The sequence below is a fragment of the Drosophila pseudoobscura genome, chromosome X (genome assembly GCF_009870125.1).
Source record: "Drosophila pseudoobscura strain MV-25-SWS-2005 chromosome X, UCI_Dpse_MV25, whole genome shotgun sequence".
NCBI classification, from domain to species: domain Eukaryota; kingdom Metazoa; phylum Arthropoda; class Insecta; order Diptera; family Drosophilidae; genus Drosophila; species Drosophila pseudoobscura.
Genome location: NC_046683.1, coordinates 6,740,412 through 6,867,094, shown reverse-complemented (window position 1 = coordinate 6,867,094; position 126,683 = coordinate 6,740,412). Strand labels below are relative to the sequence as shown.

General features: G+C 45.5%; 11 protein-coding genes across 14 annotated transcripts; 7 read left to right on the top strand and 4 right to left on the bottom strand.

Moving 5' to 3' along the window:
- Positions 1-30,154: 30,154 nt before the first annotated feature.
- On the top strand, positions 30,155-31,155 carry LOC4814774 (uncharacterized). Its single transcript, XM_001355106.4, has one exon. It carries the CDS (start codon positions 30,313-30,315, stop codon positions 31,045-31,047), a length of 735 nt encoding a protein of 244 aa, XP_001355142.3. The 5' UTR covers positions 30,155-30,312; the 3' UTR covers positions 31,048-31,155.
- A 10,895-nt stretch (positions 31,156-42,050) lies between these two features.
- On the top strand, positions 42,051-43,263 carry LOC6901752 (thioredoxin domain-containing protein 9-like). Its single transcript, XM_002134385.3, has 2 exons — positions 42,051-42,356; positions 42,429-43,263. Exons 1-2 carry the CDS (start codon positions 42,180-42,182, stop codon positions 42,900-42,902), a joined length of 651 nt encoding a protein of 216 aa, XP_002134421.1. The 5' UTR covers positions 42,051-42,179; the 3' UTR covers positions 42,903-43,263.
- Positions 43,264-51,744: 8,481 nt separating this feature from the next.
- On the bottom strand, positions 51,745-57,850 carry LOC6901753 (zinc finger CCCH domain-containing protein 18). 4 transcript variants are annotated; one of them, XM_033381688.1, is made up of 7 exons: positions 57,710-57,849; positions 57,395-57,658; positions 54,769-55,622; positions 53,044-54,706; positions 52,825-52,971; positions 52,609-52,737; positions 51,746-52,528 (listed from the first exon to the last, which is right to left on the bottom strand). In XM_033381688.1, exons 3-7 carry the CDS (start codon positions 55,570-55,572, stop codon positions 52,248-52,250), a joined length of 3,024 nt encoding a protein of 1,007 aa, XP_033237579.1. In that variant the 5' UTR covers positions 55,573-55,622; positions 57,395-57,658; positions 57,710-57,849; the 3' UTR covers positions 51,746-52,247. The 4 variants fall into 4 exon arrangements, with proteins under 4 accessions (XP_033237580.1, XP_033237579.1, XP_033237581.1 ...); XM_033381690.1 differs by having other exon boundaries at positions 53,044-53,575; positions 53,672-54,706; positions 57,395-57,848; XM_033381689.1 differs by having other exon boundaries at positions 51,745-52,528; positions 52,609-52,713; positions 57,395-57,850.
- Positions 57,851-58,605: 755 nt separating this feature from the next.
- Positions 58,606-60,138, top strand: LOC4814584 (protein ABHD11). The gene is made up of 5 exons (XM_001355107.4): positions 58,606-59,105; positions 59,187-59,360; positions 59,430-59,662; positions 59,723-59,860; positions 59,932-60,138. The coding sequence occupies exons 1-5, from the start codon at positions 58,839-58,841 to the stop codon at positions 60,077-60,079; spliced, it is 960 nt and encodes a 319-aa protein (XP_001355143.3). The 5' UTR covers positions 58,606-58,838; the 3' UTR covers positions 60,080-60,138.
- A 1,404-nt stretch (positions 60,139-61,542) lies between these two features.
- Positions 61,543-63,457, bottom strand: unc-119 (unc-119 lipid binding chaperone). Its single transcript, XM_001355108.4, has 4 exons — positions 63,013-63,457; positions 62,242-62,913; positions 61,989-62,161; positions 61,543-61,777 (listed from the first exon to the last, which is right to left on the bottom strand). The coding sequence occupies exons 2-4, from the start codon at positions 62,760-62,762 to the stop codon at positions 61,659-61,661; spliced, it is 813 nt and encodes a 270-aa protein (XP_001355144.1). The 5' UTR covers positions 62,763-62,913; positions 63,013-63,457; the 3' UTR covers positions 61,543-61,658.
- A 21,009-nt stretch (positions 63,458-84,466) lies between these two features.
- brk (transcriptional repressor brinker) lies at positions 84,467-88,235 on the top strand. Its single transcript, XM_033382918.1, has one exon. The coding sequence runs from the start codon at positions 85,400-85,402 to the stop codon at positions 87,842-87,844; it is 2,445 nt and encodes an 814-aa protein (XP_033238809.1). The 5' UTR covers positions 84,467-85,399; the 3' UTR covers positions 87,845-88,235.
- Positions 88,236-92,700: 4,465 nt separating this feature from the next.
- Positions 92,701-103,487, bottom strand: Atg5 (autophagy protein 5). Its single transcript, XM_001355109.3, has 6 exons — positions 103,222-103,487; positions 103,056-103,155; positions 102,879-102,984; positions 102,585-102,810; positions 102,334-102,439; positions 92,701-93,625 (listed from the first exon to the last, which is right to left on the bottom strand). Exons 1-6 carry the CDS (start codon positions 103,372-103,374, stop codon positions 93,507-93,509), a joined length of 810 nt encoding a protein of 269 aa, XP_001355145.1. The 5' UTR covers positions 103,375-103,487; the 3' UTR covers positions 92,701-93,506.
- A 922-nt stretch (positions 103,488-104,409) lies between these two features.
- Positions 104,410-110,117, top strand: Dok (docking protein homolog). Its single transcript, XM_001355110.4, has 3 exons — positions 104,410-104,818; positions 105,839-106,165; positions 106,729-110,117. The coding sequence occupies exons 1-3, from the start codon at positions 104,735-104,737 to the stop codon at positions 108,286-108,288; spliced, it is 1,971 nt and encodes a 656-aa protein (XP_001355146.2). The 5' UTR covers positions 104,410-104,734; the 3' UTR covers positions 108,289-110,117.
- Positions 110,118-110,341: 224 nt separating this feature from the next.
- Positions 110,342-112,772, top strand: Acsf3 (Acyl-CoA synthetase family member 3). Its single transcript, XM_002134388.3, has 3 exons — positions 110,342-110,749; positions 110,820-111,009; positions 111,085-112,772. The coding sequence occupies exons 1-3, from the start codon at positions 110,660-110,662 to the stop codon at positions 112,599-112,601; spliced, it is 1,797 nt and encodes a 598-aa protein (XP_002134424.2). The 5' UTR covers positions 110,342-110,659; the 3' UTR covers positions 112,602-112,772.
- LOC6901755 (antigen 5 like allergen Cul n 1) lies at positions 112,712-113,829 on the bottom strand. Its single transcript, XM_002134389.3, has 3 exons — positions 113,540-113,829; positions 113,082-113,479; positions 112,712-113,014 (listed from the first exon to the last, which is right to left on the bottom strand). Exons 1-3 carry the CDS (start codon positions 113,663-113,665, stop codon positions 112,777-112,779), a joined length of 762 nt encoding a protein of 253 aa, XP_002134425.2. The 5' UTR covers positions 113,666-113,829; the 3' UTR covers positions 112,712-112,776.
- Positions 113,830-118,495: 4,666 nt separating this feature from the next.
- CBP (sarcoplasmic calcium-binding protein) lies at positions 118,496-124,021 on the top strand. The gene is given in 4 exon segments (XM_033383016.1): positions 118,496-119,025; positions 121,496-121,705; positions 122,569-122,877; positions 122,946-124,021. Coding segments are annotated over 4 exon segments (1,611 nt in total). The 5' UTR covers positions 118,496-118,881; the 3' UTR covers positions 123,894-124,021.
- Positions 124,022-126,683: the final 2,662 nt, after the last annotated feature.

Here is a 126,683-nt window from a genome sequence, read left to right as displayed (position 1 = left end):
ACGATCGATCGAAAACTCTTGCATACCTCGGGGAGCAGACGGTAACCACCAGGTGTCGCTACCGTTCGCTCTCCTAGCACACGCACACACATGAGGGTCCGCCGAAAACAGCCCTTCACGCGAAAGAGAGCAATAGCGAGAGACAAAGAGAAAGTTGAGGTTGAGTGACCCAATCTTAACGCCATTGGCCACCGTCTGTCCCCCACTGACCCACGCCGGCCACTCGACCAGCCACTGACCAATCCCCACGCCGCTGGCCGCCCCCACAATTCTCATGTGTGCGGAAACTTCAATTGGCATCCATCGCACGACTGCGAGCAGAGCCGAAACGAACCTCACACATGCGACGCCGGCAGCGCAGCCCGCGACAGCAGCAGACAGAGCAGAGGCCAAGCCACAGCACCGCCACCCACCCACAAGCCCAGTGGGCAGTGCGAGCTCGCTCGAACACACACACTCAACATTGGTTCGCTGTCGAACATGTTCGGCTGCCTCGGCTGGTGGTTGCAAACGGACATCGAGCCAAGCAGCGAACTTCTCACATGAGGAATAGGTGGTGGGTGGAGGGAGGTGACCAAAACTGATGTGGGAGACTCCTCAATGGATATGTGTGTGGGGGGTCTGCAAATAATAGTTTCCATGCACGGTACACTGGCACGGAGCAAAGGTATACTGTACTCGGGGAAGCGTATGTGACAGGCATACGTAAACCATCGTAAATCTGCAGAACAAAACGTTTCCCACCTTATTAAAGTATCCACTGGCACGTCTCTTGTCTGTATAAACACCTTGACTTCGGATGATATAAAAACATATTCACATAGTATATGCTTTGCTGTCGCTGCACACTTCAGCATAAGGATAATCGCTTAAGAAAATCAGCTCGAAATTCTGAGAAATTCTCTTTGGCGATATTGGCATACCTTTATGAAAATATGCTTTTTGATGCACAAGAAATTATTACGAGTAGCGGCTCTCTTACCGTAAAAATTACAAACTAGATGAACCAAAAGTACTATGCCGAAAGCAATTGCAGCCAGTTATTTAACAGGGATTAGCCATTGGCCTGTCTGTGGGAAAGATGAAAAAATATTCTGCATATTGAAATACGAAAATACCTCTGGTTTCCACAGTTTTCTGGAAAAATATACTGTCTCTCCATCCATTACAAGTCAGAATAAGGAACACAAGTACAGTTCAAAGGATGATATTGGATTATATTGTTATATTTCCCGCCCTATGCGAAATACTAGCTCTTCAGAAAAGTATGAGCCGATTTTGCGTTTCAGGCAGAATTTACTAGGCAATCACGAATTGTAATGCTTAATTTTGCTGACATGGTAAAAAGTTTCAAGGAGAATCTGATATATCACAATTTGCCCAGCTGATTCTTCCAGCGAGCTGTTAAACTTAAAAGTCTACTGTTCTCCTGTGAAATACTGATATTATGTTCGCTATATTTACAGTACTTTGTTATCAGCATTTTACCAAAAGGCACTATATTTTCTCAATCAAATTGTATTCTTCATTATTTGTCATTGATTCTCATTGAAGGTTTAGTAGAAGACCAAAATCTCTAAAGTATTAGACTTTTTGTATGACATTGAAGTACATACATATACAAGATTTAAGCGTCCATTGAGTAATTATAAATGATATTATATAAATATATAATAATCACAAATGGAAGCCAAGGTTTTGTAGTTTCTTGTGTGAAATGATTGTCTTAAACTGGTATCAAGTCTTCCACGCGCAACATTAGCTAATTTGTTTATGGGACTTTTACCTCGGCGCAGTGTTGAGCAGAGTATTGGCCTGAGCAACAGTGTTGTGTAGCGACTGAAGGTGGGCAATTAATAACAGTTCCTTTACCAAATGCGGACCCGGACCCCACTTGGTGCGCATTTTTCATTCTCCATTTGCATGGGCCCTGCGTCCTGCGTCCTGCCTCCTCAGACCTCAAACCTCATCCCCAAACAAGGACTGCGATTCGGTCTGTGGCTTGGTCCTGGCTGCTGGAGGTTCGTGGTTCGAGGGGGCTGTGAGGAGGCTGGGTGGTTGATGGCTGGTCGGAGGATGTGTGTAGGCGATGGGCGACATTTGTTCCTGCAACGTATAATTCAAGTACGTGTGTGTAAGTGTGTTTGTGTGTGTGTGATATATAACGGGTAACGCACACATGCGTCCCTCTCTGCATGTGTGTGCGTGTGTATGTGTGTGTGTCCGCATGGCGTAAGGGTGAAACTTTTACTGTTAGCTCGCAGGGATTCTTTTCTGATGATAAATTAATTTATTATGTTCGAATTGAAGCACTCCTGCAGCCAGCCACCAATGTGAATGCGAGCGAGCGGATGTAGCCAGCCATGTATGTACGTATACGAGTGCGAGGATATCTTCTGCCCAGGACCGGAGTCTGAGAGTCTGGGTATCCGGACCCACAGAACGCACGGAACGCACAGGACGTAGAGAGCTCTTTCTCGCTTTCTCTTTCTCTCCACGGCTATATACGGGTATATGTATGTATGTGTGTGCTTCCTTGCTCGTTTCAACCCCATCGAGTGTGCACAATTACAAAAACAACAACTACAGAAATAATGAACAACACCATCTGACCACTTGAATAATTCCAAAGTGGCGGGCGGGGCGGGTGATGTTTTAATTGAAACCCTTGCCAGGGAATGGCGTCTGTGTGCGACCACTGCCACTGCCACTGGCACTAGCAGGGACACCCACCCGGGGACCGAGACCAAGAATAAGCGTACAGTTGAACAAACATGGCGTCGCCGTCCACGTCCACTGGGGGAAGAAATACTTTGAATGAATACCCCGTTGCTCTGAGCTCAACCAAGGAGATCCTCTGAGGAGATCCTTTGGCCGAGAGCTTCGGCTCTGACGAGCAGGCAAGTACTGCAAAAAAGTTAACATTTCACGCTTCCTTCGCATTGTTTTCATCATTTACGCTCTTTTTTGTTTTTTTGTTAGTTAACAAAACAATAAAACAGCCCAAGAGGCAGAGACAAGTCAGTCTTCGTCTTCGACAACGGTCTACAAGTCTCCATTTCTGCCGCTGACTCTGACTCTGCCGCTGACTCTGGCTTTGGCTTCCCAATGCCATTGGAACGATACCGCAAAGTTCTGCACAGACGCGAATGAGGAATCTTGGTTTGGCAGTGCCTCGAGAGGGGAAACGTGGAGACGTGGGGGAATGAGTGGGTGTCCATCCCGGAAAGCAGAGAAAGTCAAAGAACAAATGTCTACGACTCCAAAGGCAGAGCACATTCATATTCGCCATTTAATTGAAAGGAAATTGCAGACTATGGAATGCCCTATAAATCTACATCCAACTAGAGGTGTAAGCGACATCCCTTTCATTGAAGTTGAGCTACTTTCGAGGATTAAATGATTAATATAGAATACTTTTTGAAATCTTTCTATGCTCTTTTCTGATCGGATAGATCATTCTAAAGTTGAGTGCACAACTATCCTTTGAGGATGTAAGATACCTGCAAAGTGTTCGGAAGACGACCAGGGAAAAGAAAAGTACAGAGTTTTAATATGATATGATTCGCCCTCTCAGGCTATTCGCTGGAATCATGTCCACAAATTAATTACTACACATACTCGGAAATTCCTCCATAACTTATCGTGAGTGTTTCTGTCACGTACCCCCCATAAGAATCAATATGCCCCTCAGTTACGCATTGGCGCGAGTGCAGGGTATAGACAAACCGTAAAGGATGCACGCGCATTGCCACCACAAGCAAAAGGCAACTGAAAACCAAAACCCCAGCGAGAAGAGAAGAGGCGAGACGAGTCGAGTCGAGGCGAGGCGACGAGGAGCAACCCGGATCCGAGCCCAAGCCCGGACAGAGGCCCGGACCTGACTCTACGGCTACGTCTCCAGGCCGGGCCGGGCCAGCTCTAAGTACGGCCACTGTTCGGGCAATGGGCAATGGGCCCCGGCATCCCCTCATTCCGCTTTCAGTCCCTCCCGCCACCGGGCCACGTAATAGCTCCACCAAAACATGCAGGACACACAGACACACACATGGCCATTATGTACAACTGTACATATGTGCACACACACACACACATGAGGATGCGTGTGTGTGTGTGTGCGTGTCCTGATGCTGGATATCGTGCTCTAGAGACCAAATGGAAACTTAAGCCTTTCTTTTGTGCCAGCTAAGGACTCTCATACTGTCCATGAACCTTTGTGGCGTTATAAAGAGCGAATGAGAGGGAGCGGTGGAGAGCGAGGGAGCATGGAGAGAAAGGGGGAGGAAGAGGGATAGGGGGAGGACGAGCGAATGAGAAAGCGGATGGTCGAGGTCCCTTTCAATGCATCCTTTTCGGTGCGGGCAAATTTTGTCTTGCTGTCTGTGTGTGTTGTGTGTGTGTGTATGTATGGGTGTGTGGAGTGCAAGTGCACTCTCTGTCCTCGCATTGTCTTTGCCCGCTCACATGCTCACACACAGGACACACAGGAAACACAGGACACACATGGACACACGGCAGGACACATCGCACGCTCGTTCGCGCACTCGCTGGTTCGTTAATAAGAGCCCCAAAGCGGAGCTCCAGGCCGTCCCCTGGCAATGCCCAAAGCCCTTTCCCCAGGGCATTCCCCCACCCTCCTTGCAGCAGTGGCTAACTTTGCATCACTGTCCACACACCACACAGAGAACGAGAGAGGGAGACAGAGCCAGAGAGTGACAGAGATAGAGAAAGGTGGAGTTGCAAAAAAGAGAAATAATGAATAAAAGAATCATTAAGCCGGTGGGATGTGTGTGTGTGTTCGTGTGTTTTCCTGTGTGAATTTCTGCCCGACCGTCCCCCCCCCCCTGCCCTCTGCCCCTATGCCACGGCGGCAACGGCAACCCTGGCCAGTGGAGAGTGCAACTTTTCGCCCCTCTGCCAGTGGTCTGCTTCTGCCGCTGCCTCTGCTCTGCTCCACTCCATGCCACTCCACCTCCACTACCCCGCTCTGTTCACTTGCTGCATGGCTGACATTCAATGACTTCTCTAACTTTTCACTCGGTTGTTTGCATTCTTTTTCGCCCCAACCCCAACCCCAAACACCAAGCCCCAGACCCCAACCCACAGCCACCTTCCGCTTTCTTTCTCTTTACACCCCGCACCCCACACCTCCCCCTCCCCCTATTCATTACACCCCCTTTATAGGTGTGTTGCTGTTGTTCTTTGGAGTTTCAAACAAAACGCGAATACGAATGCAATCCCGGAGTTGGCTCCCCCCACCATTCCCCTCCTGCTGTTGCATCGCTTCGCTTATTTGGAAAATCCATTTGTCCACCTGCCTCAAACGGGAGGAGGGAAGGGATGTCACCTCCATCTCTCTCTCTCTCTCTCTCTCTCTCTATCATACACACACACACACATACTCGTACACCTGGAAGAGTTTTGCCGCCTGCTGGACTTTTGGATTGTTGCCTTCTCTGTTGCTGTTGCTGCTGCTGCTGGCTGCACTTTGTTGCACGATTACTTGGAAGGATGGAAGGAGACACTCAACAGAAGAGATACCAGCACAAAATTTAAACAAAATACCCGAAGAGATAACATTTGAGGGGATTAATCACAGCCTCCGCGTCACACAGGCAAAAAGGGTTAGGGCATTGCAATTGTCGTGCGCCTTAATTAAACGCTAATTGCAGGATTAGTGAGAATTTAGACAGAATTTAGATGGTTCGTGCCTATGGCACTCGCTTACCATAGCACATGTTGAAATTTTTATGGATAGCGAAAGAGTGGAGCTGCGATTTGCATTGTGGCACGTCCGGGGGCCACAGGCCCAGGCCCAGGCCCAGGCTCACCTGTGTGAGCAGAGGAGAGAACTCATTAGCCATTAGCCCCCGCCCCCTCAGACCCCGTTTCAGAGCACTTGAACACTAATTAAATTCCACACTCGACTAACCCCCTGGGATGGGTTTGCCAATGGGAATGGTGGATGCTGCGTCCTGCCCCTGAAACGAAGGGGTCAACGAGCCAAAAAGACCTCTTGAAAATGATGTTAAAAAAGAGATCCTGTTTTTTGTCAAATTTTGGGAGGGAGATCTGCAGCTTCCGACCGAGATCAGTGGGGTTAATTGGCTTGATCTTTGACCACACTGACCCGACACGACCCCTCTCTCTGATCCTGGACGAATGCTTGTAGAACACCAAAAAACAGCATCAAAAATCTGCTAAATTCTCCAGCAAAAGCCCAGGCAAATAAGGCGGCAGCAACCCCTGCTGCCTGGACCACAACGCAGGACGCAGGACACAGGACACAGACACCGGACCCACAAAGCAGTAGGCAGTAGGCAGTAGGCAGGAGGCAAAGGCAGGACCTTCGGGACCTACATGGACCGGTTGGCCGGGTCTGCTGCTGCTGCGGTTGGATGCCTTTTTGCTAATGTCGCACTATTTATTAGCCTTAGGATTAATAAATTTTATTTGGTCACCGTCTTAATGAAATCAGCAACGCAAACGGCGCAGGGTTCAGGGCTCAAGTTGGTTGGTTGGGGCGGGGTGGGGCAGGGGGTTTGTCGGGAAACCATTTCAATCTGCTTCGTTTTCGGTTCGGTTCGGTTTGGTTTTGGTTTTTTGGCTGCCCAGGGGGCATGCCCCATGTGTCTCTGGCCTGCCTAGTGTTTGTTTGTATGCCCCACGCAATCGCACTGCCAGAAGATATTGTATCTTCACACACACACACACACACGCATCCACGCAAGGAACATGCACACACACCCCCTCACACAGATTGGGGCAGCTCCGAAGTTGCCAATTTGCCTTTTTGAATTTACGCATAGCTAAAAGTATCCTTTCGGTAACCACAAATATTTACCCGGCTCAAGGCTCAGGTCCTGCGGTCGCCTTCCCCACTAAAACCGGCACCAGCCCCGCCGCCGCCGTCACCGCCGCCTTTCCTGCTCCTGCCACTTGGATGTGGATGTGGATGTGGATGTGGATGCGGATGCGGATATGGATGTGGAGATGTCCTGTCCTGTCCTGCCCTGTCCTTTCGCTTCGTTTACTACCCTGAGGCAGCAGGCACAACTTGCCTGACGGCTCTCCTGTCTACAGCTGTCGACTGCCGCCTGCTGCCGGCTGCCCTCTGGCCTCCGTAGCTGGTAATTTTCAAAATCTGTCGGACCATCATTTTCAATCTCTCCCTCATGGCGGGCCCCCCCCCCCCCCCCCCCCCCCACAGGCCCAGCCCCAGTCCCAGCCAGACTCCACCAACACCACAAGGAAAGCCCTACTCCTCGACCAGAACTTATTTTTCCATCAGCCATTTCCCGCACTAGCCGACTTGGACCAATGCTCATATTTACACATATTCCAACACCCCAGCCCCTCGCCTCAGATTGTGCCCTTGTGTGTGTGTGTGTGTGTGTGTGTGTGTGTGTGTGGCAGGGACTTTTGAAATGAGATTAAAAACGGTAAATTCCTGACTGTGGGGCATCCTTGCCGGCTTGCCTTTCCACTTGCCACTTCGGCTAAGAGTAATGAATGCGGTTTCTGCCCAAGTCAAATTTTAGAAAGTGTTTTATTTGACTAGGTTGGCAATGCGCCCCTTGGCACAAGCACACACGCTCATACACACACACACACAGATACCCGCCCATGCAAACATACATATGTATGCATATTTTTACATAGAGGCTTATGTGTGTAGAAAATGGAGACGAGCCTTTGGATATTTTCCGAAAAGTTGCAAAAATCAACAAACAAATCGCAGAGAAAGCCAGAAAATTCACAGTCAAAGGGCCACTGAAAGCAGAGAAGTTTTTCAATGTTGATGTGTATTGATGTACCACTGATGTACATGCTAGTAGTAAATATCTGTGGTCTCAAATAAAACGGCAAGAAAAAGTAGCGTACTAAAATATATACTAGTGCATCGTATACCAAAAAGTAAATATAAATTCGCCGCCACTAAAACCCAATATCAAAAGATAAGAAAGCAGTCCCTTGAATTCCTATTCGTTTGTTGTGCCTATGATGTATTTAGGTAAGTACTTACTTGTGCACTCTGAAGGCAATCCAACCCGAAACAGAAACATCAAATGATGGACACTTAATTCTATTCCACTGTGTACTTTTTGACGGTTTTTGAAACATACATTTATGTACGAGGGTGGTTTGATATTTTCTTAGCCTACTTTTTCAAGTTTTGAAAATAAACAAAAGTCACACAATTGCAACTCTGGAGAATTCAGTGGATTTTTCAGCAGTTCGTAGTGTAATTCAACCAATTTGGCCACTTTTTTCTTCGCCAAATGGGGCCGTTTTTTCTGCAACTCGGAGTCGCATCGTCCCAATAATTCGGTATAGTAGAGCTCTGTGATCGTTTTGTCCTTCTCCATGCATTTGATATATATCGCAACTTGTGAATCCCAGAAAACGCTGGTGGCCACCGATGGTGGTAATGGTGGCCTTTCCGGCCGATAAGATAGTCTTCGCCTTCTTCGGAGCACATTCGCCGGGTAAAGTTCCCTGTTTCGACTGTTCCTTGGTCTCTAGTGGGTACCAGTGGATCCATGGTCACGAAACGATGCATAAACTCCTTCGGACTTCGCTTAAACAGCGTCAAACACTGCCCTGAATGACCCGTTATGGTAATATTGTAGCAACTCAATCTTAAGATATAATAACTCTCAAGTTGAATCCCAGCTTTAAAAGATAAGTAAGTAGATGCTTGAAGTACATTGTACGATACATCGTATGTATTTTTTGTACATATTAATGTTCAACTTCTATTTACAAACATATATGGAAATTTATTCTATAAACCGAGGAACAGGAACAGGGTCAATCCCAAGCCACAGATATTTCGAAACCAAACGTGAAAACAAACGTTGCCTTACGTTGCGTGACGCTTTCTTCAGTGATGTACATATCTTCAAAGTAAAAATTCAAAATAAAATGCAGCATATATTAATCTCTAAGCAACTGATCTATCAATAAAAAATAGATTGTGTACATCTTCAGAGATTATAAAATATAACATAAAGATTGCGCCTTAATGTTTCGCAAATGAAAACTATTTGCTGTGTTCCCTATTGATGTGTTCCCCTAATGTAAAACTATATGATCCAAATCGCTCGGCCATGGCCCATGGCAGAGCAGAGGTTATGGCGTTATCGAAATGTTTATCGGGATGCGGTGGCATAATCGAAAACATTGAAACATTTTGTAGGCATTTATGCAGCTCATTTTGATTTACGACTCACTCAAATGGGTTGGCCCCGGCTTAGAAGCACCGACAACGAGCACGTACATGCCACAAGCTGCTTGCTGCTTGCTGCCTCCTGTTTCAGGACTCTGGGCTACGACAAGGTCGCGAGTGGTAACCTTTAATCTCTGCGTGCGTGCCTGCCTCTGCGTCTGCCTCTGCCTGTGCCTCTGCATCGTCCTCTATCTAGCAAGCAGCCATGGCTGGTTCCTGTTTCCATTCGTATTCCCATTCGGATCCCTCTCTCAGTTCCCGTTTTGGCAGCTGAAGACGGCCGATCGAAACGTGAAATGTTTTAAAACAATCACCGCCTGCCTGGTGTCCTGGTCCTGGTCCTGGTCCTGGTCGTTTCCTGGCTCTGATCCTTGGTTCGTGGGCCTGGTCCGCCATGACAGCACTCCCTTCCTTCCAGTCACTGTCCCCGTCCCACTCGAAAGTCCCAGGAGAAACAAGTTTGCTTTGAGGGTTGCAAATGCGACAAACGGAAAAGCATCAAATGTCCTGAATTTAAAGCTGAAGCTCAACAAATTACCAAAGGCCAACATTCTGGATGACCGGCCAGCCGACCAACGGCCAGCCCACAGCCAACAGCCCACATCCCCCTGGAATCCACCATCCACTGTCCTGTTGCCCTGCCGCTTCCTTGGCCCATTGTGTGTAAATATTTTGAGGCACGCGTGCGTTCCTTGCTCTCATTATAGAGTTGAGGCACCAACCCCCGGCGTAACTGCGTAACGATTCCAATTGCAGTAAGCGGACCTTTTCCAGGGTCCGAATGATATTGGAATACCATTTACGAGTATGTACCTTGAAAGGAGCAGCAGCAGGATCCATGGCCAGTGAAGATTTATTTGGAAACTTTCAGCGAAAACTTCAAAATTAGAATCTTCCCGAAACGCAACATAACTAACTAAGAGTAGCCATCCAAGATCAATTTGAATTTGATGTAAAGGTTTAGTTATCCAATTAAAATTGAAGGTCTATTGCTTTGAGTACCTTTGAAAATGGTTTTAATCGTATGTATAATGGTTTCCAGAACTTCCAACAATGAAAAAAAGCTTTTCTTAGACTACAGAATAGATAAATACCTATTCTTGAGCGGATGCAATCTGCTCTATCAATCCGATGTTGTTCAAGCTAAAATACTATCATTCCTGAAGATTTCCGCCTGAAAGTCTACGCAGATCCTTTTTTTCGATGCAGGTATAGACTACAGATGGACGAATGAAGCGAAAAAGTTTTTTTTAAATGTAGAACTGTTGGAGATAGAACAAAACAAAATGTAGCGTTTTCCTTTGATGCAGTCAATAATATAAACGACCAATCGTCCAATTTACGTAAAATATGAAAAAAATTAAATATATTATTATTAATTTTTTTAAATCGTAATGTTTTGTTATGTTTTAATACATTACTGTATACATATTCAATGAAAATTGTACAGTAAAAAGAAAAAAAACATAAATGTTTTTAATATTTTTTCAATAACTGAGATATTTTTTTTTTATATTGTGCCAAACAACGTTAATATGTAGCTAAGGCCGATAATATGATTGATTATTGATCTAATTTGATGATATTTAATCGCTTCGGCTTTGCAAAATATTGGGAAAGGTCATACAAATCATTGCCAGCCGAATCCTAAAAAAATATCGCTCAAACTTCGATCAACCATTGGATATCTTTAAAGATATTTTATAAAAACCTTTCCTTATAAAACAAGATGCGTAATATAGTTCTCAGGGATTCAGAGAGACTCTAAGTAGATCAACCCAATCGGAACAATTGCACCCGTAAGCCCTCAAATGGGATGCGTGCGAGTACAATACATCCCAAATTAGTTAAGTCCATTGCTAATTATTGGTAATCCCGGTTCCAACGGACATCTTGAAAGTCATTCAACAATTGCCGTTCAGCTTCGTGGGTGAAAGCCCACAACGCACAGGACCCAGACAGAGAGCGAGGGAGAAAGCAACAGATAGAGAAGGACGGGGACAGAGACAGGCACAATGGCGGCAGCGGGTGGATTTACGGCTCGATGGTCCGCACTCTGTGTGTCCGTGTGTCCGCCTGTGGAATAGCCGGTGGTGTTTACTTGCCGCCAGCAATAACCCTTTTCAGGACAACTTACACGGACACACTATTTCGGAAAGCCCACACACACACACACATCGAGCGAGAAAGAGAGAGAGAGAGAAAAGTCGTTGCCTTTGTGTTGGTCACCCACTCAGTGCGCCTGCCTGTCCGCCATCATCAGGAGCCAGAAGCCACCCAAGGGCCCAGACTCATACTCATTAAAAGATTCTGACCATTTGAAAGCGAATTTAACCTTTTGTTTTCCCCAGCAGCCATCCTGTAGTCGTGCATGTGTCTCTATACGCAAGGATGTGTGTGTCCTATGAGACACTCGCCTGTGTGTGCGGTGTGTGCTGTGTGTGTGGTGGGGAAATGGAAAGGGAAAGAGCCTCGACTTTGTCGTCCCGTCCTGTTCGTGTCTTTGTGCGAGGACAGTCCTTCTTCCTGAACGAGTATGTGTGCTGGGTTTTTTGCCTTCTAATTGTCACTTGATGGCACTCACAGCATGCATGTGTGTATGTGTGTGTGCCGCGTGTCCTGTATGTCTGTGTGTTGCTGCATGGGTGTAAATTAATTTGAGACTACTTGAAAAATATTTAAATAAGAACTCCAAGGCGGCGGATGTGTGTGTGTGTGGACGGGGAAAGAGTGGGCTGGAAAAAGTATTCCAAACAAATCACAAACAGATATTCAGCATTCATTGTTTTAGGTCTAGACAACATTTGCCATTTCCTCTCTGATTCCCATACCCTTACCCTGCATCCATCCCACACATCACATCACTTTGATGCCACGCTCAAGGATATTCAAATATCATGAATGCTAGACATGATTTCAGGTTTCAGTCCCATTAATATGGCATTCCATTCAACGGGGAATGCTGTCCACCCCAAGAAATAGGCTATGGAATTTTGTTAAAACAAGGATATCACATTCAAGAATGACAATATATTCGTTATGTTCGTTCCCTATATATGGTTCGTTGGGGAAAGGCAATATTACCTTCCAACTAGTACAGAATCCACATCAAGCAATGGCTTTCTAAGACCTCTCAGATAGCCCTCAAAAGGGTCATCAAAGTGCAAGTATTTCCCAATTTTAACAAGGTTTCAATTTCAAAGACCCCTACCAATCGATTAGAGAACACCAAACTCTTTGTAAGTTTTTGTAACTATTCAGAATGTAAATTTGAATCGTTGAATTCAGCCCAGATGTTGCACATGCGATCATCTTTTGTTAGGTGAAGAGTTCCGGCAGTTGGTGAAACATAAGCCGATTATGTAAATGCTCGAAGCAAACGAAATTTCTCCCAAAAATGCAAGATCTATTGGCTGCTCTCTCGCTGCAACCCCTCGACGGTCCTTTGGTAACTATACTCGTTGTCTCTATAGTCATCTCGCTCACGCATTTGCTCACTAGGGGGTTCATCAGCGTCAAGGATCGTGAGCTACCCTTAGCTCTGGCAGGACTATGCGCGATTGGCTAAGCGAAATTCTGATCAAATAGGGGAGTTGACTACCGCCTGACCCCTGGCAAGGTGACTGGCAACAATTTTCGGGACGGGACTGTCAAAAGGGATAGCTGATAGTCGATCGCCAGGGAATTCGAGGAACAACCTCAGTTGTAGACATTCCGCTGCGCGGTGAGGGTTGCGATTGAGCGAAGCGATCGCAAGAGTTTTTTAAAATATCCAAATATAAAAGCAAGAATCAATCGGAGAAAATACGAGTATGTTACGGGTACGTCCTTGCAACCACCAAGATCTCACTCCCTTCCTTGGTCATCTGGTCCTGGTCATCGACTCCACCCTAATCGAATTGAACTCTGTCTCAGCGCTAATCAAGATGACCAGCAGAGGTAGAGGTGATCACGTACGTGATCTTGCAACATCTGACCCAAGTGCAGGGCTCAGGCCACGGACAAGACGGGCATCAACCCCGTGGCCTCAAGATGGAAATTAAACGGGTTCCGCGAGGGTCCTTGAGACACACACGTCGACCTGACCATTGGTCAGCGGGCAGGAGGCGAGATGTGGTCGCACTTTCGACTCGTCTGGACAGAAGGCCAAATGGCGAAACCCCAATTAGGCTTTTCATTAGCGGCGGAAAAGTAGCCGACGGAAAATTCAAATGATTGATCACATTTCTCCTTCAAGGACATCTGACAGTGCTCTCCAAATCAACGCCAAAATTAATCATGTTCGTCCGTCAAAGCCAACGTCAAAAGAACAGTAACAAACGGGGAAAAACGAGAGAGAAATTTTCACAACGTAGCGACAAGGAGGTGGAAAACGGGCGATGGTGGGGGGGGGGAAAACGTATCGGGTTTCAGAGCCGTAAGCCATGGCCACACCCGGACACCGTCTCAATGGATTGCTGTCAGTGTTGTTATTGCTTTTTTATAAGCCATAAAAAAGCATAAAAGTTGCAAATTTTCCACGCTGCCCATTTGGCAGATGGGCCAGTTGACGTCCGCCCAATTCCCAATTGCCAATTCCCGGCGGGAGTTCGGGCCCGAAACTTTTCTGGGCCATAACTCTCGCAAATAATTGACAGATCGCAATTAGAAATCGATGCAAAAAGCCCAGTGCCCAATGGCCAATAGTAAAAAGTATCGAATTTCATTCGCACTCTCGAGCGGAGTGCTCCAGAGACCTCAGCACTGAATGCCCATGAAGGATTTTGGACAGGACTCGGCTTGGAGAGAGAGTTTGGAGAGAAAGTTATTTGGCTGATGGATTCGAGGTGGAGGGGAATCAATTGGTTTCCCCAAATCGTTGGGTCATCTGGGAGTGTCCTTTGGGGACTGTCGATAAATACTTTAACACAAAACTAATGCAGTGGAAGGGTATACTATACTCGTAGTATTGATTCCACTTGGAATCGCTGATCGGATTTTATTTAACATTTGAGAATATTCTTATACAAAATAATAGACAAAGCTATGCAATAGGCAAATATAGCCATCTTCAAATTAAATATTCGGTTTTTAAATACAAACGTAGTGGAATAAAATAGAATTCACTTTTATTTAAACAAAATGTTTTTACTCAATCTCTTTTATATGGCCAAATCTATATATAGAAAGCACTTTAAATTAACTATTTTATAATAAATTTGTAGTAAATTAAATATGAAGTTTAATTAGATCAAATATTTTCCTATTAATGTCAAAATGTAAAAGAAAACTCTGCCATATTAATAATTCCACTCTCGGGGCAAATATATTGGCATAAATATTTAAATTTCATTGTAACTATTCGGGATCCTTGTCTCTGGCCTTTCATACGTTTTTCATTTAACTAAAAGTATTAGTATCAGTCGCAAAGCAGTAAAAACATTACTAAAAGAATTACACTCTATGTGTATTTTCAACTGCTGATGAAGAATAATTTATATATATTCAACGCCTACCGAAAGGTGTGTGTACATTGAAATACAATAAAACATAACATCGATAAACATATTCTATATGCTCGATATCCCTCGTTCTGTCTGAAACACATATGTATGTACCTCGCAAAATAACCTCCCTTTTAATATATTCTATATTCTACATATTCTATTGCCTCCATGAATATACCCCTCACAAAAGTCGGATACATACATGTATATCCCATTTCAATGAATCTCCAAATGAGCCCAATATCCCCATTAACCGGTTGGGGGCTTGGGCATTGGGTGAGGGCATTCAATGGCCGGGAGAACGAGAACCCCGCCTGTCCTGCCATATCTCCCCCACATGGTGAAATGAACCCAAATTGGAAATGGACGGTGGGGCAGGGACTACTATTCAAATAAGTGAATGATGGAATGGATGGTGGGGACGGGGGTGGGGATGGGGGTCTATAGGATTGGTCGTCGTCGGTCCGACATGTGACATCAAAAGGCGAAAAAAAAAGAAATGCTTGTTGCCGCAAAAAGCTTTAACAGTGGCCATAAAATACCCCATGTTTGACGGCCTGCCCACCCCCTAAACAAAACAAAAAAAAAACCAAACACACACACACACAGTGACAGAACAACCCTCTCCCCATAAAGGACAGGACATTTGGATACTGGTAGTGTTTGTGTGTGTGTGTGTGTGTGTGTGTGTGTGCTTGTTTGCTTATCCCTCGTCCAACCGTCCGAAGTGACCGGCCGAATCGTAAAAATGTAAGACGAAAACGAGCTCAAGAATAAAAACACATTAGATACAAGCAAATATCCTTTCCGCAAGTCGCATGTCCTTTACCGCCACACACACACACACACACGCTCATATGTATGTCTGGGTGTGTGTGTATACAAATTTATCTCCATTTGACCCTCTTCAAAGTGCTTTTTATAGTCATTTAGTGTTTTGGCCCTCCCGTCAAGTACTTTTATTATACACGTATAAATCCAATTCGGCATTCGGCGGAGCCGCAAGCAGGGTCCAAGGATCCGTCTCCATGTGTGAGTGGATCCTTTTGCATATGTGTGAGTGAGTGTCCTAATGTTTGTGAGCTCCCTGCGAGGCCAGCTGCTGGGATGAAAAGGTGAACTTGTACCAAAGCGAGAGTCCAACTAATGAAACGGAACCAAGGCGAACCCTGGGACGCTCTCACTTGCTCGCTCGCTCTCTCCTTGTTGTGTCCCCTGACTCCTTGGACCGTGGCACCCAAAAGGACCACAAAACACATGCATACACAATGGCCCACAACCCCCCGGCCCCCCAAAAAACAACGGCAACAATTTGGTTGTCAAAACTACACCCGAAAAAGGCAACCCGCACGAATACTCGTACTCGTTCTCATACTACACTCGGAAAAATATAGCTATGGTATTGATAGATTGATTGAAACACCAAGGAAAAGGCGAAAATGCCATAAGATATATTGTAGGGCACATTCTTGATCAGCAGGAACAACCGATCTTTCGTCTTTTTCTATGAAGAGTAGTCCCTCAATATTAAATATTATTACCTATTACTTTGAACTATCTTAGTTCTGCACTCAGTGTATGGGTCGGAACTATATAGAAGTTATAGCTATCATAGAAGTTATATGTAGATCTTAAGTGATAGACCCGAGTGTTCAAACTTTTAGCAACCAAAAAGGTTTTGGTGGAAGGTTCACTCTTATTTTCAATGTGAGAAATAAACCAAAATATAGCCAATTTTTTCCGGTGCTTGCAAAACAGATGCCAAGGCCACACCACTGACAGTTCCCCTCTATGAGAGTGTGTGTGTGTGGCAGAGTCCTTTTTAAAATTTTAAGACATGTAAATATAAAAGGTCCTGCATCGTCCTGTACTGTGCCGGGGCTGTCCTCTGTCCTGTCCTCAGTCCCCATCCATTCGGTTCACAGTTTGGCAGTTCCACCCCCCAAAAGGAAGGTCCAAGGGCCCATCGTCCGTTCTTTTGCATCTGAATATGTATCACCCGACTCGATCTATATATATATGTATATATATATATATATAATGTATATGTGTTTGTGTGTGGGTGAGTTTATGGCCTTGTATGTTGCCGATGTTATGGGATTGGGGCTGGACTCGGGCTCGGGCTCGGGGACTGGGTATTGGGGTCCTGGGGACAGCACTGGGGACTGGGGACCGAACTGGGGGATATATCTACGTTCGTTTATTTGTTTGCTTGTCGGTTGGTTTGTTTGTTTGTGTGCGTGTCCTGTCCTGTCCTGCACGGTCCTGTCCGGCCCCTCATACAGTTTTCCCAGCCCAATATCACCACAATGAAGAGGGGGAAAAAGCGGGAAAATATCTGCAAATGTTGTTTTCCTTTGGGTTATTATTTCAAATTTTTGTTTTCAGTTGTGTATTTTTATTTTGTTGTTTTATGTTTGCTGTTTTTTCCCCCCCGCGTTTGCATATGCTTTCGTCCATGTCTCCCCAATGGCTCCCCCCTTTCTAACTATGTATATATCTTCCTCTCCCTCCCTCTGCCAGTTTTCTTTTACTTTTTTCTTCTGTGAGGACTTTTCTGGACATAACTAAAAGTCCTTCTGCCTTTCTGATATTTTAAAGATATTCCTCCACTATATATACCTATATGCTTATCCGAGAAAAATAAAACCAATTGGATTATAAATATTATTAGAACCAGGCTAAAAAGTTCCTATGCGAGTATAATGTATGTAATATACAATGTTTTCCTCTAATTATTATTGTAGAAAGATAGATTATAAATGTTGTTCAATAGAATAGCCCATCCTTTATTGGCCAAACAACACCTGACTCCTGGCTTCCTGGATGGCAATCATTCTCTCTATCTCGCGGAAGCCAGTCCTCTTCCATTGGCTCTTCTTCCACTTTAATCTCTTATTTCCGTTTATGGAATACCTATTCATACTTTCTGAATTCTTGGATGCTTGCTAGAAGAAGGATTCACTAAGAAACGATATGTGTATATCATTGGATCTGAAAGAAAGCCGCAATAAGCCATTGGCCTGCTCCCACCCACCTCACTCCCCAGTCCCCACACCTCACACCCATTAGAAGGGGGAAAAAAAGGAAGAACCCTTTAAAAAACAATACACGAGCTGTAACGGGGCCATTAATTTCCCAATTTACAGTCTATTCGCAAGCCGTTGCCAAAATTGTTTAAGGTTTTAAAACCCACACACAAATACACAGAGATATACTGATAGATGTGGGTGCAGGACGGGTTGGGGGATGGGGATGGGGATGAGGATGAGCTGGTCCTGAGGATAAGGCGGAGGTGAAGGCGAAGGCCCACTCCTATGGGGGAGTGAGTGTGGGCCAGTGGCCATATGTCCATTTTGGAGAATAAGAATTTCAAACGAGGTGTGTGTGTGTGTGTGTGTGTGCGTGGGTTGTCTTCGAGGACCGCCTGTGAATGGGGTGGTAAATGCTGCCCAAGGGACTTGTAGCTGGATACCAACAAAGTTTTTCAAAAAATAAACGAAACGAAAAGAAAAAGATGGTCCAAGGAGCAGAGAACACCACCGCAGAGAGAAGCAGCACACACACACAAACAAAACAAAAAAAAACATCACGAGAGTCCTGCTGCCGTTTCGGCCAGGACAACCCATTCAAATGCGCTGCAGACCAAAAGGGACTCCACGGGATCCGGCACAAGGTGCAGAGTGACTGAAGGGCGAACCGAGGGATCGGCTGGAACGCAAAAGAAACGCCACCACATGGTTTTATTATATTGTGAATGTGATTACCTTAAGGATATGCAATAAGCACACACACACACACACACACACAAAGGAGGAAAAGGGGGGAGAGAGCGAGGTGGAGAGAAAGAGATGAAGCTGGGAATGATGTGTGGAGATAACTCCGAGTTGGCGGAGGAGCAACCCATTTCGAGGCTGGACAGACGACGACCCATCGCCCATGCCACTCCTTTCCATTGCATGCCCAGCAGTCAGTCGTAAAAGCCAGCCCCGAAGAAGGGGGTGAGGTGGGGACGGGGGGCTGAAGGATGAAAAGCCACAGCTACAAAGATGCAAGAGATACGAGTGCAGAAAAAGCATCTCACAGATACCGCGCTGAGCGGTGCGCTGCATGAGCATTTTCAATTAGTGAGCACAACGCAGAGGCCGACCGAGAGAAGTCTCAAGAATTCCCAAGAAGATATTCATGGGTAGGGATTAGGAAGGATATCAAGGATTATGCTTAAGCATACCTACTTTTGATTTAAAGAACAAAATCCAAAATATGAATGAAAAACAAATCAAGACAGCTGAAAGAATACTTTGGGAATGTTCAACTTAAATTGTATTCATTATGATTACTGATAAATAAAAATGTTGAATCAAAGAATTGTTGAGTAATTTTTAATTGTAATGGTATATAATAAATTCTAATAGTAATTTTGGGACATGAATCACCATGAACATGGTTCAATTGAATAATAATAGTTCATTACTTCTTATGAAGGGAGAAGGAATACTGTTCATATAAAACACTTTGAACATTGACCAACTTAAGGAATACTTGAAGAATGTTTTATAGAACTTAATTATTATTCAGTGTAGGGTCATGATTCATTGAAAATCTTCGAAGGACATGCTTAGTATGTCTCAGTAATGGATTGCTAATCGCCTTTCCACATCATCACATTTAATTCAATGATGATCAACTCTCTCAGTCAAAGATTTTCTTACCTATAAAACTGTTTGGAAAACCCTCGTACGCTGCGAGTCATGTGCCTGGAATGAGTTGCAGTTGAAGAAAAATATAGAAAGCGAAAAAAAAAGACAGAAGAGAGGAAGATATAAGAGAAATATGCAGATGTCATGTGGACCATGTGCATCACGTAGCATCGGGACGGTGGACCACCTTGGTGAGTCCTGTATCCTTTCTGCACGTTCATGCTGGGTGTAAGAGTCTCTCTCTCTCTCTCTCTCTCTCCCTCTTTCTCTGCCTGTGTTGCTGTGTATCTGCGAATGTGCATGTGGCTGTGCCTGTGCGAATCCTGTGATGCCCAATGTGACTAAAAGGGTAAAAACCAAAAATCGAGGATAAGAACGGATAATCTTATGTCGCAACTGAAGTTCCACTCACCTCTCATTCACTCACTCAGTCACTCACGGGTCCAATGAGCCGACGAGTCATCCCAAAAACACACACTCACGCGAATCAAGAATAGAGAAAGAGAGAGAGAAAGAGAAAGAGTTGAAGGCCTATAAATAACTGCAAATAAATCAAAATCTATCAATGCGAACAATTCGATGTGTTACAATTGACTTCACCGATCAAAGCCGTTCCTCCTCTGCTGCTGCTGCTGCTGCAGTCCGTCCTCCTCCTCCTCCTCCTGCTCCTTTTTGTAGCAGTTTTCCCATTTTTTCCCTGTCATACCTTTTGTGTGGAGTGCGCGACCAGAAAGTATCCTTTGTGTCAATATTATTAGCAGCAGCAGAAGCAAGCAATCGAACGGATAATGGCCGAAAGGGTGACACGGACATGGGATATCATATATGGGACGGGACGGAATGGCATGGGACGGGACGGGATGGGTGTATGGCCCAGCCACCACTCCAGAGGTCTCTGCCGGGGTCTGTGTCTGTGGCTCCGTGCCTTTCGGTGAGTGTGCGAAATTTTACAGTAATTTAAAAAAAAAAAACTGTTTCACCAATTTAATCAATATTACACAACCCATTCACACAGATACACACACAGAAACACACACACAGGCACACAGAGAAAGATAGACAGACACCAGGCGTATCTGATATCGATGCGCTCCTAATGGACAGGAGTCGCCTCTGAAGCGGCGCGCTCTAATTTTATTTATGATCTAATGTGTTGCCAATGATGGAACGTAGAACCTGGACACGCAGAGTGGATGGAGAGTCAAGGGGATGGATGTATGGAGTGGGGTGGGGTGGGCTGCAGGGATGCAGGATGCAGTGTGAAAGGGCATGTATCTGCGGAATGATATCCCGTTGTCCGCCACACACACACAACACACAAAGCAACACCAGAAGCAGTCCCTAAAAATCGAAAGTCCTCTGATTATATTTATGCGCTCTATTTGCCATTTGGCCTGTGTGTCCTTTATACAGTTTCCTGTCAGTGGGCGATGGGCAATTTTTTAAAACAATTTCTGTCTATTTGTTGATACAATTCACCGCAACACAAACGAAATAGAATCAACAGGGGGGCAAAGAACCGAGTGTTGGAGTGGGATAAAGAGAGAGCCTTGAATATAAGCAGAAAAGTAGAGGCTCCCAATGGAAGATCCCGAGAAGCTCCCTGAGAAGATCCCGAGAAGATCCCGAGAAGATCCCGAGAAGATCCCTGAGAATCCAACAGAGATATATAATTCAATTTCCATTCCTGGAACTCTTCATTCTCATATTTTAAGCTCCGTAAAAGACTTTCGGGAGTACAATAGATATCCATAATCAAAATCATATCGCCATATTATAAAAGATAGTCTATCGTTTAAAGATATATATCTGTATACCCATGTCTTGTCTAAAAACAATAATTAATTGATGTACCTAACATATTTATAAAAATACCATTAAAAATAAATGAAAATTCAATTCAATTTCGCCTGATTTACGCTCTTCATACATCACTCAAGCAATTGCTGAATACAATCGTTCTAAAGTGGATAATATTCACGGATGAATCAACTCATGTCCCCTTTGGCCAGCCAGACATTCCGCAAAATCATTTTACCTCCTTTACCGCCAGCGCATATCCTTAATCAGGAAAGCCACATGACAGGGATAGGGCTGGCTCGAACCACCGAACCCTGAACTAAAAGATGGGCAACCCAAGGGGCCCCCAAGGGCCGTTTTGCACTAATTAATAACAGTAAATTCTCTCCAACTCCAAGACGAAGAGTGCGGAAAGAGCTGTCTCAAACCAATCCCTTGCCTTTCCTTTTGGTTTCCTCTCCTATCGTTTCGTTTCGTTTCGTGTCCTTTCAATTTGAGGAAACTTTCGAGTGGAAATCTGTTGGGTTACTGTACTGCAGAGCCGGGGGGCCACGGGGCCACGGGGCCACTGACAGTAAAAAATGTTTCATAGTTTTTCTGCGTCTTAACGAGTGTCAACCACCCAAGTCAGGATTCAGGATTCAAGACTCAGGGACTCACGTGACCAGCTGCCACACACACACACACACACACAGACACCTAGGATGTCCTGATGCCAGGATGTCTGTCTGCGCATGTGTGTATGAGTGTGAGTGTCCAATGGTCGACAGATAGCATCGCAACAAGATTCTCCCTTTTAGCTAAATTGGCAAAATTCTATTCTATTCCAGTCCATTCAACGATGACCCACCACCGCCACCACCCCCAATCCCCACCCCAACCCAACCCCCACACACGAACAGAAGAAACACTCATGCTATTCACTACTATTCTTGTTGGATATTCAAATACGAAACGATGCTAATTCTTATTCAAATGAATGCGAAATAAACTCCAATCACAATTATTATGAGACATGTTAAATGGACCAAAAGTCCTGGCTACCAACAACAAGCCACACACACATACCTACCCAGTCAGACAGACAGACACTCACAGATGGAGACGCATTCCAGACACATACTCCCACCGCCGCTCACATATGAGAGTGAAGTGCAGGATGCGCATGTCCCGTCGTCAGCGTTTTGTCGGACCAACGAGTGGACATGTGCAGGCGGTTGGGGTAGCGCCAGGAGATGGCTGTGTAGTCCTTATATCCCTGTACGCCGCCAGGTCAACAAAAGAGAGTCTCGGGAATTGTTGGTATTTCAACTGCGAATGAGGGGCATTCATTTGCATTCTATCTATAAACTCCCACAGATACTCGTACGTCACGAGAGGAGTGCAAGAGGAGATACGAGTATGTACCTATGCTAGAATCGTTTCGTGTGGAATCTGAGATTCAATGCAGTCATATTCTCTGAATTATTCATAGATTTTTCCATCCTTTGTGTCAGCTGTAAAGGTAATATGTGCAGTTTTAAATACTTTGACCTACTCATATGGAATCACTTTACGATACCTTCGAAAATTCTTTGAATATGCATTTACGTTTTCCAATCTAACTATCCTTTGAATGTGGATTTTATATTGCTATTAATTGTAGGAGGAAAATATGCATTTATATACCCGTTTAATCAGTCCTTCAAGGAGGTAATACATTTGTCTAGCTATTAAAATATGTGTTCTTTATAGAAATACATTTGTCTATCAATTGAATCATTCAGAACTTATACAATATTCTTGGTAAATGCATATAAGGAATGTGCACAAAAGAATACTACGAAATACATTCCTCTATACAAAGATTCTTCTATCTCCTTGGGTCTCCTTCTTATCTATGTATTGTGAGATATCTGAATAATTTCTTTTAGTTGATTCTCAAATTCTTTCACCTGCTTGCCGAAACATTCCCACAACTAATGGGACCTATAGCTCTCGGGTTTCCGCATAATTCTACGGAGGAATTTGCATACTGAATAATTTTCAACTGCTCAGAGAAACTATTCACACGTCTAGTGAATGCATTCACTTATCCAGAGCATCGCTCACACTCGATTAAGTCAGCTGGCAAGGGAAGCCATTGAAGCTTCTGGACACTCTCTGGACTTTTCCATGGAGTGGTCCTTGCCACATGTGGCACAATGGCCAGATCATAGGTGGTGGCGGAAACAGAGGCTGAGGCAAACAAATAAACATGCTGTCAACTGCCGTCTGACATCGCACGTCGCACCCCCACCCTGCCCCTCAGCCTACCGCCGGCTCATACCAGATATCACAGGCCGCAGCCACATTTGCATACGTGCGGCCAATGTCCCAGGGCACATACACGCACACCCACACAGACACACTTCCGCAAAGGCAGAGAAAGGAGAAGGAGAAGGGCAAAGCACACACGTTCCCGTAAGCGGCTTGCGTTACATTGGGAAAAGCCGTAGAAAGTTTTTGGGAAAGAACTTTCATTAAACAATGCGACGACCAACTCGGTACATTTATGCCCATTGCCCCATCTACAGCTCCATCTCTAGCTCCTGCTCCTGCTCCAGCTCCTGCTCCTGGATCCCGGACAGGCCATCCCGGGCCAGGCCCATTCATCTCCTCCGTACATCCTCCAGCCCATCCGTCCGGCTGTTTCTCTCTCTCTGCGTCCGTGGGTGAGTGCGTGATTGTTGATTGTGCGTATGTGTGTGTGTGTGTGAAATTGTCTGTTGCCCTGTCTTTTGTGGCAGGGGCAGGAATGTGGGAGTCCTGTGGCGGGGACTCTGTGCGCTGCCAGCGCCATTCAGTCTGAGTCGAGCTCAAAAAAGAATGATTTTAATATTAGCTAATGGATATCGCGCCAGGACAGAAAAAACCAACAGCACACATGGTCCTGGGCGTTCGTCCCCACTTCCTGTGATGGCACCACCTCCCCCCCTCCCCGAGGCCGCATCCCGCATGATGGTATGATATTTCAAATGGCTAATAATAGCACTCGAAAATAGGGAAATGACACAGCCATTATTTCGGTTGTGTTGTGCTCTTTATTTATTCTTTATTTCTCCTATAGCCTTCATATTCATATTCGTATTCATATTCAAATCGCTGACAGCGTCGCGGGGCCTTTTTGTGGCCCAATTACTTGGGAAATTGTCTGCGAAATGCGAGCGTTTAGGTTCTCCCCAGAGGGAAAGTGGGAGATTAATTTTCTTCATCCAAAGTTCCGACATGCAACCAACCTCTAATAGAACAGTTGTCAAAGCAATGCCAACCCATTAGATGCAACTATCTTTACAGGATATACCCATAGTGGGAAATCATGCATGTTACTTTGAAACCTTTGATCCCTAGGTACCATGTTCGATGGTACTTGGATATGTACTATCTATCGGGAAGACTTGCCTCCGAAAATTTTTAGGCACGGTTTTTTTTGTGGACTGAACTCTGGCTGAGACGGACATTTACCTTATCTACGAGACTGTTTATTTGAATGAAGCGATGATTTTAGAATTCCATTATTCATCCAGATTATAGAGCCTACTAATATTACAAACATCTCTTCAATTTATCCATTCTTCACCAACAGGATTCCTATTGTATTAAATTAAATCATTTCTGTTCAAATAGTTGAGCCCACACTTTGGCAAACGCAAAAGAAATATGCGAAATTCAATCGACCGTATAAATTATGGCTAGTTAACCTTTGTGTGGCACCAGGGGACCCCCAGGGAACCCCAACGAACTCCAAGGAACCCAAATAGAACCCACATGCCCAACGAAGTCAGCAAGCAAACACTCACTCAATCATGGTCAAATCTTGACAAAAGTATTTACTCGCATGCCCCGAATTATGTTTATCCTGCATGCATATTTTATATATCTAATGGCCACCTTGGATGGGGGAGTGGGCGTGGATATCAGGTAAGAGTAATGCAAACAAACAGATGCCAGACACAGCCACAGGACCCACACAGGACACGGGACACAGGACACAGAACACAGAACGCAGGACATGGGGCATAGGACACGGGATCCGGGACAACTTATTTCGAATGCTAAATCGTTCGAATCCTTTTTCCGGCACACTTGAGCGAACAACAGGAGAGGAGAGAAGAGGAGAGCCAGCTCCCGCTCAATAGCACAAGGACAAATGCAACTGGCCCTTGGCTGCCCTGCGGCCTCCGCACACCCACACCCACACCCACACCCACACCCACACCCACAACCACACACAGCAGCCCATCCATTCTTCGCCCATTCATCGAGCCATTCAGCCCGGCCCAACTTCGACAGCTATCGGCATTCCTCCCCGATTCCCCAAACCTCTGGCACATGTCCCATCCATCATCACACAATCACAAAATGAGTATCATGAGCCCAGAGTCCGAGAGACCAGGACCATCGTAACATCGCCCAAGCCCAATCCCAAGCCCCACACGTAGCATTCTAAGGGCATAAAGCGTACTTATCGGCTTTTCCCCAAGCTGGGTCTCAGTCTCTCGTCTAAGGAGAGACACAGAGAGGAGAACCCGAAACCCGACTAAACAGCGTCTGAAGAGACCTGAACACTGGCGTTGAACTGCTTAAAATACCCAAAACCAAAATCTCGAATGTCCATTAGCATACGACGAATCCACCTAGCCTTTACCCCAGTCCACACCCGCACCCTGCCCATTTCTCCGGGAGAAGTTTCTTTCATTCGAACCACTCGGCAACTTACCACCCACTGTGTGGCGGTGGCTCTGGCGCTGGAGCTGGCGGTGGGGTCTTCGGGTTACCAGCCAACTCTTTGCCTCGATTTCGACCAGCAGCACAGACAGAGATGGAAACAGAAACAGAGAAAGCGAAAGATACAGGGACAGGAACAGGGACAGGGAGAGCACACACATTTGGTCAGGGGAAAATCCACACCATCTGCTACACCTTACACCTAACCCAACAATCCAATTCCAAGAGAACAATATGCTTCAGTGGCAAAAACTTGAAGGCGCTCGGCTTCGGCAACGGTCTTCGTCCAGAATTCCGGGATGGATGGATGTTCTCTGGGAGGAATGGAAGGCGGGGGAAGGATGGCGGCTCCTGGAGGTTAGAGCCATATTGCAATGTATGGCCAGGGCGCATGGAGCACGCAGGCCGTGAATGTGGGACGTGATGCTCGCTCGAGCCGTGCCTTGGCCTCGCCTTCCCCTTCGCCCATACTCGTACCCTGGTCGTAATTTCAAATTTAAATTTAACCTTTTGTCTTAATACGGCCAGGCGAACAAGGAGCACGAGTTTCATCCTTGGTCCCAGCTCCTGTTCGGGGAACGGGAGTGGGAGCAGGCATCATAAAAACATCGTCAAGTCAAAAGGATAAGGCTCTCGACCAAGGGTCCGGGCAATAGAGTTGTACGTACGAGTATGTGAGGAGCTCTCGGCCAAAAGGATTGGACCATTGTACTGGGGCTTAGACCCATATTATTGAAGGACGCAACTAATTTACGGATTTGTCGGCAACCATAACATACAGCACATACGCATCCAAGGAATTGCTGTGTGAATGGATTGGAATGGATTCACATGGTTCAACAGCCACTGGGAGTGCAAGTACTGCTCAGCTGGTCAGCGGACATAAATCCCTTCCATGGCTGCTGCCATGCTTAAATCAATTCTTTGGCAACCAAGAGGTGGAAAAGTAGGAGACCTGGCCAGGAAAAGTTTCAGAGAAACGGAATACTGTCCAGAGGAGGCTGCACGGGAGATTACTCTCAAGAGACGGCTCTCCACCTTCTGGGAGCAGTAGTGTATAGAGAAGATGGACAAAGGCAAGTACTGTCCAGAGCAAGTGGGTGTAGTCCGCGGGGAGGTGAAGGGAAACGTCCAAAAATCCAAAATGGCCACTTGAGGGGTGAGACATTGAATAATAGAGAACAAGAGAGAGGAGCGAGAGAGTTTTTGTAGTGGACTGGACAACTTGTACACACAAAACAGATGGGTGAAAGTAGGTGGAGGAGGCGAATGGCCACCAGGAGGGGGAGGAAAATCATCGAATGGAAAGGGAACGTGAAAGGGGCAGCAGGAAGCAGGAACAGAACGATGCAAACATAGCGACATCGGAGTTATCAACATAAAAGTCAATCTGTTCAAGGGGGTTGAATGCGAACTCAGTCCGTGCCGTGGCACGGGGCAAACAAGAAGTGGATGAGGGGTTGACCAGGCCAAAAGGGGGTGTGAAGAGTGGGTGTGGGTGTGGATGGTGGTATCCACCGAGGGAAAGCCCCATATTGACCCCTTTGTCGGAGGGAAGCTGTTACGGAACCCCCCTCAAAACGCCGAAACCGAAACCAAAACTCGAAGTGAGAACTGGACTCCGGACGTGGGCCCTCTCTCTCACTCTCTCTATTCGCCTCATTCCTTCTCACACTCTTTACGACTCTGGACAAGGACCAGGACCAGGACCAGGACATTGTATTGCCTTGTCGTTAGTGTTAGTGGCCCGGTGATGAACGGCCACTGGGTCTGAAGTGGCTGCCAGTTGTGTAGTGGGCCGCTCTGCGCCCGGGAAGTGGATTGAAATTGTACATATTTCACCTTGTCTGCCTCTCGCTCGCTCCCCCGTTGGCTCGTCGGCTGCCCAGCCATACTTTTGGATAACGATTGAATCGAATCGTACCAGTCCACCCCTAATGGCGAGCACAGAGACCAAAAGCTCCGGCTATCGCGGCCATTACCATTCAACCCTATGACTGGGATTGGAACTGAGACTGCCTGGACCATGGACCGTGGACTTAGCTTGGCCAACCCACACCACACACCGTTCCACAAACACATTTATGTATAAATGCCTCTCGCCTGTGATATCAAACAGAACTGGATGGAAAAACATACAAACCAAAAGGTTTGGGTAAAGGGAAGACAATTGAAAATTCCAAGCTCTCAGAGTTGAACGGGGGAGCTGCTTGGCTTCCACACTTTCCACTCCATCCGTTGGCTAATTTCCATCTTTGGAACTGTATACATGAATTGCCCCCAAGCAGCCACTGAGCAAATGTCACCACTCAAACTTCAGGGCTGTATGCGGTTCGGGGTTACCAAAGGTTGTCTTCAAGTTGAGCAAAAGTCCCTTCAGTTTTCAGGCTCATACCGTACTTTTGCCAACACTGATTAGTTTATCAATCTACAGCGATCTGTATACCCCCATGCCCCACCCGCTGGGTACAAATGTCACCACTCAAACTTTTATGCCGAAAGCGAGGTTCGGTGTCACCATTTTCCTTCCTCTGATGATTTTATCAATCTAAAGCTTTACGTCCTGTCACATTAATTGCCTGAAACCAGCCACTGAGTGAATCTTTTCACTAAAAAGGTTATATGTTATTCAACGGCAGATCGTGGTCATCCGTGCACGTTTTGAAGAAGATCAAATAAAAAAGATATTGAAGACCTGCTATCCTTATTCAATCTCTGAATGAATCTTGCCCCTACAAACTGCATTTTGAAAGGTTGATCGGCGTCACCTGCGGATGTCTTTGGGCCACTTGATGGGGCAGAAAATGGCAAATGAACCATAATTTGTCTGACATTTTGATCAGGGCTAATCGGCCCCCCATGTGGATAGCGAAAAGCCCTACAGTCTCTCTCTCTCTGTCGTGGCTATCTCCGATCAGGGCTCTTCACTGAAGTGATCTCGAGCTGGCGGCGAAAAGATCAAGCGAACAATGCGATTTACCTAATTGATGGCACTTCGTGAAGGGCACTTGACTTGATCATTGCGTCCGATCAGTTGCTCAATCCGTTCGGAAAACCAAACCCCCATCCCTACTAGGGCCACTGGTAAAAGCGCAATGCCGATCTGTCCGATAAGACTTCGACGCGCACTAAGAGCGATAGGCGATAGAGTGATAATTGCAATGGGCTACGTCCGATCTTGGTGGCTGTCGATCTTAGTGTGTGTGCTGGTTGGTGTTGGTTGGAGAACGTGACGCGCCAGATTTGCGTAATTTGTAAGCACTTCTTCTACCCCTAACCCGCTCCCAGACCCATCCCATCCCGTTCTGTCCCGTTTACCGTCCTACCCCTACGCGGCGCATTAGGTAGGCAAAGGAGCGCGCTTTTGTGCGGATTCATTGCGCATAACTCACACAGGAGACAGGAGACAGGAGACGAGAGACGGTAGCTACCTGGCTATGGCTATGGCTATGGGAATGGAAATGGGAATTCAGTTATTCTGTTATTGGGACATCCAAGATCGAAGCGGGATGCATGCGTAACCCTTTCGTAAATCGAGTTAATCCCACAGATAGAGCCAGACCCGAAAACCATCCCGCATTCAGGTACACACAACTATCGTACATACATACATAACGATTATAATTGCCTCAATGGAAATTATTATCATTTTTCATTCGAGCCTCAGCCTGAGGCCTGAGGCCTGACATCTGCCAAGGGGTTGAGTGTCGCCTGATGGGTCTGGGTCACCATCAGAAAAGGTTCCCGAAGACGAAGACGCTGGCCATGATCGTTTTGCTCGTCGTTTCCTTTGGTTTCCTGAAGTGCCGTCGAAACAATGACCCGAAAATGTCACCGAGAGCACTCTGAGTAGAGGAAATGCAAGCGACTTGGTTCGTCGTTCCACCCGAGGGTTGGCTCGGATCGCATAGGGTCGCGGTCGCATAGGGTAGGGCACATCAAGGTGAGCATGTCACACTGCGAACTAACTGACTTATTCATCTTTATTAATTGAGCAGAGTGCAGGCAGAGAGGGAGCTTTGGACAGAAGCGGGTCCTTTGGCTTTGTTTTACCCCCAGAAAGCCATGAGAGTTCCATGACAAAGCACAATGTGCCAATAATGGGAAGTACGACCTGTCACATGTCACCAAAACAAAGGCACACATTCCATTCCACAACGAAGTGCTCTCGAGAACAATCGGAGCAATGAAAATCAGAAAGAATGAAAGCAGAAGGGGAATCCCTAGTACTAGTAGCCTCTGGAGTTTCAATTGAAATTGGAAGCTTTAAGCATCAAAATTGTACAGTACTAAACAAAATTCAATAGTCCACACAAATTTGAAAGGTCTCTTATTTAAAAACCGCACGATGCCAAAAGGAACCAAGCTGCGCTTTGCCCTGATCACCGAAGATGTGCTGGAGAAGTTGCGCCCGAATCCCGAGCCTACCGTTCCCATTCGCAACGCCGTCAAGGAGGTCCTCAGCGAGGTGATGGCAGAGCTGAATATCAACCAGATGATCGAAGACAAGCTCGTCGAGCTGCTGGAGCGTCGGGGAATTGCCTCAAGCCAGAACACCAGCCCCGGCGGCTGCTGCAGCATGACCGGCCTTGCCCTCACCAAGAAGTCATCCAGTTTGGCAGTGCCCATGTGCTCCATGTCATCCGAGCCCCCAAGGCCAAGCGAAAAGCGCAAGCGCCATAAGATTCAGGAGCACCCCCTGCTCCCTTCTGCGACTCATGTGGCTACCAAGACGGGCAAAATCAAGTCCCAAACGACTTGCACTCAGCCCACACATCGGGAAGTGACCTTTGCACTTCAGGATACGGCCTCCACACATCGTGATGCTGATGCAGCCGCTAAATCTCGTGATGCAGCCGCCACATATCGTGATCGATTGAATCGCACACAGCGGAAAAATACAGCCTCCACACATCGAGATGCAGGCGCCTCACAACGAGATATAGCCGCCTTATATCGGGAAATAACCTCTAAGATGGGGCGAGCCGAATTGAAGCCTTCCTATCGGAAATCCCGTCCCTATGGCGAAGAGCAGGAGTTCGTAAACCCCAAGCTTCTGCGCAAAAAATTAAATGAGAACTAAGTAAAATACCAAATTATCCCTACCAAAAAGGTATCATTACATATACCTATGATTATTGATTAAATAATTTGTTCAAATTAAAAATTATTTAATATAATTTGAATACTCTTTGAATGGTCAATCGATGGGGTTCATTAGAGGGATTTTTGGCTAGACTAGGGGACAAGCCGGATTGCGAACTATTAGGTTATTATTTTTGTAATACAATTATCAATGTCCCTGCTATACAGATATAGAAACCCTAGTGAGAAGTCAGTCAAAGACTGTTTGGTCTTTAAAATTGGGCATCTAAGCAATTTTGAGTCCAAGTATTGAGTATTAGATCTCTCGTTCTAGTTTATGCACTACCATAAAACCATATTTAAAAGTATTTCTTTGTTTCTGACCCATTTTCACATCTCCTGGGAAATCTAATTTGAATCCAACATTACTTTTGATAGGCCTTCGATGACACTCGATTGTCATGGCTTCCCATTGGTAGGGCTAACTAAATTGCTCTTTACTATACATATTTCCATCCGTTCTAGTTTGAATATCAATTGCAAAAACATTCTCCTCCCGCCCCACTAGCCAGAGAAATATGCAAAGTGAAAAATTGAATCGCCTGGCAATTGTGAAAATCAGCCTTTTCTATGGGTGGACGTTAGGGGGTTGGAATGTGGACGAGCTTCTGGGGCTTCAGGGGGTTAACAGTCATCGCATGCCCGTAGTCTTCGTCTCTCGCCTTTCGTCGCTTATCATCGAGCAGCAGACAAGGGCAGAGCATCAATCAAGCGTTTCCAATGAATGGCTATCGACTGAATTAGAAGACCAGCGACGACTCTAACCCCCTCACTATGTCCCACCCCCGACTGCCAATGTCCTTTTGCGTCTTGGCAAATTCTAGAACACCACCAAAAAAAAAACATACACGAAGAAGACCCAGACTCAGGCAGGGACCCGGCACGGACCGGGCCATATTTTTGCGGCTTAATATGTGTTAAAAAAAAATGGAAATAAATAAATGTTAAAAAATGTTTTCCAGGAGTTGGGGCATGACGCGGGTGCCCAGGGGGCAGCAGTGGGAGTCAGAGGCAAGACCAAGAGCTGGGGACTGGGGCTTATCGCGTGGATGTAGCCAGTGACAGGACATAACATAACCCTTGGTATCTCAGGCGGGCCATGCCATGCGTGGGTGCCCCCCCTACCACTGTGTGTGTATGTGTGTGTGAGTGTGACGAACGGTCACCCCGGACCGGAACATCACAGGACATGAGTGGAAGAGAGAGTGAGTCCTAAGAGAGAGAGAGAGTGGGAAATCGAGTCAAAGGGGTAAAAGATGCTGACTAAGTACTTTGGAAAATGGTTTACATGCCCGACTCTTGGCCATTGGCAATCCGGTCCGCCCTTCCATACCCTCCCGTCCGACACTGGCCACCCTGGCAACCCTGGCCCTTCTGATGTCCCCGTTTAGCGGTAATACATTGTCATTTATGTATGGTCTGCGACCCCCCCGAAGGGGGAGTGTGTTGTGTGGAATCGGAGAAGAGCCCTGTCATGTGCTCCTCCTTTAGCTCCTCCGCGTGGTACTGCTTCTCAATCCATTTGCCAGGCCAGTGGACAAGTGTTGGATGCCATGTTTATGTTTTCCCGTTGTCTATCATTTCATTTTTTCTCTTTCTCCGACTCACGGACTCACCGACTCTTCGCCAGAGACATTTCCTTTTGAAGCCAAGTTCGCGTTTCAAATTTTCTCAGTTCCACTTTGTTGTTGTTTTTCCTGGAAGGGGGAGAAGCGAGTCGAGTCGGTAATATAAAATCCACAAACGCCAACAGAACTTCACATATGACAGCGGGGACAATCGTGGAAGGACCTAAAGGAGGAGCAGAAGATGGAGCAGGAGAATGATATGGAGGAGGGATAAGCAAGATGTAGAAGTGGAAGCAACGACTTGGACCAAGATGAGCGCTGCTCTGGATGTTTGTGATTTTTGAAGCGGAAAATCAAAGCTAAGCCCTGTTCACACTAGTAAGTGGCACTGTGTAGGAGCAGCAGTGACCAAAAGCAGTGACAATAGAAGTAGTAGTCACAGTATGACCAGGATGAAATAACAGCGGCATAAAGCAGTGACTTTGGAATTACTAATGGAAGTGATAGTAGAAGAAAGAGTAGTGTTTGTGACAGCAGAAGTATAAGTAGCAGTATAAGTAGAAGTAACAGTTTAAGTAACTGTGAACATTCCCTACTTCCTTTCCCTCTTTGCTGGATGTGCCGCTAGTGTGAACGGAGCTTAAAGCGCGACAGGACGTAGCACTGCCCCATTGTACGCCAATATCTGTGTGTATACCCATATGTGTTTGTGTGTGTGTGTTTGTTGGAGCGTTCGAGTTTCAGAAAATTGCATTTTTTCATATCATTAGGTTTTATTGGTTTCTTCCTGTTAAATATTCCAAAAACTCCCCACGGTCGACGGTCCGCTTTTGTCTCGCATGTTGTCAAAACAACAACACGAGCACGCTCCAAAAAACAACCTGAACACACGCCCATAGATACGCACATATATATTCATATACACATATGTGTATAGGTGTATGGTATATATGTATTCGGTAGAGCACGCATCATATCATTTGGTAGCGGATCTGAAACTGCGCCAACAGCCCGCAAAGTCCTGCGACAAGAGCCTTGGCAGGACGCCGGCAGCTCCACATGAGCCGGCAACTGCAAGCTGGCGATTTCCTTTCGCCATTCCCCAATCGCCTTCCGCCTTTGTAGTTCTCCTCCCCAGAGCTCCCACCTGGCTGCGTAGAACAATATGCAATCGATTTGCCAGACCCGCCCCAATTAGTGGCCCTCATTGGAGCGCACGCAAAGGGTTCGATTCGGAGTAGATATATATAGAGAGGACTCTCCACATCCCATTCCATCCATTGACCAACTGCGCAGCATGCTCGCACTATATTTGTCCAGGCAAACACATTATCGACTGTCGAATGAGGGGGGGAGTGGGCCAGAGCTGTCGATTCCCATCCACCACAGGTCGATGCCTATGTAAATATATGTACGGTATGGTATGGTATATGGTTTATGGCCCCCTGCCACACGCCACACGCACGGACAGGACACACCCGTTCTGTGTCCCACATCATCGGCCTGTCCTGGCCACAACAATGCAAATACGACAGCCTCAAATGGAGTCAACTTTACCTGCGTAAATCAGGATCTGCTGCTGCTACTGCCACTGCTTCTGATTGACTGCCTGACGTATGGATGGATGGATGGTTGTTACGTAGTATATACATATAGCCCACAGAAGAAGAGCTGTAGCTGGTCAAGAGCGTATTGGGGGATGGGTTGGGTTTCGGTTGGGTTCGGTTTTCGACCCAAATGCAAATAGAAAGAGAGAGTCTGCACAACGTTTCAATATGCCACCAAACGAGAATCCCCCCGGCAACAGCCGAACGGGCAAACGGATGGACGGGTCCGTGTACCACCTGCAGTGGGCCCGGGTCGGACCGGTGCTCTCCTGTGGGCCCCCGGGGTCGTTTTGCGCTTCTCCTCCTGCCTCCTGCCTCCTGCTCATATGTGTGCTCGGGCTCTCAGAGCTGTTGCCTTGTTGATGATGCGCTTCGGTGGACACCGCCCAACGGAAGAGGAAATGAAAAAAGGCAAGCAGCAGCCCGACTCTGACTCCGACTTTGAGTCCTGCGTCCTGCGTCCTGAGTCGTTGTCGTCCTTGCCAATTCCGCTTGGTTGGTTTGCAAAATTTTTCGAATTGGATACTCTCTGGCGACCAGAGAACGCCCACGCGCGCCGGGCACTGCCAACTGCCTAGCGGGCGGCCATGGGTCCACGAACACCCAACCACCCAGTGCCCCCTTCCCCCAATCGCCCTCCTCCCTCCCTCTCTCTCTCTCTCCCTCTCCCTCTGTATCTCTCTGTCGTTCGCTCCTTGGCATCTCCATCCTCAGTAACCCTGTCTACCGGGCGGTCCGGGCAGGTCCTTGCCATCGTTTGTCCTCTGTCGGGCATATGACCAAAGGAATCACCAAGCAAGGATGTCTGCGTCCCCATGCGAGGGCCTTCGTTGTGTGTTTGTGTGTGTGCTTATGGCCATGTCCTGCGTATGCATACGTGTATCTGTATCTGTGTGCGTCTTTCTCTTTCTGTGTGTGTGTGTGTGTAAGTAGTATTTGAAATTTTGCATATTAAAATATTGTCGTGTATGCAAAAGGTCGCTCCTTCTTATTCCAGGCAAAAAGGTGGACGGCGTCGCGCGTTTTGCGCTGCTCTTCTCTCTGCCGGCGCCAGCGTCAGCGACAGCGTAGGCGCTCGCGTCTCTGCCGCTGCACAGTGGCTTTGATCTGAACGGAGTTTTATTTGGGTTCTTCTACTCACAAGAGCAAAGTCACCAAAGAGCAGCGTAAGGACCTTAGTTTCACAAAATAACTTTCCATGATCGATAATTTATTGATAAATAATTGAATTTCGTATGGCTTCTCCTACTCGCAGAAGATGATCCGGCAAGGAGCAGCGTCAGAAGCATAAGAAAATGCAACAAATTAGCTACATATCATCAAGATCTAATCGATATATAATCGTTTATTCATCAGAATTGATTAATCTAAGAAATATCATCACAAAGGCCTAAGTAAAATCAACTTTGATATTTCTAATCGTTATCTAATTACAGGTTAAAATCTTGGTTATGCACACAGGTCACTGGGCACTGGTTTGTACCCCCTTCTCTCTTTTTTCGGCCCACTGTGCGTCGTTGTTATTAGAACTGAAACGGACTGTGGATGTGGATGGGGATGCCGCATGGGGGGCATGGGGATGCGACAACACTGGGACACAGACACATCGCCTGTGGTAACACAATAACGAATTTCCGTAGCAACTTCATCGCCAAGTCCCGTTCTTGCTTCTGCCTCTGCTGCTCACGCTGCTCCCGATGCTCCTTTTTGCTCCTGCAAGTATTGTTGTTGTTGCTGATGGTGATGTCCTGCCTCCTCCTGAAATGTTATCCACATTACATGGTTCGCTCTCCTTCAGATCCAGGTCCGTCTTCATTTGGAACTTTTCTCCGGCTTTTTCCCGCTGCTGTTTCCCATCGCCCATCGCCCATTGCCCTTCTCTTTATTTTTTCCTCCATTTTCTCCATTGCGTTTGTTACATTGGCGGCTAAATTCTGGCAAACGACTGCAAGGACAAGGACATTGTGGGCGGGTGGGTGTCAACGTAGGACGAAAGGGACAGGACCCAGACCATAAATGAAATTGTACACTTTTCCGATGCTGCACTCACAGGCAGACAGACAGCCAGACAGTCAGGGAGACATATAGCCAGACAACACATATGCCAATAATAATAATAATTGTACCTAATAATAGAGAGAATAAATACGATAAACAAACAACTGTAAATAGGAAAAGTTGCCGAGCAAACGACGACGTCGCGGCGTCGAGGAATGGGTGTGGAAATCAAACCGAAAAAACATTCTGATTTGTGGGGAATGGTACAAGTGCTCTGGATTCGAATGTGAAAACATACCGAACTTGATGACTCCAGGGTGGATCGGATCTGTCTTCCAACTCTAAGGACGAACCGACAGCGAACCCACTCTTGAATTTGATCATAAATCCTAGTGACAGACACGGGAAAAACACTTTTTTGCCATTTGTCGAACGCCAGTTAAATGGGTTCCGACATGTCGATCCTTCGATTGCGTCTTGAGAAAAGGGGCAAAGATAAAATCCGTTACATCGGCCAAAAAGGAAGCAGGAAAGAGGGGAGGGAGGATCGAAGACGTATCAAAAGAATTATTGCACAAGACATTCGCGCTAGACCCCACCCTAAAAAAGCATCGCATCCCATTCGGAGACGATCCGAGAGGAAACATTTTAATGGATTTTCATTTTCCCTTTTCATTTTTTATAGATCGTGAGAAAGTTGTTAACCCCTTTCGAGGCCACATCCATAATTTATAATGATTAGGTACCGTTCGGAAAGGAGGGAAAGGTAACAGTTGCCAGGCCGGAGCGGTGCGGTGCGGAGCGGGCGCCTTCTTTTCCAGCAAAAAGAACAGAGAGGGAGATCCTTGAAGGATAACGGAGGCTGCAGACCACGACAGAGGCGTCATCCCTCAGCGAGGGGTCCTTTGCCTGTGGTCCTCCGCCAGCTGTGCCTCCGCCGAAGGCAGGAATGCAGGATAAAAGCCCTCGAGCAGACAATGCCCTAGCAGGCGCAATCCCCTAACGAGATGATTGATCCACAATCGGACCAAAAAAACTATGGGCTTAGCTCTCGAAAGGATTGCGTGAACTTCTCAAGAGTATATGATAGTATTGAAATCGGAAAATCACTGAGATCTGAAAAATGCATTGCAAGTTATTGCAAGCAAAATTTCATAAAGTTCTCAAAGGCGCCGAACTTCAGCATTAAACATATTTCAAAGATCATTACTTAAGTTGGAAATTAGTTCTTATTTTTTTTTTAAATGTAGTAAAACATTGTGGAAAATATAACTATTAGCCACCCATTGTTAATCCTATTCCATGGTATACCATTCGAAGTCACCCACACCGATTTGGGTCACCAGACTCTCAAACTTCATAGACAATCAATAGACAAAACCCCATAGCCATCGATGGATTAAGAATGCAATTTCATGGTATACCATTCGGGGTTACCTATAAGACTATAAGACCGCATCTGGGTCTTCCAACTCTCCAAATTCAGAGTCAATCAATAGGCCCACATAGATCGGTCATCGATGGAGTCGGTCATTAACCTCCCTCACTAATCAATGGCTATTGGGATGTGGATTGACCCCCAGACCCGGAGTGACCCCCATTGTCCACTCGGCACGTAATAAGCGCCTATAATTCGAGCCAATTCATTAATCAACCAATTAGTCAGCTCTAAGTAGTCGCTGCCAAAACACACCATTCGAAACGGATAGGGAGAGGGAGTCAAGTCCGTGCGAGTGCGAGTGCGAGTATTATACCATAAACGTATAAATATCAATTTGATCTGTCAAATATTGACACATCAAACCCTAAACAAACCAATGACAGGCCCAGCCAGCAGCATCCCCCCGGCGCCGTTCATCTACCCATTTAGCGGCAATTTATGAGCAACAAAACACCCAAAAAAAAAGGACAAAAAATTGGTGGAAAAATAATAAATGAAAACACTGAAACGATGCTCTCGCGCTCTCTCTCTCTTACTCACTCTCTCCCTCTGTGTGTCAGACACAGGACCCCAGAATCCAGAATCCAGGCACAGGAGCAGGAGGGAAAAAAGGGATTTTTCAGATAATTTCAAGGGTCCTTGACTTTTGGGCCCCGCAATAAGCCAATGAATGATGCTGTTGCTGCTCTCATTCCACCGCATTTGAGTCGAGCAATTATGTGTATTATATAACAACATCATGTTTGCAGTTTAATGTCAAAAACTTGGTTTTTTACACCAAAAACTGTTGGTGCGAAAGGTTAGGGGATGCTGGCCCCTGGACCGAGAGGGACCATCCTATTCCTATCCATCTACTGTCCTTACTACTGGTTTCTCTTCTGTTCAGAGTGGATCAGGGTTCAAAGTGCGTGTGAATATGAGGATGTTTTTGTTGCTGGGATGCTGGGCAACTTTTTGCGGTATTGTTAAGGTGTGAAGGGAGCGATTAATGCCACAACATTGGACTCTGAGGACAATTGAGTGAGGAGCCCGTGTAATGCGATAAGGCGCCAATACCCGATTCGCAATTATCCCATTGTGATCTCTCTCTCTCTCTCTCTCGGTGTGTCTTTCTGTCTATCTTTTGGGTCAAAAGTGCAGGGCAAAAAAAAGGGGAAAATACAGGAAATTACATTTGAGTTATCCTCCAGACAGGAGCAGGAGAAGGAGACGCAGACGCAGACGCAGACGTAGCAATAGCCGCAGCCGGATCCGGATTCGGAGCAGGAAAATCAGCAATTAGTCAAGTGGTTAATGAGTTGAGCGAAATCGGATCGGATAAGGACACAAAACAGCAGCAGAGCTGAGAGAGTGGAAGGATATGATGACTGTACGCACACCTCATGATGGATTTGGGATTTCGAATTTCGGGATTTTGGGTTTTTGGGCTGCTGCTGTGCATTTTCCGGCACATTGACGAAACTGCAATTGCATTTGCAATTGGTTTTGCGTGTGGGGTGGGGTGTGTCTGTGTGTGTGTGTGTGTGTGTGGTTCTGGGACGTGGAAAATGGGTGGGAAAAGGGTTAAGGGCTTAGAGGGTTGTCCTGGGGCGCAGGATGGCAGGCGGACAATGACAAAAAAAATGCGAAAAATTAAAAAATGGCACAACAGGCAAATTGTCTCTGATTTTGGTTTTTCTTTTTTTGCACAAGGGTTGAAACGAAGGGACGCCAATGGGCGGAATGGAAATGAATTTTTAAAAAAAATATTATCAAATACACATATTTAACGATGCTAATGTTGATTACACTGAGAGAAAGTCCACGAGAGGAAGAGTAAAAAACCTTTTGAGGCCGATATAAATAGTGAGACTATTTTTTTGACCTTTCATATGATTTGAATAGCGTAGAAGTAAGCGATTAAAATTTTTAAGCTCCGTCCAGCTTTGATTATAATATTGAAAGGATCATCAGAATCTGATGTGAAAGGTTGAAAAAGTTTGGGGCTCCTCAACCTGTTTGCATCTCGTTTTGCTCTCAAGTAGAGCAGATTACAGCGGAACTTCAGCCCTCCACAGCCTTGCTGTTGATGCCCACTCCCCCCACCACTCCCCACCTCCAGTCCTTGGCCAAAGACGAACCTCGTCCGATAGCAACTGTCCACAAAAGCCGGCAATACGACGACGAGGACACGCGATATCGATTGCCGATGGTGGCCAGGTGTTGCCGTTGCCTTTTGGATAAATTTCGCTTTCGATTTTGGTTTCGGCTTAAACCGAGCGGCACACACATATGTATATTGGCCCATGGATCACCTTCACCCCCGGCGCCTACCCTACTCTTCTCAATCCCAATCCCAATACCCATCCCGTCCCCAACCCCAGACACAAGGCAACCCCTTAATACCCATATTGTATCTACATACATTTGCATGGCCTCATTTCTTTTCATCCATAATTTCAAATTGCGAGCAAATTTTCCCCGCGCCGCTTGATGTTTGCTTCGTGGCATAGTTTTTCCACACACACACACACACACACGCACACAGGGAAAAGGATTATTTATTTATTACGAAATTTTCGTCATTCGATGCGCGGCTGTGGCGCGTGGAAAGGTGGAAATCAAAGGTGGAAGCGGAACTCGGGGACACGGGGACACGGGGACTAGGCCAGGACTCGACGGCCGCCGCAAATGTCGAATTATTCAAATGATGATTCCAACCCCTCGATGATGCCGCACCGCGCACCGCGCACCCCAACCCCTCTGTGATATGCAAAAAATGAAAAAATGTAAAAAAGGAGCAGAAGAATGAAATACTCGTACGCACATATAGAGGACACACAGGACATGGACTTGGGCTTGGGCTTGGGCTCGGTTTCAGATACAGGACGCACAGGACATAGGAGATACGATGAGAGGGCCAGGCGCGTCGCGTTGATTTTGTGTGCACTTTTTTTACCTTGCGGCAATCTGGTGGCACACACACACACACACAGATAGAGGGAGCGGCAGAGGCAGAGACACGCACGTGGTGTAGTGGAAATGGCCCTCATGTTCCTGCCACACTGCTGTTGTTGCTGTTTCCTTTGTAGTTTGCATGTCCCGTTTCGTCATATGAGATCGCGAACGTTTACAAATTTTTCATTTATTCAAAAACAAGAAGCGACCCATCCTCAACTTCAGCCAGAACGAAGGGTTAGATACCCTGAAATTATATTGGAATAAGAAGCACTGAAGACTCTATAGATGATAATATTATTGTGGTAAATACGGCAGCGATTCCTCCAAAGTTGTGAAGTGATATATATGAGCCTTGTATAGAAGGATAGCTAAGAATGCCGTAGGAACAAAAATATAAAGATAGCCTTAACAAATGGATAGTAGTGATCGCTTAGTAAAGGAATCCCAAGTTTAGGATGATTTAGCAATATATATATAAGGTTTATTAGTTATATGAATATAACTATATTTTATATTATAATAGAAGTGATATGACTGCACTAACAAGTGGTCCAAGTGGCCAGACAGATATGCATAATGATTGTGGGGCGCTGCCTCATATTTACCATATATATTTAGTTGTAGAGAATGGCAGCAGAGACCGCTAAAAAAGCTTCCATGGATCACATTATTCCTTCACATATCATATCCTAACATGTTGTAAGCCAAACCGCATCTTCTAGCGAATATACTTCCAACCAGATATTACCTCCGAATGGACAGATAGGACAGCGACGAGCAGGACTCGCTTGGGCGGCCTATTCATCTGTATGGGTGTGCACTCGCGAGTATTTATGTGTGTGATATGAAAAAGTCGCTTTTAAAGACATCTGCGTGTTTTTCCCTATCCAATATGTGTACTGAACCGGCGTTCCTTTTGCTCTACTTCGGACTCCCTGTACCCCCTATACGGGCACTGGTACCGGTGTTATATACGTGTATCCCTTCAGTCGGTGTCGCCAACCACAGTCGTTATTTGAATTCATTTAATTTGCACCTTGTTGGGCAATTTTTATTTGTTTTCATTTGTTTTTTTTTGGTAATTTTATATACGAATTTCATTGGGCGACGATATGCCGGCTAGCAACATCTGTTCCTTGGTGATCTGTTCATTGATGAGGCGGCTTAAGGTAGGGGTAGTACCTGCATTATCGTGCTGGTTGGTAGATAAAGAATTAAGAGGTAAAAGACGAATACGGAAATGTACATATGTTCCCATAGAAGAGCACTCCTGAATTAGAAATCGGCAGCATTATCATTTCTTTTAACTTCATAAATTTCTGTATAGCTTTTCGGTATACCATAAACTGTCTTTTGTTTCTATCAAGTATTCGTTCATTATTAGGTCGTAACAGTTTCATGTGTATTGAGTCGAAAACCCTACGCTTGTATCATCTTTAAATCATTAAAATCTGATTTCTGAATTACGAATTTCGAAAGTTTTTCCTATCTGGACGGCTAGATACACCATACAGCCATGGACAAATCATTGGAAAATCAATTGGTCAATGCGGCCAAGACGGTTGAGCAGCAGCTAGACGAGCAGATAGTCCGCTTGGATAACCTGGACTCTGACGACCTGAAGGCGTTGCGCGAGCAGCGCCTGCGTGAATTGAAGGACCTGAACAGCAAGAAACAGGAGTGGCTCAAAAATGTGAGTGGCTCATGCCGCGCTGGCACGGCACCGGTGGAGCTAACCGATCCGATTGTTCGCCTCTTTCCACAGGGCCACGGCGTCTACACGGAGCTGGCTGGCGAGAAGGAGTTCTTTGAAGTGTCCAAAAATTCATCAAATTTCGTGTGCCACTTCTACAGAGACAGCACCGTGCGCTGCCGCATTGTGGACATGCACTTGAAGATCCTGGCCGCTAAGCACGTGGAGGCCAAGTTCTGCAAGATAAACGCCGAGAAGTCCTCATACCTGACGCAGCGCCTGCGCATCATGGTGATACCCACGATTGCACTCGTGAGGGACAGCAAGACGAAGGACTATGTTGTCGGATTTTCCGACCTGGGCAACTGCGACGATTTCTCCACCGAGATCCTCGAGTGGCGCATAGCCCGCTCCGGGGTCATCGAGTACAGTGGCGATCTGATGCAGCCGCCCGATGTTAAACGCAAGCCGCGCAGCAGTCAGCCTCAAAAGACAATACGTGGAGGCAACGGTTCCGATGACGATGACATTGATCTGGATGACTAAATGCAGCCATCCATTCCGTACACACCCACACACAAAAATCCACACTCCAAGCACCAAACGAAACATATCGGATGATACAAATCAAAACCTTACACGTCTTTAGACCTATATATGTTTAATACTATGCTTTCGAACATTCTTCTGCTGCTGCCCCATCTGCTGCCCCACCTGCTGTCCCACCTGCTGCCCCATCTGCTGCCCCACCTGCTGCCCACTCTCATCACCACCCCACACTCTACACATATCGTCTCCACCGACCACTCGACAGTCCACTCTTTGGGTTTATAAGTGCCTTAATCTTAACTATATCCTGTGAAATGATGTTAATAAAGCCTAAGCTATTATGCACTATATACGCACGGTCTGGAATACCCTTTAACTTTATTCTAGCAATCATTACTCGAAGAGTTTAGGGATATATAAGACATGTGGGAGACATGTGGATGTGGATACAAATCTCACGTCACGCGATTAATGATTGATGTTTGTACCTTCCTACCACTAGCCACCAGTTTTAAATCGAGATTTCAGTATTTGTCTATGAACAATATTGAAATATTGAATATTTCGCTCATTCGAAAGTGCTGATTGGTGCTTTGGACAAAGAATGTCCCCATTGTCATGTGCCTAAAGTTATTGTGCATCAGGAAAAGTGCAACTACCAGAAACTTAGACACCACCAAAACCATTGAACATTATACTCATTAGTTATATAAATCAAAGCTTACATATGCACTGGCCGAGCAGTGGGTATAAAAGTAGAGCCGCGTTCCTTGCCGCTGGTCACAACGTTCTCACTCGTTAATATTTGTATCATGTGATCTGTGGAAGAAACCCAAATATTTTGCACGCTGGGAAGTCTACCTTTGGGCACAATCTATTTGTTGTACAACTCAAGATAAATGGTGAATTTAAAAAGATAAAAGATTAATTTACCTTTTCCATAAATCGCACAGTTCCATATAGTCCCATATTTATCATTCGTTATGTAGCTTTCATTCTTTCTGTATATATCTCTTTTTTGGTATATATCTTTCATTATAGATACAAATATACATTTCTTTATGTATTATATCTACTTTTCTGCCAACCATAGCTTGTCCCTCCCCATGATTACCCTTCTCACACTCTCCACAATAATCCCAAAATCGAATCCAAATCAAATTTGAGTAAAAGTCACCAAATAGACACAGTCCTCGCACCCCCTCAGACCCCCCCAAAAAAAAACTCACACAAACAGACTCTTCTTTCTCAAATAGAAAAAGTATACCAAACTGGACCCAGACCCCCAGACATCCACATCCACATCCACCAAGTGAAAATAAGTATAGAAAAGTTTGCATAAATGTCCACAAACATGTGGCCCAGTCCCAGTTCCAGTTGCCTCCATTTTAGAGCTGCTCCATCGAACACCCCCCAGCAACTCTTTTATTTTCTTGCCGCCTTTGAGGGGGGGCCGTGAGGGTGTGGGTGGGCGCCTCCTTTATTCACGTTTCTTCTGCTCCACTCATTGGCATCGTTGGCGACTTTATAAAAATGTTTGCCCTTTCGGTTGGTTTGTTTGCCTACGCGGCGATTTGTTTTTCTGTCCGTCCGTCCGTCCGTCCGTCTGTTTGTTTGTTTGTTTGTTTGTCTGTTTGCTCGACTACGTTTTGTGTCGTAAATTTAATGGGTAGCAACAACAACAAAGGAGATATCGAAAAGGAATCGAAACGAATTGAATGGCAAACGGGAGCCATGCATAAAAAATTGCCAAAGCCAAGAGGATGAGGCCCAGGGACACTGCCAGCCAAGGGTTAACTTCGATTAGCCCGAAATGTTGTCATGGCCTGTGGTCGCACATATGTGCCACCCGCCCGGGGCGGAGAGGGGTACATGTGGCATATGGGGGGTGGTGGCCTTTTGGGGGCGGGCAATGGTGAGAGGTCTGGTCTCCATGTGCGAGTGTGGTCATAAGGCCAAAGCACAAATAATAACAGTCACGCGTCGTTCTTCCACCACCCACTCCCACTTCGTAGGCCAGAGAAGCGGAGAAAAGAGACTAAAAAGTAGCAGACGCAGCAAAAATAAATATTAAAAAATAAAATAAGTATGAAAAAAAATGGAAAGAAGAAGTTGGCCCTAGAAGGATTCGTACTTTCAAGCATTCGACTAGATAATACTCTGTAAAATCTTAAACGAGTAGCATAATACTACCATAGGAGCTCTCTACAATGTCAATAAGGTATAATATACTGCTCTCTCTTGGGGTTTTTGTGTATTCCCATATATATGTAAATATGTAGATATATGTAAATATATGTATATATTAATATCAGAAATATATTCTACATTTTCCTTGGAAAATGAAAATTAATTGGCCCATGAAAATTCATTCAACCATCCGAAATGCTTACTTTTTTTACATTGATTTCAGTGGAGAAATTAGAAAGAAAATCCTATAAGAAACAGCATTTAGTTGACTTTTATTTAGTGATTAAATTAGTGGGAAAAAAAACATTAAGTATACTAGCAAAAGAATTGACACAGTCGATATTCCACACCGAGAAGTAAGGAGCCAGAGACCCACGAACGAGTTGAAGGACAAACCCAGGACCCGAAACCAAAAACGAAGCAAATCCAATGGAAACACCATGCGAATCCTCAAATGATTTTGGTCCTGCATCTAGCTCTGGGTTGGCGGACAACGTCCCCCAAAAAATAGGGCCATTGATCAAAATTGTTACAATAATGGCGAAAAATCCACCCCGCATATGCAGCGCGCGCGGACAGGACACATCTCTCGCCCATCCTTCCATCCACCCACCCCCCTTTCACCTACCACGGACACACATTCAAGGAGGAGAGGGTGGAGGCAGGGAGAACGGTCCACCGTTGACTGTCGACCGTCGGTCGTCGTTCCCTTTCCTCCCCCCACCCACACAATGTTTTCCCTGCCTTTCATTTCGAGTCTACCCTGTACTTAAAAAAAAAATAACCAAAGAGTATATTGTGTTTTACAGGATGGGCTTCCGAGCTTAAAAGTCTTGGAGTCATTGAAATATACAGCATAGGAGAATACATCGGAGGTTTTAGGTGCAGATCAGCATTAACTTTCAGCCCCTTCTTCCTTAGAAAAATACTGCATAAAATCCATTTAGGAACAGCACACCATCGGAACAAAGTATCTCAGTGAAATTGCCTTGAATATCCCTATGAATCCTATATCCTTATAAAAAACATCATTTGGTAAGGAGCATCCTTTGGTCGTTACATCCCATACAGCATTTTCCACTTGTTTCATTTTGTTCCATAGCGGAAAGCACTGCCAAAGGAAAGCAAATATCGCCATTGCTGTCCGACATGGCAACGGAACGGACAACAGGACGAGAGGACACGGACCTGGTCGAGCAGAGGCTGGAGGGGGGAGGCAGTGGGTGGGGTGGGCCGGCCCTCGTCTACCATTGAAAGCCTTTTTTGATGGCGGCTGCTGCTGCTTCTGCTGCCAGCGATTGTGGTGGTGGTTGCTCTGCTGGTGAGTTGGTGGGTTGGCGGGTTGGCGGGTTGGTCGAGCAAGGTAGCAGGCGGTTGCTAACGGTTGAGCCTCTGCACGGAATGTCCAAAAGGACCAAGAGACCCGCCGCCGCCACCGCCGCTACATGTGTGTGCCACAGCATCGTAATGGCCACAGTTGTTGTTATGGCCAAAGTTCGTACGTGAGGGTCGAGCAGAGTCGTCGTCGAGTCGTGGACTCCAATGACGAGGGGGGTGGCGGGTGGCGGGAGGCGGGAGGCGGGTCTTGGGCACGTTGGGGCACACACATATAGAGTGGGGCGGTGATGGAGATGGGGCGATTCTGGGGGACAACATCTATTCGCATTTGGTCCTTTTTGGTGGCCGTTAGCTGGTCCCGGGGTCGTTTGTACATATTGCATCAAAGAAAAGTTTCTACTGTTGGAAAAATTAAGCAAGGAAAGTCCTGCAAACAAACACACACACACATGTGGAACACACGCACACATGGACCACACGCAGTCGCAATGCAAAAAGCAAACAAAAAAATAAAGTAAAAGTGGTCTGCGAAACGGACAGGACAACGCCAAAGGATATGCCCAGAGACATATATAACATATATACATATGTATATAAATACCAGTGTGCATATATTTTCTGGGGTATCCATGCAAATAAGCCTCCCGCAGCAAAACCCAACTTCGTTTTGGCGTTTATCGAGTCAGGACTTGGAAATTGGCTGCCATTTTGATCTACCCCATCCACAATGGCCCAGTCCCCTGGCTAATCTAGCCCAAGAAAACCAAGTGAAACCGCAAAGAATTGTATCAAAATATTGACTGGATCTTCCGACTATAACTTCGAACTGAAGCTCTAACCAGAGATGATTCGCAGGGGCAAAAATGAAGTAGAGAAGAGTTATAGTACAAATTTTGTTTTTGATTATTATTATTTTTCATTTTTGCACCACTATAAACCCATTATTACAACAGGTGTTTTTCAGTAAAACCGCGAAAAATAATACTATTTGTAAATATTCCTTGCACGTCCATCGATCTTCTTTACTTGAAACAAACAGAAATTACCGGATCACTCATATCTTTCTCTCCTGTTCTCTGCTGGGTTAATGGGATACTTGAATAAATATTTAGAGATAAAGATTAAAAGAAGTTATATGCGAAGTATAGTAAAAAAACTGAACAAAACTTTGCATTCACTATGAATTATCACTATGAGAAGATCTTCAAAATCCTCAAAGTTTATTCGCTGTATAAATTCCCCACAAGAGAATGGACACATTTCAGTCTATAAAGTCCGAAAAAGACTCTGATGCTGTGTAACAAAGACAGGTGCCATCGATTTTCAAATGAAGTTCTGAAAACCCCCACTAAAGATCTTTAGAATTATTGATATTCTTCCAACAACACATTCCCACAGATCACATAAGTCCAGCGCCCCCCCTTAGCAGCCTCTGCTCCAAACCGCAACCCCAACTGTTGGCCTAACCATCGCATTCGCCCCGCCTTCTACTCTAAGGACGCAATCAGAGCTCGAACCAGTCCAGAGCAGGCGGCCACATCAGGCCCAGGGACCAGGCACAAGGCACCAGGCACCAGGCCAGGGCTGATCTCTGGGACAAAATATTAGTTCTGTCAAAATAAATTTCTTTGAGTAATGTAATCCCATTTTGTGGTCTTCACCCACTGGGTGGGTGGGCAGGTTGGGCGGAGTGGCGCTATGTGGGGGAGTTGGACTCATTTTTTCTCCCCCTCTCCCAAAGCCACTCCCCCGCCCTCATTCGCGCTCTGCCCCTCAGACCACCCTCTCGGCCACATATCGCATCAGGCAGAATATGAACGCGATAAATCTGTTCGTGATTGTTTTTTTTCTTTCTTTTGCCCCACATACACATGTGGGTGGTGGTGGTGGTGCGGGTAGATGGGTGGTTGGGAGGTGTCCAACTCTGTTTGCGGTGTGTGAAAAAAATGGCAACGGAATTCGCTAATCCCAAGGACCAGACCAGACCAAACCAGAGCAGGCCAGGCCTTGACTTCAGGCTCAGATTGAGCTTCAGCTGTCCTTTATTACACTATTTCCTAGGCTCAGGCCCCAAGATGGATATACATATATGCAGGAGAGGAAGAGGATTGCTTAAAGGGTAGGGGCATGCGGTCTGGGTAGAATGGCAATCGGACGAAGAGTGAGTGTGTGGCAGAGGCAGAGGCAGTGGCAGAGGCAGTGGCAAAGGCAGTGGCAGTGGCAAGCGAAGTACGAAGTCGATTACGGACACATGTATTGTCGTTTCACGCACATGAGAAGACGTGAGACCAGGTGGGTGGCTTTCCAGTCAACCACCCACATCTCCTCCCCCTCAGAGGAAGTGTGTGTGTGTGTGTGTGTGTGTGCGCCTTGGTCGCTGGATGATGACAATATCTCCTGACAGCTTTTGCGGCCGCCTGTGATTGCCAAAAATGAACCACGATGACGGGGAAAAGAACACGAAATTGCAAAAAAAAAAACCAACTTGCCCAGCCGAAGCTTTACATACCCTGACCCTGGTACATCGTTTCGATAGGATCTATAGGACCATATAGTTTTACATCCGTTGCATCCAATGCCATTGTGCTCTGTCATCTCTCAAATAAAAGAGTCTATCAGTATTTCTACCAGTTTCATAATAGATTTTTGCTTGGTAATCCTGTAGAGCTGTACAATTCCCTATAATTTTCATGGAAACAACTATCAAACTTTATTAATTCTTATCAATTATATTTCGAAGAATCTTCCCTGGCATTCGAGGTCTCCCATCTGGAATTATCATTGTTAGTACGCCCTCTCTTACCGAGGCTACAAAGCAGGCTCTGTCCAAAGTATTACACAACACTGGGAGAAGAAAGCTGAGAACAGACTATACAGACCACAACCGATTGGCCATAATCGTATTACCCTCTGTAAGGGTAAGCACAAAAAGAAAAAAAAAGTATAAAAAATGAAACCCTGAAATGTAATACACTCAAAGACACACGCACGCACCACGAGCCATATGAGTTGTGATTCGCGGGGCAGGACATTGATGAGGCCAAATTTCTGTGATTCGTCATCTAAATAGGTTTTTGCCCAAGCACACACACACACTCCCACCCAAGCACATACACAGATATATACGGGTGTAAAATTACCAAGCATTACACACACGCATACTCGTTCATTTCTAGGAGGGGGGAAATATCTCGGCCATTGGTAAGCTAATGGCCAAGAAAATGCCATGCAGCTGCTGCAGATTTCATCCGCAGAAAAACAGAAATATTTCACGTTCCATTTCCCTCTGTGTTTCACCCACTCGCGAATACAATGATAGGTTTTTTAATTATCTACAACAATATTATATCATAGTTAAGATAAAAATGATTTATAATAATAAATGACATATTCATTTAATAAAAATAAACGCCACTCGCCGCTAGGTGGCCAGGGAGACCCTGAACAGAAAGTGTTTAATTCGAGTCCAATAAGAATTTGGCGGAAAACGACGCTAGATGGCTACAAGATGGTTCATGAATATGATGTATAGGGATACCTTAAAGATGTCTGTCCTAATCGTATGATTATCGTTTGTTGGAATTTAAAGTTCAACCAACAAAAGAACGAACCTTTAGGTGATTTAAAGCCTCTTCAAGCATCAAGAAGTAAGTTTTCTTTTTAAAGTTATAATGAGTTTTTTTGTATACTCAAAGAGTATACGGGTATTTTAGAGTTGTGGTGAAAGTTAATGTGTTTAACACCAAGATGGATGCGTTTCCGACCCCATGGAGTATATATGTATATCTACCAGATTGCCGATCGGTTTGGTTTAGATCAGATCAGTTTTATAGCCAGAAGAAACAAATCAAAGTACAGTAGGTATGCAGCGCACGTACTCCTTCTCACACACTCTTCCTCGTGCAGTGTGCACCCTTTGGCGCAGGGGAGCGAGATAGCAACACACATTCTGAATTTGGATATAGACTGGGTATATATGTAGAGCCGCGGCGCACAACGTTACCAAGAAATATGATTCAAGCTGGGGTACAGAACACGAAGCCAATAAAGAATTTGAAGACAAGAAGAATGTAGAACGTACGGAACCAACAAATGACATCTGTAGATGATGAAGAAATGTTAAGAACACTTTAGAAATAAGCTCAGGACTGCCACTAAAGATCTTCGGCAAACCAACTTCTAGCTGATTATCATAATGAGGAGAAACATTCGATATTCGATCCGATTGATAGCACTTCGTCCTCACTGACGCTCGTTGATGAAACTTTCTTTCATATTTGTTTGGCCAACCAGGAACCAAGGGCCAATCAAGGACCAACTAAGGACTGAGTACTGTCTAATACATCTACAATTTTAGAATCTCATTATGTTTCAATTGTCGCGGCACTGATACGAGCTTTTTGGCGGTGATGGCTGTGTGCGGTGTGGGATAGGGGATATATGTACCTACTGTTTGGGGCAGTCTTTGGCGAACTGTTTCTTGATACCAGTAAAAATCACCGCCTTTGGAATAATTCTGGCCCGCAAAAAGTCACCAATTGTAAAATCGTTTGGCCGTATTTGCTGAGATGTTGGATTGAAATTGAAAAAGGAATTGATTGGAACCTATCTGACCATGAAGCGTTCTACGTCTTCTAATGATCGTTAGGTTCACTTTATTCTTCCAGGTATCGTTGCCTCCCGAGCATTTGTAAATTTTGGAACTTTCAAATGAATATCTAGGTCGACAGTGAACTTCAGTATGTAATGCTTTGAAACGATGGTGTTCGAAAAATACTCATTCTTATCAAAAATGGGACTCCATCGTATTTGATGGATACATCAGTTAGTTTCGCATAGCTGGTTCATCGTGTGGTCAGTTCATGCCAGACAGAATAGCAGAATCACGAAGAGCCGATATTTCTCCTCCAAGTTGTATACCTGATCCAAGAATTCTGTCTCCATCTTCAGATTCTCCAATTGCTGATTTTGGGGCACAAAAATTCTGTTTTGAATTGGAAACGGAAGTGCCTTAACCATGCTCCTTTAAGCCGGAATTTACTCGCAGTCAGAATTTAGTTTTCTGCCAAATTCTGGACACATGTCTGCTACTCTCAGCATTTCAAGACTCCTACTATCGTATCTCTTACTCTTCAAGAAAGGTTCATTATTTTCATCCCGAAATAAATCTCCATGTGTGAACAGCTAATCATCATCATTCGTAAGCTCATTTTAGTAACTCCCAGGAATCCTGTCTCCGACGAAAGAGCTGCAGATCTTCCCAAAGTTGTAGCAAAGGATTGCCACAATTGAAAGAAAAAAACATAACATACTCCGAGAGAACATTGAAGAACATTATTAGTGTTAGATTTTATTCTGGACCTATTATAAACAGTTAATTAAATGTTCCATCATTTCTTGGTGGTAGTCAATGCGGATTGAAACAAAAAAAAAGGGGAGGTGTGTTAAGACTAAATGCACTGAAATGTGTATTGTAATTTGAATTGCGCTCAACTGGGCTCCAAGGAGCCAAGGCTAGCCATGATATCGAAAGAATACGATGCGAATGTAGCGTTACATCTAAGTAGTATAACTTGTAAATAAACAACAGGTTTTTCATGATCATAATAGCGGGATGTGGCCGCCTCCGTTGTGGTTACAGGGGCTCCTGCTGAAGATTGCAAGCGATTCGACTTGCGTAAGGGAATTGGTAAGGGTTTGGGTTTGGGTTTGGGCTTCGTGTTGAAAGTATAAGTGGGGGGCAACAATGACTACTACGATAAGAGCAATGAGGAGGATAGGTGGTGGTGCTGCCGGTGCCGGTGCCGGTGGCAATCAGGTGAGCTTTGATCGCTTCTTGGCAATCGCATCCTCGACGGCACGCAGCTGCTTAAGCAGCTCTTCCCTTCTTGAATGCTTGCCGCCGCCATCCTTATCCGTGTCCTTGTCCTTATCCTTATCCTTTTCCTTGATCTTATCCTTGATGGGTGAATGACCATGCTTGTCCGGTTCGCCTGAGTGTATTGGCGATGCCAGCGCGGATACCCCCACCATGGTCGATGGCTTCTTAATCTCAATGGAAATCGGCGAACGCTTTTTGGTCGCTTGTTCAGCGGCTATTTAAATGAAAATGAGAAAAAACATGATGCAAATTCTTCATTTTACTTTGAGGAACATGAAAGTGGTGGAGACTTACGCTTTTTAATTAATTTACGCTCATTAAGCGCCTTGTCCGTGGCTCGTATTCTCTTCTGCGGTGACTCCAACGATGTGGTCGACGATGAAGATCCCGATTCTGAATCTGAATAGGAGGTATCCGATGAATCTATAGCCCAAAAGGAATCATATATACCCGAATAAGTCTATCCTTTATAGATAAAGATATAGATATAGATATAGCAATTGCTATTACCTGATTCAGATGAGGTGGAGCTGTGACCTCGCCTCCTTTTGTCGAACTTCTTGGACGAAGGCGAAGAGACCTTCTTCCGCTTCGAGGCGGGACTGTTGCGCTTTTCCAGGCCAGCGCCTCTCTTGTAGGAGGGTGAGGGGCTTACCTCTGTGGATGGAAATAGAGATTAGCATTCGAATAATGATACCCAAGGATATCCAAAGGATATTCCCCACTTACTTGTCGAGTTTCGTCGTCGACGCGGTATCTGGCTGGGCGAACGCACCGCTCGTCCTGCCGGTGGCCGCCTGGCAGAGGCAGGCACCTTGTGCGAGCCACCGCCACCGCCACCACCGGCGCCGTAGCCGGCGCCGCCGCGTCGCTTGTGGTCCGAGGCACTGCTGGAGCGAGACGAATCCGTGCTGGAGTCGCTCTGAGAACTGTTTGAACTGGAATATGATGTGTTGGATGTGTAGCTCCGGCGGTCACGTCTGCGACGATCGTCCCGCTCGTACGAGCCACGTCCCATCGATTTGGATCTCATCCAGGGATCGCTCCACTCATCGCCCCTGCCACTCGCGGACTCCACACGCTGGACGATCACCTCCCGTGCGGGACGCAGACGTCGATCATCCTCGTAGTGTGGCATTCGGTGTGGTGGTAGCTCCCGATATCTGGTCATCCTGCCATACGCATCCACATCCTCATACGGCATCGCCATATACTGTGGCCGGCCGTAACGCTCCGGCGCCGGCGGACCGTACATTGGGTACTGCAAGGGGAAGAGAGCGCGGGAATTAGCATGACTGCCAGTAGATGATGCTGGTAGATGCATGGGTAGTGGAAGTGCAAGTTGCTGCTCACGCACCGGTGCTGGTGACTGTGAGCCGGACGGGCTGCTGTTGTTCCCCCGTTCCTTAAGGTAGTACGGATCCTTCTCAAGCTCGTCGGGCGAGAGGGTTAGGTTCATTTTCTTGTCCTCAAAGTCCATATCCTGCTCCTTCCGTTTGTTCGCCTTCCGCATCATCTCCTTGGCCGTGCGCAGTCCCCGCTCCCAGGCGTTCTCCACCACCACGGGCCCATCCGGCAACAGGACAGGCCTCGCCTCGTGATGGTTTCCATACATGCTCGGCGCATGATGCACCGGCGGCGGTCGATGATGCAACGGCGGCCTCTCATTCCGATAGTCATGATAGTCGGCCGGCGATGCGGGGTGTGGGGCATATGCACTGACTGGTCGCGGGGCAGAGACACCGCTACCACCGCCGCCGCCTCCGCCACCGCCAGCACTAACGCTACCAACGCCACCCCCGCCGCCACCACCTCCGCTGCCGCCCTGCATGGGCACGGATCGAACGAGACCCTCGAACATTGTGTAATTTCCCTTGTCGGTGACCCCTGGATGCAGGAAGCGACAGCTCATGCCCCAGGTACACTGGCCGCGCGTATAAAATCTACAGATGGGCTTCGGTTCTGTTTCTTCGGGCCGCTTCTCATCCTCATCGGACACCTCGCCCTCCTCCAGCTCCTCCTCGTCCTTTTTCTTTTTGGCAGCAGCTGCAATTTCTGCGGCGCTTTCAACCTCCAGTGCGCCATTTTTATCGTCATCGCCAAAAACGCCGCCTTCGTCGATATCCTTCTCGCCGCCTTCCACTTCGCCATCGTCATCGTCCGAGTGTCGATTGGATGTGGACGTGGGTGACGATGAGGCGCCCTTTACTGTAGTGTTTGTTTGATTGGCTTTTGCATCGGCATTGCCCTGGTCCCTGTCTCTGGCTATGTCCGGACACTCGCCCTCCTCCGCCTCAAAATCGAGAGCATCGTCATCGTGTGTCTTGACAAGATCATCCTCCTGCAGAACCGTCATTGGCAGAGCCTCCCTGCCATTAGTGCTGTCCTCAGTCTGGAAGAAAAAGTCAAAAGATTAGACCAGGAAAAAGGGGCAGAGCGGTAAATCCATCTCACATTTGATTCTGTAGGTGATCCTCGTCTCTCCTGTGGACTGTTTATACGTGGAGCCTTGCCGTTCAGTTTTCCACCGGCTGCGCCATCCTCCTCATCATCGCCGAGACCTGGCAGTGTGTCATTGGAAATGGCCCCGTCATCATCATCTACATCGGGATGGAGTGAGTTCTTCGACGACGCCCGCTTCTCGTCTGTGTCAATTTCACTCACATCGCTCAAATCCTCGTGGCTAATGTTGAGATCCACAGCCGCCTGGTTGTACAGCTGCGGACTATTGCTGCGGCTTCTAACCGAGGAGAGAAGCGAGTTCTGTGGTGATTTGGTGGCGGCATTCGGTGATCCAACACTGCCCCCCGCCGTCGGTGGCACTGAGTCGGGCCGCGAGTCGGGTCTCGAGTCGGTGTTGGTGGTCTCCTCTCGGTCACGCGGCCGCTCGATCACCCCCCGATCTGGTTCTGGGTCGGCTTCGTCCTCGCTGCCGGAACTGCTGCTACTGCTGCTATCACTGACGCTACCCGAACTGCTGCTTGAGCTCTTGTTCTGCAACTTTGACCTTTGGCTGCGGTTCGAGCTGGAACTGGAGTTGGACGAGGAGCTGCTGGTGGAGTCCGCCCGCCGGGATCTTTTCATTGCAGCAGCGGTGGCGGCGGCTGCAACGGCGATGGATGTCATATCCGCCGCATGGCTAGACGCGTCCTCGTCCGCACCGCCGCCCGTATCCTTTACGGGTGAGTTCGAGCGGGACTCGCTTGAGTTGGACGGGTTCGTGCTGGCTCGTGAGTCATCCGACTCCATGGTGTGCATGGGCAAGCCTTATCCCTTGTGGGGCAGCAGCAGCTCCGTTCGCTGTGTTCCTGGAGGTGCAGAGACGAGAAGGGGGTTACTAGAGGTCAATCGGGAAAACTTTCGTACACAGTTTATCCATGTATATATGATCGATAACCTTAATCGTCAAGTCGATAAGCCAACCGTCGGACTATGGGCCGACGCACAAAATGGAGCATAATGGAAGGAAGACAATGGTCTGCGAGCAAAGACTGGGAGCAATGCCAAGATTCTGCATCAGCTCCCAAAAAGCTGTTCTAAAGCGTTCTATGGATTTTTCGTGGCCACCCGTACACAGTACACCGTCTTTGGCGATGCGCAAGAATGCGCGGTCCCAAGAAAGTAAAAGCAAAATACATTGCTTGGGCATGACACTGCAAACTGATGCACAAGCGAATGGTGGAAATCGGAGTGCTCAATAATAGAATAACAAATTGCAACCAAGGACTGTGCATTTGTTGAAGGATTTTGGGACCGACTCACCTGCCAAGGGCATTGGACTGAACAGACAAGAACAGAATCAAGGAGGCAGCGTTCCGCAGTCCGAGACGAAAGACAAGGAAGAAAACTAAAATTGAATTTGTTCCCGATGCAATATCTTGTTATTTAAAAGTCCTTGCTGCTAGCTATCGTAATCGATGATTTGTTGGTTGCCCAGAAGCGACGTAGAACAGGGTTTACGACTCGGAAGAACTGACAGTAATCCCCTAGGGATGCGATATCGATTTATTCAGGCTACAGATATCCACCATTCTAACGGAAACGACAATGATGAGGGCGACCAAAGCAGCCAAGGACGAGGCCAAGGTCAGGGTCACCACCGTTCAACAGACACCACCCAACAAATATCGATGCGCTCTCGATTACTTAATGAATATCGACTCCCAAGAATGTGCTTGGTGGATCGGTTGCTGTCGAATGTGGTGCTGGTGGTGGCGATGGTTGTGGTGAGTGGTTTTTATTTCTTGGGGGTAAAGAGGGATATAGAGTTTTTCGTAATATTTTTGGTTTTTTGGTTTTTTTTTTGTTTTTGTTTTACGTTTTTGTTGAATTCTTACCTTCATTTCGCTTTTAATTTGGTTTATGTTTATCTTTTCTTTCATTTTCATTTTGATATTAATTTGTTGATGTGTATGTGTGTTCTGTGTGCCGCTTCTTTCGTTTGTTCTTCGTTTTTCTCGAGACTTTTCGCGAACGTGAGATACGGAACATTGAGACGGATATTTGAGTGAGAGAGAGAGCAAGGGCAAAGCAGCAGCGACCCGTACGGCTACGGGGGGAAACAACGGGTAACGGAATACTTTACTTTCAATAAAGTCAGAAAAATACAGCCTTTTGCTCTCTTCCCGCTCCAATGAAAGTACACACACACATACACTCGACTCGACACTCGACTCACACTCTCCCATACATATACATTATGGCATGTGGGAGAGACACTACGAGACACAGACACTGTTACTGTTAACACAGAGGGATAAGGTGTGAGAGAGATAGAGAGTTTAACTTAACTGCCGGACTTTTTTCGCACTTTTCGCGACCGACGAACAGACAGAGAAGAGTCTGCTCAAAAGAAAGGGGTCCATTAAGTGTTTACTTTGCACTTAATATTTTACTTTTGCTCAAATATACTCTTTATTTTGCTATTTTTGCATAAACCACTTTTCACATACGCAGTTGACTTGAGTTTTATTTGATTATTATTTTTTTTTTTGGGTGGGAAAAATAGAATACTTGAAAAGAAATGAATTTGTTGGTTGCTTTTCGTTGCAATATGTACAATATTGTTGTTGCTGCTTACCTATGGATGGGGACGAATGGGATGAGAAGTGCGGTCGCGGGCACGGACACGCGAGAGTGCCACCAGATCGGCGCCTCTTTCAGCACCGCCACAGGGAATCAATCGTTTTCGTCGATTTCTTCAATCTGTCTGCCCCGACTGCCAGACTGTCTTCTGCCTGTCTGCGCGTCGCTTTCGCCTTCAATGTGTGCGCTGCTTCTGGCTGTCCTATGGCTGTGCTGTGTGTCGGATGTCGGGGGCGATTGGCAATGGGCTTTCTACCCACTGTCCTTGCGCAATTTTAAGATATTGCTGCAGCTTTATTATCACTTTTACCTGAATTAGTTAGCACGTTGTCTTGGTGTTCTTACGGGCAGCCGAGAATATGTTATTCCAATTTCTTCGTCACCAAAGCCGCATTACCGAAAATATGGCCGCATTACCAGTGTGACCGCTTATAATTCGATAAAAATATTTCGTCCGGAAATATACCGGAAATATACCAAAATATATCGTCCCATTTAAAAATATTCCCTTAATATAGCGACGAATTATTTAAGTTCCATCATACATATTCCTCGTTTTTTTATATTTTGTCGAATATTACAAGCTAGATATAACCTTCAGCCCTGCCCAAATAAATGTATCCGATTAATGATTAGATTTTCTACTTGACTGGCTTGTTTTAAATAAATTTAAATTTAATTTTTTAGCAAAAAAAGGTCAAAAATATAAAACGTATTCCGTTGTGTAATAGCTGGCTAGACTCCCAGCTCTGCCCACATAATTTTATGCCATTGATTTTCTAAATGGCTGGCTAATTTTAGGTAATCCTTTTTCTGTAATTGTGTCTAAACTAGGGTTTAAGCAAAAACATTAAAGAATAAAACGTAAGTGGGAATGACATGTTATGTCATTGTTGTTTGTCATCCGGTGGTCGTATACCCTATTTCTTTTGGTAAATATTAAAATTCTGTTTTCCAATATATATAACTTATATAACTAGATCCCAATGCCTATTCTTGGTCTTTGTAAGCAGAAGATTTAATAAAAAGTTGAGCAAACTATCGTTGCATTTATTAGAGCCTGGTATGACAAACCATTTCTCAATTCTATGATATACTTTTCGCTAGAGTATGGAATGCTCCCAACGGTATAAAACGTAATGCGACGCAACGTTGCGATGAAACCACCACAAAACAGAGAGCAAATCTATCGACTGGTACTGCCACCCTGCCAGACTTTTTGCGCCTAACAGCACTATTTTCCAAATGAATTAAATATTTGGCAATTAATTTGCCAAAAAAAGATCTTCACAGACAGAAATTCACTGTAAATCTAATACATTTTGATTTTTCAATGATGGTTGGATTATGCAATCATAAATTTATCTAAGCCTCTGGTATTTTCATTTTGCTATGGCCTGCAAACACTAGTGTCCCCCCCTCCTCCTCCACAAATAGCGATGCTGCTGGCGAAAACGTTACGTTTCCTGCAAATTTGCAGATTTAACGCAAAATGCCCACCAACAACTGCCTGGGCCACAGCACCACTCTGCGGAGCGACACAGCGGCTCTACGCATCCAGTCCCATCGACATGAGCTTCGAGCTGTTTGAGGGCCAAACCAGCGACTCCAGCCAGGCACCGCTCATCACAATGCACGGCCTGTTCGGCTCCAAGCAGAATTGGCGTGGTATCAGCAAAGCCCTGGCCCAGCGGACCAACAGGAAGGTTAGTGGAGCACGCACGACACCTAACACCACCCACCAATGCGTGTTGTATCAACTGAAAACGTGAATCTTCCATGTACAGATCTACACAGTGGATGCCCGGAATCATGGCGAAAGCCCTCACACAACCACCCACAACTCGCCGTCAATGTCGAACGATGTGCGCCGCTTCCTGGAGATGCGATCCTATACAAAAGCCTGCCTGATGGGCCACAGCATGGGCGGTCGCTCAATGATGCTCTTTGCCCACATGTATGTATGTATGTGCGCGGCATGCCCGCCAGACGAAGCCACTAAAAAGAACTCTTCGCTACACCCAATGCAGCCGGAAATGACGGAACGTCTAATTGTCGTTGACATTTCTCCCATTCGTGTGCCCCGCTCCACTGGCGAAATGCAGCGCATATTCGATGCCATGATTAATCTCTCCCTCTCGCCGGATCTGCCCTTGTCCGAGGGACGAAAGCTGGCCCAGCAGCAGCTGCTGAAGGCCACCGACTCGAGTGAAACTGTGCAGTTTATCATGCTAAATCTGAGGAAGGATCCCCAAACTGGAGCGTAAGTAATGCGTCCACCGCAGCTATATAATATCTTCATCTTTCGTTGTCCTACCTTCAGGTTCTCGTGGGCCTGCAATGCGAAGCTGCTGAACGAATTCCTGCCACGCTTTCACGACTACCGATCACACTTTGCGTCCCTGCCACCGTATCGGGGGCCAACCACCTTTATTTGCGGCACTCAGTCGCCATACATGAAGTAAGCTTGTTCGGCTGTGCCCATGTTCTACGACTGTTCCTTAATCTATCTCCTCCATCCTACCTTAACAGACGCGAGGACTGGCCGCAGATTCTGGAAATGTTCCCCAATGCCGAAATCCATTGGCTGAATGCCCACCATCTAGTGCACTTCGAACAGCCGCAGCAGTTCATATCAATTGTCACCGAATTTCTCAACAGGCCTTTGAGTGCCTCATGAGATTCTCTAGCGATTCAAATTGTACAAAGCAGTTTATAAGAAAGAGACACCAAAGCACACAATGTTTTCTTCTTGAAAATCTCCGATCGTTTTACAGGAGCTCAACATAGGAGGACAACAGCATAAAATAGAACGAGATAGCAGTACATTGCAACACGGTGCGCATGATCAATGCACTTAACATCCTGTTGGGATGCTCCGAACATAAGATACCTCCGCCTGTCAGATACTAATTATCTTATAAGCAGCATATCTATCATGAGAGAAAAACAGAGAACGGCATACAGCAGTATTCCTGATCTCTATTAAGGTCCAATTGCCATTATTTTCGTTAGATGTAGATCAGATTTCTAGGATACGCATATATTTTTTGAAATACCAGGATCTGACTCTTATTTTCGGAGCTCATCCAGACTTTGTTGAGCTTTTTGCCTTCGGATCCGCTTCCTTCTGTCGAATCCCACCATACCTTACCTTATTCAAAAACTATTTGCATCAGCTTTATGACACATAATTAGAATTCAATTCTAATTAGAGAGGAATCTAAGAAGGAATTTTGAGTGCAGAGTTGGATGGGACAAAGTCCAGCCGGACTGAAGGTCGCATCGTTTGACAATTTTTTGATAGCATCAGAGCCTCAGCTAAATGCTTCCTAATCGTAATCATGATGGATGAATAGCTTATTTCACAGAACAGCTGTTCCCTTAACTAATCAAAGAATTCCATTCAATTTCTGGTTATTTTTTGTTACATTTAAAATGTAATTTAATTTCTCATCCTTGTTCGGCGTATGATTTTCAGATCAGATTTTCCGTTTTCTCCATAAGTATAGTTCGATTGTATGTTTTTGTTTGTTTGTTTTCGTTTTTTCTTGTTGTTAAAAAATATACATTACACAGACACGAAACGAATGCCATGAAGAAGCTTGGATAGAATCCGTATCCCGTATGCTGCATACAAAAAAATTGACAGCAAGGCAAGTGTTCGAATTTCTTTTTTTGCTCTTGTTGTTTTTGGGTTTATCCGTGTTTGTGTAAGCATATAATATATACGTGTATACGTGTGTATATGTGGGTTTTGTTTTGTTTTGTTTTTGTATGTGGTTTTTACTTACAAACTAAGAATAAATACATGTAAATTAGGGGGAAATCACATTGCACTTACAAATAATATAGTCAAAAGGTTACAAATTATCCATAAATGAACACAGTTCTGCGTGCGAGATGGTGTGGCTGTGGGTGTCGTGTGATGTGTGTTCTTGGAGTGGTGGAGTGTATACAATACATCAAACATCAAACAGGAATGGTGGGTATAAACTTTTGTGCTAAGGCTAAAATGGTTTTGATAATGTCTTCAATTTGATGTGTGTTCGGGTGTGTGTGTGTGTGTGTGTGGTATGTGTACATGAGAGGTGTTTTGTGTGTGAGAGAAAGTCATTGATTTTGTCTCACAGCTTTTCTTAGTTCTTCATTTTGCTTTGTTTGTTTAGTTATTAGTTTTGCTCTAGTTCTCTCTCTTTGTTCATTTTTTTTGTATTTTGTGCTTTTGTTTTGCTTGTGGCTTTTGGTTTGTAGTTTGTTTAGACGATAATGCCGCCATCGTAGGCGTAGTCGGCCTTGTTGTGCATGACAAGACGATTCTCCACAAAGTAAAAGCTGTCCGAGCGCGTCTCAAAGGGGCTCGATATCATTTCAGCAACTGCAATCACAGGTAGAGAAAGAGAGAGAGAGAGAGAGAGAGTTAGTAGTGCAGTTCCACGCCCTAAAGGTCGGGCCTTCCACTATGTTGTAGCCTTGACCCACAAACACAGAGAGAAGGGAGAGATTTCAGCTCTTTTTCCCTTTTTTTTTGGCAGCAGCCCATTGCTGCGCCTGCACTTATGTATGTAAAGTGGCGCCCCACTGCCTACCTAGGTCGGGTGGAAGATTAGGAAACTCGTAGATGTGCTCGCAAGTGTTCTTCGAATACGGAATGCAGTAGCCAAACTCAAAGTCAAAGGTTTTCAGCAGGCGATCACGGAAGAAGTGGCGCTCTATCATTCGAAAATTGTTCACTGGCTGACTGCCCACAGTGAACTCCACCCTGGGGAAGGAACAAAGGTTAGCAGCCATGATAGAGACCTATATGTACATACATATATATGTATATGGGGAGACACTTACGTGGCGCCCACAGTTTTTAGGTTGAGAAATGCCGGAGTAAACTGATAGCGTACATAGCGTCCGGCATTGGGGTCGGCAGTGTCGTCAAGCGATAGCTCCTCGGCGGCGGCCAGCATTGTCTCCTCCACGGACAGACCGTCCGGAAATTGCTCGCTGGGTGGCTTGGCGATCTCAAAGAGCACGGCACCGCTCTCCAGATCGCGGATTTTGAAGCGTGTAAAGTCTATTTCGAACACATTGGCATTGGCCGAGCAGAGGTAGTCGTCCGTGATCTTGGTGAGGTGCAGCACCTCTTCGGGACTGACGTTGGACTCCTCCTTGCGCTTGCCCTCGGCACCGACTCCGCCAGCATTAGCAGCAGCTCCAGCTCCCATCGGCCCCCCGCTGCTGCCGTTGCCATCACCGCTGCCCGGGGCGGAGACGGAGGCGGCCGCCGCAGCAGTGCTGGCAGACGCAGAAGCAGAGGCGGTGCTGGCGGAGGAAGATTGCACTGGATTCAATTGCTTGCCCACGACACTCATGGCTGGACGTGGCTGGATGGATCGACTGTGAGGCTGTGGCTGCGGCTAAGGTCTACTGGGTGGTCTCCTTTTGGTGGAATGGCTGGGGTTTGCTCTGCTCCTGGGGTCGCTCCTACTGTGCGCTCTTTGCTCCGGCGGGGCAACGCTCAAACTGCAGCAGCAACAACAGTCGATTAGAGAGGGGGCGAAAACTGCATTAATTAGTGGACAATTAACCCCTGGCTGCACGCAGGGGTGAGCGAATACTCACCAACACATATACACGCATCGAGAGTTGCCATAACATTTGCCAAAAACAACAACACAAAAACGCGACCCAATTTCTGGAAAAGCTCTGTTCTATGTGCTTGTGTTTGTTTTTCCTTTGCTCTTCCGCGCTGTGTGGGTGTGTGTGTACATGCAAGAGTCGGTGGATATGTGTGTGTGTGTGGATGTTTTCCTTTCTTTGTGGTGTTGCTGCTGTTGCTTTTGTTGCTTCAGATCCTGCTGCTTCGGCTGCCCCGTGGCTGCTGGATTAAGTTTTAACTATTGTGGAGAAACATATCCATTGCATATGATCACATTAAGCTATCTAGTTTTGTTTAAATTCGAGACATTCTCTCCTATTTAATAAAACCAAACTTCTGTTGTCTCCAGTATTATCTAGTATGTGTGAGCAGCAGTGTGACCGTATACAAATAATCACACCATGCAATGAAATACTGAAATCTGAAATCGATAAAATGTTTTTCTCAGCTGTTTTTTGCTCAATTGGCGAATTCAAAAATCCAGTAAAAAGGCTTTTCCGTTCGTTTTACACTCAAAGTTAAAGTAATTAAATAAGCGGGATTTGTTTCTTTTTTTTTTGTGTACGAAGTAGAAAAAACTTTATTGCTAAAAGCAGTAACTTGTGCGGCAAACTAATGGAGGCTGAGATCCTCTGAAGCAGCAGCTCCTCGAGTGGCTAGAATTTACTAGCAGGTTACACGCCACAAGCGAATCTCCATGAAAGGGCTCCAGCGTTGAAAAAGAAGTCATCCCATGTTCGCAAGGTTCGTTTCATCACTCGAGAGACAATCTTTGATCTGCAGCTAACACCTAATGGTCTTTCCCAGAGGGACACCGGTGAACCTGATGAGAAGTCTTTGATCACGTACATCGCGTTTGTGTCAGATGCCTTGATCCATCTATTCGCGTTTTTGGCTTTAACCTATTGCCGCTCGTTTTCGCGCTGCTTCTGCTCTGACGAAAGATTCTTTTGACCTCTGTGAGCTCTCTTTCGGTCGAGCATGACCTGTTGCTGCTGGACGTTTGGCGTCTGGACGTCCATGATCTCCTCATGCCCGCCAATAGGCGATTCTTTCGGGTTCTTTCGGAAGGGAGAAGCTGTTCGAGGCATTTGAACCCTTTCTCTGTGCTAGCGGATTATGAGTAAGTGGAACAAAAGGGGAAAACGATGGGTGACTGGACCAAAGTATTCGACCAAATTCTCATCCAGTCATCAATGCCCGTCGAGACTTGCACGGATATTCTTGCCATGGATATTCTATCCTCATTTTTTAGATATACCGATAAAAACGAATTTAGCCCACTTAATTTAAACAGGAGACCAAGTTGAGTTAATCGGCAGAAATAAGAGTTTCTTTTATAGTATTGTTTATAAAAAAAGGTTTAATCAAAAAAGGTTATAGCATCAGACATGAGTGTGTTACAATGGAGTATACCGATTCTAACCGATTCAACTGCCCAACTGCTTTTTGGGCTTATCGATACTATCGACTGGATAATCGCTAGAGCTGCGCGCCAACGAGGAGGGACAAGGATATTTTCAAAAATTAGACTTAATAGATTGATGAAATACATTTTTTATTTATTTGCATTTGTCTACAATTATTGATTGTAATATATGTAACAAGTAAACATTATAAGAAAATGTTGCATAGTCCCTACCTTTTGCTACCTCAACCATAAAGTATCGCCAACTCCGATGGCTGATAGTTGAATGCAGCTCTGCGTATGAGCCTGTGGTGGGTGGTCACACTCTTGGCGCGCTGCAACTAGAATTTGAATTTGATTCGTTAAATTTTAAAGTTTAGAATGAGTATTATCTTATTTCCACAAACCTCGCCCAATATGTTACCAAATATACGAAATATACGAATACGAAATTAAAACGCACTCAATGGATCCTTTATATTTGCATGACAATAATTTAAATATATGTCCATTTTCCCATATGTATATAATTTGTATGAGCATATTCCCCTGCAATATCCACTGCAGCAACAGCAGCCGGATGCACTTGAAACGAGGCCCATCCCAATTGTGGCTGGCAATTAGTTAATGTCCATGAAGATTACCCGAGTCCCAACACAAGCTTCCCTTTCTTCCCTTCCCTAACCGGCAGGCCACTTGAGTGTCTCGGGTGAGCGCCAGTCGAGTGGTTGCAGCTATAGGATCTGGTCTTGCTTCTCTTGCTTCTACTGGGTTCAAGAGCCCTATCCCATTTCCAACCCAGACTTAAGGGCGCCAAAGTCTGATCATTTCGATTTGGTCTCCATATGTGTGGGTACGGTAGACAGACGACTACTTAGTATAATTCTAGTTACTTCTTCTTGCTGTGGGCTGTTGCTGTTTCTGTTCCTTCGGCTGTTGTTGCGCCTTAAGTGGGTATTTTAATATTCACAGCCAGAGACAGAGACAGAGACAGAGCCAGAGCCAGAAGAGTGTTAAGTTTCAGAGGCCGCATGCACTTATGCCATGTCCGCCCGCCGTCTGTCCGTCCGCTCGTCCGTTTGTCCGTCTGTCTGTGCCTTTGGTTCCACTGTCCGTTGGTGTCCGCGTTTCCTGTATGGTCTTTGCCACTGTCCCTCTCTCTTTCTCTCTCTCTCTCTCTGTCTGTGTCTGTTCCTGTGTGCGTTCCTCTGTGTGAGTGTGTATCTGTGTGTGCGGCAGTAAGAACGTGTTCAGTTCTATCTTTAGTACAGTTTGACTGCTGCAGCCGCACACTGACGAGAGGTATACGATGCCATATCCAACCCAGAGACTTGATTTATCCCCAAACACAAGCTCCAACCCACTGTCTGGACATATCCGCTCCTGAAAATGATGGAATTTGACACATCTTGGAAGGAAAAGAGGAGGAGACAGAGAGACCGAGAGATAGAGAGAGAGGAAGGGTTTGGGGAATTTGATTGATAATCCTTCTGCTTCGTGGGGAAGGAATGTGGCATGAACAGGGCAGAGCTTAGTTTTGCTAAGGATCAGGTTGCAGCCCCAAATCAAAATTCATTCAGCCTTCCAATAGGATTCCGATTCCCAGTTTCAAATCAACTTTAAGATTGGAATTTTGAGGATCTCTAAGAACACACATTTTAAACTAATTCTATAGTACTCTCATTATCCGTATCCAGGACTCTGCAGATAGGACAGGATTTTGTGGTTGAATGAATGAATTAATGATCATCGATATAATGTATTGATTTGATTGTTGGCCTTACAAATTAAGTTCATAGAAGTACGAGTACTCCCAAAAAATGTTCCAAAAGTGTTTGGAAAAGCGACATTTTTCGATTGCGGGCTGGGGAAGAAATGGAGGAGGAGGAGAGGTGCATCCATAGAACTCAAGTACCTCTTGTATACGTGTGTGTGTGTGAGTGCATGACAGGGTATCGAAAGCAAACAGTAGAATAAAAACCACCGAAATCGTGGGCGATAAAATTCGTACTCCAATCGAAGTCATTGTCACTGGCGGGGTTAGTTTCTCTAGCAAAGGGGGCTTGTATTTTCGATCCCTTCAGTTCTTAAAATGCATACATATGTATACATACGTATTCATGATCAGAATCAACCGGCGACACCCTTCTTGTTGAACTGCATTTGCTTGCATCTACTACGCCTCTGCCTCTGCCTCTGCCAATGCCTACGCCTCCGCCTCCGCCTCTGCCCCTGTCCCAACTGGCGATGACGTTATGTGGCGGCTGTGGCGCGCCGGACGGTCTGGCAATGCACACGCTCAAGTCTGTCGCCGTCGTCGTCAGCGTGAGCGGTGGCGGCGATGCACTCACACATGCACACGTGGTACTTGTGTGTCTGTATTGTAACACCTCCCAACCGTCGCACCGTCGCACCGTCGCACCGCCGACGCGTTCGTCAAAAGTGCCAACACCACCAAAAGGAAAGAAGAAGCAGCGTAGCAGAAGCGGCCGCAGCAGCATATAATCTAAATGGAATTTTGCTTTTGCTTTGCGCTTCGCTTTTTTCCGAACGATTTCTCAACCTAAGATACCAGGCCCCCCCGCTCCCGCCCCCGCAACAGGGCCCCTAACCCCTGGGGTCCACAGAGAGCGCAGTGCGACGCCGACAACGCCAGCTTTGACGCCAACGTAGACGTTTTCTGCTGCCGCCGCTGCTGCGCTGGCCAGCCCATTCCACCGCACCTCGCCACACTCCATGCCTCCCGCTGATGCCCTCGTTTCGACCGCTGTGCTCTCTCGCTCACTCGCTCGCTCGCTCGCCCTCTGTGTATGCGCCTGTGTTTGTGTGAGTTTGGATTTTTCTGGCGACAGACTGTCTGGCCTGACTCTGCCGCTGTCGCTGTCGCTGCCAAGTGGTCTGCCTCAGGCGCACCGCACCGCACCTCACCATCGCACGTTTGTTTGCCTTTATATGGTGACTGTATGTATGGATGTATGTATGTACATATGTATGTATGTCTGTATGTACGAATGTACGTACAAACTTTTGCTGCTGCTGTATTTTGTTATTGTTCCTCCTGCTGCATGCATGCATTCGTACATATGTATGTATGTACATTCATACATAGATATATACATTCGTATGTGCGTATGTCTATGGCCGTGCTGATATGGATTCTCAATGCTGTACATAGATTTTTGTGTGCCAATGTGTGCGCGTGCATTGTAGGTATCCCAAAGCCACGCCACATGCACATACTCGTACTACAGTGATCACTGTCACTGGTAATACAGTGACAAAGCTCACCCTTAACCCTTGACCGTCATCCTTATTTGATGTACGTTTAATGTACACGTAAAAAGTAGTCGTTTGGGCGAAGGGTGATGGTTCTGATTTAAGCTGGGGGCTTTCTTCCACCTCATATGTTTGTACGTAGGAATGTACATCAACCGTACATCGGAATATAATTCACTTTCCTTGGTTAAAGCGTTCGCGGATTCTAGGGACTACTACTTTTTGGTTTCTACTGGTTATACGGGACCTCGAATTGAAAACTTTTGACATGATCATCAAAAAAGCATCGTAAAATTAACGATTTTCTCGAAGAAATGGATTTCGAGTACTACAAATTTCAGTAAACAAATTCTTGCAGAATTATCAAATTTTGATTAATCAATAGTTATAAATTGAAGACTAGGCGCTCTCTCTTCTATACAGCAAATGTACATCCACAACCCTCAAACTACTGATACGATTCTGAATCATACACATAAGTTCACTGGAAAGTTTGATCGTTCAATCGATGGCTATAGCTACATCGATCGCACCTTTTAGGATCTGAAATGACACCTTCAATGCGCTGCAAGTATGAGGTATTCACTCTGGCAAAGTATCTTTATACAAAGGCAATCAGAATTCATTCACAGAAGCTCCACTGTACTTCAGCAACATACCGCGAAGGCATAAACAAAACAGGGCAAACCGATAGGGACAGCAAAAGCACCAGAGACTTCCAAGACTTGGAAGACTTGGCATACAAACACAATCGCACTCGTATTTGTATATACTATGTACATATGTATGTATGTACATACTCGTATGCATTTACATAAATATTTACTTTCAATGAAATGCCCAAAGCTGCAACTGCATTCAAAACGAAGCCAAAATACTCGCATGCTCGCATTACAAGAACACACACAGATTGTGGGACGTTGGACGTGGGACGGAGACGTAGGACGTAGTACACCCCTTCTGTACATACAAGCCATGCACTCACCTCCCCCCCCCCCCCCCCACGCATTTGAAGTACAACGACAACTCTCGCACTGAAGAACATTTCCACCTCAAACCCCTGGACAGAACAGATCTGAACAAACCAGAATATGACTATGCTCGCCATACCCATATGTAGATTGTAATTTTTTCGTTATCTGACTTCAAATATTGGATTTACATAGACAGTTTACCGAAACCCGAACCCCAACCCCAACATTAGAGCAGAACCAGTAACCAAACCAGCGTCCAGTGGGGTATCCTACGTACAGTAGGCATTGGGAAAGTGTGATATTGGAGGGGACGTATATTACTTAGAGGGGGATGGATAACAAGAGCAATATACTCGGTGGAAACAGTGTGAGTGCCAGGGATCTGGAGCATATATCTTAAAAAACTTTTATCAAGGATCCTTATCATGATTCTGTATCATTAAGGGAAAGGAAAATGAGAACATTTAGCCAGAAAACAGTTGTGGTCTATAACTTTTGCGTTGATCGGCTATTGCTTACCATCTTTAAACTCTTATCAAGTGAATAGGGACTAGGATTGAGGGTAAGATCTCTGTAAGATTTAACTCAAGACATTTGGTGTTACCCCCATATGATTGGAGGTTCATATGGTTCAACAATCGTTCCATCTAAAAAATACTACGAAAATTACAATCTGAATGATTCAAGGTTTAACAAAATCAATTTTCTTTACGGACCAATGTGGCCGTATGACGAGTGACACGCTTAACGGAAACCCGTAGCGTGCCTACTGGACAGGTTAGAGAATAAACTAGCTTTCAAAGAAAATCAGAATTAATGACTTAAAGTCCTCTAGTAGCTGGTAATTTAAACTATGTATATCTTTTGAGTCCTGGATCTCTAAGAACACAATAATACCAAAACAAGTAAATATACAACTCTGGCTTACACTCTTCACACAGATATCCCCAAGCAATCTTATCACCGATCTTATGCCATTAATCCATCGACAGATCAGGGAAGGCCTCCTCCCCTATGTTAGAGACATGTCCTGTCTAATACGTAAACCCGCTGACATGGGACTCTGGGACACAAATCATTCCAAAGTATCGTCTGGCCTGGTGCTTTGGTATGCAACCGATCGCGCCACACGTCAGATGCTTATCACTAATCTCTCTCTTCTTCCCGCTATGGGAGTTCTTTTGGGCCGTACTCGAACCATACTCGAAAATGGTTTCGATGTAACGCCTTCGAAATGGGACCCGAACCCGGCTTCCATTCGGATTTGGATTCGGATTCGGAATTTGATTTACGGCCAAACGGCGTTCGGGTCTCATAGATTTCATAATTAGTATTTTGTGTACGTTGTCCCCCGTGTGATAGACACCTTCTACTATGCCAATGGATTTGGGTATGGGACAGACAATAGCTGAGCGATTTATGGACAGGTGTTGGCGATGTCTCCGGCTACTGTGCAGCCGCATAACCATCCGATTGCTCATGCCGCACGCGTACTCAATCCCCAGATATAGAGAATGCTCATAGATAGACGGATGGATAGATTGTATCGGGGGTACGGCTACTGCTGCGGGTACGAAGGGTGCGTATCTAATGAGGTCTACAACTCATTTAACTTTTTAAACGAAAGATATGCCATGCCGCTGACTAAATTATGGCCACCTGCGGTGGCGATGACGGTGCCGGTGATGGTGACGATGGCTATGGGCTCCTCCATCTGAATCACCAAAATATCGCTGAGGATATGCGTAATTCGACAATTTGACAGCTACCGGATATGGATCCATTCATCATTGTGATCCCAAAATCCCGTATGATCATTAGGCAGCTATGATAAATGTCCCGAAGATTATCGATTCGTATGCAAGGATGTGCGTTTCTTGCGATCGAATCAAAGCTAAGATCGCATTAATTCCAAACTCAAGATGTCGATAAAATGCCGAACAGGTACGTCGTCGATCAGAGGCGAGAGTCCTCGATGAAGAAGGATGAAGGTTTATGGTGCGGCCGTAAATGCAAGCCAAGTTCTTTACGGCCCTTAACACAAACCCTAAATGTGGATTACGCTAATATTGTCCCCTAATAAAGTGGCCTGGAACGATGGCTGGCCCTGGCTCGCAGGCGGAGAGTATTGCGTCTGATTGGTTTTTCCCACGATTACAATTAGCCGGACAGCGGGACAGACCTGACCTGACCTGACCCTCATGCTGACCGTTCCACTGCCACTCGGAACTGAAGGAAACAGTGGACGGACGCAGGCCAGCGCTGTGGATTGTGCACTAAGTTGCTTAATCCGACGGGAAATCCAAAACAAATGCGACGGCCTGCACCCGATGATGTGGCGTGTCAAGTTATTGAACTGACTCTCGCACACCGATCCTATACGATCCTATCCGATCCTGAGGCGAGCAGAGGCTATCCTCTACGCGTTCCTCAGGTCGAGGCAAGGCGCAGACCTAAGCCAAAGTTAGAGGCACACCACATGTGTGTTTGCGACTGGCGGGAAAGCCCCATTTTAAAGCTGGGCCAAAACGGCAACACATGGTGCGAGCGACCCTCATCCCGGACCTGGACAGGTTCACATTCCATTCCCTGGAAGAAGAAAAAACAAGAGAACGTGTACGAGAACCCGGAGGACCAAACCAGGCAGGTCGATGGAGAGGAGCCACTTGTCGGGAAAACCTCCAACAAAGAAAAATATCAAGTGGCATTGTTCCTGATCTTTCAGTTATGAGTTCTCAGAGATTCGCAATATCAGAGATTACTAATCAAACTCCCAGATGGGGTTAGGATATGATTTTCTGATGTCATTCTTCCCTATGCTGCGATTGCGTTCGATTTTTCCTTTCAGACTTTCAAAGCGGTAAAAAAATATAGATTTATTATCGAATTTTTAAGGTAAAAAAGATTGCCACAAGAGGTAGGTAGTTTAATAATTCTAAGAAATGTTTTGCATTGGAAAATCAGCAATTATTTAACTCAACATTTTATATTTATGTGATCTATCGAGGTATTAACTTTTAAAATATCATTAACATATCTGCTGATCTTTTTAATTTGGTAAGCATTTATTTTTAAAGATATCACTCTGAATCTTCGAATCTATGAAGCTATGAATCATGCAGAGTTTTATAGTGAAAACATCTAATGATCGTCCCTAATCATCTAATGATCGTCTCTAATCATCGATGGTTAATCACATGCTTTTCTTTCAGTCTCCATGAGCCTTGGTTTTTCACAGCTAATTGCACAATTTTGATGCACAATCTCCGAGGATTATCTATCTCGGATATATAGATGCCACCCATTTGTCGAGATATTTCTTTACGATTTTTTAATATTTCGATTGACGCTCTAGATAATAAAATACCTCCAGAAATACCAATGCCATATTATGATAACAAAGAAGTACTTTTAAATACCCTCTCAAGATATTTACAAATTTTAGCCCATTAAATTTTACTGAAGAACGAATTTTCCTAATGGGTTTAAGTGGGAATACGGATTATGTCTTGGTTTTGAACAGTTTTCATAACACAAACAACGACTTTGAGACAGAAAATGGTCTTGATTTCGCAATATCATTTATTTCTTTAGGATTTCCATTACTTCCAGGGCAATTCCATCATTATTTAGACCAAATTATAATCTGGTTTCGAGGATTCTCCAGAAACCAGCGATGTGGGCATTGAAAATTTAATTTCGAAACGATTATTAATTAACTCTTGACCATTTCAGAGATGAATCCTCTATATTCCAATAATTTGTATAGGTATATCAATGAAATATTACGGAATTACTTACCTTTTCATATTATTCAGACTTCTTTCAATGAAATATCAATTCAAAAATGTGCATACTGAATGTATATATTGTACCTTTAGCTATATAGTACATTGAGCTCTTACCAAGCTATGATCTGAACAAATTTCATAATAAGGTCTGTATCGTTATGGGCATACTTCAGAACCCATTCGAATTACCCACTCCATAGGGTGTTCGACGAAATCAAAAAGGTTTGCACAAAAAAAAAACACCCGAAAATTGTGCAAAAGCTTAAGTCTTAAGTAGAATAGATCAGAGAACTCTTGCCCAACGATCTACCGTTGGCCATCCACCCACACGCGCGTCTCCACGAAGAAAAAAAATTCGGCCATCGCGCTGAAACTGGCAGAAATTATTGCTTATCGAAGTGGAATTTGAAAGCGGATGGGGGTTCCGAAACGGGGTATGGAAATTGGAATGAATGGGGAAATGGAAAAGCAAATGAAAGTGAAAGAACTGTTGAGGGCGCACATGCACATCCACATGAACAGCCAAACATTCGAGCATTTGGGCTCTAAATTTATGTTGACTGGACAGAATCTCGTTGCAAATGTGGCCAAAACCACACACACACACAAAGAGTGCATACAATGTGTGCATTTTATATGAAAAATGTGTACGAGCACAACTATGTATGTGAGGAGGGGCCCCCAAAAGCATTGAAAAACAATATGGCCTTATATGGCCACGAGGCTTTATGTACGCGAGTACAGAAGGGAAACCACCGCCACCCAGCATCAAGTTTCTGCAGAAAGTTTCTAGAAATTTGGAATCCTGAAGAAATCATTCTTGGAAATGGGAATTGAGAACTCAAAAAAAGTCCATAAATTACATAAATTGGTATAGAATTCAGAGACAGTTCAGGTATACATATCTTACACAAGCGGAGTTCTAAAGAGACGCCTGTCTTTGATAAGTGATTATGTTTATATTCAAGGGAGTATACGGAAAGAGAGCGCTTTTCTACAATAATAAATGCTGTTTATTAGGGAAGATGTCTATTCAAAAATTATCTATCTCCTAGAAATGTACTTTCCAAGGAAAGATCTCGCTCCGAGGAAGATCTCGCTCCGAGGAATTTATTTCTCCAGGAAGGAACATCCCTTTTTAAGGAAGTTCGTCCAAATTGCATATAAAATAGTCCAGTTCCAGTCCGGATAAAGCTTCTTATAATATGGTGCTGCTCCACACGCACGACTTCTTAATTTAGAGACGAGGTTAGTTTAGCTACTTAGTTAGTTAGTCAGTAACCTTTAGAATCCATCAGCGTAGATGTGAAAATAAAAAGGAAACATGGGCGAGAGGGTTGGTTGAGGGACTGCTGGAATGAGATTCAGACTGGAGGAGGTTCAAATCCCATACATATATACGTGTTTATGTTAGATGTATAATTAGAGATCTCTCATTAATGAGTGATACTACATTTTTGACCAGAGCTTTCTTTTTTCACCTAGGCGCGCCTTCAATCATTAATTGGGTTAGCATGAGATTCAGGGATACCAGCACTGATTGCATGAGAAATAACTATGGGCCCTTTCCCAAGATTTATCATATCCATTTTCTATTCCCAATCCAGGTTTCTGTGAAGTGTCCATGAATATATGTACATATATGACATTTTGAGTATTATAACCACTAAAATCTCTACAAACTATTCAGAAATCATATATCCATAGATCTCTAAAGTAGAAACAAAGGATCCGTATCAATATCTGATGGTAAACATGGATGTACCCGTACGTGTGTTCTGAATATTTCCAACTTCCCATTGCTCTCGCCTTAGCTTTCTTGTATGAGCATGCCGAGGAATGGCTATGGCTATATCCATAGATCAATATGTTGCATCCCATATCCATAGGATACATTCACACACCGTTGTATAGGCTATAGCCCGATGGAAAATTACCGAGCCGAGTCGCATTCCGCAAGAGGCAAGCGATAGCCGCCCCTTCGAGCAGTGGGCAAGGGGCAGCGGATAGAAGGGTAGATGTGGAGCAGGGGGAGGGGGAGACCAGAGCGTTAGTTAGTTGTTGTTGGCCGGTTACGTGGGGCAGTCGATCGATCAGTTGCCAAAGTCGAGGTCGCGTTCTCCACATAGACAAGCACCCATACACACACGCAAACACACAACCGTACTGCACACGCCTCTATGTATAAGTGTGTGTGTGTGTGTATGCGTTGCTTGAGGGGGCGAGTAGGAGGGAGTGCACATGCTTGCAAAAACAAAAGCAACGAAAAAGAAATCACAGCAAAAAGGGGCGGGGGGAGTACCACTGCAATAAAAGGGTTGTCAGCGGCAGGGTGAGGGAGAGGGAATGAAGAGCGATCGCAATGGGTAATGGTCGAGTCGAGTCGGGTCGGGTCGGCTTTGGCGTTGGCGGGGCGCAGCGTGTGAAAAGACGACAGCAACAGCAGCAGCAACAACAACGGCGGCCGCAGCAACAGCAGCAGCAATGGCAGCGGCAGCAACAACAAAGACGACAGTATGTCTGGCAGCGTAGCATGAACTGGCGACATTCTGTCTGGTAGCGATCACAGTGCGGCGTTGCCGAACTTCAGTCGCTCTCACTATGTTGGTGGGGTACCTGTCTATGGCGTGCTCTCTTTATCTCTGTCTCTCTTTCTGTGGAACACACACACTCACACTCACTCTCGCAGAGACAGAAACGAACGAGCGAACGAACGAGCGGCAGACAGAGCGACGACTGCAAATGAACTTCAAGCTGGATGAACGCTACCTCCGACTCCCCCTCTCCCGACAGCAACAACCTACGTGCCTGGCAGAACAGCGAACGAGTTCTAGCATTCATTCTCCGACACGTTCATTCTCTCTCTCTCTCTCGACCACACACACATGCACACTGCGGAAACTGCTTTTTGGCGCTTGCTGCCCCATGTCTGCCCCCATAGCCATCTCACTCGCTCTTGGACGAACCATTCGTCACTTGTCGCTGTCGCTGTCGCTGTCACAGCTACAGCAACAACAATAATGTGTGAATACGAAAATAAATTAAATAACATTAGCTTCAGAGGTACACCTTGCCGATGTGCCGCCACTGTGCGGTACAGTGGGAGCAGATGCCTAAACAGCGCTGCTGCCTTTGCCGCCAACGCAGACGTTGAGGCGCCGGGCACAGCATCGCGTAGCTTTCATGCGTCATTCCCGTCAGTGTGAACGTGGCAAAAGCTCATTTAACATCGCAGCTTTCCTTGCCCAATCGAACGATCCTGCCTGGAAGCCATTGAAAGCTCTCTGAACAAAAGCTCTGCGCACAACTTCAATATGGCTGCTGCATTCTCTACCTCAACCCCAAAACCCCCACCCAACAAACGATCACTCAGTTATTTACAGTGGAATTTCACACCAAAAGGTGCGCGTTTTTTTCTTAACAAGAAATGCGCATAGCATCATCGCCCCGGATGGGCCTCCACCCGCCCGCGCCCACACCTTTGCTCATCGTAATTCCCTTCCTCGCCCGTACCAATGCTTATCGCAATTCCCTTGTCCCTTTCCCCTTTTCCCAGCGCAGAGATGAGCGATGATGCTTTTTTTGGCGGCGTGCCTCGATCAGGAGGGGCAGCGGAGGGTAGCTGTTTCCTGTGGCCCAACCAACCTCAACCTGTTGGTCCGAACCGAGCCGAAGAACCGATGGCAGCGCAGCCACAGCAGCGAAGAGAAGAGCGGAGCAGATGTAAAGCAAATCATAGCAGAGGTAGAGCAGAGCAAGAGCAGAGGTAAAGCAAAGCAAAAGCAGAGGAGGACAGAGGAGATCCAAGCAGATCGTCGCATTGCCAGGGCTGCACTCTAACCAATATAGACACGACTGTGCTGGCGCCAGGGCTGGGCCATGGAAAATTAGCTAAGCTCCGCTGTTCTTCGCTCTTGTCTCCCTCCACCGATCACTCACCCTTCGGCCTGACCGACGGGACGGACTGCCGCTCTGTCTGCCGACGTTCGACATCTTTCCAATTGAAAATCGACAACAGCGCAGCGCAGCGCAGCCTACTGCAAGCGGAGGCGTCGGTGTCGGTGTCGAGCCGACAGCCAAAGCCGGCATACAATGTGGCGCTGCTTGATAGGCAGAAGGAAGGGCAGGGGGCATGACAGGGAGGAGCGGTGCGGTTCGGTTCGGCTCGGTTCGGTCAGCTCGACAGACGAGTTATGTATGTGCTGCGGTGTAAAAAAAACCTGTTTGTTTAAACAACAATCTTGTACTAAAAATACAAATGCCTCACACATATACACACATCAGCAGCCGGAGTAGCAGCAGTGTCTGTGGAGGGGGGAAACAGCAGTAGCAGTGGCAGCAGCAACGTGAGCAGAAGAGGAAGAGAGACACTAAGCACTGGCTCCTCTCTCACTCTATCTCTCTCCCCACATTGACACTCACGCGCGCGCTCATTCACTCACACACACATGTGCAGTGTACAGTGTGGCGCTCGCTTTATGCTGCTTTTGTGGGTTGGATGATGAAGGGGAAGGAGAAGAGGAAGAGCCGCCTGCCAGTATGTCTGCCAGAGTGCGCCAGCGTCTTCGATTGCCCCGCTGCTACAGTCGCGTCGCTCCTCTTTCCCCCCTTCTGATCCCCCGTGTTCCTGCTGTGCACAGCTGCATCGTTTTTGTTGCCGCTGCCAAAGCACGTAGGCGTCCGCTGGTGTCTCTGTCCTTTATATCCGCTGCGTTTTCTGTGGTTCTGTCTCATGTGCATGTGCATTTGTGTGTGTGTGTGAGTGCGAGTGTGTTGGTAGTGGTATTGGAGGGCTCCCAATATGAAGGAAGGCGCAGGCCCCAGGCAGACCAGGCAGCGCCTGCTTCTTCTGCCTTGGCTCCCTCTTCTGCTACTGCTGATTCTTCTAGTACCCATTTCCGTGGACATGATGATTTCGACCAAATGTTTGCAATGCAAAGAAGGGAGGACCATTATCAATCTAATTTTCTTATCATCCTCCAATGTCTATAGTTTTAAGAGTTCTTTTTATACATTATTTCTAAATATATGTATTTTCAATATTTATTCTATAGGGCTATTTGTACAATGAAAAAGGCTATTCAAGCTTGTTGCTTTGTAAAAAGTTGGAGCTTAGACCAACAGAATTTCGCAAAGCCGTAAATATAAATTCCCCTACAATTCTAAAGATACACGAGATCATTGTAAGGATGAGATACAGGAGCAACAGTTTATGTATATGAAAAAGATTGATGAACTTGATTGAATATGATGTTCCGCAGTTTTTTCTGTTAAATGGAGTCAGACCTCATAATGTGGAGCACTGAGGTTAGGGTAGCAGAAACTTCGAAACCCGAAGATAGAATTTCATTCCTGTTTCTTCTGGTTCTGCTTCTTCTTGTGCCTCGAATTCTGCTTCTGCCTTTCTGATTCTTCTACATCTTCTTCTTCTTGTTTTGTTTTACGTTATTTATGCGCTTCGTTCACGTTCGACTGCAAAACAGAAATTGACTCAAATTGACGACGGACCCTCCTCTCGACCCCACACTGCACCCCGCACACACACACAGCTCCACCCTTTGGCCAGCGAAAGAATGCCGCGAAACTGCAACCGCAACCACAGCAGAGACGTCGACAGCCATGGCAACGGCAACAGCAACAGCAACAGAAACAACGAAAACGACTGCGACTGCGGCTAACTAGCGCTGGTCCAAGGCAAAGGCAAAGGCAAAAGCAAGAGCAAAAGCAAAGGCAAAGGCACAAAAGAAACAGGAGAGAACACCTGAAGCTCATGGCAGTACATGTGTGTGTATGTGAAGCTGTGGCGTTGCAGAGGAAGGGCGGAGGCAGAGGCAGAGGCGCAGCAGCATTAAAAGTCAGGCCAAGCGAAGCGAAAACAGGCAACAGCAACAGGCAGAGGAGGGCACACCACAAGGATCCAAGAAATTCCATTTCTTGGAAAAGTTAATAAAAGTTTTGCCTTCGCGCATCGCCTTTCGCATGTGTATGAGTACTGCCTGCCGCAGCCCTGGGCCCCTAACTCCAGCCACCGCCACAGAGCACCTCCTTCTCCATCTTCATCTCCTTCTGCTCCTACACTCGCACACACACACACACACATACATATATATGTTCCTTTTGGTCAGCGCGCATAAAAATGCGCCTTCCGATACACTGAAAGAAAATGCAATTCTCTCAATCGTAACTTGTACCATTTTATAGATTCAATCAAATGAGAAATAAAATATATTTACCTTTAGTGCAATCTTCGAGGCCTTTTGGAGAACCTCCTCCAAGATCCTTATAGTTTAGAACTGGATTCTATTGATCCCATAAGAAATATGGATTGGAGCAGAGCTTCCATGTGGTCCCTTCCTCAGCTGATTGAGATTTTTGTGGGATGAATGCTTTAAAATTAGCTCTGGAATATTTTACTATTATATTACATATGTAGAAGGAGATTATGAGATTGTTTAAAGCCATCTAGATTTAGTTATATCATTATATAAATGTGCATAAAAAATAATTGATTCGATCTTAGAATGGTCATCCACTAAGCATCAAAACGATATACAAAATTTAATTTATAAGAAATAATACACACAATCCGACCCGTAGATACGAAACTATCTTTCAGCTTTTTCAGTGCAGCAACAGCAAAAACAACGACAACGACGACAACGGCGGCCCAATGTCTGGCCCATAGGGGCAGGCAACAGGCTACTATGACAAGGGGCAGATGCAGGGGCAGGCAACAGGCTGTCAAGAGGAATGGGGGTTGGGGGAAGGTAGGAAGGGAGGGGAGCGTCGACCAAGGTGCCTGGAACGACAACGACAACGTTGTCCGTACCCATGACGTTGGCTTTTTGTGGCTGGCTTTGAGCTTTGGCAGGCCGCTTTCTTTTCCAAGAAGAACTATCCATTAGGCGCCTGAGTCCGCTGCGGAATCGTAGTTACCTGGAATTGGACGGGGGACCAGGGAGCGTCGTCGTGCAGCGACCGATCCTTAATGCTGGCATTGTGAATCGTTATGATTGTGGGGAACGAAGTACAAGAAGAGGGCAAAACAGTGAGAATGAGAACTGAAAATGAATATGGCAGAGCGCACCACATTCCCAGTAAGCCCCATCCGGAACCTTGAAAATATCCAACCCAAAAATTAAGCGCTTTTTATCGGTGACAAGAATCGAAAACCGATCGACACCAAGAGCCCGATAGCTGTTTTTACATAATCGATAGCCTTAAAAATGAAACGTATCCGAAACGTGATTAAACCGCGGATTTTCACAGGGAAAGGGGGTCAAATATCAACAAGATATCACTATTCAGTCAATGGATAGTCCAGCAGTAGCGCTACAGATTGGAGCTTGAAATATATGCCACCGATAAACGGGTGAGGCGGCACTTCGTGTTCGGTTCCCCCCCAGAACAAAGGCCCTGACAGATAGTGCCAGATATGAGGCACAGATACTCGCACTCGCACTCGCACTCGTACGATTGTGGGATTGGATTCCGCTGGTACTTATTCATCTATCTTCCACGTTTGTTGCACTTTGTAATTCTTGAAAAAAATTAAAAACAGGAAAAAACAAAGAAAATACATACATGTACTCGTAAAAGAAAACTGTTTACAAAATCGATTTTTTATTGGGCCGCCAACAAATAGAATTTAGCACTTGAATTGCCTTTGTTTGATGTTATCGCCTGATAAGACCCCGGATCGCATCGCACTATTGGAAGCGGGGACTATGTAGTTCTATACCCTTACTGAGGGTACATGTACGTATGTATAATTATGGTGCACAGATAAGAGTTGTAAACTCTATAAATCGTGCATATATGTACCTCTATTCTGGATCATTGAAAGCCGAAATGCAGAAATTACGAGAGTCCCCAAGATCGATTCAGTATATAGTATATATAGTACAATATCTATGTTCATTTGTATGCCTGTAACTCAACCAAATATGACCGAATGGTTATATAATACTACAACAATCTGCAAGGGTATGTGAAGATTCGGTCAACGGAGCCTGGCATTTTCTTCTAGTTTTTGTTGTTGTTTCTAGTTACGAGTAGAGTGCTCTTCGCTTAGTCATTGGTTAGGTGAGTGTGGGGCGGGCGTGCTTGATCATAGGTAAAGAATTTCCTGTTGACAATTTCATTTTATTTCGTAAGTGCTGATGGAGTCCTGGGGAGTATCCTTAACGCTGGTGTATCCACAACGCTGGGTATACTTCATTTTGCGCTGCCTGTCCGCTCTCCTGTTTCATCAGTTTGTGGCTCTTTCTGTTCCCTTCCACGGCCTCCTGATCTCCCACTCTCCGTTTCTCCTGGTCCACCACACTCTCATCTGGCTCCTCTGATCCCTCACTCTCTCTCTTTCTCTCGCTCTCGCGATCTCTTTCTCTCTCTGGCTCTCCCTCTATTGCGCGCTGCGCTCGCGTGTGTGTCTGTGTGTTTGTGTGGGCTTATTCAAACGCAGACAGCACGGCGGCAGCGTTGGTCAGGCCCCAACCTGAGGCCCTCGTTCGCTTGAGAGCTGTCCCCCTCTCCAACTCCCCTGCTCCACTCGTCCAACGCTACCCCGTCGGAGCCCTATAGTCTCGCCCGATCAGAGATCATAAGTGCCCCAGCACGTCGTTTGGCTGTGCCTTCGTCTTCGTTGCTGACTGCCGCGCCCTTTCCCCTTTTCCCTTTCCCCTTTCCCTACCCGTTTCCCACTTTAGTTTTTGTATACCCTTTTCCAAAGAGGGTATTAACACTTTGATTAGGTATTTGTAACGCAAGGAAGGGATAAAGGGTACATATTACCGGGAAAATATGTACTTGTACGTTTCGAAAGAATAAAACAGCTAAAATAGTACCGATCGGATCCATTATATCATAGAGAGATTCAGTCGATGCGATCGATCTGCAAGGGTATCTAGTTTCGATCATCGGCATAAGCCTTCTTTTTTGTTATTTTTTTGTTTTCAACTTTTTAATCAATTCATGGGCCTGTCGTTCCGTCCGTCCGTTCGTCCGTCCGTTCGTCTGTCGGTCTCCCCATCCAAGTGTGTGCCCCCGTGGGTGTCTGAGTGTGTGTGTGTGTGTGTGTGTGCATCTATTGTGTGTATGGGCTCTTCGATTTGTACGTTACCTTTTTTTATATTCAATTTTTATCTCTTTTCCTTCGTCTTTTCCGCCTTTTTTTTTACCTCCACTTCTTCTTATTCTGATTCTGCTTCTTCTTCTTAGGTTTTTTGTTTTGTTTTTGATAAATCGATTTAGAAGCCGACGGGGTCTAAAAAAAAGTGGAATTCTTTTGATTTTCATTTTCAACACACACACACACAGACACACGAACACCTTTTGTTGTTGTTGTTGCTTTTGAAGTTTTTGTTGTATCTTTAATTTTGTTTTCGGCATATTTTCGGTTGATTTTTTGTTGTTGTTTTTTGTTTTACTGGGAAATGCATTTAAAAAGTATTCTCCTTTTCCAGGCGCTCCACTGTCACAGGCTCCAATTCCACACCATTCTGTCCCACTCCCTTCCAGCGCACCAGAGCCGCCATTCCATTTCATTCCAGACAATGCGTCGTCTTCGTGGCCCTGCGGTTGTTGAGGAAGGGGTTAAGGCACAGTGGGCTGCAGGGGTTGAAGCAGGGATGGGATGGGTGGTGCAGGCAGATTTGGGCGGAGAGTGCACAAACAGTGGGGTTAGAACTCCACGAGCAATGGGATTGGGATTGCGAGTGTAGGAGCAGTCGAATGGGGATTAGAGAGTGGGAGTTCAGGCACAGTGGAATATGGGTTGAGATGCAGAAAACATCTCGTCATAGCGACTCTCATCCATGTTGGACAGTGTAATGTTCTGCTCTTGGTGAGTGATGGGGAATGAGGCTGAGATCTATCAGCGGACCGACCGCAGCCATCCATCGGTCAGACGGGGGATGAGGGGAGTCAATGCTATCATTGGCATCCATCCATCTCGCTCGCTCCCCCTTCGGGATATCGCACGCGCAAAATGATGTTGAAAACACTCTTTTTTTATGCCATAATTTTTGTTGGATTTATGAATTTGCATACACACGCAACCAAAATCGGCCCACTGTCAGGCAGCCTCAGTGACAGCCTCCGCACACACCACACACACACACACACCCAGGGAGAGAGAGAGAGACAGGAAAAGAGATCTCTGCATATGTGTTTCATTCATGAATTCCAGTTGACGACGACGACGACGACGGCAGCGACGCGCAGATTTCTGTGAAAGAAGGAGAAGAAGCAGCAGAGGCCGAGGAGACCTTTTTCGTTTGTCATTCGCAACAAGTGCGGGACTTCTCATCGTTTTGGTTGCTGCTGCATTTATTGCATGGCTGCTGCGTGGCTATGCCCTTTTTTTGTCTTTGAGCTTAGACAGGGTGGCGGCGGCGGCAACGTCGACAGAAATAAGCTATCGCTGTATATGTATGTATGTAAATATGTATGTGAATATGCATGCACACTGCCGCCAACAAAAACTGCTGTACATATAAAAAATGCAACGCTGTTTGCTGCATTCAACAGTTGATTCTCAGTGAGAGCAAGAGAGCGGAGAGAGAGAGAGCGCGCACACGAGTGACATGCGCACCCCCACCCCCCTTTGGACCGGTAATGCTCAACAAGTTCATTTGACGATCTGTTGCGTCGCTCTGTCGCCGCGTCAGTCGTTGTCGCCGTGTGGGCTGTTGTTGTTGTTAATGGTGGAGGGGGGGGTGCGCCGGGCTAGGCAGGACGGGACCGAGCACTCGGCACTCGGCGGGGCCCTAATGCCAGTGCCAGTGCCAGAATGTCTGGCAGCCACGACTCTGGCGCACACATAGACATGTGACTACACATGCACATCCATATGTATGTATGTAGGTAGATGTGCCTGGCAGAGCTAGAAACAGCACCAGCAACCGCAGTCCCACAAACGTGGGGCGCTGTCGTCGCAGCACAGTGGGGCGAATATCAAATAAAAATGGTGTTTTCAAAAAAAAAAAACAAAACATTTTGAGGATATTTTAAAATAAAGGAAAAAAGAATAGAATATATAGAAAATAGATGGAATTTATATATTAACTTAACAAAATATTTTTTTGTATACATCTGCATCCAGAACCCGGTATTCCTACTCTTATCTGTTGCTGGCAATTCAATGCCCTTGCCTAACTCCTCTGCGCATGTAATTTGCTTCACGGTGCGCTTGTCGGGTCAGTCAGTGAGGCGACGACTGCGTCGCCAGGGGGGCTAAGCATGGTGGGAGGGGGGGGGGGGGGGAGACGTCGGGCTTGGGGACGGGGTAGAGCTGGTTCCGTCCCCTTCTGTCCGTTCCGAACGGGGCGCAACCAGCAGCGCGCTCACAAAAGCGCCGCGCGGTCGCGCCGACAAGAACGGGTATTGGTGCGGGTCTCTCTTACACAAATGCACACGAGTGCACACCGATACACACTCATACAGTGGCGCAGACACCTCGCCGACGATTGTCGTCAGTTTGTCTGCAACGCTCAGCGCCGTGGTCTTGCATTGTTGTTATTGCTGAAGCATATTGGAACTGGCTCTGGGCTCTGGCTCCTCCGCCGTGAGAGAGGAGAGGCGACCCTATGGGCCACCGCCGCCGCCAAGTGTCTGCTGACACTCGTTCTCACTCACGACGACTCGTTCTCACTCACACACACACACGCACACACAGGTGCTGTTGATGAGCTATTAGAACGCAGATACAACGACACTCAGATACACACACACACACACACACACACGCACCCACATGCAAAAGGCAGGCAGCAGACCCAGACTGAGCGTCGTGAGTTTCGTTTCGTGTAGTGTCGTGCCGTCTCGTATCGCATCGTTTGCCCGTTTCATTTGGTTTCATTCTGGTGCCCCGGCCGCCTGTGTGCGCGAGTGTGAGTGAACAGCAAGAGCCAGCCGCCGCCGCCGCCGTAGCAGCAGCAGCAGCAGCGCAACGCCGGCAGAGGCATCCGCCGACATACACAGCAGCGAACTGCCGTCGAGCCGAGCCAGTCTAGAACGTATCTTTGAAGTAGAACGCTGAGGGCAGAACAATTGTGTTTTGGATTCCTTGCCGTGCGGATCGCGAGTTATGAAAGCGCAGCAGCAGCAGCAGCAGCAGCAACAGCAACAGCAGTAGTAGTGGCAGTAGCAGTAGCAGCCATAGCCATAGCCATATAGCAGCAGCAGCACTCGAGCAGCATTCAAAAAGAACAGCAGCGAAACAGCTCAAAACTGAAATCCAAACTCAGAAACAGCGCCATCGTCGTTCGAGCAGCACGCAGCAGCAAAAAGCAAAAAAATAAATTATAAAATAACTATATAACTATAAAACAAAAAAACAAAAAACACAACTAAACACTATCTAACAAAACTGTTGAACGCGACCAAAGGCTAAAAACGTATATAGTTTTTTGTGTGAAATCAATATAACTATTATTTTTTTACTGTGTGTTTTTTTACGGAACTTTTTCCCGCGTGTTGTTGTTGGCTTACACACTCTGTGGGCTAACCTGTGTGTGCGAGAGAGCGGACGGACGTCGCTGTCAACGTGAACGTCGTCGTCGTCATCGTCATCGCTGTCGTTGTATTTGTCGCAGTCACCGTGGGCGCCTCAGGCCAGACCAGAAACCAGGGCTGCCGGATCGCGAGTTATGAAAGCGCAGGCGTCGCACGCATGTAGCAGCATTGGCTACAACAACCACAACAGCAACAGCAACAAAAGCAACAGCAACAAAAGCAACAGCTCCAATACCAACACCAACAAAGCCTTTTGATACAATCAAACCCATATACAAAGTAACTGGAAAGAGATAGAGAGATAGAGAGAGAGAGAGAGAAAGAGATATCTATATTTTTGATAGAAACCGTTTTACACGACCGGAGCACCCAACATCGAACCAAAATGGATACCAGCGAACAAAGTTCGATCATCAATGGATCATCGGGAGTAGGAGTGCAAAAGCGACACTCGCAGTCGCAGTCGCAGTCGCAGTCCCAGCAGAAGGATCAGTCCGAACCGAACAACAACAGCTCCTCGGGCAGCCCCAAAATGGGCTCTCGACGCATCTTCACGCCCCACTTTAAGCTGCAGGTCCTGGAATCGTATCGCAATGACAATGACTGCAAGGGCAACCAGCGGGCTACCGCCCGCAAGTACAACATCCATCGCCGCCAGATCCAAAAGTGGCTGCAATGTGAACCCAATCTCCGCTCCTCGGTGGCCAACAATCAGCACCAGCAGCAGCAACAGCAGCAGCAACAGCACCAGCACCAGCACCAGCACCAGCAGCAGAGCCATCAACACCAGTCGGTGTCCCCCACACCTGGACAGGTGAAGACGCATCAGTTCCACCCGTTGGACCATCCGCTGGTCCACCAGATGCACCACCATCATCATCATCTACAGCATCATGTCGCAGCGGCGGCTGCAGCGGCACACCATGCCCATCATCTGCTGGCCAATGGATTCGCTGCCGCCCACCATCCGCACCAGCACCAGCACCAGCATCCGCATCCCCATGCGCATCCGCTGGCTGCTCATCCACATCTGCATGTGCCTGTGGCGGTGCCCGTGGCCGTGCCAGTGGCAGCAGTGCATCCCCACCAGCAACAACAACAGCAGCAGCAGCAACAGCAGCAACAACAACAGCAGTCGCAGCCACAGCAGCTTCCAGCAGTCGCCAACAGCAGCAGCAGCCTAAGCAATGGCAGTGCCACCAGCAATGGCAGCTCCAGCCAAGGCTCCACCACATCCGGTGGTGTCCTGGTGGCGGCCAAAATCGTGGCCGTTGTGGCCGCAGTAGCCATGGCCAACAGCAGCAGCAGCAGCGGCGGTAGCGGCAGTGCCTCCACAGCGACGCCAACGCCATCAGCCATCAGTGCCAACCCATTGCCATATACCCAGAGCAGCAGCAGCAGCAACCACAGTCCTAACGCTGCCAATGTCCAAGTGCCAACGCAAGTGCCAATCGCGGTCTCCCCGGCTGCCAGCCACATTCCACACCCACACCCACATCCGCATCCACATGCCCATCCGCATGTGCATCCCCATGCCCATCCCTATGCCGCCTACCACACTTACCTGCCGCACCACCACCATGCCCTGGCTGCCCAGGCCCAGCCATCGCCAGCGGACCACCAGCTCGTGCAGAGTCGCCTGGAGGCAGCCCCCACACCGGCGCCCATGGACCTGTCGCTGGGCAGCTCCGCGCGCCGCCAGCAAAAGCTCGAGAAGGAAATGGAGCTGGAGCACCTTCGGCCGCGCAATGCTGCCGGGGTGGATCTGACCTTCAGGAAGCGCAAGGTGAACTGCACGCCCGTGCAGCCCGACAAGATCAGCAAGCTGGAGACGATCAAGAGCGAACCGGAGCCGGAGCACGAGCAGGAGCAGGAGCAGGAGAGCGAGGATGTCGACGTCGACGTGGAGGTCGAGGCGGAAGCGGAGTACGAGCGCAAGCTGCCCTCCAAGCAGGTCAAACTCTTCAAGCCGTATCTCCTGGACGACGACGACGAAGCCGCCGCCGGCGCTGGGGATTCGGAGGCTGACGAGGTGGATGCCCACGAGGAGGAAGATGAGCGCATTGTCGAGGACGACGATGATGAGGCGGTCGAGGGCGATGCCGATGAGGACCAGCACGAGGATCTGAATGGCAAGAAGCAGCAGCGTCGCCTCAAGAAGAACAAGAAGGTCGGCGAGCAGCGGGATCCCATTATCTGGAGCAACCATCCGTATCCGGCCTGCTTCTCGCCCTCCCCCCACGCTCGGAGCTCGCTCTCCGGCAGCAGCTTTCAGTCGCCGCTGGTCATGCACCTGCAGGCAGCGTCGAATGGCAGCGGTAGCGGGTCCCCAGTCTCCTACCAGCTGCAGACATTTCCCGGCAGCAACCTCGGCGGGAGTCCTCAGCACCAGTTTCAGGGCAGGAGCGACAGCAAGACATCCACGCCCATCCAGAGTGTGCTCAGCCCGTTCTCGGCACCAGCCCTCTCACCCACCGGCTTCTGCTGTCCCAAGGGCTCCCCCGTGTCCGGCTACGAGAGCAGCTCCTCCACCTACAGCGACAGTGCCAGCAGCAGCAGCAGGAATTGCGGCGGCACCACAGGCAGTGCCAGCAATTTCAGTCTCAATCTGCAGCTCCACGCCGCCGTCTCCAACGACAACCTGATGTACATCCAGCAGCAGCAGCAGGCGAACCTGCAGCGGTGGCTGGATCAGGATGCATTGGCCGCTGCCATGGCCGCCAGCAGCCATCACCCGGCGGTGCAAGTGCTGCAATGCCCAATGCCTGGGACCGGGCCAGCCTCCAACACGGCAGCCTCATCGGCGACAAATTTGACATTGGTGGCATAAGCGATGGAGCAGCAACAGTTGGAGCAGCAACAGATGGCGGAGCAGCGGGCGTGCGGAGCTGAGATCCCACCAACAAGTTATGGCAGTCACTGGGCCTGGCCTTCCTAGCGTTAAATAATTACCATATATTATACACTTTCTTTATGTGTTTAAGCGTACGTCGTTCTTCGGTTATTTGCTAAGGATTTCAAAAAAGGGGGGACATTCACATCCTTCGCCCTAAAATATATATCATATATCTTCCAAGCATATCAGAGCCCCCCACCTAATCTCTAAGGATATAATAAATACATTTTTTTTTCTCTAATTCTAAGAACAAATTAAGTTTAAGGAAGACGGATAATTTTTTTTGTCATTAAACATTGAACAATGGTCTATAATACGCATACGAGTATATATTTTTTTTTTCATAATTTTATAAATTTAATTTAATGTCAAATTTTGGACCCTTTTTGCAAGCGTCGGAAAGTGTAAATAATTAATTATATTGTGTACAAAATCGGGTAACAGACGACGGAAAGGGCGCGGCGGAACATATTAATTTTTTCGCCCCAAGAATTTCAAAAGAATGAAAAGGGGGAAACGAGAGGGAGGGAATATTGTGACACTGCAACTGGAAAAACTGAGCAAACAAAAAAAAATTGTTAAGAGTAAAGCTTTAAAACCAACAAAAATACACACACACACACACACTTTTACACACACACACACGCACGCGTACGGAGCTCTTATGTGTAAGGGTTTTGTTTTTTTCTTTTGGAAAATGGAAAATTGAAAATTCTTGTGATATACAAAACAAAAATACAAAATTTAATAAAAACAATACATAAAACGAAACTGTTGAAAACTGAAGCTTAACGAATTATAGAGATACATACATACATATATATATATATATATATACATATATGTCTACACGGATTAATATATATAAATATATATTTACACCCCAAAACACACGACAAAAAAGAGAGCCAGAACATTAGAGATATATACATACATTATATGAATAGTTACGGAATTAAATTTTAAAGTTAACAATAATTATATACCATATACATATATACAATATATTTATATACAACGACAGAAGAAACAAAAATTAAGATGGAAATGTTTTTTTGCGTGCAACAAAGGGATATCTTTTTAAGGAAATGAAACCTATTTAAATGCCTAGATATATATACATACAATATATATAAAAATCAGTATTTTTATATATAACATTTGACATGAGAGCAACAGCAACAATAACAATAATTGTAACATTTGTGACCACAAACAGCAGCAGCAACAAACAGGAGAAAGAGCCAGAAAAACTACCAACAAAATAATTAAAAATGAATTGATTAAAAATTAACAACTGAAATTGAAAAAAAAACTTACAAAAAAAAAAATTGAACTGGTTTTTTCATTGGATCATCGAAGCGGGGCGATATCTATGGGCGTGGCCTGGAAATATGCAACCAAAATCCGCATAAAATGCAGAATTTACAACTGAAGGTTCAGAAGAAGAACACTAATGTAGAGTTCGCAGAGTTCCTCCATTGATGGGAACTCTCTTTCTATAATCGATGGATTGGTCGATTCTTCAGATGTCCAAGCTGTTAGTAATCCTTTTTGTAGGTATATCCCTGCTTTATTGGAATGGGGATTTTTCTACGAAAACTATTTCTCCTTTAGTTCAAATTGTGCGTCTGATCCATACAATCCTCTTTTGTCACCTTTAGTTACAGGAAACTAAACCATTACAGACGATTTAATATTCTTATACTTTTACTAATAGATGCTTTATTTATTTGAGCAGTTCTGTACTCAGGTTCTACACCCAGACCCTTTCAGACCCTTCCAATTTTACTTAACGAATTTCAATAAGACCAATGTCTTTCGATTGGGCTTTTTGTTGTAGAAACTTTATCAAAACGAGCCTCAAAATTAATGTGTCACGTTAATTCTAATAATATAAATTGTGAAAAAATAGTGATATCATAAAAATAGTTACTTTAAAGTAGTTCACATAAATTTCAATCATTTATTGCAAAAAAATGGTATTCAGCTGAAGTATTAAATCAAAATGCATCAGTTTTGGGTGTCCTAAATATACTTGAAACATATTAAAATTCTGAAGTCTAAAAATCTAGAAAATGTTCATATGTTCCAAAGGTAGTGAACAAATATTAAAAAAGGTTTAATTAATTGAGACCACAGTCCTAATGATATGTTTGTGGGATCAACCCCTTCATATCCCCATTCATTGGCAAAGATAATCCCCTTAATTTACCACTTTTTTTTGGACTTGACTGATTGTCTAGTTGATAATTGTGTTATCATTTATTTCATATAGTTTTCTATAGTTTTAGAAATTCACTTAGTAGAAAGCAGTGCGGTTGGATTTGTGCATCCGTTGTATAAGTCATTATGAGACTATCTGTACCTCCAACAAAACCATATCATATAGGTGAGTGCTCTAGAGAAATTACTAGCCAGATCCGATGGACAGATCCTGTACTTGATGGATGCCTTAATGTCAAGTGTTTGGATTATTTGGATCATCATTTGTATGATGATTAAGTGAGGTTAGGCGCGCATTCAAAGAACCCAACGCTGTTTGATCTTTCTCGGCACACAAATGTTTTCAATTTCGAATATTCTTTTGCATTGTGACAACGCATACTCATAGGCCAGAGCTTTAAGGCTTTTGAGAGACTTTCACCCACACCCCTATCCACCCTAACCATCCCCCCATCCCCATCGTAGTGATCCGTTCGGTTCCGTTCCGTCCCAACACGACTTGGTTCTGGTCAAATCGCTTGGCACATTTTGGCTATGCTGCCGCAGCGGGGTATGACTAAGCCGCAAATTCTATAATGATCGTATTTTTAAAACGTTTAAAAATAAAGTGCTCTCGTTTGCCAATGTGTGCGCCAATCACGAGCCCCGAGACACCACCACAAATCAGCATCAGCACCACGAGAGCCACCAGCACACCAGCACACCAGCGCACCACCGCCGCCGCAAGCGATCGAGAGGCATACTCATTGTTTTTTACGCGACGTTTTTCCTCTTTTTGCATTGTACGATTTCTTGGGATGAAAGCAACAACAAAAAAAAGCCAACTAAATCCCCGAGCATAGAGTATCCACAGTCAAAGCGATCGTTGCCAAAGAATTTTTGCGACATTTTGCGACCAACAGATGGACGGACGGCCGGCGGGACACACGTGCGGGAGGGATACCCCTACGTAGGGAAAAGGTATAGCAGCGGGACGGATATCGGGATTCGGATCGTACCGTATCGGATCTGCATGTGATTTTTTCGTTCAGGTGATCGTTCCCACGTAGTCAATGATCTTAGAATGGGTGGGAAACAGAAACGTTGAGATGTGGAGGAACACGGTTGGCGGATAAACAAAATGGTGGAGGGGAATGGGGAAAAGTGGAACGGACGGAGTAAAGGGTACAAAATCAAAAGTGAGCAATTGAAGGGAGTGAAACATGAGGGAAGCGAAAGTGAAGAGTAAAGCAGTGCGACGAGGAACTGTAAGGTGTTTCACAGAGAGAAGATGAACAGGAAGATGTGGAATATATAGAAGTGGAACACTCAAGGAGGAGAAACATAAGGAGCCTACAAGGAGACAAATAGGAAGTTAAAAATATGACCGGTGACGGACAAATGGAAAAGGAACAGACGGAACGAACTGAGTAGGGGCACGGAGACAACGAACAGGAGGCACGGGGAAGGCGAACGAGAGGAAGTACAGAGGTGGGCGTGAAATTAAAAGGAACGAGAAGCACGGGGAAATGTAACAGAGACAGATAAAAAAGCCACACGTGAAAATACCGTAGCAGGGGAACGGAGGGAGTGGAACAAATTAAAGGAATGGTAAACGGTGAACGGTTTTCGAGTGGGGGAGTAACCGCAGAAAATTGCAAAATTTCGTTTATTTTCGTTTCGGTTTTGCTCTCCTCGTTCCGCGTTGCCGTGTCAACTTTTTCTCGACGTTTTTTTTATATTTTTGTTGTACGGCTACTGTACCTGTTGTTGTTGTTGTTGTTGTAGATCCAAGCCACGTGACAATTTTCGATTGCTCGGATGTACCCCACAGAAATATATATTTTGACTTGCATCAACGTCAACCGCCGCATCAGCATCAGCATCCACAGGGGGCATGCAGCCAAAGTTTACAAAGTAACGCAGAGAGGGGACGTGGGATATGGTACGTGGGACGTGACACCTGAGTCCCAGTCTCGAGTGCATTGCAGATGGCGATCGTCTATTTCTATATACATAGCTATATGTACATACGAGTAGTACCTATATGTTTTATATTGTTTGTTATTGATCAAGCAGGTTCTGGTTCTTTGATGTGATGTGATGTGATGTTGTAACCAGGGGAACCATTGTCGAGCGATTTCACAGACGATCGTGACATAATCTGTTATATGAATTCCTACATTTCGCGCAGATTCTTGTTAAGAGATTGTGAAATTCTGGTTAACCAGAGGTTCTAAAGGTTGCTGTTGGTATAGGGCAAAATACCTTCTAGACGATTGTTTCCCATATCTATCGTGGTATGAAAAACTTCTGCTTATTGCGAGTAGAAACTCTCATACCCTACAGAGTATATTGATAGATTCAAACAGAGCGAAGATCAGCAATAAAATCAATCAGATTTCCATCGATACTCGAAGCCTTCTTTGAAAGAGCTATCGTCCAAGGGATCCATCAATGTTCTGGCCACAGTCTAGCGGATCCATCAGCTCCATCGATAAGGGTAACTACCCAGCAACAGTCTCTAACCCCCCTCCCACTCCCACCGATTTGAACTAATAATTCATATGAAAATTGACTTTAAATTTGGCTTTGCTTTTTATCAGATTTGCAGTTTATTTTTGGGCCCAGACAAACGATACAAATAACAATCGAATAAATCATTCTCGAGTGCGAGCAAAAGCGTTAACTAATTATAGATCAGGCAGCCCATGGTACGGTTCCTCCACTCTACTGACAGTGTCAAATCGATGCTCTTCAAATAAGTTCGTGGAGTGGCAACAAAACAAGATCATCGATTTTGGGCCTTGGCTAAAATATTGTGCAAGGTCCGCCCAAAAGCCCAGACCGAGACCGAGTAGAAGCCATTCCAGACCCAATTCTGTCCCGTTCCGTCAGTCACTATCTTGACAAACGGATAAATCGAAATTGATAGCTGAAAACTTTCTGTTTGTTCGCTTGTTAGTGCAAGGGCTTGACCAGTTTCCGGCGGCTTATAGATATCTAATAGAAAATGATCGATGAACGATGAATGCTAGATCTTCTCCAGTGGCCCGATCCATCCATCCATCCATCCATCCGTGACTATATGTAGTTGCAGTAATCGTTTTGGTTTTCGGTTGCTTATTGTTTGTGGCTTTCATTAAATGCTAGGGTCATAAATATTACACACTTTTTGCTTAGAAAACTATACATACATGGAGGTGTATACATATGTGTATATGTGTACAAATTACTATATAAATCGATCGCATTGGATCGCCCTGGGAACGCTGGAATCGAATATGGGTGAAAAAAAAACACCATAAATATACATAAATATATGGACTGGGACAATACGAGTTCGAGTATATATATACACACACACACACACAAAGAGGAAAAGTTATGGCTAGACATCCTTGTAGTCCACAGATAAATGCAGAAAATTGTCTGGATAGCTCAGGTGCTCGGACATCCATTGCACCTGTGTCTCCTCGTGCAGATCGATTCCATGGGTGCGAAATCCAACTGAAAATATACAATAATATAGATGAATATACATATGTATTGGGACACGAACAGGAAATATATGTACATATAGGAGGAAGCCACACTCGATTTTGGATACTCTTTATTATGATCCCTTTCAAAGAAAACATTTCAGTCTCTCTCGCTCCTTGGATTAGCATAAACATTTATATATAGAATCTGAATACCAGGTATCTTGATGACGAGGCACGGGTGCCTCCACATAAAACCTTCCAAAAGAAAGCTTCTTCTCTATAAAACTGAACCGATCTTCAATGACATTTCTTAATTTATATTTGATCTACATATAAAAGCATAATAATATTCCTTTTAAGATACCGACGGATACTGTCAATCGATAGTGCCAAACGGGTGAGGCAGTGTCGGGCCTCTAGACAAAGGCTTACTACCCTAGGCATAGGAATTAATTATATAAGTGATTTGCAATCAGTATTTTCATTAATGAGAGAGACAGGGTAGCGCTGATCGTAGTCTTAATAAATGCAGCCTATTACATGCACATATATTATAATGAATGAGATCAGACAGCGATTACTTCAACGAGACCTGATAACGATGGGTTATTCCTCACCCTCACCCTTGATTTGCACCCTTCACTCGATTCTCTCCCTCTGCCTCCCGATCATGATTGACAAACGGTAATCCATAAAGATTAGGCCAAGATTCGAGTCCCAGGGAGCTACAGTTCATTCTGAGTTAAGAGAGTTGAGAGTTCTTCAAATTAGTTTCGCATGGAAATCAAAGTTTGCTGCGTTATCGACAAGTGTTAACGGCAGTCGCCAAGAGTTTGGCTGAACAGTTCAAGAGAAATTTCGTCATTTTTAATTATAGCATATGAACTGTAATTATAGATTGCCGATCGGCGATTGTCGATTCTCGATTTGAAGCGATAGCCGATTCTCAATTGCCTGCAAGTTGCGCAGAGTGCGTCCCGTCCCGTCACGTCCTCCCACACCACCCATCGAAAGTTTTTTCTACTTTTTCTAGTAGGTACTTACTAGTAGGTGCACACACATGTATGCTTGCTTATACGGCGAGCAAGTCCAAGTCGTAGGCCATATAATATATGTTTAAATATAGGAGTATCGTATACGTATAGAGAGCAGGTTTGTGGTGAGTATTTCTACTCTGATAATGATAATGGCTGATTACATACAGTGGGAGGCGAATGAGTGTTGGCCGGAGATAAGATTTGTGCAACGGGGCGAGTTCAAGTAGGGCGCATACGCATACGCATACGATATGATACAATATATGTATGTACTATCGTACTCGTACTGGTACTCGTATTCGTATTCGTATTCGTTCGTGTTCACCATTCCATATTATTCCGATTCTGCCACCGCTACAGATTAAGATTCAGTAGCGGTGGCAGGGCCAGGGGCTGTGGCTCTGGCTCTGGCTGTGACCAAGTCACGAGTTTAATGACCAAGCGAATGATGGCGCTACCCAAAAAATACGAGTAGTATAAATAAACGGAATCAAATCGCGTTCAAGTGGACATATGGGAAACAAATCAAATCAGTAGATGGGCGGAGTATTGGTTATGATCGTGGGATTCACAGGGTATCCACCATGTTGGGATCTATAGGTTTGAATACTAGAAGGAAGCACTCTTCATGGGTTGTAGATCAAAGGATTTAAATATGTATACGTAAATATTGAGATTTAATTTGTATTCGCAGTAAAATAAGCTTTAATGGATGAAAACGATCGTTGATATTCCGAATTGTTTCGTCGTTTGAATGGAAGCGAATGATTTAAATGATGCTTCGAGTATGGGTCATGGAATTCATAGAAAATCTATTCAATGAATCAGTGCCATTGAGACTTAATATATGAATTTGAAAGGCAATCTCATCTTTAAGAAATCATAAATATTGTCAAAGGAATAGTTGAACCAGTACCTTGGACAGCAGACAAGCCCCAAGGGAGGTGTACTTAGAGGGATATTTATTTTAAATCTTTGAATCTTTGTTCTAAAACCACTTCAGATCGTTCCTATTGTCCAAAACCAAAGAAGAAGCCATCAAATGCTCGGTGAAGACAACCCCATTCCCCAGAGATCATAAATCATTCGAAAGAAGCCAACCTGAACGATATAAACTATTAAACTAAAGATCACCGACGGGAGACAAAACCCCATAGACATGAGTACTTATATAGATATAGATGTTTTTCTTTTTGGATCTTGGCGACAGCCAACACAACCGAGAAATTTCGAGAGGGCCGGACCCCAAAGAGGGACCGAGGGAGAGTGGCGCCAAACCGTCTGAAAATTTATTGATCCCATTTTTATTATCGTCAACAGCCCAACGGTGTGGGGGGAGCGGGAGAGAGAGAGGTGCCTAGGGGGAGCTCATAGCTCATGCCTAAAAATAAACCATAAACGCAGCCGAAACTGTTGAATGTTGAATTACTCCGATAAGGAGAGCGCCCAATCATCATAATCATTTAATAGATTGTGTTCCGTAGAGCCGTAAAATGTGCCCCGCGAAACACCCGATCAACCGTTCGTTTCAATTCCAAACGTTTCGCGTGTCATCTAATCTCCACACTACCACTCCCACTCCCACTCCCACCGTACCCGCTGCCGCTGTTCTACCCCCTCCCTCTCTCTCTGAGAAAAGAAACTTGCGGTTCAGTGACGCCATTAAAAAGTGCCAGTGAGAAACAGAGGAGCCAAACCGCTAATCAATTTTTATGCACAATACTCGGTAGGAGGGTATGTTGTATTCGCGCAAAGGTCTGTGCCAAAGAAAGCAAAAAAAAAGATAGGGAAGTGCACACAAAAAACACCTGCAAATCAATATAAATACCAAATAACTCTAGGATGAACAGAATGAACAGAGAGCTGTGTGTTATTGGTGGAACAAAAATTCATAGAATTACATAATGAAATCGGTCAATCAATCATGAAAGAGAATGGAACCCCATAGCATCCTATCCAGTAAATCGCCTCCAGTACCGGGTATCCAATTGTCGATGCACTTGACCACAGCGTTGACTCCGTTTTTGTTGTTGTTTTTTTTTTCTTCTTTGGTTTCTTATGCAAGCCGTATTCGCAGGGGAACGGGTAGTAGGTGGGGGGTTTAGCTGGTATTAATTTCAATTATAATTTCGGTTTATTTTCATACAGCAACAATGTCAACTGGGGGTCTCCGCGCAGCGAGAGTAATGAGAATAAAAACTCGCTGACGCTGCAGGTTGGGGGGCGGGAAAACGAGGGACACACACACACACACACACACTTATACACATAGATAGCACTTGACGATCCGATCCGATCCGGATCCACCAGACAAAACAAAACATTGTTGCAATCCGAGAAGAGTGAGAGAAGCGAGAAGTGATGGAATGTGCACCAAAACAGAGTTGTATGCAACTTAAGGAAGCTCCAGACAGAAAGAGACATAATGATCTCCGATTACTGGAAGACGTCTTAAGAAGAGGCTAAAAATACTTTGAATCATTCTCAAATTTTAAGTGTAAATAGGAGTAAAAGCTTGGAAATCCAATGATCCAACTTTACAATCTGGGGATGAATGTCCTCCATCGGTATTCCATTAGGAAATTAAGTTTTCAAGAGATCTGTAAAACCAGAGAGGAAGGTATATCCGATTCCACAAAGGATATAGCCATGTCCGCCGTCTATCCTGCCATTCTCGAATTCACAATCTTCGAGGTAATACATTTTTGATAAATACTCATCTGAATAGCGCAGAAATATGGGATTCAAATGGGATTAGGATGGATTGTTCTTCTGTAAACCATCTATCAAATGCAATATGGCTTCCAGGCAACGATTAAGGGTTCCCAAAAGTTCTGTTCTCTCAACGTCCGATTGAATGACTTTGATTGAAATGGAATTAATCGGTGGCGCGCCCTCACCCACCTGATGCCCACCTACAGGGGTTGTGTACACACAGCTGCTGCTGCTGCATATTAGCCCACCCAAAAACTAAGGCGTGGCATGGGCAATTGTCACACAACACACACACGCACACACGGACACATGGATATGCACAAAAGAGATGGCAGGGCAGGCGCTGTTCTGCGCTGTCTCCTTCCCGCTTGCAGGTTGCCATTGTGTTTGTCTGATTGACGAAATGCAAACGAAAATGTGTCGAAATGGGACTAAGCAAATGCAATAAGTGAGGAGTGCAAACGAGAGAGCCAGCACGAGAGAATGGTAGGGGGTAAGGGGACGAGACCGACCAACAGTTGCCATAAAGAGATGCAAGAGAGCCAGGCACAGGCTGAGGCTGAGGCTGAGGCAGAGGCTGAGGCAGAGAGTGATAAACATTGAGGTGCGATTTCCGTGCGCCGCCGTTTCACTGGAGTTCTCGCGCACTGCCTGCACACACAAGTAGGATGAGGAGGATGAGGAGGATAAGGAGGGTAGCAGCAGCAGCAGCAGCGGGAGGTGGGGGCAGGAGATGAGGTGTGGAGTTTGGGGGTGGAGGTGAGACGAGGCGAGGTGATGGCGAAGGTGTAAATACAAATAAGCGGAGGTGATATCTCAGAACTTCCTTTTCACACATTCGAAAGAGCAGCACCCCACACAAATTCAAACACCCTGCACACACACACACACACACACACACACTAAGGGGAGTATGAATAATAGCAGGTGAGGTATTCCCGCTCATCGAGTGGCATAATTTGTTACTCCCTCTCTCTCTCTCTCTTACTCTCTGGCTGTGTGCATGCAAATCTCGTGAGCGGACTCTTGGGGAGCGCCTCACCTTCTCTTGAAATACACTTTTGCACACAGATGCACAGGCTCATGCACATTTGGCGTGCAGTTGGCGTCGCTGTCGGCACGCCAACGCCACCAAAAAAAAAAAAACAACAAAACAAAAAAAAACAAAAATGTGTTGCTGTTGTTGCTGCTTTCCGGTGAACAGCAGTGAGAAGAGAGAGAGAGAGAGAGCGGGAGAGATCCGCTGCTGCCAAGCGCAGTGCGCAGCCGGCGGCAAATCATGAAAGCGCCTCCTCAGACGCACGAACCAGCAGCAGCGGCAGCGGCAGTGGCAGTGGCAGCGGCAGCGGCAGGAGTAGAAGCCAGCGATGGCGAGAAGTTAGAGGAATGGGGGAAGCAAGGGAGAATGTAGAATGGAGAACAGTGAAGGAAAGAGAAGGCAAAGGCAAAAGCCAAAAGAAATGCGTTTCTTTTATTTTTGACGCGTCTTAGATTCTCTGCCGCTGCCGCTGTCGCTGCCTACCTCTGCCACTGCCAGGGCTCGGCGTCGGCGTCATCATCATCATCATGTTGTTGCTTTTGTAGATTTTGTTTTTTTGATTCTTTTTCGTTTTTTGATTTCTTGGAATCGTATCTACTTTGAACCTTCCACGTTCCCGAACACCGCCGCCCGAACCGACCAAAGCGTCCGACGATCCCGGTACCGGTGTCGGGGAGTGCATTGTATATTTGAATTTCATTTCAATTTAAATACAATTTTCTATGAAAATGCACGCACTACAAATACGTGCAATCGTTACCATCTCCAATCCCCGACACACCGCCCCCCTCCCTCCCACCACCGCCATACAATCCACGGGCCTCGAGGCACCCCAGGCAGCAACAAATTGATCATGTTTTGAATGCATTTCTGTTTGATTTGAGTTCGGATTTGTGTATCCGTGAATGCAAAAGATGTTCGATAGAAGGGAGAAAAATATCTAGAAAGAGGGGATGGGGTGGCATGGGGAAGATATGGAATATACTGAATATTCCATTTTATTTGTACTCAAATTGGGACTGCAAATAATTGATCCTGCAGATGAGAATCTTAGATCTGGGAATTGGTTATGAATTACATTTGTTTCAAGGTCTACCAATTAAAGATCTGACACACCATATTACACAACAAATATGGACCTAAAAGCCCTGAAAGTTTTACCAACAAATCGAGAAATTAGGGAGTTTCGCAAAAAAAAAACTAAGATATTTTAAAGATGATATTCTTATAAGCAGCAAGAACAACAGATTAAGGATGCCTGCCAATATCAATAAATCAATATCCTTGGATGATATGAGGAATACTACTCTAACTGCAGTTTATGGTAATGGAAATAATACATATATCTAATCCTATAGTTGCATGTGTTCCTATTTTCTGAAATATATTTTTGAAGACAGTGAATACGAAAAAAGGTTTCAATAAATGAAAATCGACGGAACTTGCGAAGTCAAATATCCTTAGAATATAATCTTTTAGAACTCTGCTACGATTCTTACTCTATGATGAAATATATTATTTAGAAACAGTGATTAAAAAGCTGAAAAACTTTCCAAAATTTGAGAGGTTAAGATTTGTATATTTATTAAGTGAATTCAAATTTTTCTGTGTGGACATCATTTCATCTTTATACACCTTTCATACCTTAAAAGGATCGAAGCAAATAAAATAAAATTCGAATCTTTTGAAGTTTTGGAATAATTTGTCTTGTTTGCATCCAGATAAATGGGAAATAACCCACTGACAGACTTTACAGATCCTAGTATCATTAAATATCATTAAAAGAATGACTAATAAAGAACGGAATATCATGAATAAACGTTATATATCCAGTATTAGTATTTTGAGAAGATATATAGAGAGATACATATGATGCCAGATACCACTAGATACTCATTCTTATGGACATCAGCCCTTCAAATTGTAAAAACTATAATTTTTAACCCAGAAATATAGTTTTGATATAACATACACCATTAGGTTCCCACTGTATACCCTATGCCTGTATTCCTTCACGAAAGCTTTTAAAAAACAAACCCAGCATTATTTAAATACCCTTTCACAGAACCTTTTATTACAATTAAAGGATCATTGCCTCAAAAACCAAAGGGATTGAAATTTTGACCAAAAATATAGTGCAGAAAGTATCCCTCTAAGTGTTTCCGCCTCTACGTAAGCCCCAAAATGCTTCTATAAAGATTGACCTGGGCTTAACTTTTTAACCCAAATCCCCGTCGATGCACGCAATAAATGATGCTGATCCCCGATCCCATGATTGGGTCTGAGATTGGTATAGGAATGGCCAAAGGAATGCGTATAGGTATAAGGATACGTTTTGGTGTTGCATTGGCCCACACTTAAGCCAGGCGTGTTGAGGAGCTGTGTGTGTGTGTGTGTGTCTGCATCAAGGACACAGGCAACGGGAGAGAGAGAGAGAGGGAGAGGGAGATAGTGTGTGCAACATGTGGATGGATGGATGACCTTTGGGAAAATACGTGTTGATCGATGTTTGAAACTATGTACTTGCTCTCGCTCTATCCCTCGCTTTCTGTGCCATTTGTTTAGAGTTCTCGAAGAAGACCCTCTCACCTTTCAAATGTGGAAATTCCTTGGATCGAGAGAAGGCCATAAGCATGCAAATAAAAATTTCACACCTTGGCCGAAACGAACACAGGAGGGTGCTGCACTGAGAGGTGCACTCTACTCGGCTGCACTCAGCGCTGGATCGTCGTCGCAGACATCTGGGGAAATACCCAACCTGCCCGAAACATATGGACTCGAAAAAGAACCAAGGATCTTAGCCGGCCGATTGTCAATGAATAGAGCGACAGAGTGAGATAGGGAGAGAGCGCGGCCGAGGACGAGGCCGAGGGCGAGGGCGAGAGAGATCTTCTTGACCAAGTGGTTCCTGAAAAATCTTCACAAAAATACGTATATAATTCTTAAATCCCAGCCGCAGGTATTTAGTTCCGCCTTTTGTCTGTCTTTCGGAATTCCCAATGCTATTATTGCACCTAAGCCACTGCCAGCCAGCGCAGTGGCAATGGCAGTGGCAGGAGGAGGAAGAGGAGTGGGAGTAGGAGTAGGAGTAGGAGTAAGAGTAGGAGGAACATACACCTTTCCATCTCTCTCCCTCGCTATGTGTATGCCATCTCGCTCTTGATCATGCTATTGTCGCCGCGGCGCCGCAGGTCAGGCCAGGCTGCTGCTGCCTCGCTGGCTGGCTGGCTGGAACCCAACAGCGATGCAACGTGCTCTATGCTGCTGCTGACGCTGACGCTAGAAAATCCACACGCACTTTTCATTGTACTGAATAGATTTTTCATTCGTTTTGTCTGCAGGCTGAATGGTCGCCCGAAAACCAGCCCAGCCGAACACTTGGCCGAATAGTTTTGCCCAAAGGGGAATTTGAGGAAACCTGCCTGGAATGCAGGCAATAGCTATAGCCCATGTCTATTCTGTATACCCCCGGGGGCATTGTTCCATATACAAAAAGAGAGGAGAATACACTTCGTTTTTTTTTTTGTTTTTGTTTCGCTGAGACATTGATGAATTGAAGAATGATTGCTGCAGTGTGCTGCAGGGCGGATCGCAGTCGGCGACTGAGAGGCACAGACGGTGCGGTGCGGTGCGGTGCGGTGCGGCAAGACACGGTACGATACGGTACGGCTCGTTTGTGTTATTCAATAGAAAAATAAATAAGTCAGACAGACATGCACTTGGCCGGGCCAGACTGACTGGCACCTTTTCCTTAATTTCTAAGAGACGCTAGGTCTGCTTCTGACAATAGATGAATGCTGCACAGATACACAGATAAACAGATATAGGAGATGCAGGAGAGACCGAAAGAGATGCTGAGACGAGATGCTCCATCGCCTCTTGCATTTAGAGTGCCTGTGGTAATTGATAGCCGGAAAATCCTAGTGTGCAGACTGGACTCACCCGCTTTGCGTTCAGGTGTTGATAATTCGGCCATCAGGTCGGCGAGGCTCTTCTTTTGTCCACTTTCGCTTATGGGCGAGATCAGTTTTTGCGTGTACGTGAAATCCTATTAATGACCAAGCGGAATCCATCAGTCCATGAAATCGAAATGGATGGTAAAACACACACAATTGAATTGAATGCAACTGGACTGAACTAAACTGAACTTAAACTCAAGGGTAGGTCCAATTCCTTCCTCCCTTCTCACTCACATCATCGTTGTAGAGGCGAACGGGAATGTTTTTGAAGGACTCCTGGTCGCCGTACGGCTCCATGAGTCGTCTGTTGACGGCCCAAAACTGATCGAACTTATCATTGATAAGGCCCAGCCAAAGCTGATTGTGGTCTTTCTTTTGCATGGCCGAGATGACCAGACCGCGATGTTTCAGCACATCGGCCTCCTTCAAGCAGGACATGTAGTGCGATTCCAACAGCTCCCTGCAAGACATAATATATACGGAAATGGTTAGTGGCCATGGCGCTGTGGCAAAAGCTTTCGCGTATACTTTGAATTCATTTTGACCAGCGTCTCCTCCGGGAATTTGGAAAAGTGTATTGTCAGACCCCAGGGCGTGCAGTCCTCCTCTGGATGCAGCAGATCGTAGAGCACACCTAGGACATACAGAACAGCATTAGTTTGCAATAGGAGTTTGGGCCAAGAGTCTGTCCTCTGTCCTGCCCACCAGTTGGATAGTGCAGTCGCAGCGGTATGCCATTGTAGTCGAACCAGACAGCACCATCCTGATGCTCGGCGGCAATGTAGCGGGTGAAGTACTTTCGCACCTGTTAGGGCAAGGGTTTTTAGTGGCAATTGGAATGGCAATTGGATGAGCGAACGCTGTGTGTTACCTTATCGGTGACCAGCGGCAAGTAGCTGAGGCGGGAGACCATCAGGTAGAAGGGCTCTGGCTTGATGCCCACTATCTCGTCGCGGTCCGCCTGGAAGCAGATGCCAATTTGACCCTCCCATATCATGCGCAACACCTCGCGGTCGTGGGCCATGGCTATCTTTTGCTTAAACTTTTAATTATTATAATTTTTTTGTTTTTGGCCTCGAACCAGTATGACCGCGGATTTATCGATCAAATATACCGTCCGACCCTCAGAAATATACCGAAACATACCGCATCATTTTTAAAATATACCGTAAGCGGTCACCCTGATAATAGAGATGGCATCAGTACATCGATATGGCACTGCTGGCGGTATCGATATATCGTCCACTAACGCGTTAGTGCTGTTTAAAAAAACTATCTTTTTAATACAAATTTTATCTCAACTAAAAAATTTAAATTATCCAATTGCATTTATTCTACTATACATACTATAATAGCAAGCCATTTAGCGAATGATGTTCATAACCATCCCAACTACATATCGATGTCGATCAATTGCAGCAACCAGGGTGACCATTTACGGTATATGATATACTTTTATATATATCTTGATATCTTGAATCTTAAATTTCATTTTAAAAAGTATATTAAAGAGCATAGGGTATAGAAACTCTCAATTGTACTTCGGTGCATCTCTAATTCCACTGGATTGCATTCATATCGTTGTCACTCATTCACTGTCAAACAATTCGAGTTTTGGCGCGCAGCTCTAGGGACTATCCAGTCGATATTATCGATGGCCAAACTGCTTTCTTCAAATCGGTTAATACTCTATTTTTCGCTCTCTTTAAACCGGGTTTGAAATTTAAAAACCAGCAGTTCAAAAAGTGGATTTTTTACACTGCCGCTTCTATGGGGCTTGCCAACAAACGTACACATTTCCCCTTCAGGTGTCGCTTTTGATAATTACATAGAAATGTAATTAATATGTAGCAAATGTGTAGTTAGATTCTAGTCGCTATGTAAATTGTTGTTGACCTTTTATGTTTAAGCCTTATTTTATAAACAATCAAACAAAAAAGTGTCTAGTGCTGCATTCCCTAGCCTAACTAGTAATATTCAACCGAATATCAAAACCGAGGAATATGATGAAATCATGAAAACTAATTATGTTAGGTATTTTCGGTATATTTCTAAGGGTAAGACCGTATATCTCATCGATAAGTGCGATCGACTGCTCGTTTTACATTTTAGCTGCGGTTGTGTGTGTTTTTGTAATTGTATTACCGTGAAATGTAAATATGAAGTGGAATCTCGTTGCATATGCCAGCACAAACTCAATTCTATTGCGAATTGCCCGATTTGGATGAGAACTAACGCAAACACAACGATCCAGTGATCCAGTAGAGGAATATCCGAGGCGCATTGTGTGGATAGATCGGTAGAAGACGACAACAGTGGGACGACGACAACGACGGTGTGGTGCTGTGGCGGCGCGGCGCGGTGTGGAACGGACGCAACACAGAATGGATGTTGAAATACCTGTTTTGGCTGGATATCTTAATGTTCCAACACAAACTGGATTTTCGCTAAATCGCATCTCAAAAAAGGTATGAAACCTGTGTGTAGCACTCCTTCCTGCCCCTATTCTGCAATTCTTTTTTCTCCCGCACATCCCATCCATCCATCCCATCACATACATTATGCACACGAATTGAATATATACATATTTCGATATTTTTGCAATTCAAATTTAAATTTGAATTTGAATCTTTTTGCCAAATGCGCATTTCGATAAAGAGAGGAAGAGACAGGACACACAAACACACACCATCGAATGTGTGTGGAGTTTTCCCGCTTGTATGTGTGTGTGTGTTAGTGTGTATATACCATCCATCTGTCAGTGTGCATGGATGGACGTACCACCTCGTACTTGTTGCATACAAATGAAGCCTGGCAGCGGCAGAGGGAGCGGGACGTATGTGCACACATGCCACCAACATAAGTGTCGCTGATTTGCGTACACACACTCGCACGCACGCACACACTCAACATACAAACACACTCGGACGCTGGTGCCCCACAGCTGGTCGTCGATTCATCCAGGTTTCGTGGTATTCGTGTGGCTTAATGTTTGTGGACAGGAAATTCTTGAGCACGCAATAAATTGGTAGAGCTCCATGTACCATACATGTGTATGTTTTAATGTTTCCTATGATTGTATGCGTGTGTGATGCCGCCTGAGGAGTTATGTAAGCCCCCCAAGAGAATCTCCCCAGATGCCCTAAGAACTCACTCGGAATTAAGGTCTAGATTGACCTTTAAGCCTGGCTTCAATAGTTGTCTGTTGTACCTGCGACCTTGAGGTGGAGGTACAGAAAGTTGGACTCTGAATGTCCTGCAGCACGCAGCACCTTCCCCAGAAGATTGGATTTGAATCAATATAAGTGGAATCCTTCGGGCGCACAATACCCCCCAAAATCTATCCAAAACATGAATAATAGCGTGATCCTGCATGCCCTAAAGCGCATAACATGGATCCTATAGGTCCCAAGCAAGAGAGTACCTTTTGTGCTTCTAAAACTTCTTTCTAAAACTCCTATTGATCCTTTTTTGTTATTGATTTGCAGAAACCATGCAGTCGATATTGCCTGCTGTTCAAGGCCAGTCGACATGGGATTGCCCGCCTGGAGATGTGCGAGAACAAGGACGATAAGAATCCCAAGATATTCACGCTCGAGAATTGTGTAAAGATCACACAGGACCCACCGCCGGACAAGCTCATTCACATTGTCAAGCACAATGGCACACTCACCGTCAACACCAACAGCGATGAGGAGCTAAAGGATTGGATCACAGCCCTCCAGACGGTCGCCTTCTGTGACACGGCAGCTGGAGGTCATGCCGTCCATGGCGGGGCCATCGAGGAGGATAACGACCTGTATTGCAGCTCATTTGTACGTATCTTGTATGGCCTGGTGTGATAGGGAAAAAGTGTATCTGAGAGTTTGGGCGGACAGCAGGCAATGCTGGTATCATCGATCATGGCTGTGGATCATTGGGGTGTGGTGCTGTCCGGTCCTTCCCGTGCGCCCCCAGACATTGCTGTGCCGAATTTTGACTGCAAATAAGACTTTATTCATATGTTTATGGTTCGTCTCATGCCATAGCTCAGTGAAGCCTTTCCATTCGATATTCTGGAACGTCTCGAACTGTTGGACGCCAGTGGACGCTGTAGACAGTGCCACGCGGCCGGTGGAGCAACCGCAGAGCACCTTTTGTGGAGCAGATAGTCCCAGCAACGAGAATTGCCAGACCCTCAAAGGGCCAGCGATGGTGTATACCAAAGTCATGGCCACAGATCACTTTCGTGGAGTTGTGGTACTCCGCTGGGGGCTCCATTTCGAGAAATAACTTACTAATCACCTCCAGGAGCATACGGTTGAAGAGACTACTAGGCCTACTCGCCTACTTCTCGATTCTGGTTCTGATTCGTTTTGTGCTTCCGTTTCTCTTGCAGGATGGCCTGTTCATGATTACGCTGATACCCTCGGAGGCCTCCATACGCTGCAGCATCGAACCGAAGACGTACATGCTCCAGATGACGCCGACGGAGCTGCAACTGAAATCGGAGGATCTGAACGTAACGATTGCCATGTGGCCTTATCGATTCATACGAAAGTATGGCTACCGCGATGGAAAGTTCACCTTCGAGGCGGGCCGCAAGTGCACCACCGGCGAGGGGGTCTTCACGCTGGATCACACCAATCCGCAGGAGGTATTTCGCTGCATGTCCGCCAAGATGAAATCGATGAAGAAGCTGATCAGCGGCGACAGCCTCAGCACGATCGAGTGCGGTGAGAATCAGTTTAGTGCCGCCGCTGGCATGGAGCCGGGCTCTCGGAGCCCGTTGCCGCCATCGCCATCGAGCAATCCGCACGCTGGCGAATTCGAGATAAACTCCACACAGAGCTGCATATCGTTGCGGGGATTCATTAGCTCCAATGATTCGCTGAATAACTTTGCGGCGAGCAACGGCAGTGGAGGTGCGGCGGCAGCGGGCGGTGCTGGCGGTGGCGTCGTCACCTCGGTCACCCTCTCAGTGCCGCCCAACAGCTGCAGCAGCAGCAGCAGCAAGCACATTCCGAACAAGCCGCCGCGCAAGCTGGGTGGCTTGGTGCCTGCCAGCGGTCCTGGCAGCCAAAACCATTGTGATAAATACAAGAATATTGTGAAATATGAACCTGTTGCCATAACGACATCCTCGCCCTCGGATGCCAACAGTAAGAATGGCGGCGGTAGTGGCTCCTCAATGGTCATCCTCAAGCCGCCCTCGCCGGAGACCACCACATCGCGCTCTGGCAGCACCTCCAGCATCTCCAGCACCCCGCCGGACCTGCCGCTGCGCAACGAGAGCACCAAGCCGCTGCTGGAGCGCGATTACGAGTGCATCGAGAACATTACGGAGGCGTGGCGCACACGCGGAGTCGGCGACGTTCGGCACTGCGAGCGCATACCCCCAATACTCTGCGACACATCGGATTTTGTCCGCTCGCGATCCGGATCCACGCGCAAGGATCTAGCGTCCCAGTCCAGTGTCAGCAACACCCCCAAGATCATCGACATCGACATTGGCGAGGGCGTAACGTCCCCCACCCTGGCAGTGACGTCCAACAATTCCGTGGGTGTGCTGATGTCCTCGTCGGACTCAAACTACGATCGGCTGGACTTCCTTTCGCCCAACAATAAGACATCCAGCGGCTACAAGACCATCGTGAATGTGACGCTGCCCGGTAATCGAGTGCGCTGCAGTCCGCCGCCGCCAAATGAATACGAATTGATCGCTAGTCCCGATACCGAGAGCTTTCGCAAGGCCGACGACAGCCATTTGGGGTATGGCGTTTTACGCAAATCAACGAGTGCCAATAATAACAATAGCAACAACAACAACAACATTGGAATCTCTAGCAACAACAACAGCAACGCAACAACGAACAAAAGCAACAACGAATCTGCTCTAGATCATCGCAGCTATAATGGTCTGAACTATACGATTGTCAGCAAACCGAAAAGAGTGTGAAGTGTGGAGAGTTTATCTGAGTGTGGCAAGCAAAATTCGGTTTCCGTTTTATCTCCCCAACCCCCCATCCGGCCCAATCGTGCTTCAGAGCAGCAGGGACTCCAAATAATCCACATCCCCCGAATCTCTGCGTATACATATCTACATACGCTCCCCCTTGAAAATCTCCAGGGTTAATCCAAGCCCAACGAAGTGCTCCAACAGGCCTATCCGTGTACGCAATCGTTTGTACCGGTCAGAAGGATGCACCCTATCTCCCTGTCACCTGTTGCTGCCACCACCTCCCTCAAATGTAGAGATCTCCTTCCATAGAGTGCAGGGCATTCACATAGAATCTGCAGGTTTCGTATCTCATCGATCGAGAGAGATCTTGGCCCGTTTACACTCAAGTTTCAATGTTTCCTTTTCCTTTTGTGGGCCCACAGAACAGTTCATTTCGTGTCTCTCGATCTCCTCGAACTGTTGGAGGCATTCCTTAACCTAAAGTATATCCTCTAGATAGAACGAATGTCGTATTATTGTTTCTCGTTTCCTGTTTTTTTTTTGTTAAATTTATAATCTGTGATTGTATTTTTTTAATAACTCCCAGCTCTGAAAGCACTGCCCGCCACTTGACTCTGATTTTACGTAGCATTTTTTCAACCAAACTCAAACTCGACTCGCAGGCATGAGAATCATTATTACAGTGGATGATCGTTAGGGAAAGGACACCCATTGAACTGAATCGAGCACTAGATACATAAACAATTCCAGTTAAAGCCATCAGTTCCATTAGGAGCAGTACATTCACATTTACAGAGGATGTTTCCTGTTTCCAAGCGTAGAATATATTTATATTCCAACCACCGGTTGAATATATATTTATCTAAAACTCAAACACTTGCGTAATGTTAAACAATCTACTTATGGATCTACAAATGAAATCGCAAATGGTCCCTGTTCGCGTATCCTTTCGCTTATGCGAAATTTTGTGCAACGAATCAGTGTCATTCGATGACATGCGTTGTGCCCTAGTGGAACACAGGGATAGTCTTATATTAAGGTTAACATTTGGGAAAATATCCTTGAATCTATTTTGGTATTTAGTTGTAAATCGGAACCGATCGGAACAGTATCAGATCGGCTGACTGCATCATATACATAGCTGCCATAGAATTAAAATCCGTCATATATCAAGTTTGTTTTCACGATTACTTAAACAAAGCATTCGATATACTTAAGTATTATAAAATTCCTAAAACATAACATAAAGCTGCCATCAGATGGGTTTTGGTGTCTCCAGACATATGTATGCCATAGAAAAATCTGAGATCGAAGCCCAAAACCTATTGAGACTTTCAGGGTTATCGTTTTTTGTTTGTTTTTGTTTTTTATCAATCAAAAATGCACTGTAAATATTTTTCTCACAGCACCCCTTAGTGACGACAGTCGTAGTTTGAGGCAGGGACTGTCTCTTCTCATCCTTGCCACACTGCCCATACACCTCCACTTCACTCCTGTCACCACCCAGCCCAGCCCCCACATTCCTCCCCCCCCCCACCCCACGCAACTCCTCGCAACATTCGAGTTCTCAAACCAGGCGCCATCTTAGCAGGATCGTTGTAAACGACATTTATTTTTCTTTTTTCTTATCGTATTATGCCGCGGTCACAAAATAAGAAAACAAACCAAACGAAAGTTGTGACAAAAAAAAGCATTTTACTTGAAAAGAAACCATAATTATTTTTTTTTCACATTATGTTTACGATTATGATTATTGTAATTATTATTTTTTGTGTCTGCAAACTATTATTGTGTAAATAAAGAACAAACTAAATCTAGAAATCGAATCGAAGGGCCGCGGCTCTACTCGGTTAGTAAATATTTGAGCTTATAAATAATTTATCTCATTCAATATATTTTTTAAGTAAATGCAGACAGACATGGCTATGTCGACTGGTCTATTGATGCTTATCAGGAATGGACATATATACTTTATGGGAATGGAAACGCCTTCTGGGTGTTACACGCATCCGCATCAACCATAAGCCTAATATGTCCTCAAAAGAAAACTATGTAGTATGCCATGGAATATATACCATACCATTTGTACATCAGATTTCCAGAAATGCTCATTCATACCCGAGCCGAGTAGAGTAACGTTTCTCAAAAATAAACACTCCGACGAATTACAAATTAAATTCAGTAACAGAATCGGTTTATTCTGTGCCTTTTTGTTGAAGCGGTTGAACACATAGAACAGTACAAATAACAGAGAAATATCCGCAAAAGTTTGCAACTTTTGAAACTCGAGTGAAGTGAGAAAATCGTGTGTAATCGTCGTGTTGTGTACAAAGAGAGTATCGTATAGTGCCAAAGAACAGCAGTAGAAATGTTGTCCCAAGTGTTGCGTGGCTTCCAGCGTATGGCCCAGTGGCGCCCAATGCCGGCTCGTACTTTCTGCTTAGATCTGGTCTACAAGGTGAGTGAGGCTCTCATCGATCGATATACCCAGTTGGTAATCCAGCACATGTCGCCCTCCGGTCGCGCAGGACGACTACGTTGAGAGGTTGCGGCACAGCTACTACGCGGAGGAGCGCAACAAAATGCTGATGCCGGTGTACAAGAAGGCCATGCTGTATCCGGACGATCTGGCGATCAGAGATAGCGTTGGTGAATTTTCGTACCTCCAGCTATACATTTCCGCCAAGCGTCTATCAAAAGAAATCTCAGCCATATGCGGTAGATATAGAACCCAGTGCCGACCGACTATAGAGTGGATCTCTCACAGCGCAATCTCTTTTTCCTTCCTTCCAGGCAGCGGCACTTCGTCATCAGTTGCATTCTTCTGCGACAGTAATGCCATGTGGATTGTGATGCTGTGGGGCTGCTGGATGTCCGGCCAGGTGGCAGTGCCACTGCGTGCCAGTTCGGGCCTGGAACTGGTGCGTCTCCAGGCTATCGACTGTAAGGCAAATCTGTTGATTGGCTCTCCTGAAAACGAGAGCGTTATCCAGCAACTGTCGCAGACCCTGAAGACAGCCACCATTACGCTGGACCATGACTTTGTGCCGCCAGTGAAGGACATCTCCTCCACGTCGGTATACGCCAAGCAGCTGGTGAACACCGAAAAGCCGGGCGTGCTGATGCCCGAGGCCATGCTGCCCAATGAATTTTACGAGAAGAGCATGGCCATGATGCTCTACACATCCGATGCGACCGACACTTGCAAGCCGGTGATGCTCACCCATCGCAATGTCGATGCCCAGATCCGTTGCCTGATCGACACCTGGCGCCTGGGGCCCAACGACACCTTGCTGCCCGTTCTGCCAATGTTGCGCCAGCACATGGCCATTGCGGCGGTGCTTCAAGTCGGCGGCAATGTCGTACTCCAGCAGGGCTTCAACGCCAGCAGCGTCTGGGACGACCTGCTGGGCGTCAAAATGTCGACCAAGAAGCGCTGCACCTGCTTCTTGGCCATGCCCGTCGTGTACAAGCAAATGATTGCCGAATACAACAAAATGTTCATCAAAGACTCGCTCATGGTCGAGTACATAAGGAATCACTGCAGCGAGAAGATGCGTCTAATGGCCACGGCCTTTGCCATCTTGCCGGATTCGGTGTTCAATGGCTGGCGCGAAATCACCGGGCATCACATTCTGGAGTACTACGGCATGCTGGAGACGGGCTTCGTCCTGGGCCACGCCATCGAGGAGGGGCCAAAGGTGCAGCCCAAATTGGTTCCCCAAAAACGTCTGCCCAAGCCACCACCCAGATCTTTTCCACCCAACTACAAGCCGGGCACCCTGGGCTCCCCTCTCCTGGGGGTCACTGCCCGGCTGGTCAGTCCAACGGGCAAGGAGATCATTAAGTGCCACAACCATGTCGGTGGGCCCATGAAAATGGGGAAGGCCGTGAGTGGGGCCCCTAACACTCCTGCAGATCCCTTTGATCCCACCAAAACGGCCGCCAATGGAGAGCTGGAGATCGCCTTCACGGTCGCGGGAGAGGAGGAGAAATTCATACCCACCGGCGACATATGCACCTATTACAACGACAACTTTTACTTCATTAGCCAGGCGTGTGATATGATAACACTCGGCGGTCTCAAGGTGAACGCCTCCGAGGTGAAGAAGGTGCTGCTCTCGCATCCGAAAATCAACGACGTGTCCGTACTGGCCATCCCCAATATGGTGTGGGGCCATCGACTCTTTGCCGTTTGCGCTGTCTCGCCCGATGCCGCCCTCGAGGTGGAGACCATCGAGACATATTGCGAGAAACAATTGCCGACCTTCAAGTGTCCCTGCATCGTAAAGGTGGTCGTCGACAAGTAGTGGGCACCTTTCGCCACTCGCCTTAATTACTAGACTTGATTTGCGTTCAACGAACACCAATTTACACCAAAAACATCAAACACATGTACAGAAATGCCTACTGCGCGACGTGACAAACATAAACAAATTATTTGTGATTTATCTGTTGAATAAATAAGCATTTGAAAAGGAGTCCTTAGAACTGTATCTGCTCATCCTGTGAGCAAAGAGCGGGGTACTGGGGATTGGCCTTGGTCTGGCAGCCGCTGCCTGCCACCGAGCAGGAGGAGTACACGGGCTTATTCAGTTCGTTGCCCGTGCCATAGTTGCAGGCAACCAGGAAATGGTGGAAGTTTTGTTGCTTGAACCGCGTCACGGCACAGCCCACGGCCACGTTCGCCTCACTGACCATCACCGCAAAGTGGGTTATATCCCTGAGGGAAGAGTGTTGTCAAAAGATCATACATTTGTCCATCAAAGGTAAACAATTCTTAGACGTACGCTCCGCTTAGGTGGAAGGCTTGCAGCTGCTCTCTTGTGATGTCACTACCCTCGGCTGCCCAATCGTCCATGGCTCGCTTGAGTATCCTCTCCACGGAGCTAGGAATGATCCCAGCGAATCCCGCCATATAGAGATTCTGTCCGGAATTGCGGTACTTCAACGTGTTGTGGCACTTGTCGTGCTCCAAGAGGCACTGCCTGGTATTGAGTTCGGCCAGGCGGGCCAGCTCCTGGTCCCACGAAATGGTGGCCATGCGGCAGGCGGACCTCGAGACAGTGTCGCCGCCCCCGCTGGCCCACTTCTGGCGCAGGGTGTTGTGCGCATGCACCACCTGCTTACGGGCCGCCTCATGGATGTCCAGTCGTGCGGCGTCGGGGGGACACGAACGGGAAAAGTTCTGTGGTAGAAAAGGAGCTATCAATAGTGAATCCTTGTGGTTTTTGGTCGATGGACTTACCCCACGGTTGCGGCAGCCAATGTGCGTGGTGTTTACGGGGCAGAGCTCCGCCCGGCAGTAGTCCTGGGACTGCACGAGGCAGGCGCACATCGCGAGACAGGCCATGGCAATGCATCGGAGCTGCATTTTTTTCGGTTTGTGGCGAGGCCCTGTCGATGGGTGGTGGCTTTATAGGGCCCATTATGTGAGTGGGTTATCAGTAGAGCATGTCGGAATGCCATAGTGCAGGCCCAATAGCCAAATGATTCAACGGTAAACAATTTAGAAAAACCCCCGCCTAAACCAGTGTGGGTAAGCGGACAAATGGCAGTAACGATAGCAATTATCGATAGACTAGCATTGTAATGACAGCCCTGCGATTAGCGCCAATTCAAAGTCAATTTTAAACTATATTTCATGCAATTTTGATTCTATAGAGAGGGTTCTAGAGGGTTCTCACGTAGCCCCGCATCGCCCTAGCCATCCATCAAGTCGATTTTGGTAAGTGGTTCCATGGTTAATGATAACTTTGTTGATGTGAATGGCGCTCGTTGTTGTTGTTTACTGTGGGCTTTGTTTTATTTTACAATTTTGTTTACGCACAAAATTGTGCTAACGTGCCGGTGGCAACGTCGTCGTTACACAAAAGTACTCGGTACCCTTTTCCCTTCCGATGGGCTACAGATAGAGTCCAAATCTATTTACCGGCTAAAAATAGCACGACAACCAAAATTTACAATAACCAAAAAGAAGCTAGCTTCTTGGGAGTCGAAGCTATTGATACTCTTAGAACCTCGATCGTTACGATGGCAGGTTGGGGTTGAGATTTTTCTTAAAATCTACTATTTCTATGTCAGCTATGTACAAACATATATAAATATGTAGTCAATGAGGATATTCTTAGGTTTCTAACATTTATCTTGGCTATCTTTACAACAAAATAAGTCTTGCTTTTGTATATTTCAAGAATAATAGGGTATTTTATGGGGAAATATATATGTATATAGATCTATACCCGTCTTTAGGGTATAATTACGCTGAGAATGTTGTTTGCTGCCGCCTTTCCACTTAGCACTTCAGCAGCATCAGGGTTAAAGTGGGGGAAACATTTGCCACGGTGTGGATTACACACAAAATATAAACGTGCGTGTGTGTGTGTGTGTTGTGTCTGCCCCAAAGAGTTTTCGAATATTTGTTTAGATTTTTCACATGTTTCTGTTTTGATTGGTTTTCTGTTTTTCTCTCCTTCTTGGAATGGTGCTTTGTTGTCGAAGGTCGATTACAAAATGAATTGAAGATGGATTCAAATAATATATCATCGCCGTTAACAGAGCCTCTGTTAACTAACAGACTCGCATAGATCCTCTCAAACTGTGGCCATGTGGCCAAATCAATATTAATACTATTTACGCATTTTATTTACCCGAAAAATGTTGAAAAGCCGTTTCCAAATCTGTTTACGTTTTTCATTTACTTCTTATTTACCTTTTTTTTCGGTGGGGGTTGGGGGTCCTAATCTTTAAACTGAAACTCATTTTCATTCGCTTTTATCTCGGTTACAAAATCCTCCGATGGTCAGAAAGTCATGTGTGTGTGTGTGGTTGTTGTTGTTTTTGGTGGATGGGTTTTATCAAGACCCAGACGAGGAGCGGCATAAACAGGTCGCTGATAAGGCGACCGTCAGCTGTAATTCAATTTACAAGAGGGGCCCCCTGTCACCCCGTTAACCTTTATGCGGTTCTAGAATTTCGAATTTCAAGCATTTTCGAGTGCTGCCCGAAAAGAAGAGCGCAACAAGTGAAAGAGCTCTAGTCCACATAACGGCGATAATATACCCTGTTGAGAATGAGAGATGAGAATTAATGAGTTACATAAATAACTTTGAATTATAAGAAACAAAATATTTTCTCTTGTTTAATGAATGTATCAATGTTCTCAATGCATTGCAATGTAGACATTTTTCAGTGATACTATATTTAGAAAGATTTCACAGCCTTATTTTCCAACTTCCATTAGGTCTCTCACGGAGAAAAACAAGAGGTTTGAGTCCAACCCGCACAGCCGAGTTAAATGAATCTAAATTTCACAGAACATACCCTCGAACCCCTCTCAATGCAGGGTATCAAAAGGATGCGATGCAAGCAGGCACGTAGGCTCTGCTTCTCTGTTGTGCGGCCGGTGCAGGCAACTGGAAAGCGCACACGGACACGCTGCCTCTATCCCTCTCTCTCACACTCACTCGCTCACACGAACGACGCAATTAAATTTTCTGTCATTTTATGTAAAGGGCGGTAAGTGGAGGGGGGGACAAAAGAAGCCCTCACGCCACGCCACGACGCTACGCCTTTACTCGGTGACACGCAGAGTTCTCTGCCGCAGTCGCTGCCTATGCTGCTGCCTCTGTCGCCGGTGTGTCGACGTGCCAAAATCCGCATACAAAAACTCAACAAAAGCAACAAGAACTACCGCCGGCGCACGCTACTCTTCGGCTGCGCTGCAGTGGATCAAAAACGGAGTGGATCGTGCGCTTAAACAGCATCCACATGCACATCTGTTGCCTCTGAGCCGAAGATGGGGGGCAACACGTACGCCAAAATAAAAATCAAGAGGAACAAAACAAAATAACAAAAACACAAATTTAAATGGCGTTGCGGAAATCTCGAATGGCACTAAAATTGTGCGAGTGTGCGTGTGTGTGGACCTTGAAAAGAGAAGCGACGAAGAGAAAAAAGCCGACTAGAAACTAGAAACGAAAACGCGAATTCTGCAGCAGCCGCGCCGTTGGAGCTGAGCAAGGTCTCCCTTTTTGGATTCGCTCCACTCACGCTTTACATTGTACATAAAACATATGTACGTATGTATGTATGGGTAGGGGAAGACAACAAGATCCACATACTGATTAGCCCGGCACACGCCCCAGACCACACTACCGAAGTATTTCTGAGGCCTAGACATCAGCCCCCAATTAATTCTCAAACCTAGACCCCAGACCCAAGCCAGCATTACATTCACGGTTTTTCGTTTATTACGCATTTTAATTGTCGTTCTTTACACTTTTTTGGCATGCCTTTGATTGTCATGTGGATCATGTTTGCTGTGACGTCGGCTGGCTGCAGAGTCGTGTGGCTCCTGTCCACGAGGTGTGGAGGGTTCAATGCGCTTTTGCAGGGGCGCAGGTCCAGCTGCAGTCCCAAACAAAGTACAATTTATGCATTTGTAACATGCACATACGAAAACAGAAAGAGACAGAGACAGAGACACAGACTGTTGCAGTTGCAGTCAACCCTGTTTGTTGCTAGGCCCGGCGCCAAGTTTGTTACGTGACGTTTTATCAGTCGTCCCCAAAGCTTGGGGCGCACCGTTGTTCTTGTACACGTCCTCCACCCGACAACTGTTTTCGTTTATGCGTGTAGATGCATCATGAACGTGCAGTTTGCTAGGAGGGTATTCCGCAGTTTTTGGGGGTGTAGCTTTTTAGAACATTTAGAATATCATTTACTACGTAGTTTCTTTCGGAACCATTGGTCACGACTTTGCCGGAACAAGTTTGTTCTGAGAAACCTTACTGGAAGCTTCTCGACCGAAAAAGTTTCCTTACCAAATTCCTACACAGAAAATTCTGGACATTCTACGATATGTTGAAGCTGCAAGCCAAGAACACGTTATGTCGGCGCATAAACCTTTCTGGAAACTTCCCACCGAACACATGTTTCGTGCTTCAGCGCCTAAGCCTCCACAGAGTGCAGTGCACTCTTCTCTATTAAAAAAAAAAAAAAAAAACAAAAAAGTGGCGCATCGTTGACGCTGCGCTGTTGGTGGGGGGCCAACCCGTTGCAGTTTTGTTAGAGCAGTGCCGCTCCATTTTCTCAGCATTGATCTTTATATTCCTTTTCATTTTCGCTTCTGTTCATTTTTGGGAGCCAAGTCCACTTGGCATAGGTGCAGGGTGCGGAGGGGCTATAGACAGGGGCGCTTTGTTTGATCAAGAACACTATACATATGTACAATAACAGACACACATATATACATACATATGTAACGCATGTAAAATGTGGGTGTGTGAGTGGGTAAACACATGCGTGAGGCAATGAAGTAGAACAGAAAAAGTACGTCGCCTCTGCTGGCGTCGCTGCTATGCGTGTGCAGGGCTTGGAAGGGGGACAAACGTCTACAGAGGGTAGCTCTGCTGCTGACATTTTGTCACACGCTGCGACCTAAATACGAATTTTATTATATTTTTTGTTTTTCGTTTACCTTATCAATGGTAAATTAGTCGGCTCTGCCCATTGTGCGTGCGTGTGTGTGTTTGTTTGTGTTTACATAATGCAGTTTCTCTTGCTGCCACTGTACCGTTTTACAGGGACTGAAAGGGCAGCATCGCTAACATCTGTTGGTAGCGCTTCTTTAACCGGCTTACATACCCCCCCTCTCCCTTGCACCATGTCACTGTCAATGTCCATTGATGCCCATGTGTCTGTTTTCTTGTATGTATGTATGGTATGCTTCGCAACATCGAACTAGCAGCAGCTGTGCTCCCCGCACACCCTTCTATGCTAGCATACTCCCTGTCTCCTTCTCACTCACTCACATGCACGTACACACATACACAGAGCAACAGTGCTCTATCGTTACAAGCGTCGCACAGTGGCTCGTTTTCCGAAAACTCGTTGCAAAAATTAAATTTGTCATTGTGGAACTTTGCAACATTCAGTTGGTTTTTCCATTGGGAATTGATCAAGCTATGAAAAACTTTTGTTACTCTTCAATTGGGAAATGATCAAGCCAAAAAAAAACATACATATTCTGACATATAATTGCTGTTAAAAGTTGCACCAATGTCGCGAATTTAGTTAAAAAATAATAATTTTGAAGAATTGAGAAAGTTTCATGATGATAACTAGCTTAGTTCAAAAGTTATGTTTTTGCAATATGTTTTAAGTTAATGACCCACTGTGCGTCGACGTTGACTTCGTTTCATACCGCATCGAGCTGCGTCAAAACATTTTCGAACGCCTCAGCAAACGGTTGTTTTCTCTCCGTAAAAGAAGTTGAAGTCGAAGAAGTGAAAGAAGAAGAAGAAAAAGAATTCCAAGGAAACAGTTCAAAGAGTGGAAGAAAGAAAAGTGTAATACGCAAAAACGAACTTACCATAAACATTTTTTTACATGTTTTTAAGTGAAGTTATTTATCCCTTCATAAACCGGTTGTTAAATGAACAGTAAAACAATAAAAACAAACAAAATCAAAGCAACGTTGCACATTTTCTTGATTCAGTGCGTATAAAACTGCATGCAGATAAACAGCGTATAAAAACAGCAAAAAAAGCAGTCAAACAGAAGAAGAAACAGAAGATAAAACAAAAAATGGCCTTTTCCATTGTTAGCCGCAACATTTTGCGCACTTCGAGGGAAATTCTGGAACGAAATATGGCCGCAACGGTCGGTGCACTCCAGCAGCAACTGACCGCCGCCTCCCTGCCGCCCTCACCCACACACAGCGATTGCCATGTAAGTGCACATGTGTGTGTGTGTTTCTGTTTCGATGTTAATTTAATTATAAAAGAGATCCAAAAATGGTGGTAGAGTGGGAGGAGGAAGGGAAGTTAGCTCTCCAAAAACGAGGCCAGTGCGTCTGAAACTGTGGATTACACGCACGTACACAGAGCAGAAGCACTTCTCAAACTGCAACTCAAAAGACAGTTTACTCCTCTGCCGCACAAATTTCATAAAACTGTAGCACAGTTTAATGAATGAATGAGTGATGATCATTCCTAGGCCGATCCCCTTCCCCCACCCCATTGTGGCGTTGAAGAGGTGCTGAAAGAAGCAATTCTTTCACTCCAAAAACAACAACAAACTGTTGTGCCAGAAAAAGGCCAGAAGCTTCCATCATCCCAAGAACACCCTCTCTGAAAACTTGAAAAGGAAAACTGCGCAGAATTTTGCAGCATAAACATGCGCAAAGCGCCAAAGCGTAGTAGCAGAGGAATAACAAAAGGAAAAAAGATATTTCCTCTTCCTTCCTTGCTGCCCTTTTACCTTGCTTCCACTCCCACTTCTCGTAAATACACACACCCCTTTGCAATTCGAAACAGCTGAGCGGGAGAGAGATAGAGTGCGCAGTTTGAAAGCCACAATTTAGTCCCGAAGAAATGTTAGTTAACAGATGTGTTAGCAGAATGTTTTGTTTTTGGGTCAAATGGGAGAAAGAAACTCGTAATACTGTTTGTTTACGGAATGTGAACTAGTAGCTTTAGCTGGGAAATTATACCTTCAGGAATTCGTTTTCTTTGGTTTCTATTCGCTTTAATGAGAGCGGCAATAGCGTATTGTGTTAAGTAACAGTGTTTTTTAACAGGTCGATAGCTTAACATAAATGTTGTTTTCCCTTAGAAGCAGTTTTAGAGCCTCTATTGATTTACATGAATAAGATATCCATTAACTTTCGCTTCTGGCTTAATTCTCCCCTTCAAATTTGTAAATTTTTTAGTACGTCTAATAAAACAAAATAATATATGTACATCTGTATGTACTGTTGATCAGCATTAATCCAAGCCAGACCATCATCATGTAATGTTGTCCAATAAGTTTTTCTTTTCTTTCTGTTTCCTCTGAATGAAGAAAGATTCACAAGGAAGAGATTTTAGTATAGTTTTGAGGCGATTCTGCTTTCCTGTTGATTAACACTGACCTGTTGCTCGACTTTGCCGGATGCTTCTACTGCTTTGTACATATATTTCTTATCCCACTGTTATTTCGGCATAAATCAATTTGATCTTTTTTTGTATTGGGTTATTTTTGAAACGTGCTTTTCTTGTTTTCAGTCTCAGTCCCAGACTCAAATATCAGACTGAAATTCGAATAAAAAGAGGCCCGTTTTTGCATTTATTATAACAAAAATCGCTTTTGGCTTATTGGCCAGACTTCGAATGAGAAAAAAACTTGTTTACAACCAAAAAACGTATTGTTTTCGTTGGCCAAAGTTCGTTTAACCGAGCGAAACCACTGGAACTACCACTGGGCCCCAAAAAGAGGTTCCACCGATCGACACACACGCATGAACATACGATGGTTCATTCGTGATAATGATATCATCTGGGGGCCGCCAACATCTGTATTTGAATTGTGTGCTGTGTGTGTTTGGGTCTTGGGGGCCCATTCTTCTTATCGAGAGACATTCAAAACGTTTACAAGACTTTTGGTTGTAATTAAAAAAGAGAGTTCTCGTTATCTAATGGCACTGACAGAAGCTGTCAGCGATAGATGATGAACATTTCCTCTGAATGCGGTCTGGGATATCTCATTATAACGCTGGGAAAATTTTCCACAACTAGAGGATTTGTTTTCTGGTTTCACGTTTCATAGCGGCTCTTTAACTATACAGGTTTCGGTTAAAAAATCTTTTTCCCACCAGTACCTTAAAGACCTTCGCTCTGTAACTGACAAATCTTCTCGCTCTCTCTCGCTCTTGCGAGATCCCTTGCAAATAATGAATATAAAACTGGTTCAGAATTGTTTTTCAGGCGAACAGAACTGACCTTAACAATAGCCCCCCACTCGCTCCACTCGAAAAAAATCTAGAGGAGACGAAGAGAGAGCAAGAATTGTAATCAAGAGAATAATGTTTGTTTATACGCTGAAGGGCACTACAAAAACCATAGAAACAACAAAAAGCAACAACATCAACCTGAGCATGAGGTTGAAAACAAAACACAAAAACAACAACATTTTAAGCATAATATTGTGCAACATCCAACTCTGAATGTAACAGTAAATAGTCAACCGATTTTGGGAAAAGCAAAAATTAATGAAGGATCTAAAGAAGATGTCAGAGGTTGAATAGAAATTGGAGTAGAAATACAAGAAATAGAATCCCAATCCCAATTATTAAAATTTGAAACTTCCTATGGAATCTGAAAACAATTCCCTTAAAACTGTAAACTAATTAATCTTCTCTCCCATCAAAATTGTTTTTCAGCGCCTTCTACTCGTAACTGGTGGAAATGGAGCCCACCCGCTGCTATGGCATCAAATGCCAACAGCCGTGGTCCAGGCCGTGCGCAAATATTCAAAGAAATCCGCCGGAGCGGCCCGTCTACGCCGCGAGGAGGAGAGCGACAGCGATGCAGACTCGGATGATGAGTTTGAGCAGCGCCGCCAGAAGACAAGCTCCAAGAGAAGCGAGCGGGTGAGTGAACTGCAGACACAAACACACACAAAAAACACATCAAAGCATATAAAATAGACCCCTGCAGCACGGTCCACGTGGCTGAGAAAATTCCACGATGTGCCTAGGTATGCAAGAAACGTGTTTCGTAAGCTGTTGCTTGAGATACTTTCCAGTCCACTCGGATTTGGCGGCTCAATGTCGTTTTTTGAACCTGCTGCCGTAACAGAAGTTGGCCAATAGTGTAACAGAGTTTACAGAGTGCGCGTTCTGTTATGGCCAACTGCTTCGCAGAGGCAACACCATGACACCACTTGCCAACGGTTCAAATTTCCTACGATCAAAGCTTTGCAACGAGTAAGCTTTAAGCTTGATGGAAGCGTAACCTGAAACCAAATTTACGCTTAAAGCTCAAGGCTTGAACTGCTGAAAAGTTCCGACTCCGATTCAGCAAACAAGTGGTGATGAAGCAGTGCAGAAAAAGCTGTTGGTGCAGTAACAACCCTCAAGCAATTTGAAGCAGTAGTTCCTAGATAGCTTTACCGTTAGACCAAGCAGTTCGCCATATTTGCACAGGTTGAAAGCTGTTCAGTACATAATATTAAGCAGTTCATCTCAGGAAAACTGTTACTTTATTTAAGCTGTGTAGAGCTTTCTTCATTAAAATAGTTAATATCAGCTGTCGAGCAGTATCTAAATGACTTAAAAGAGTTTTTCAATTAATTTCTTATGTTCGATGTAGCATATTATCTTTGGACGATCTTAATATTTTTGGTGTAGTCGATACGACAATGAAAGAGCGTCTTGGATTATAAAAGCGCAACATTTAAGCAGTTTTGTAGACAGTTTTAATGATTTTGGTGTCTCTTTTTCTATTTTTTCAGGGTGATTCCGCCTTCTGGCGCCGCAAAATGCGCACTCTACATCGCATCATGGACGTGAACCATGACGGCGTCATCTCGTATGATGATTTCAGTTTGCTGGCCAAACGATTCAACGATCTGGGACACCTGACGCCCGAGGTGGCTGCCGAATTCAATGACGTGATCAAGCAGACCTGGGAGGAGCAGTTCGGGGAGATAACCCCATACAATCTGGTCACTGCTGAACAGTTTCTGGCCGATTTGCATCATCGTCTCAACGACAAGAAGATGGCCAAGCGCATTGGACGCTTTCTGCCCTACTTGTTTAAGGTGAGCACTCAGTATTTCATATATATTTATTCGTCTTTATAACATATTTGTATTTTGCATTTTAATAGGCTGTGGACTTTGATCACACTGGCCATCTGGATCTCGAACAATACAAGCTCTTCTTCCGCTGTCTGGGACTGACCGAAGACGATGCTGCCGTTTCCTTTGCTGTGATAGACAAGAACGGCGATGGCCAATTGTCGCTCAAGGAGTTTGTGCACTTGGGCCGTCAGTTCTTCCTAACCGAGGACGATACAAAGATATCGAAGATGTTCTGGGGACCGCTGGTTGCTGATCATTGACGTGTTGCAGTCACTGCTGTAGAATACTCACATGAACAACAACAAAATGTGAGACAACATCATGTTCACGATGCACGATGCAACAATGAGCCAATGCTGCCCCAAACAACAACAACAACAACAAAGACAACGACAACTAGCCATCAGTCGTTGCCAACACGCGTGCAGGTGGCACGCGGCAGTTGGCCCTATCTACAGCATGTGGCGCCTCATACAAACAGCAACAATCGAAACAACAACAGCAACAACAACAATACGATCATTATAAGGAACATGAGCATTTACGACTATTTACGGCAAGAGTGGAACCACACAGGCAAGCGCTATCGTCGGCAATCGGAGAGCGATGAGGATCCAACGCCCAGTCCCAAAGTGCGAAAACACAACTACAGCAACTATTATCAGAGGAGGGAGCAGGAGCGCGAAAGGGAGAGTAATGGTGGGACAGGAAATAAGAATTCAGTGGAAGACTATGATATAAGATTTTTTTTCTACCTTAATTCGCTAATACTATTCACGGTATCGTGCCGCAAGTACGAGGGCGATGACCTAAAGCACTTCATTGTCGAACGCATACGTAAATTTGATCGGGTGCGCCGCAAGGCTCGCAAACGGCGCAAGCGACGGCCCAAGCAAATGCTGGCAGCAGAGCAACTGCCATCGTGTGAACACACCTCCCCAGTCCTCCCTCTGATTATCGCTATCCCCCCCTAAAACTATTCGTATATGATATCTATTATTTTTTTGCCTAGTTAAGAGTTACGTTTAATAACTGATATACAAAACCAACAGCAAACATGATATGTAACAAGAATAAAACTGATTTTAATTTGTAATCGTAATCCCAACAACGAAAGTGTACTTCCGCTTCATCTGCCGCACTTAGCGGTCAGCGCGAGATGTGAAATGTACTAAAAAGCAGCCCCCAGCAGACGACCTGCGGCGGCCACATTATTTTGTAAACGCGCCTGCGAAGAGGATTTACTGCCGATATCCGATGGCGGATAAAAGCAGGAAAATCCAGTGAAAGAAATTGAGGGAAACAGCTGCCGAAACAAAGGATACTCTTGTCATATGTGATCATATACTGATTGTAGCAAATTTTTCCTTTTGAAGCAGATTAATTGTGGATTTAGGACCCCGGATTTAGTGATTCAACGGTTGATTTGGAAATAAATATAAATGGAAAATAGGAGAACCATTTATTTAAAAGCAAACAATGTAGATTTCTAGATTTTTGTTGTGTTTTTTATAGCAAATAATAATATTCAGGCAAAAAGTTAAGTTTGAAAAGTAATCATATAAATTTTGCTTAGGGGAATACATGAAAATGTAGAGTTATTTCGAATCAATAATAGCTATGTGATTGGTGATTTCTAATCAGAAATTAATGGTGTAACGTTGCATTTTTTGATATTTTGAGGAAGTATTAAAACAGCATCTATGAATATGAAGTCTAGGGCTTTTCTTGGATGATTGTTTTATAATCACAGCTACTTCCATATATTGATTGAATATACATAAATATAAGTGAATGTATCTGTACGTAAGGAAACTCTAGTGCAACCTGATCGAACCGCTCGTTCCTAAACTAAGTTTTAGGAGTACAAGTGGAGAGATTGCAAGGAGATTGAACGGACAGAAAGTACCAAACCGAAAGATATGGAAAGATTACCCAAAGAAAACATGTAAGAAAGCTGATCAAATAGATGCAGATACGACTCATATTGACAGCGAAGGAGACCCCAAGTGGTCTACGTAGTACACCAGCTAGGACGCAGCTGGCAGGCAATCGACTGCACTTTCAGTCGTATACTCGTATTTGGTAGAATAAAGCGATACAAAATGATATGGTACATTCGTACACTCACAGTGATATTTATAAGAACCTCTTGTCAAAGTCTCAATACTTTATGTGTGTTGATTCTCAAAGTTCTCAAAGTTCCATTCCAAAAAAAAAATAGAACGCGAGCGGCAAAGGCCGCGACTCTACTAGTCTCTGAGAACTAGTCGTCAAACAAGATGGACGGACAGACAACCATGGGTATATCGACTCGGCTATTGATCCTGAGCAAGTATATTATACTTTATGGGGTCGGAAACGCTTCCTTCTGGGTGTTAAACACATCCAATATCACCAAAAATCGAATATACCCCATGTACGCTTCGAGTACCGGGTATAAATATGGCCAAGAAAAAGTTGTCGCGCGTAAATCTCGGTGGCAACCACCCACGTTCCACGTCTAGGCCGGCTGACCAGAGCTCATTATGCGCATTTGTTGCAAGATGGGAGAGTGGGACCGGCTCCAGTCCGTTTCGGTATGGGATGACGATGACCATTTCTTTCCTCTACTTCTAGTCCTTCTCTCACGCGTTTTTTTCTCTCTGGCTTCCCAGTCTCTCTTCCTCGACTCCCGCTCTTTTTTCCTCTGGTCTCTGCTCTTACTTCATTTTTTTTTATATTTATTTGTAGCTAATAATTTTAATGCTATTCAAAATTATGTTGGCAAAAAAAGTGGCAGTTGAGTGGGTGGAGGGGAGCGGGTGATGTGAAGCCATGTGAAAGCATTTTTTGGGGCGACTCCACCCTCATCCCCGCACCACATACGAGTTCTGCTTATAAATTGCATTTGTATCTAAAAGGACATTAATTCTGTGTGCGTGTGTGTTAGTGTGGCCATACCGCACTCAAGCAGTGGCAGTGCCCCGCGGCTGTTCGTCCACTCTTTTGCTGCACTGCTTGACTGTCCGGCTGTCCCCGGCCCGGCCCGGCCCCGGCCCCGGCCCCTTTTGCGCATTTCTTACTTGCTTCAATATTTTATAATTTAATTTTTTTTCTCAGCTCTTTCGCCCACTGCTAATCCCTTTGCCCTGTCCCCCTCGACTACCCCAATCAACCCACCGCACACACACACACACACATCGCTACATCTTTCATTATGTAAATGCACGCTTTACACACACATAGCTCTTTTTTTCCTGGCAGTGTGGCTGCACTTCGCCTTCGGTTGTCCGCTTTGGGGCCGTGGGTTTCACCCATCTTTCTGGGGTTTTTTTCACTCTGGGATTTGTTCGTATGTTTTTTTATTATGAATAAAATATATCACATACGCATACACATGTAAATGGTTAAGTACATATGTATGTATGTAACATGCTGCCGTCCCCTCTCTCTCTCACTATCAGTCGTTACTCTTCACTCCTTTCCTTCGCTTAATTTTTTTCTTTCTTTGTGCTCGTCATTTCAACATATTTTATCGCGTTTTAAAAGCAGTTTTTAAAAATTAAAATAACGTCCTAAGTCCACATTTGGTCAACAGATGCTCCCCAAGAAGGAGGAGCCCAGGCATTTCACTCTGTCTCTCTGGACTCTCGGCTTTCATTTAAATGAGAGCCCCTCCGCCAGTCAGAGGCGGCTATGTCGTCTAGAGAACTTCGTATACCATTGGCAAACATCCATAATTAATTGAATCCAAGTTTTTCTACACAACATTGGTTTCACCC

Excerpts from the sequence above, each read along its gene's own strand:
- LOC4814774 (XM_001355106.4), top strand. The coding sequence starts at position 30,313 with ATGCCAAAAGGAACCAAGCTGCGCTTTGCCCTGATCACCGAAGATGTG.
- LOC6901752 (XM_002134385.3), top strand. The coding sequence starts at position 42,180 with ATGGACAAATCATTGGAAAATCAATTGGTCAATGCGGCCAAGACGGTT. Across the intron at positions 42,357-42,428 it reads AACAGGAGTGGCTCAAAAAT|GGCCACGGCGTCTACACGGA; the intron begins GTGAGTGGCTCA and ends CTCTTTCCACAG.
- LOC6901753 (XM_033381687.1), bottom strand. The coding sequence starts at position 55,572 with ATGCACACCATGGAGTCGGATGACTCACGAGCCAGCACGAACCCGTCC. Across the intron at positions 52,972-53,043 it reads TCGACGACGAAACTCGACAA|AGGTAAGCCCCTCACCCTCC; the intron begins GTAAGTGGGGAA and ends TTCCATCCACAG. Across the intron at positions 52,529-52,608 it reads GCGTAAATTAATTAAAAAGC|CCGCTGAACAAGCGACCAAA; the intron begins GTAAGTCTCCAC and ends TCATTTAAATAG.
- LOC4814584 (XM_001355107.4), top strand. The coding sequence starts at position 58,839 with ATGCTGCTGGCGAAAACGTTACGTTTCCTGCAAATTTGCAGATTTAAC. Across the intron at positions 59,663-59,722 it reads AAGGATCCCCAAACTGGAGC|GTTCTCGTGGGCCTGCAATG; the intron begins GTAAGTAATGCG and ends TCCTACCTTCAG. Across the intron at positions 59,861-59,931 it reads ACTCAGTCGCCATACATGAA|ACGCGAGGACTGGCCGCAGA; the intron begins GTAAGCTTGTTC and ends CTACCTTAACAG.
- unc-119 (XM_001355108.4), bottom strand. The coding sequence starts at position 62,762 with ATGAGTGTCGTGGGCAAGCAATTGAATCCAGTGCAATCTTCCTCCGCC. Across the intron at positions 62,162-62,241 it reads CTAAAAACTGTGGGCGCCAC|GGTGGAGTTCACTGTGGGCA; the intron begins GTAAGTGTCTCC and ends TTCCTTCCCCAG. Across the intron at positions 61,778-61,988 it reads TAATCTTCCACCCGACCTAG|TTGCTGAAATGATATCGAGC; the intron begins GTAGGCAGTGGG and ends CTGTGATTGCAG.
- brk (XM_033382918.1), top strand. The coding sequence starts at position 85,400 with ATGGATACCAGCGAACAAAGTTCGATCATCAATGGATCATCGGGAGTA.
- Atg5 (XM_001355109.3), bottom strand. The coding sequence starts at position 103,374 with ATGGCCCACGACCGCGAGGTGTTGCGCATGATATGGGAGGGTCAAATT. Across the intron at positions 103,156-103,221 it reads TGCCGCTGGTCACCGATAAG|GTGCGAAAGTACTTCACCCG; the intron begins GTAACACACAGC and ends TTGCCCTAACAG. Across the intron at positions 93,626-102,333 it reads AACACCTGAACGCAAAGCGG|TTGGATTTCGCACCCATGGA; the intron begins GTGAGTCCAGTC and ends GTATATTTTCAG.
- Dok (XM_001355110.4), top strand. The coding sequence starts at position 104,735 with ATGGATGTTGAAATACCTGTTTTGGCTGGATATCTTAATGTTCCAACA. Across the intron at positions 104,819-105,838 it reads TAAATCGCATCTCAAAAAAG|AAACCATGCAGTCGATATTG; the intron begins GTATGAAACCTG and ends ATTGATTTGCAG. Across the intron at positions 106,166-106,728 it reads ACCTGTATTGCAGCTCATTT|GATGGCCTGTTCATGATTAC; the intron begins GTACGTATCTTG and ends TTTCTCTTGCAG.
- Acsf3 (XM_002134388.3), top strand. The coding sequence starts at position 110,660 with ATGTTGTCCCAAGTGTTGCGTGGCTTCCAGCGTATGGCCCAGTGGCGC. Across the intron at positions 110,750-110,819 it reads GCTTAGATCTGGTCTACAAG|GACGACTACGTTGAGAGGTT; the intron begins GTGAGTGAGGCT and ends CCGGTCGCGCAG. Across the intron at positions 111,010-111,084 it reads AGAAATCTCAGCCATATGCG|GCAGCGGCACTTCGTCATCA; the intron begins GTAGATATAGAA and ends CCTTCCTTCCAG.
- LOC6901755 (XM_002134389.3), bottom strand. The coding sequence starts at position 113,665 with ATGCAGCTCCGATGCATTGCCATGGCCTGTCTCGCGATGTGCGCCTGC. Across the intron at positions 113,480-113,539 it reads TTGGCTGCCGCAACCGTGGG|AACTTTTCCCGTTCGTGTCC; the intron begins GTAAGTCCATCG and ends TTTCTACCACAG. Across the intron at positions 113,015-113,081 it reads GCCTTCCACCTAAGCGGAGC|GGATATAACCCACTTTGCGG; the intron begins GTACGTCTAAGA and ends CTCTTCCCTCAG.